This window comes from Agelaius tricolor, unplaced genomic scaffold (assembly GCF_023055355.1).
Source record: "Agelaius tricolor isolate 1412-34295 unplaced genomic scaffold, bAgeTri1.0.p SCAF_5, whole genome shotgun sequence".
Lineage (NCBI taxonomy): Eukaryota > Metazoa > Chordata > Aves > Passeriformes > Icteridae > Agelaius > Agelaius tricolor.
Window position 1 is genome coordinate 50,653,779 of NW_027269265.1, and position 131,056 is coordinate 50,784,834.

General features: G+C 39.1%; 3 protein-coding genes and 1 long non-coding RNA gene across 11 annotated transcripts; 2 read left to right on the forward strand and 2 right to left on the reverse strand.

Moving 5' to 3' along the window:
* Positions 1 to 2,586: 2,586 nt before the first annotated feature.
* Positions 2,587 to 5,491, reverse strand: LOC139590708 (calcitonin). The gene is made up of 4 exons (XM_071428428.1): positions 5,399 to 5,491; positions 4,365 to 4,460; positions 3,939 to 4,070; positions 2,587 to 3,125 (listed from the first exon to the last, which is right to left on the reverse strand). The coding sequence occupies exons 2-4, from the start codon at positions 4,448 to 4,450 to the stop codon at positions 2,927 to 2,929; spliced, it is 417 nt and encodes a 138-aa protein (XP_071284529.1). The 5' UTR covers positions 4,451 to 4,460; positions 5,399 to 5,491; the 3' UTR covers positions 2,587 to 2,926.
* An 8,805-nt stretch (positions 5,492 to 14,296) lies between these two features.
* CYP2R1 (cytochrome P450 family 2 subfamily R member 1) lies at positions 14,297 to 20,448 on the forward strand. 3 transcript variants are annotated; one of them, XM_071427898.1, is made up of 5 exons: positions 14,297 to 14,596; positions 16,210 to 16,351; positions 16,621 to 17,253; positions 18,235 to 18,564; positions 19,173 to 20,448. In XM_071427898.1, the coding sequence occupies exons 1-5, from the start codon at positions 14,327 to 14,329 to the stop codon at positions 19,346 to 19,348; spliced, it is 1,551 nt and encodes a 516-aa protein (XP_071283999.1). In that variant the 5' UTR covers positions 14,297 to 14,326; the 3' UTR covers positions 19,349 to 20,448. The 3 variants fall into 3 exon arrangements, with proteins under 3 accessions (XP_071283999.1, XP_071284000.1, XP_071284001.1); XM_071427899.1 differs by lacking the exon at positions 16,621 to 17,253; XM_071427900.1 differs by lacking the exon at positions 14,297 to 14,596 and having other exon boundaries at positions 16,217 to 16,351; positions 17,057 to 17,253.
* Positions 20,449 to 28,303: 7,855 nt separating this feature from the next.
* Positions 28,304 to 111,225, reverse strand: PDE3B (phosphodiesterase 3B). Of its 4 annotated transcripts, none has more exons than XM_071427901.1 (16): positions 109,987 to 111,225; positions 46,817 to 46,867; positions 45,919 to 46,182; positions 43,342 to 43,487; positions 40,850 to 40,956; positions 40,472 to 40,730; positions 39,843 to 39,916; positions 39,228 to 39,331; positions 38,355 to 38,489; positions 36,751 to 36,862; positions 35,909 to 36,022; positions 34,113 to 34,312; positions 32,531 to 32,734; positions 32,142 to 32,303; positions 30,603 to 30,852; positions 28,304 to 30,262 (listed from the first exon to the last, which is right to left on the reverse strand). In XM_071427901.1, exons 1-16 carry the CDS (start codon positions 110,980 to 110,982, stop codon positions 30,036 to 30,038), a joined length of 3,405 nt encoding a protein of 1,134 aa, XP_071284002.1. In that variant the 5' UTR covers positions 110,983 to 111,225; the 3' UTR covers positions 28,304 to 30,035. The 4 variants fall into 4 exon arrangements, with proteins under 4 accessions (XP_071284002.1, XP_071284003.1, XP_071284004.1 ...); XM_071427902.1 differs by having other exon boundaries at positions 45,919 to 46,164; positions 109,987 to 111,224; XM_071427903.1 differs by having other exon boundaries at positions 40,472 to 40,682; positions 109,987 to 111,224.
* On the forward strand, positions 110,427 to 115,561 carry LOC139590357 (uncharacterized). Of its 3 annotated transcripts, XR_011679316.1 has the most exons (4): positions 110,427 to 110,560; positions 111,425 to 111,680; positions 112,755 to 112,890; positions 113,567 to 115,561. It is a non-coding gene; the product is annotated as an uncharacterized lncRNA (long non-coding RNA). The 3 variants fall into 3 exon arrangements; XR_011679318.1 differs by having other exon boundaries at positions 111,425 to 112,890; positions 114,321 to 115,561; XR_011679317.1 differs by having other exon boundaries at positions 110,473 to 110,560; positions 111,554 to 112,890.
* The last annotated feature ends 15,495 nt before the right edge of the window (positions 115,562 to 131,056 follow it).

A 131,056-nucleotide genomic window follows, 5' to 3' on the forward strand; every position in this document is an offset into this window, starting at 1 on the left:
TCCCCATGTTTTTACTAGATGTACCTGTGGCTTCATCTTATTTTTCTATCAGAAGTCTCACTAAGTGGTGTCTTTTGGTTCATTTCGGTTTTTTTTTAATATATATAAAAAGCAGCTATTCTTTCTGCTCTGAACTTTTGACTCAAACTCTAATATTTATAGTTAATAAGGCTGGAGCAGATCAATGGACTAGCAGATCTGCAATGGTGTTGGCTTGATGCCACATGTCTCCAGAAGCATATCCAAATGAAAAATCAGTTTCTCAATCCAAGTGTATCTAAAATACTTTTTTTAATTTTGCGTAAATTCACAAATAATACAATACTGAAGTGATTTCTTTTTTTTTTTTTTAAACATACTGTACAATCAGGATAGTTAAGTGTTTTACATCAAGGCACAGCACACTGTATAATACACATATGCCTTGCCAGGCAGCAGTTTAGTATAATCCCCGAGATTTGGCAGTAGGGCCAGGATAAGTAGCATGGATCACATAAGCTGGAAGATAAATAAATAATAGATGCCGTCACATTTTATTTGAAATAGAGTTGCATATAAAAAGAATATACAATAATTTAACTTTTATAACTAGATTCTCTTTTACTATACATAACAGAAGTGTTTTCATTTGTATTAAATAAAACATTTTCAATAGTAGGATGAAAAATTAATCTTTTTGGTGGTCTTGGTTTATGAAGAAGAGTTGCTTCCATTAGAAATTAAAGTCGAATTTTCAGTTTCATTGCAATCTGTAAGAAAAAAAAACAGAGTTACTGATACATTGACAATGAAAGGTTGGTGGTAAAACAAGCAAACAATTCCAACCAAATGGTTGTGTTTAGTTAATGCACTGTGAAGGCGGTTACCCAATCAGAACATCTCCAAAACCTCTTGTACACTCATCTTTGTTCTATTTGGAACATCTTTTTTCTTTTCTCACTCTTACTCCCCCTGTCTTCACAGAGGTGACCACTGCAGGTCTGTTATTGCCCCCACACAACCAAAACACAGGTGATGCCCAGGCTCAGTTTGGTGCTGTGCATTTACCGAGTTCACGTCACCATTCAGCTTCTTACATCGGGACGCTTCTCCTCCGCCTGCCGAAGGCCTTGGAGCCCACGTTGGTTGGCACGAAGTTGTTCTTGCCCACTGCCCCTGACCTGCTCAGGAAGTCTGCCAGGCGATGGGTCACACAGGTGGCTGTGTTGCAGGCCCTCTTCTGTGCTGTTACACTGCTTTTCAGGAGGAAAAGGGAGAGTTAGTTCCTGCAGCACGAGCCCTGCAGGCAGGCAGGCATCACTATGGCCAGCAAAGGCTCTGCTGCAGGATTAAATCAGGCTGGCATTTGCAGCCTTCTGTGCATGGCTTAGAGCTGCTAAAAGAAGCCTCTTCGTGGTTTTCTCAATGTCAGGCTCACTTTATAAAAGAGTTGGACTGAAGACTAAATCCAGGCCTGCACTACTGCCTGCCTCCAGCCAGGGATTATGGCCATGGAAAGGAGCTGAGGAGGCTCAGATCTGGAGAATTTAAACAATCCCCTCTTCCTCCAAAAGCTCACATTTGTATTTTGCTTGAGGTGCTCCTGAGAGGCAGTAGCCAGCAGAGATTTTTCACCTCTCACTCCAACACCTGTGCTCCCCAACAGCCAGAAAACACATGGAATTGCAGCACCACTGACCACTACAGGAGCTCTGTCAGTGACTCTGACCAGCTGCCTTCAGAGCTGAACCACACAAAGACACTGCTTCCAGGTGCTCAGGGGGAATGGGAGAGCCTCTCCTTCCTCCAGTTAGACCTTTGTCTACTACAGAACTCCACCATGGGGCAGTTCAGGCTTGGACAGTATTAGTTCTCTGCCCACAATTCAGCCTACAGCTAGCAGTTGTGCTAGATATTGTGCAAGATAATGCACATTCAAGGAATATGCATTCACACAATCCTTGCTTGCAGAATTTTCTACTAAAGCAATGAGTTTTTCTTGCAGTAGGAGGGAATTTTCTCAGCTAAGCGTCACAAGCCAATTTATTAATTTTAACAATGAAGGGTTGTTTAAACAATCAATGCCAATTTTTTGAAAGAGGCCTCTAATTACAAGATAGATGCAGGGCTGCAACTATCTTTACAAGAAACGTAAAGAAATCTGGGTTTGGCTCTTAATGCAAGACAACCGAAGGTAGGTGAATTGTAAATCAACACAAATATTTTAAAGGTACATATATTTTAAATATAGTGCAAAGACCTATTGTAAAATAAGAAAAGAAAAAGACCACAAAATTCTTACCTGGACATGTTCAGCACCCAGTTTTAAACAGGATTACATTTCTAGTTTGTTAGAATTAATAAGTATGAGTCTTCCTGATTTCTTAGCTTCTCAGGGTTCCTACCAACAGGATTGCATGCATGCCTGATTACAGCACTACATATCAATTTATAAGTAGAACTTTGACTTCTAAGCTCTCTTTGAACTTTTCTAGAAGTTACTAGCATTGCCTCTCTTGAACATTAAGACAAGTTGCAAAACTTTTCTAACCTCATCTAGAAATCTCACATTCTAAAACAAAATGTTAAACCAAGCAGATCTAACCCTTATAGAAAAATAGGTTTATTGAACAAGTGCATGGGTAAGCACAAAAGAAAGAATCTACTTGAACATTTAGCAGCCAGAAATGAAGAACCTTTTTTAGAGTTTTTTCTTTAATCAATGTCTAAGAAAATCATTTGGAATGTCAAGACAGTGCTGATCATTTTTATTTATTTTTTTCCCCTAGTTTGGTATGCATGTTATATTCTTGGTCTTCCTAACATTAGGTCCATCTCAAACATTCTCTGTCGAAAACAGAATCAAAAGAACACAGCAAAGTTAGCAATCAAAGTTATATCCACATGCATCAGGTTAAAAAAGGGAAAGGGGGAGAAAGAAGCATGTCTAGTTGTTTCCCAGGGGCTCCCCATAGTTTGCATAGCGTTCATGTTCCAGGTCACTCAGCACATTCCGCTTCTTGCCAGGAGTTCCAGCCCCGACGTCAGTGCGAGGGTAAGTTTGCAATTTGTGCAACTCTTGAGACAGTTTGCCCAGCACACAAGTACTCAGACTGGCACAGCGTTTGGAAATGGGCTTATCCAGGCTGCAGGGGGGAAAGAAAATAAAAACATGCCCAAAGGAAGGGTAACCTCAAGCATGCACATCCATGCATTTCTTCCCTGCATTAAAGATCTACTGCTAGGAAACTTAAACATTCATTCAAAATAAATCCAAACCCTCCACATCACATTCCATGCAAGGCAAGTCCGTACAAAAGCAGTCAGAAGGAAAACACCATTTGTTAATGAATCCAATTTTGTTGACAAGCAAGTCCATTAGCCTTTTGGATGCTCACACAGTCAGAGGTCAGGAAGCTGAACTTCCCCCACATCCCGCATGCTGTTCAGTGTCTCATCCATCCCCATGCATTGCAATGCAAATCCTGTTAGGCTAATGCAAGTGCTCCTGCATGCCTTTGGTCCCAGGGAACGTGGCGCTGCTGCGTGCATCAGGAGGAACACATCCCTCCTGCCAGGGACTTTCCATGCCTTACAACAGCATGCACTTGCAGGACAGAGAATCCAAGAGTGACTGAGAGTAATGCCCTAACATTCCCACTGGGAAGACATACCTTTTGCTGCCATATTTTAACACAACCTACTCATTCAAGCTCAAATCGCCCTCCACTTTCAGAATAAGAGACAGACAGAGGCAGGTTAACTAGGTGGAAGCCATTCTCTTGACACCAACACTAGGATGTCTCTGCAGTATCATCCTTTACCAGTTAGCCATAACCCCAAGAAAACAAAAAAGAAGATCTTGACCTGCAGAGGGTCTGCCCAAATGGCTTTTGCTAAATATCAAACATGTAACACTCCCACATTGCTTTTCTGCTGCCCAGGGCTGCAGTCCTTACCTGTTCCCCTCGGAGGCTTGCTCCAGCTCCTCTGCTGTCATCTGTATGAACTCTTTCACCAGCGCGTTTAATAACCGCCGAGCCTCGTAATCACTGAGAGCCACTCGGTCCGTCAGGGACTCCAAGCCAGGTCTGGGCAAAGGCAAGGGAAACAGGGTGAGTAAAGCCCAGGCTGCTGCAGGGAGAGGGGTCTGGCAGGCTGTGTGTGTCATTGACAGTGCCTTTCAGGGTGGGAAGGTGCAAGCCCCGATGCGCTCTCCTCACGCCCAGCTCAGGAGGTTTAAAGATGGAATCAAAACACCCCAGCACAAAAAGAAGCCACCTTTCTCCTTCACTGTGGTCTGTTTCCCTCCTGGACCTCTCAGGAATATTAAGCATTTTCATCCCATTCAGACAGAGCACTCAGCAACAGGACCAGCTTCTTACCTGACTGGAGCTGCCTGGAAGCTGTCCATCTGGCACACAACCAAGGCATAAACAGCAAGGAAAGATGAAATCTTCAGCATAACCATGATTTCCTCTCTACAACAAAGAGGTACATCAAGCAATGGCTGTTTTCCAACCCTCTCAATCCTGCAAGTTCCACTAAAGAGGTCATTGCTTCCCAGCCACAAGTAGCACAAATATGAACCGCTTTATATTTTGAATTCACCTTTTTGTTTATTGTGATTATTGCTATTGTGCTTTAGTTTTCTCAAAAATTTATTATAGCCTGGCTCTATTACAGGGCAGAAAAATGTGGCTTTTCAGACCTGCAGCTATTTGCATTCAGCTTAGAGCAGTTTTCCTCAAACTGGCACAAAATACATTCCTCTGACTACTGCACACAATGTCACAGACTGTGTGTCCGACACGGACAGATACAAATCACAAGGAAAAACTGTAAGTGTTTAACATTTTTGAGAACCAACTGCCCTTGTTAGCACTTTACCTGAAGCAGCTTGCTTCTTGCCAGGCAGCACACTAACACCCCAGTTCAGACTACACTAAGAATTAAGTAGTTTAATTTCAATAAACACTTTACTCTGAAAACAGAGAGCAGGCTAAGTTAAAAATCAGTCATAAGCACTAAAGCTGTAAAAAATATCTATTACTGAAGATCTGAGATACACCTCTCTCACAGCATCAGTGTCTTGCACTCCAATGAGAGCATCACAACCACCACACCATCCTCATTTTTGCCAGCTCCTGGTACTCGACGGGAACCATGACCCCACTTCCAAAGGACGCCCCTCTTCCCCGCGGGCCGTGACCTTTACCGCAGCACTTTGTCCTGGCCGGACACGCCACGTCGAGGAAGCGACCGAGCGGGGAAGGGCTGTCCCCCCCGCCTCGGCTGCCGCTGCCCCGCGCACACGAGCCATGAGCGGCGGTCCCACAGCCCCGCGCCCCGGCAGAGCCGCGGGGCAGCCGCGACCCGCCCCGCGCAGGAGCCGCGGCGGGCGCAGCGCGGCGCTTACCGGGCTTGTGAGCGGAGCGCAGGAGGGGCGCGCTGCCGGTGCCGGTGTCGCCGCCGATCCGCGGGGTCCCGCACCGCCCGCCGCCCCTTTATACCTGCCGCCGCCGCCGCCTGCGTGGGCGCCCGCGCGCGCCCGCCAGCCAATCACCGCGCCGGCCGCCCGACGGGGCCCGCTCCTCCATTGGGCGCCAATCGGGCCGGGCGGTGACGTCATGGCCCGCTCCGTGAGGGTCCCATTCACAAAAAAAATCGCGGCCGGGGCGCTGCGCAGGGCGGGGCGGGGGGGCTGCTCCCGGCGCGCCCCCGCTGCACCGCTCACGCGTGGCGACCTCTGCAGCAGCGGGACCGCATTGCAGAGCGGGGCCGCTCCCTCCCCGGGAATTCCCGCCCTCCCCCGGCCGCCGCCGCGGCTCCGGCGCGCAGCCCGGGCGCGCCCGGCGCTCTCCCGAAGCCCCGGGAGCATCCTGCACCGGCGGGGATGCGCAGAGGGGCAGGGGCACGGCGGGCGGCAGCGCCGGTCTCTGCCCGAGGGGAGCACACTGGGGCAGCTCCTCGGCAGAGGAGGGAGCGCTGGCGGCGGCACCCGCCGCTCCTCACCGGGGCAGGGGACAAGTGGCACCTGCGAGCATCCCCGTGGCGGCAGCGAGCGGCTCCCGTGCTCTGCCCTGCCGGGCGCCCGCACCGCACCCCCGGACCGGGGCAGCGGAGTAACTCCGCGCTCCGAGAGGAAACTCAGCATCACCAGCATCTCCATCACAACTCCAGGGCAGGTGCCGGTACAGGTGCAGGTGCAGGTGCCGGTGCAGGTGCAGCGCCTTTCGGCGCACGGAAGCGGCGCCCGGGAAGGGGGCCTGGCCCCCGCGCTGCCCGGCGGGGATTACCGGGCAGCTGCGCGCCGCCCATGCATCACCCGCCCAGGAGCCTCTGTCACGGCAGCACCTGCCCACTCAGGATGTTTGCCCGGGCGGGTGTTTGCCCAGGCGCAGCGGCGGGGGACACTCGACACGGGGGGGACACAACCGCGCTGCCGCCCGGAGCGGGCGCGGGCAGGGGGAGAAGCGGCCCGGGAGAGATGCTCTGCAGCGCCTGGGCGCACAGAGCGCTCCCTCCGCGCCCCGAGGCACCGGGAGCGCCTGTCCTGCCCGCCCGAAGGCGCTGGGCGTTTGCCGAGCACGGCAGCCCCGCCGCACACGGGCTGCCCCGCGGGCGGGGACGCGCAGGGTCCCCGACCGTCCCCGGGACCCCGGCGTGACCCCGCTCCGCCCGCCCCGGCTCCTGCCCTCGCTCCCCGGCATCGCTCCTCAGCTCCCGGCGCTGCGGACACCGCCGGCGGCAGCGCTGGCAGGAGACGCCCGTGTCGCTGTCGCCGGCCCCGGCGGTGACACCGCGGCGAGCAGAGCCCCGCGCACACTGCGCGCACTGGCTGCGCAGGTGACCGGCGCGGCTGCACGGATGGCGCGTTTCGCCGCTCCTATGGATGGGGAGCGCCCCTGGGAGCATCCCGGCGGCTCCTCGTTTATGTTTTAAAGGGTCATTCCCGGCGGCAGGAGCCGTGTGTTCACCAGGAGATGGATAAATTTGGGGAGAGCCGCGGGACGGGTGATGTTCTGTTGATGAGATTTTAGCTGGGAAGTTTGGGGAAAATCCCACGAGCGTACAGAGACTGCTGGCGAGTGGCTGCCGTCCGGGCAGGGAGCGCCGTGTCCGTCGCCACCGCCTCTCGGGGCGCCCCGGCTCCCTCCCCTCCCGGCGCGGGGGCGGGCGCGGCGCCGCTTCGCCACCCGCGTTTGGCAGAACCACAATCACAAAACCCTCTCGGTTTTGGGGGTCTGGGTTCCGCTTTTTTCCCAAGTGACAACCCAAACCACTTTTGGGTTGTTTTGGTTTTTTTTGGGGTTGATCCCCCCCCTCCCTCCCAACACATCTTCGTAGCCCTTCACGAGCAGCATCCCTCGAGGGGGTGGCAGAGGGGATGCTCCCTGGAAGGTTTTCTCCTTCCCCCCCGCTCTGCCAAATTTGAAAGTTCGTTTTAAACAGCAGCTCCCTCTCACGTATGATCACCACGGGAATCCCCCGGGAGAAGGAGTCTAAGTATTTGATTTAAAATCTCTTCCGTTTTCACGACTCCTGTGCTGGTTTTAAGGTAGTTTTTCTGAGGATGTACTTACAAATATTAGGCAATACCTAAAGGAATGGCTCGGCTTTGGTTTTGCTGTTTGAATATGATTTATACAGTTACACCAACGGAAATAAAGTGCAGGAATTTAAATGACTGGGCTGCCAGTCTGATATTTCTCTCTAACTCCACTCTTCCTTTTCTCTTCCTATGCTAACAGTTAATTGTTCCCATTTCCTTTTGGGGAATTACTTACTCCTTGCCCACATAGAATATTCCCGGGATTAAAGTTAAAACAATAAAATTCCAGACGATTCTGTTGTAAAAGCATATTTCAGTTTCCTCCTTCTGGGAGGCAAAAGCTAAATTTTGCCTCGTGGCTGAGTGCGGTCAGTTCAAGCCCTTCTCCTGCTGCCAGGGTGGCTCGGTCCGGGGCTGGAGCCGGCGATTGCAGGATTGCAGGTGCCAACATTTCTACTTTAAGCTTTCACAGGAAGGAGAGTAAATTTCAACCAACAGGTAGGAATGCCAATAGATCCACTCCTGTGCACGTAGGGATGATGTAGCACTTGGGTGTTGGCAGGCGCTCCGGCTGCTCCTTGCCAGCGCTAATGGAGGGACTCCCAGCTGGAACGCTGGTCCTATCCCCCCTCCCCCCTGGCTGTATGTCATCTGCTCTCCCCAAACATATTCTCTTTCTGCAAATTTCTCCTGTACATGAGATGGGGAAGAAGGGCGGTTGACCAGTTAGTTTGGCTGTTTTTGAAGATGTAAAAAAGAGACAGGATTTTCACAGGGTCACCTTCTTCTGTTGCTTGATAAATCCAAAACTAGAGGTTAAACGTTCATGGGAAATCTAGCAGAGAGGGGTACCTTGCAGCACTGCACTAAGAAAGTGAGACATTAACTGAAACAATCTGTTCCAAGGGACTTGTTCTGCCTTTTTCAGCGCTGGGTATAGATTCAGATTAAATAAAAAGCCACAGAATGACATGATTTTTTTTTTTGTTTATTTATTTCAAGAAATCAGATTATCTAATGCAACCCCCAGCTCCAAGTAAAAGGAATTTCATTTTCAAATAAATTGGTTTTAATTTGTAGATAATAAGAAAAATCTGGGCTATTTTATAGTGACTTTCTCTATATTAAATGCAACTTCTTACAATATTATACTCATTGATATAATTTAACCAATACATTTAAAAGAGTGACCATTTTTTCTACTGTAAATATTGCCATTATATTGAGAAGCCACAGACACTGTAGTGAAGTTCTGAAATGCTAGCAGATGGCATGCTGGTAAACAAAAATACCACATTTATATATTATGGTGAAATTTTTGTTCAATACTAAAATGTAATTCTTCAAGAAAGATAAGACTGTGACTGCACAGGGAAAATCTTAATTTCCATGATTGGTTCATATCAGAGAAAAGTGGACCCTGCAAAAATGAAAGGGGAGACAGTGATGATGCCATGATCCACAAACACAGTCAGCTCTCCATGAGGGAGCTGAGTGTGATTCTGCCCTCTGCTCTCTCCAAGTTTGTTCTCCATAACACCAAATCAAGATTTTTCAGGTAAGGACAAGTTATGATAAAGCCAGCTGTAAAAATCACAGGCTCTTTCCTTGTAAGGAGAACCTGGGGAGTTGCTTCTCTGAGTTTTTGTTGGATGCCTGGCCTTTCTGATCCAGGATCCTGTCCCATGAACAGCCAGCAAGCTGCTCCTTAGGAAGGCTCTACAAGCCATGTGGGGCAAGGTGGGCAGAGCTAACATTCTGACATTTCATTGTAACCCTTTCTGCAGAAAATGAAATAAGCTAAGCCAGGGTTGGTGGGGTTGTGCTGCTGTAAAAGCAAGCTGTGGGTCAGCAGGAGTGTCTTGTTTGAGGCCTGGGAGGTAATCCTTACACTCTACTTTTTGCTGATAAGATCGAGATCAAAAAGACTTGGGCAAATTAGAGAAAGTCCAGAAAAATGCCAGTAGGGATTATCAGAGATCCCATATAAGGATTTAGGGAAACAAGCCCAAAGACCAGGGAAACATAACAGAAGGAAAGACTATGGAGAAAGGTGATAACAAAAATATAAATACTTGTCCTGAAACAATAACAATCTGCAATCTGGTACTATATTATATATGTATATATACATATATATATATAGTCTTGAAGGGCAACAAAGGAGACACCACACTTGAGGAAAGGTTTCTGCAACTGAGATTAATGACAGGCAAGAATAAGTTGCATTTCAGTTATGGCACTGAAACCTCTCTCAGTGGAGGATTTCATGGCATGTTACTCCAACATCTGTCAGGAGTGACATATATAGGTGAGATGCTCTGGAAAAGGAACATAATCCATTACATTTGTTCTCTTTGTATCTTTCTCCTCCAATTTCTGTGACACAATAATTTGAAAAGCTGGAGAATGACTTAATCTCTGAAACCAGCAGTATAACTTTTGTAGGCATTTGGTTTTGCAGAACTTACATCCCTAATTGGTCAAATTATTTCCTAAATCCTGCTCCCATAGTCTCTGAAAAACCATATTCACATTTAGCATAAGCTCACATCAAGCTTATCCATATAAATAATATTGTACCAATCTATCTTGTGGCTTGGTTTGAATTTGGCCCAAAAAGAAGAGCTTCTTTTTTTAAAAAATGCAGTACTTTCCCAAGAACCAGAACACTGATATAAATCCCAACACTAAAGCATTTCCTTTTTAATGGACATTAAATCTGGATTTAGGCTGCTTCAGCTCCTGCTTTTGAGAAAGTGGAACTGCTGTTCAGCTAATTAGTGAAAAATCTATGAATCACTCTGGAAGCAAATTTTCCTCCAGAATGCCTTAGAAAAGCTCCAAGACTGATTTATGAAAGACATTTTAAACAGATCAGGGTTGCATTGGTTTCATCTCCTTGAAATCTTCTTATGGCACAAAAACCCCAAAAGATTCTGTAGGTTCTGTGGCAATCTTCCTGGATATATTCAGAATCCAGTTTGGAATAATCCTTTAAACCAGACTGGGCCACACTGCCCTGCCCTGAGGTTGGCTTGGCCTGGCCAGGCAGCAGGGGCAGAGCACAGGGACGTTTGCCCTGGGTTTGTCACCTGTCCTGCCTTAGCACGGCTCAGCCTCCGGGCAGCTACTCCAGCCCTCTCCTGGCACCTGGAAACATTCCCTCATTCCCTCCCTCTGACAGCTGGCACAACCCCAGGTCTGTCCCAAGCCAAACCTCCAGCAGGCTCACAAGGAGAGCCCCTCACACTCAGCAGAGGCAGGGTCAGACTTGCAGCATCACCAGGGCAGCACTGGGGGGGATGCACTACAGAGGAAAACCTCACCTTGAAAATGTTTCAAAATCAGCACCTACTTGCCCTCCTTTTTTTTTTTCTTTTTTTTTTTTCATTCTGCAGGTAAAATGAGAGTTGAAAAAACAACCTCAGAACAGAAAACTAATTGTGTTAAACAACAGCATGGTTATAAAACTTTGATTTCATTGCTTGCACAAGTACTGTGATACTATCTTATATATTGTCAGAGCACGTCAGCGAAAATAACATGAGAAACTGTTTCTCAAGCCCTCAAATTAATCCTTGCTCATTGTTTACAGGATGTTGGAAGAGTGGAACTCCCCCTGTCATAATTTCACCCTGAGGTCTGATGAAGCCACAGGGTGACTGAGAGTTTTCCTCAGTCCCTCCCAGAGCTATGCAGTTGTGCTGGCATTGCCAGGTCCTACAGTGCTGATCGAGCCTCTGCCTCCAGTGAAATTTGGGGCTGAAAAAGATCTCTCTCCTTTCAGTGCTGGTAAACACCATGTGAAGGCAAAGGCTATTACAACGTAATATGTGCTAATCTACTTTCAGCAGAGTTTCTCAGAACCCATAGTCATATGAGACCATCAATTAAAAAGATGAATTTCTTAATTTATGCATAGAATTGACCAGCATCATTACAGGCTTGGCTCAGGAGACAATTGTGACACGGAGGTTGATCATTCTCTGTGATGACACAGGTTAAGAAGAGCTCTGTGAGTGTAACAGATAACATCTGCACATTGGCCGAAACTTGTCAGTGGGCTTGTGAAATGAATTTCTTTCATGACAAGCATGCCTGTTTCACATACATCTGTAAAGGTCTCTCTCTTTTCCCCAGTCCACCACCAAAGTCAGGGAGCAAAATCTTTACACATCTGTCTATAAAGAAGTTGTTTTCCTGCGCTTTTTAAATCATGTCATGATTTCACTGAACGAGAGACATTACTATAGGAATGGAAAACACTTGAACCTGATAAAGGCTGACCTTGTTTTCCAGCTACAATGTCAACTCTGGAGAAAAAGAAAACCAGAGCCTGTTTCAAAGTTGTAGCTAAGTACAAGTTTGTGAGATTTTTAATGGAACTTGGAAAAAACTTAATTTTTCTCCCCAGAGTTATCAAGATCTTAACATTGCGACTCAGAGAACAGCCACACCTGGCAGCATATTTCTTCAAAATTCAAAGCTATATATAAGTATGTGTAGTCAAAGAATACAAAGCCAAATAATTGCTTTCTGATTTTCCTGAGAAGACAGGAACACAATCATTTCCTGTTACTCCAACTTCTGCTTACAGAATTTCCAGTGCAAAGTAATTGTAAAACTTGATGACTAGAATGTTTTAGAATTTAATAAAGATACATGCTTTAATGGGTTTCTTTACTCAGGCATCATTTTTATAATTGAAATAAAAAAACCTTTATTCATCCTATAAGTTTTCTCATTTGATCATCCATGATTAAGATGAGTAAAATGTTCCCAAAGAAGCAATTCAGCATAAGCTGCCCACACATTTCTGAAGGAATGAATGAATGAAAAAAAAATTAAAAAATAAAAAGATCAATCAGAAACTGGCAAGGAATCCTGTGCTTGGACAGCAACTGAAGTCTTGCATCCCTAAACCTGCATCCTTAAGTGATTTCATCTGTCTACAAGGGTTTATTTATCACTTACTTTTGACAAGTTTCAGTCATCTCTGTCCATGCTGCTGCTGCTTTTTACCTCCATTTAATCACACATCTTTTAGAGGTTCTCAGACCTTTAATCTTGGTTGGCTCACTATCTTTTAGCATTTGGCTTGACCAAAATGGATTTTATTTTTCTGCAATCACGCTCTTCAGTTTCCCTTCCTCTGTTGCAGTGGTGAACATCACTGTCTCTTCTCCATCCCCACGGCTCAAACACTCTGGTAAGGTCAGTTTTGAGTGTTCTCTCCTCTGCTTGAAGAAAATTCTCAAATACTGTTGGCTTTCCCCCCACTACAAATCTATTCCTTCCATTTTAGTTAAATATTTGGACTTTTCTACTGTATCTTTTTTCCCCTCTTCTTGGGTCCTTCCTATACCATTTTCCCCCTTTTCCCCCTTCAAAATGCTTGCTGCCAAAACTATTAATTACCTTTCTTTTCCTACACAGATGCAGTGGAAATAATGATCATCTAAAACTTTGGGTATTCAACATTTAAATAACAGAGCATCAACGATAGGCTGCAAAAATAAATCAAAGCAATAGTACCTCTTCCCACATTCTCTCAGATACTTAAGCATGTGCACACCTCACTTTACTCCTTGGCAATTCTTCCTCTGACTGGAGCCAAGCTGAGGTCCTGAATATTTGGTGAGAATTCTTTAGGCACTGACATTGAAAATACTGGTATTTTCTGCAGATATGATGCAAATAATTAAGACACCAGTCAGTATCACACTGAAATAAAGGATGAAGAAATACCTTGGAAGAAGAATGAAAAAACTAAACCTCCAGCAGAGCTGAAGCCACTTATTTATTATTATTTCTTCTGTATTCTGACAAACTTGGTAAGATTTTGATAAAGGATGGTGGCATTGACACAGGTTATTAATGAGCTACATCAGTTTAGATCTTCTCAATGTTCTTAAAAATCTATGTGCAGCTATTAAGATGAATTCAACAAGAAAGACATCTCAAGTTAGAAACACATGGCACAGAAATTGTAATGGGCCAGGAATGCTTCTGTTATTCCTAAAATTGCTTGTAAAATAGTAGTAACGTAATAACAAAACCAGCATGCACAGAAACCAATCTGGGTTTGTTTATGAAGTGTCTTGCCAAGAATGCCTCATGGCACTACAACACTGCTCTGTGACCTCTGCCTTACCGATCCTGGCCTCTGCTGCAGCTCAAGCCTTCGCTCTGAGCCAGCATCCCTTGACTAAGTAACAACAAGTTTTGCACATTAAATGTGTGATCTCCGCGCTGCCTGGGCACACGGGCCGGGGACATTCACACATCGCTCCGAGCTGCCTGCGAGGGCAGGGCCCCTTTCCTGCCGGGTCAGGCAGCCCAGCACGGGGATCACGGGCATCACACCCGGAGCTGCCACGGATCCGCACGGAGCATCTGCCAGAGGGAACGGGAATCCCTGCGGGCTTCACCGGCCCGAAGCTCCCCAAGGCCGGAGCGTGTCTGGGAAACACATCTCCAAACTGTGCATCTGAGATTCTACAGAGGAGCAGAATCTCCTAACAAGGAGCAGTGAGTTGCCGCTCCCTCCCCGCAGCTGCCTCGGGGTCGGCGTGCGGAGCGTTCCGGCACTGCACGGAGCCCGAGGCACGGACTCTGCATTGTTCCAGGGGAGAAGGGAAAAAAAAAAAAAAAAAAAAAAAGAAAAAAAAAGAAAAAAAAAAAAAAGAAAAAAAAAGAAGCGCTCCTGACGCGGCGGGCGGAGCCTCCTTGGTCCAATGCTCGGCGGCGGGACCGGGCCGAGAGGAGGAAGCGGCGGCGGCGGGGCCCATGCGGGTGGCGGCGGCGGAGCCCGGGGCGCGCCCGGGCGCGGCGACAGCGACAGCCACAGCCACAGCGGGCAGCGGCTCCTGGCTGCTGGCGCTGGCGGCGCTGCTGGCGCTGCTGCTGGCGCTGGTGGTGCGGCAGCTGCTGAAGCAGCGGCGGCCGCCCGGCTTCCCGCCCGGCCCCGCGGGGCTGCCGCTGCTCGGCAACATCCCCGCGCTGGGCGCCGAGCAGCCGCACGTCTACCTGCGGCGGCAGAGCCTGATCCACGGGCAGGTACCGCCGCCCCGGGGCCCGCGGGAGCGGGGAGGGCCGGCCCGGGCTCGGGGAACCGGGAGCGGCCCCGGCACGGACGGGGAAGCGGGAGCTGCCGCCCGGCGCGGCGGATGCGGCGGGCGGAGCGCCCCGGCGGGAGCGGGAGCGCAGGGCTCCGGCGGAACCGCGCCTAAAAGTGCCTTGAGCGCGATATTTGAGATACTTACAGCCCTTCAGCCTAACTGTTTAAAAACTACTCTTTTTCTTTTTCCTTTTTCTTTTTTTCCCCCGCTTTTTTACTTTCTTCTATATCGGGCGTTTCTTTCCATCAGCCAGGCCAGTTTTAAGCGGCCAATCTCCTCTTACGAGCTTCGTAAAAGTTAACTCCCGACTAGATCTGGCATGAATTTTTGTAATTAAAAAAAAAAAAAAGTAAATGTTCTTCAAGCAAAGTGCTGGGACAAGTAGAATGGAAATAGGAAGGAAATGTGCTGTCGAATAAAGCAAGATTTCTACTTGCCTGGAATGCTGTATGGAGTTTCGGTCATCTGCTCTCAGAATCATGCAGAATTTGAGGGAAACAGCATATTAGGATTTGGGGGACTCTGGAAAAATACAATCAAAGGTTGTTTTTGGTTTTTTTTAAATCACATATGATATAGGAATAAAGATAAATAAGTTAGACCAAAGTGTACAAAACTCACAGCTGGTTTGCAGAAATATACCGGGAGTGTCTTCTTGACACATAAAAAAGAAGAGCCATTATAACAGTGAAAATACCAAAATAGACTCACAGAATCATTTAGGTTGGAAAAGGCCCCTGAGATAATCGAGTCCAGCTGTTAACCCAGCATTGCCAAGTCTGCCACTAAACCATGTCCCCAAATGCCACATCTGCACAGCTTTTAAATGCCTCCAGGGGTGGCGACTCCACCACTGCCCCAGGCAGCCTGTTCCAGTGCCTGGCAACCCTTTGGGTGACAACCCATTTGTCACAGAATGCATAATTAGGCTAACACAATTTCATATTGTGGAGGTCACCAGCTTTGACATGGAGAAAAATATAAAGATTTGCAATGGTAAAAATACAGATTTCTAACGCCGAGGGAATGCATGGAAAGGGATCTAAGGATTCAATCATAAGTTTAGGCTCAGTTTTAATTTTTAAAATGTAGATTCAGATTTAAATTTTTTTTTTATTCTTTATGTGCTGTATTGTACCTTTCTCCAAAGCACCTTGTGCTAACCATTCAGGAAAAGGAAGCTGGGCCTAGCTGGGCTCTGCTCTCAGTTATTGGCCGTCACCTTGGCTCTCACTCCTCTCTAGGGACTACACGAAGGTGTCCCCAGTCCTTAATTTGGAGGGCTGGTTTCTTTAGGTGCACAGCAAAGCACAGAATGCAGTGTGGGCTGATTAATTTAATCTTTTAACAAAGCAAATGAGCTTACCACAGACTCTCCTGTGTAATGCCAGAGCTGTCCCACCTCTGGCCACCTGTGTGGCCTGCTGAAGGTTATCCAACTCTGCATTTCACATTGACATTTAGTGTCGTTACACTTTTTCATTCCTTGTTCCAGAGTGGGTTGTAATAGCATTTGACACTTTTTATTCCTTTTTTTTCCCCCCCCCAAAGATCTTCAGCCTTGACCTCGGGGGAATATCTGCTGTTGTGCTGAATGGCTACGATGCAGTGAAGGAATGCCTTGTCCATCAAAGTGAAATTTTTGCAGACAGGCCCTCTCTTCCCTTGTTCAAGAAACTGACAAACATGGGAGGTGAGTGCTAATGTCTTTTGTATAAAGATATAATTTTTGTCCCATAGATGTCATGAAGCATCTGCTTTAGCCATTTTCCCTACTTGATGTCCTTTCATAAAATGCTTGATGCTTCTTTAAAGATATCATTGTCACTCGTGGACTATGCTCCATAGCAGGACGTCCAAAATATTTTGTCTCCTTTTTTGTCTTGTTGAATAATTTTATTAACTTATGGGGGAAGAAAAATAAAGCATTGCATAAAATACTGTGTCAAAATATTTTTTCAGGCTTACTGAACAGTAAATATGGCAGAGGATGGACAGAACACCGCAAATTAGCTGTAAATACCTTTCGAGTTTTTGGATATGGTCAAAAGTCCTTTGAACACAAAATTTCAGAAGAATCTCTGTTTTTTCTTGAGGCCATTGATACATACAAAGGCAGACCCCTTGACCTTAAGCACTTGATAACAAATGCTGTTTCAAACATTACTAATTTGATTATTTTTGGAGAACGTTTCACATACGAAGATACTGAATTTCAGCACATGATTGAGATTTTTAGTGAAAACATTGAATTAGCTGCTAGTGCTTCTGTATTTTTATATAATGCTTTTCCTTGGATTGGTATCTTGCCATTTGGGAAACACCAGCAGCTGTTCAAAAATGCAGCTGAAGTCTATGAGTTTCTTCATGAGCTTATTGAACGTGTCTCTGAAAATAGGAAGCCTCAGTCACCTCGACATTTCGTAGATGCATATTTAGATGAGATGGATTGCAATGGAAATGACCCAGAATCTACATATTCAAGAGAAAATTTAATTTTCTCCGTTGGAGAACTCATCATAGCTGGGACAGAAACCACAACAAATGTTTTAAGATGGGCAGTGTTATTTATGGCTCTTTATCCAAACATTCAAGGTAAGAATTTTGACATTTTGAGGAACTGATTCACTTTCCTAACGCAAATTTAAAATGCTTTTTCAAAGTGGCACATTGATCCATAATCATTACCAAAAAAAAGCTTTGTAAATACTATTCTATTCTGTCATTTACTAAATATACTATGGACAGAGCTGGAAAGCTTGTTTTAAATGCAAAGAGGATATCAAAAGTCAAGTGTTATGATAAAATTTTAACATATTATTTTGTGAATACGCTTTTATGAAGCTTTAATACTTTTAAGTATTTCTACTATATTTAGGTTTAGCATTGTGATGCATGATCTGTGGTTGGCAGATATACTAATCTATGTAGTTAATAAATAATAAGAAAATGTAATTAAATATGAAAGTAATAAACTAAAAATGTACAGGTGTCAGCAAAAATGTAAATCAGGTTGTAGTAACAATTTAGGTACAATGCTTTTTATCTTAAGTTCTCCAGTTCACAACAGAGTTACATATGATAGACAGGAACACTTACACTTTTGGAAGAACAGAAATGGCATTTAAAAATAAAAAGATGTGTTACAGTAAGTAAAACAGCAATAGGTGTTTGAGTGTTAGCCCAGACATTGTGAGGAGAAGTTTGGATTCCAGAAGTGAAGAGTCACATTTCTGATTTCACTGCCTCCACTTTTCCTGCCAAACCCTTAGCAGTGCTTGGGACAGCTGGAGCTTCCAGGATTTGGAAGCTGAGAGGCCCAGATAACTTATAAAGTACTTTGACCAAAAAGTATCACTCTAGTATCAATTTCACCATTGTTTCAGAATGGGGATAATAGCACTAACCAAGGATAGGAATATAGAGTCTAAATTTAAAAGCTGGTGACTGTTTTTTGTATAAAGGTATATCACGTTTCAGTATTTTTTAAAAATGTATGTATGTACATAAATACTTCAGCTTAAATTGGAATGTAAGACCTATTACAAAATAAACCTCAGTTTTTATTCCTAACAGGGCAAGTTCAGAAAGAAATTGATCTTGTCATTGGCCCAAACAAAATGCCCACCTTGGAAGAGAAGGGCAAGATGCCCTACACTGAGGCTGTTCTGCACGAGGTGCTGAGGTTCTGTAACATTGTCCCACTGGGGATTTTCCATGCAACTTCCAAAGACACTGTTGTGCGTGGGTACACCATTCCTGGAGGCACCACAGTCATCACCAACCTCTACTCTGTTCACTTTGATGAAAAATACTGGAGCAATCCAGAAGTGTTTTTTCCTGAGAGGTTTTTGGACAGTAATGGGCAGTTTGTCAAGAAAGATGCATTTATTCCTTTTTCCCTAGGTAAGAGCAATTCCTTCCACTGTTCCTTTTCACAAATCCAGAGATGTGTAAAGTGTAAGGGGTGGCAATAAATGGACAGAATGATATCCTCAGTTCTGATTTAAAGATATCCAATATAATTCAATTCGAAGATATTCGACATAACGCGCTCTGGAGATAACAAATTTTAGCATAACATTTTTATATAGGTGAGCTCAGTTTTATATGTAAACTAATAAAAATCCTCCTTACAAAGTTCTAATAATTGCCAATTAATAATAACTGGCAGTAGATGTAATTAAGAAAATAGTAGGGGGAAAAGGCTAAAATTCACAATGTCATTTTTTAAAGCATTTTCCCTCTAGACTGGCACTTCAAGACCAGATACAGTAAATAACAAGTGTATATAAATCAATTTGACAGAATTCATTTCAATGGCATTTGTGAGCAACAAATTCTCTAAAATCAGTTTTTTAGTGTAAGTTCTTACCTATCCTTCTTACAAAATACTACCAGCCATGTTCACACACCACTCCTAGAACACAGAAATGACCATTCCTATCCGCCTTAAAAGGCAAAACGTGACCGAAGATACCTTAAACCTTTTTGAAACCTTCTTTCCAATTCAGGAAGAAGACATTGCCTTGGAGAGCAGCTGGCTCGAATGGAAATGTTTCTTTTTTTCACCTCCTTGCTCCAGCGATTTCACCTGCATTTCCCTCACGGAGCCATGCCAGAGCTGAAGCCCAGGCTGGGCATGACCCTGCAGCCACAGCCGTACCTGGTGTGCGCTCAGAGGCGCTGAAGGGCAGGGCAGGTGCAGCACAGAGCTCCAAGCTGCAGCTCAGGACCCACTTGCTCTGTTCCTAAACGTGTTCAAGCCAGAGTAACAACGATTTAAAGGACTGATAGTTTGTTTTTTTAACTTGGTTTTCACAGGGAAAAAAAAAATGGAAGCAAAGGTGTGGAACACATCCTGATGTTTTCACTCCAGAAGACTGTGTTGACTCTAAGTTCTGATACAGTTTTTAAATATTTAATTACTTAGCAAGCCATTTTACTTTGAGAGGGTATTTTCTTTGAGAGGGTATTTTCATAAGCATGGAGAATATGGTTCAAAATGTTTATGCTTGAATTCATCTGTGGAATTATCATTTACATTATTCCAGCTAAGCCATTCTTTATAATTATCCATTAAATTTTTATAGCTAAAGGGATTTTAAAAGGTATCTATTTAAATACCTGTAACCAAGAATAAAATATATTTTCCAGCCTTGAAAAATAGATTGTCTTTTAAAACATTTTATCCTTCTTTTTCCTTGCCCTGTCTTCCCCGTTGGTCATAATTTTCTAGTGAATCAGATAAGCATGAATTCACTTTTAGGACCTTTTGTGGCTTGCTTCTCACTTAGCATCATACACACAGTGTTCAGTGTTCAGATAAGCATGAATTCACTTTTAGGACCTTTCATGGCTTGCTTCTCACTTAGCATCATACACACAGTGTTCAGTTATTGCCATACTCCCAACAATCACAGGGCTTTTTTTCCTCCAGTATATTGCATTTCCAGACCCCTGTCCTCCACTGCCTCCCAATACAAAGTACTATGTAATGATTAATCTCTGCTTAAATAGTCTGAAAAAGCCAGTATTTGTGTTAGCAGAGTCACATGTACCTATACCACGACTAAAGAAAATAAACTGCTCACCCTTCTGACCAGAGGAGACACTTTCTGGGGAGGGCAAGTGCAATAGGATGGGGAGAAACAGATTTTAAATGAATTTTAAGCACAAATTTTAGGTGTAAGGGCTACACTTGACTTCTGTCAGCTTCATTGATTATTCTTGCCAGCTCTTGCTTTGTGGTTATTGGTAGATAAAGATTTATGTCTGCAGACCTTGCAGGAGCAGCTGGGACTCCAAACACAGAATTTAGTCCCCTCTGTGTGGGGAGAGAGGGCCTCAGGACAGGGTTCAGGACAAAACAAGCAAGCAGCTACTGAAGGCCAGGGCTGAGTGTTTGACCTGGCTTTTTACACAGACAGTGCTGCAGCTTGGAGCTGCAGGAAAGCTGAAAGGCAGGAATTGGTGTTTGTCTGCTGACCTCATGCTTGCAGCTTATGCTGAGGAGAAATACTCCCTTTCTTTTGAAAGAGCAAAAGAGAAAAAGCAAAGAGAGCTAATGCCAGTCCACTCACATAACAGCCTGTGGACTTCAGGTGCAGCAGGTCCAGATTATTTCACCCACAGAGAGCAGCTCTAGCACAAGTTCCTGTTTCTCTGAAGAGGCTGGGCAGGCTACTCCACTTCCTGAAAAAGTGCCTTTTGTAGAGAAGATTTAAAACTCAAAAAAGAGAGGAAGGAGGCAAACCTGATTGCTGTGCATTGGGCACACCATGAAAACTGAATCAACCATTCCTAAGGCATTGGCAAGCAGTGGGGTTAGGAGTCATGGTCAGGGGTTTTCTGGACACCAAGTAGATGTTGTGTGCTTGTGTTCAGCTCTAGTTTTGGACTCATAGCAATTGCTCCTTTTCCCAACCCTGGGCTCTCAGATCAGCCAGCCAGAGTTTGTGCAGTTCCTAGTCCTGCTTTCTGGGTGGCAAGAACTCCAGGCCATCCTTTGTTACAACAGGGCTCAAATAATGCTAATTGAAGGGAGGGGAGGATTAAAAACCATCAAGAACCAGTTCTTGCAGGGACCCATGCTCAAAATGCAGCTGACCAGTTATAATTCCCTTTTGCTGAGGTATTTTGAGATCTAACTCCTGGCTAGTCTTTAATCCATTTAATGAGAACCATATTGATTATATGTCATTCTGGTTTCTAAATCAAAATGCCTTATAAAAGCCTCAGAATATCAATCCAAACTTTTACCATTATCTGCCAACTTATGGTCTCATTTAAGCAATCAAATACATTTGACAAACTGTCTTTTCTCTAAATCTGTATCAGTATTATTCATATTTACATGTTTCATTCTCTATCAGCTTTTTTATTATTTTCCTTCTGACTTAGAATTATCCTAATGATCCAATTTAATAATTTGAAATATTGACATAATAGTAGTTTTTTCTAGTCCTCCAGAATTCCTCCACTGTATCAATACTGATTGCAGTAGCCAGCCAGATGTTCAGAATTTCCTGGTGGGATGTTCAGATAATTCCAGCTGAAATATCTAGGACAGATAGCAGCTGGCTGCTATTTAACATTGTTTTGGTATTAAAGGTTGATATATTAACCAGTGTATCTTCACAACACTGCTGCAAGAGCTGCAGTCAGAACCACCATTGTGTCTGAAATCTTCCTTTCCAAATCTCTAACCTTACATTTAAGTTTTTGGGTTGTTTTTGGCCATGTCAGCAAGCCCAGAGATTGAAAAGGGAAGAGTACAAGCATGTCATATATGACACTGAAAAAATGCTGAAGAAAAATCTCACTCATTAGCACTGAATTTCCTGAACTTCCAGCAGTTTCAGTGGTACTGATGAACACATCCTTAGTATGAACCTAACAAATGCAGGAAGGTTCATTAATTAATTAATTCATTCAGAAATTAACTATACAAAGGAAGATTTCATAAAAGTTCAAGGAACATTACTGCTTCTCTGAAAGTAAATAGTACAAACTTACTGAGATATATTTTTATACGTATCCAGGATGTGTCTAGCCTGAATTGAGCTTAAAGGTTTGTGCAAGCACTAGAGAGTAGATGAGGCAGATTATGTTTTCACGAGAGAAAAAGCAAGCTCAGAGAAAAACACAGTAAAAAGTAGTGAAATCCCCTTGAAAAATGAGTGAAAATTAGATTGTGTAAATTTGATAATAATGCCTTTGATATGAAAACATAAAGATTCAGGCTAAATGAGGGGGGAAGAAATCATAATGAGGAAGATGCCAGATCAGAATTTGTCTTTGATTGAGAGAGATGGACTGATGAAAACACAAGATAGCATGGCCAAGATCACAGAATCAGTAAGAGTTTGAAAAGAACTCCATATTCCCAGCATAAATTGCACTGTGAAGGTCCACACAGAAGGCTGGTATGTGTTTTCATGCCAATAAGCTGTCCCAGGTGTTTTTCTGGCACTGGGCCTGATAATTCAAACCCTCTGTCTAATCAAGATCAAATTTAACTACAGCTCTGGAAATCTTCTGCCTTCTTCTGTCCTTTCACAACAATGTAAATTGGGCATCAGCAGATTCTCTCTCTTCTAGATTATCCTTTCAGGCATTTGTGAAGGCTGTCAGCTCTGTCCATGTCATTAGAGTTAGGCAGGATGCACATTCAGAGCAGTTGTTCCTTAGGAAGACTGCCAGGCTTCAGGAGATGCTACATTTGTTACATTCTTCTGAAAAAGTAACATCCCAAATAGATTAAACCCATTAAAATAATGGGAGCACATCAGGAATGTGCAATCTAATCCAATATCTTGCTATTACTGCAGCAGATGGCTGCTTGCCAAAAATTTTACATGTGATATAGACTGGCCTATAGCAACATTCTAGAAAACAGAATAAAGTTACTGCTTATTCTGCTGCTGTTTTCAAGTGATGACTTCCTTTTCTACACTCATGTGAAAAAAAAAACTTAAAGGAAATATTTTTAATTTGTGTTAACTACGATTCATCAGAAGCATGAAAAAAATATTATGTATTAAAAAGCTTTTTACTTTACAGTTGATTTGTTGAGATGCTTATCCACATCAGGCCCATCAGTATCCACCCATCCATGTCTCATGGACATTTATACCCTCACCAAAACAAGGGCTTAAAGGATGCCTCGTTGTTCAGGTTCCTTACTAATATATGTAATACAGGTTCAGCTTCACACCAGCAAGGAATGAAAGTTAGGGAATCACTATGGATAAAACATCTGAAGGAATTCTCAGGTAATTAAGTTTCCTTTTGCCACAGGCATCCTTGTTTAAGGAGTCAAAATGCCCCTTTGGTTCTCTTCAAATTACGCAATAAGCTCATTTAAAAAATATTAATAATAATAATGCTGAACATGCACCACAGCAGAATTTTATAAGCCTAATTTTTCCAGGAACAACATTGGTATTTGCAACCCCTCTTTATCTGATATAGATTAGGAAGTTAATTTAATTCCTTTTTTTTTTTTTTTGGAAGCATAAAAATGCTTTATAAAGCCACTTCAGGGCATTTTCAGATCTTCTTCTATTTTATTTTACATTCTGTAAAGACACACCATTTCTCTCTCAAGGAATGTACAGTCTAAACTACCACACTATAGAGAGGAATGCAACACAGCTTAATACTGCATTTACTTCACCACAAATTGTAGGTGTAATCTATAAAATGCTCTTTGTGCCATAATGAACTTCAGGATGACACAGAGACAGTAAGAATAATTCATTGTTGATGGGAATAAAATTTAGTGCTAACAGCTAAAATTTGTCTAAAAATCCCTACTCACTGATAGTAATTCTTTTGCTAAGTATATGAATTACATCATCTTCTGAAGCGTCCAACACCTCCCAATGTCTCAAGAATGCACTTTCTTAAGATCTAGAAAGGCCCACATAGATTGAAAAATATTTAAAATACAATTAGCTTTAGCAAACTAACTTAAGATAATCATATTTTTAAAAAACTTTTTGGCTACTGCCTCTCCATTTATTCACCATCTGACAATTAGATTCTTATCTCTGGCTAAGGTTCAAATCTCACCTATTTTTTCAAGACGATCCTAGCTCTCTCAACAAATAAAGAGACTCTTTCTGGTGGGAGATGGATTATGGGTGAAACTCATTTAAAATAAAAAGGTTTTAATATTTACTGAAATGAAGGAGTTGATGCCTCCAGTTCTTGCTGTTTAAATATTATTATTTTTATAACTGTGCACATTTTCTTCTTGGTATTTAAAGTTTCCACATCAAACTTCTACTCTAGTCCTAGTGTTTAAAAAATAGGTTCAGAAAGGATCTCAGTAAGTTCTGCAGTTCACTCATCTGGTCCACTAACAGTTTTACAAAAAGCTGTTTTTCAGACTTTTTTTTTTTTTGCAGATCCTTTCTTAATAGCCCCAGACAATCTATTTCAGTGAGTCAGAGCCCTCTCAATCCTCAGACAATCAGTCATGTTTGAGCCTTGCCACCTAAAGGTGTTACTCCTTGTGCTAAACACAATAAACACTGAAAGCATTATTCTGATTACTCTTTGAAACAGCCTCATAAGGTAACCTTAGAATATCTCACTCAAGTCTGATTTTCTCTAGACAAGGAAATAATCTTTTTAATTAATTTCATCTTTCTCCTTCTCTTCAGGCCACGTCATCAGCCCCACTGGTCTGTGCTACAATTCTGTAAATCTGTCTAAAGGACAGGCATTTTTCCTGGGGTGTGGCATCTGAAATTAGAAACAGTATTTTGGTAGTGACTTAGTTATGATGAATTGAATTCAATTACTACAAACTCATTCTCAAAGATAGAGGGTCTTACTTATCGACTTTTTTGACTGAAAGAAAGCTTAGTTAATATGAGTCAGATAAACTGGCAGTACTACAGATTAATAAATTCCACTAGGATGAATGTCATGATAAAAAAAGGGGCATGCTAAGCCCATTTGAATGACTATATATAGGAGCAAGTTTTCACATCTGACAGGTACAGGGGACAGAATCTGCACTCTGCTCCTCATGTGCAATAATTAATGTCAACCCTATCCTCAGTATTTTTGGTATGATACCTGCATTTTAGGCTAAGCATTACCTTTTGCTTTATATGCAATTAAAATGAAGATATTTTGATCTCACTCAAGGTGCAAAGGGTTCTGCTGATCCAGAGAGATGAGTCAGAAGTGACTCATCACCTGTTTTTTGGCAGGATGTTTAGAACATGGACAAATCACAAGGTGAATGGTGGGGATCATTTGAAACACCGTGGTCTCTCACCAGTACTTAAAGGCTGGGTTGGTTAAACAACACCTTTTTTTTTTTTCCTTCTGAAACCTCACAGATAAACCAGCAGACAGAAGGTTTCACCTCACTAGAAGATTTTTACTCTATGATAGTCCACAGATGGCAACATTCTGCCAGGGAGCAGAGCCTGTGTAGCAGAACCTGCCACAGGCACCAGCAGCTGATCTCTTGAAGTCCAGAAATCAGAAGATGACTCATGATGTAAGATCCCAAAAGAAACCTTCCTGTCAAACATTTCTGGTTGTGTTGTGCCCTTCTTAAAGGGTGTCTGAAGTGTCACACAGAACCAAGTAGGTGTAAATCACTTACACACCTAAAGCCAAGTGCAATAGAAGGTTTATCCTGTAGCAGCTCGGTCCATCAGCTTTCTTTCCTCTAAAAATGTTTTATTCCTTCTCATTAAGCAGAGGACAAATAAACTGATTGCTTATAGCCCTTTTAAACTAAGATCAGACAGATAGCAGTTAAAAATTGTGTTCTTTTGTCATCTTCATTCCTGAGAATCCACTGGACAGTTTTATAGCAAGTTAAAGACTTACTTCAAGAAGATATTGCAAAAAAATTCCTCATTGGAAAAGTGAAAGTAATTCATTACCTCATTTGCCTTAACACAGACATGACTGAAGCAGCACATTGTCCAGAGACAATTCTGAGAAGAGAGCTGGAAGAAAAAAATGCAAAATAAATACTGTCTTGATCAAACTTCTTGTACCTCATTTAATCAACTTTATATATTTGCTTTCGCTCATTTAATCTTTATTGGCCACTGAAGGATCAATTTCCTAAAACTTCTATCACAGCTTAAGTTGTGATGACTGCATCATTATTTCCATTACCATTTTCATTTCATTTCTAAAAATCCAAGTATTCTGACTTGATCAAGAGATACTGTTTCTATAATATTTTGAACACAGACTGGCCTGAGACAACAATCAGTGTCTCTCTTCCGAATATCTTTAGTATATTTTTGTGTCTGTCCCATTCTTACCTCTTCTTTCTGGTTCTCATCATCCAAGGTAATTCCATCCTTTTAGTCCAAAACATCTCTCAGGCTGGGATTCCTGCTCTCACACTCACCAGTATATGAGACACTTACAATTCTGCACATCTCAAATGGTTTTTTGGACAAGAGGGGAAATGCTGCCACGTGAGTGTAGGTGCCACAGAGAATCCCAGAATGGGTCAGGCTGGGAGGGACCACAGGGGTCACCCAACCCCTCTGCTCCAGCAGGGCCATCCCAGAGCACATGGCACAGGATTGTGTCCAGATGGTTCTGGAACATCTCCAGGGGGACCCCACACCCTCTATGGGCAATAACACACTCTGGATTACCTCAAATTCCATCTGTGCTTTCAGAGGATCCAGAAGAGCCAAGATTCAACTGCATCTACACCAGGAGCAAGCACCAAAGCTAAAACTTTGAGGTCTTGAATTCTAACTCCTTTTGCTGTTTCACCTGCCCCTGGTTGTGGTTAAAACTGGATGTAAATACAAAGAAATGGTTCTGTGCACAGAGCAAATGAAGTCTTACACAAACTTCGTTAGTCTGGACTTACCTTAAGCAATCCCAAATCATTCCTTTAATTTTGAACCTTACACTCACTGTTAAACTTTGTCATGGAGGGAGAACTCATAGGAAGAGGTTCCAAGTTACTCATTTGACTGGTTTAGCACCTCCTCCACGTCCAGAGGACTCCAGGAAGCACAGGGAGAATTTTGCCCTTATGGAAACTTGGTAGGTCTAGTTCTGTGTGTATGGGTGCAAGTAATCCAACACACCTTGGAAAAGAAGACAATGAGAAGATGGGAAACTCAAACCTGAGAATATTCTACATAAAACTTGTATTTCTGCATGGCATAAACTTCAGTGTAGGCTAATTTGGTCCACTTCTTGGGGAAAAAAACAAACCAAAAGAGGTAGTGCTGCATTAGAAAGTGTTTCAAATGTGTTCCTTTGTGTGGTTTTCAGCACTACTCAGCATCCCCTGGCAGCTGTGAATTGCTGAAGTGTGATCACAGATTTAAGAGTGATATTCTTTGTATGGAGAGATGATATTTGGCACAACAGCTCAATCAACATTCAGAGGACCCTCCATCACCATTTTTGAAAGATTTAAGACACTTTCAGTTACAGCCACATCCACTTCTGCAAACATTCTCTGAACCAGCCTTTGTTAAATTTTTTCCATCTTTTCCCTTTGCTCTTAGAGTAACAATTAGTCACATACTGTGCACACTTTAAAAAAAGGCACTTTAAAGCAGATTTAGAACACATTCATAATTAAATGCATCTTTGAAGCAATCTATTGTAAATATCTAATTGGAAATACATATTAGCATTGCAGTTTATTAAACATTGAGGTTTGCTGCTTGTCACTGGATTTTAAAATTGCTTCAGTATTCCTAAAGAGTTTAAGAGAAACCTGAGATAAGAAAGTTGCTGGCAAAGATGTCACCACATACAAGTCCTGCCAATGCTCTAGCAAAACATAAAATATTAATTTTTACCTTGTTATACTTTTGTTAATTTATAAATAATGGCATTTTAAGGGAAACTAAAAAATGGAAATTTGTAACGTAAAATAATAGAACAGAAACTTTAGACAAAATAATTAGTATCATTTGTCAGACAAAGCAAAATGATATTAAACAATATTAAAATGATATTTTATGTACACAAACACACTATCTAAACACAAAATGCTGAGAATACAGCATACTAAAAGAATCAGAATTTTTCTAGTCTTCACATTAACTGTAAGAATATATGACCAAAGAAATGTCAAATACCAGGTGTATGATCAGTAAGTGCCAGCTTCAATAGTGCAACATTTTATTAATGACAGAAATATCTGGTTTAACACTGCTCATGTTACAAAAAAACTGCAGTGACAGTGATAATGGCAGCAAAGGGGAATTTGGCACTGTAGATATAGCAAAAGCACATTTCAGTGGTCTTTTAAGTGCATCAACAAAAGGCTTATTAGTGAAAAGAGCAAAAAGAAAAAAAAAGCCCAAACCTTTCAGTTATTTAATCTGGCCAATGAAACAGCAGAAGGAAAACCTGTGTAAAATAGTGTAATACAGTTTGCACAAGGTTATCTTTTTTTTTCCTTCCAAGTCAATTGATGCAAACACAAATATGCTGAGACACATTCAGAAATAGCACACGTGCATTTGGGTTTTATTCAGTTCAACTACACAGCATTTAAAGGTTCAGTACTAAAAGGAGCACTTTTAAAACCAGGCTTATCTCTGGCTTGCTTACCTGTAGCCTAATTTTCAACTTTTTCGTTTGTTTGTTTACAAATTAGACCAACTATGGTAGTGTTTCTAAAAATACATTGGGGTGGAATGTGTAAGTTTGTTATTTTAAAACTCAACAATCTAAAATGTGGTACAGTACAGTGATTTTTATCTTGTATCAGGCTTTACACGAAGTTTCCACCTTCTGGTTTCCATATGTGTATTTCAGGATGCACATCAAACTTGAAGGCAATAAAAGCTGTCTCTGTGATGGAAAAAATGTGTGGGGCAAATTAAAATAGCCATTTTGCAACAGTAGTTTATGTCTTTAAAAAAAATCTTTAATTCTCCTAAAGCTTTACATACAAAGAATAAATGAGATAAGATCTTATTTCCTTAAAATTTAATATGGGAAATGGGTGCAAGATAAAAATCTATTATGTGGTTGACTTGTTTTTAAAGTGAACCTGAGTAAGGGCAGGAAATACAACGTTATTTATGAGTAAAAGAATAAAATTCCTTCATAATTTAAGTAGCTGAACAGGTTTTTAATGTTCTACCACAAAACAGCAAGGCAACAGATGAGAATGGCCTTGTATTCAATGAATTATCATGAACACCCACTGCAAACCTGAATATTTTCTGCAAAAATAAAACATCAGATTATGCACAATAATAAAAAGCATCAGAAATAGATGCACCTGGATTTTCTTTCCTCTTTTTAAACCACAAATATCAGAATTCAGCACTTATGTCACAGTCCTTGAACAGTTGCTCTGAGATGACTACATGAAGCACACTACTGCACTAAGCAGACACCCCACAACAGGCTTGCACTGCAGCAGTAACATGGTTTTCATGTAGGCACAGACTTTTTTTTTCTCATTCATGTTCAAAAACAACATGAAATAAGCAACTCAAGACAAGGTTAGGATTCATCCCGCGGTTCCTTGTTAGCGAAAAGTTCTTGCCACTTTGGTAATCAAAGTCACTGAATGTTTTTTTAAAAACTGCAGGTACCTCAAGGAAAAGAAGAGTTCCATATTCAGCAAGGCAGCATTATATCAGGATATTTTATACCAACTAAGGCATAAAGAACTTTGCATCAGGGTATACAATACTCAATCTCTGAATAAAGTCCTGTATTCTGTGTGTGGCGAAAGTGCATAGGAGTGGGATTCCACCAGAGCACAAAGAATCCTCTCACAGTATTAAGGCCTTTCGATTTTATGTGTGTGAGCTGAAGTCAGCACAGTGGAAAAAACATAGGCTGTCATCACACTGGACACCACTGGAGCTCCCTTAGCACGTCTTCTCTTCTCCCAGCTGTCGTTCATCATCTTCATCAGCTTCCTCAATAACCTGAATGTCATCTGCTTGAGGTAAAGATGAGATTTCAGTCAGCAGTTTGGCTCCTTCTGTTTTGTTTTTCTCTTCCTCTTCGATCACTTTCTTCCATATTTTGTGATTTTCACTGAGGTGGTGTATTAGCTGGCAAAATATTCGTCTACCTTTTTTTCTTTGAGCTTCTGTAAAATTATAAGCATATTGGATTGTTTGACATTCTGAGTAATTGTATTTTATACATACAAAGCCAATGGCACATTGCAAGCAGGATGTACATTTCAGCGAGGCACATGGATGATTATTCTGAATATTTAAACAGTGGCATGGCAAAGGATATCAACAAGTTTCTGTTTTAAATTGCAAATCTCCTGGTAGCAACAAAACTTTTGTTAAAAGAGGAAAATTTATGAAGCAGCAGAATAGCAAATGCTACAAGATTTCTACAGCACAATTTCAACTACCACTGCTACATCTGAAGCTACTGAAGGACAACCAAGCACCAACTGAAACACAGAAACTTACTTAAAATAAGATCATCTTCCATTTCTTCATCATCACTCTCTAACTGTGCACCATCATCATCTTCAGTGCTTTCTGCATCCTCCTCCTCTTCATCAACCCACTGCCCTGGAAGCAACCCAGCTGCATTGTAGGAATTACAAAGGGGGCCAACTATGTGAGTGATGAAAGATTCCTGCAGTTTCGCCAGCTGGGGAGAAGAACGATCCATGAAGGGGCTTATAGGTAACCCAAGACTTGCTTCCTCATCACCCTGAAAAAGAAATGAAAAAACTTACCAGAATTTCTCACAAAATTGGCTTTAAATTCTTATTTTAAAAATTACTTTTAATGAACCGAGTAATCTCCAGCTTCCTCAGGAGGGGAAGCACGTGGAAAGGCACTGATCACTTCTCTCCAGTGAGCAGTGACAGGGCTTGAGGGAATGGCATAAAACTCTGTCAGGGGAGGTTTAGGCTGGATATTAGGAAAAGGTTCTTCACCCAGAGGGTGTTTGAGCACTGGAACAGCTCTCCAGGGCAGGGCTCACAGCACCAGCCTGACAGAGCTCTAGAAGCTTTTGTACAATGCTCTGAGGCACATAATGTGATTTTTGGGATGTCCTGTGCAGGGATAGGAGTTATGCTTTGATGAGCCCTGTGGTCCCTTCCAACTCAGGATACTCTGTGATTCCATGAACCACCACATGGATTGTACATTTTTACTGGGGAGAATAATTGTACAGACTAAGTGAATGAAAATGTAATTAGGCCAATTTAAAATAAAGACACATTATGGCTCAGACTAGCACAGTCCATAATCCTCCCTCCAGCTTTGCTTGTGTCTGGATGGAGAACCAGTTCTACTGGAACTGCTATTCCTATGCCTTGACAGGATGGATTCAGAGCAGGCAGAGACTCAACTTCAATTGCTGAGCTGATGAACAGAGAAAGTGGCAGAGAAATCAGCCACAGCAAGGCATGCTGGTAATGGCATCCCCTGCAAGGCCACAGGAGAATGAAATGAGCTATGACATCCAGAGTCAAGTGGTTTCTTCACTGTTTTGTTGGGTTTTTTTCCCCACCATTTTATAAACTGGAGAAGAAAAACATTGAACAGTTGTTCATCAAAAAATCTAAACTACAATTACTTATCTCAGCACTTCCATGAACCTGAGAGCTTTAGAGCTGAACATATGCTTTCATGGATATTCTTTCACCTAGAAACACATCTGTGAACTTAACTTCCAAAATGAAAGAATTTTTTTTTTGCTTTGTCAGCATCATCCTAAGGAAAGAATCCCTCCCCCTCAAAAATCCCCTAATATCTGAAAAATGGAGAATACTGGCTGGGAGCTTGTTTTCTAACACAATAATTAGAAACTAAAAGATCATGCTAGTAAGCTAACTGTGAAAATAAATTTTAGCATTCCGAATGAGAAGATAGAAATACCTCACCTGAAGATTTAAAACAAGGAATAAAGCTTAAATTAGTTAAACACTGGTAAGACAAAGTATTATCTGCCTGTTATTAAAAAGAGAAAATTGTTCTTTCCATACCCACCTGCTCATAAAATTCATTGACAATGCCTTCAGTCCATTTCAGATGCAGGTCTCTGATTTTGGCTGGGCCATTGATATCAGCCAGTTTGATGCATATTTGACAGGCCAGCAGGCGATCGTTCTCATTGCTCCATTCTATGCCATTGCTGTTCATGTCATTGACCTGGGGTAGGCACAGACATCCACTTCAAATCATGGGTTTATCAAGCAACCTACAAACCATCTACAGCTGGTTTGTACAAAGGAAATACTCTACTTGCATTTTAATAGCTTAAATTTAAAGAATATAAAACTTTAAATGCAAGTAATTAAAACCAACAATAACTGAGAAGCAACGATAAAATCTGTACATCAAGACCAGACCAGTGCAGACACTAAAGTGGAACAAACCTTGGCATTAAATTCTGCAAGGAAATCAAAATGCTTCTTGAGGTCTGTGGCAAGGATTGCTTCAATCACTAAGAAACGAAAGCGCTTGAACTCCACGTGATCAAGGTTTGATAAAAAGTTGTATTCTGGTCGTGATAAGAAAAGATTCCAGGCAGATGCAGCATGGTGATTTTCTAGGACTGATCTGTCATTGTAGAGAACAGCCTACAGGAAAAAAAAAAAAAAAAAAACAACAAGCAAGGAATCATAAATTACACAGGGAAGTTTTAAAGTTATAATTAAATATTCTGAAGTTTCAGGGCTGGTCAGAAACAACACTAGGTAAAAATAAAAATAAAAAAAATGTTTTGTCTTCTAGTTTTGGGGTTGAAGTGACACAAAAATTACAGATGAGGGAACTCCCCCTCTCCCCCCCCCCAAACTTAACAATTAGCAATGTTCTTTTTTTCTTTAAAATCCTTAATGATGTCTTAGTGACACCTACATTCAGACTGTAGGCACACACACAAAAACAGCTTAAGACTTTGCACAGTGCATGTGTGGAGCAGTGTGTGTTTTATGTCACACGGTGATGTAAAAAACAAAACAAAACAAGAAAAAAATAAATCTAAGTATTTGTTTTCAATTTCTCTTAATTGTGTTGGAAAAGCAAAAACAACAAAAACCCCAACCCAACAAAAACAAAGAAATAAACAAAAAACCGTAACAAATAAAATACCCCATGAGAAAAAGGACTCCAAAACACATAAGAACTGTCATAATGGAAAATGGTGCAAATTATCACTAATTTTCAAAGGGCTATGTTTAATGCTAATGCAGAAATTTTAACTGTAAACAAGCTAACTAAAATATAAAAACAGTAGCAGATTTTACTCACAGCTTCCATGTTTCTAAAAAACACCCTATAAAATAATGAATTCAATATAGATTAAACAGTACCTGAAAAAAAATTCATTTTGCCAAAGCTTTTTGCAATTTTTCAAAGAATGCTTGCATTTTTGAGACTTCATGATGGATGTCTGTGTAGTTTGGTGTTGTTCCTCCTTGCATGCTGTTTTCAGCAGAAATACACAACATCCTACATACTAAACTCCTTTTGTAATAAGGAGTTGATGAAAACTGATTGGAAAGTTCATTTTCAAAGTCTTTATCTCCTAACAAGTGTACCAGTTTCTGATCTATTGTTATTGTTGATATTATTAGTATTATTATTTTAGTTTCTTTTCTGTAACTTACTAAGAGATCCAAACAGCCATCATAGCTGATTACACAGACCCAGGGCCAGCTCTCTATTAAATAATCCTTTACTCTATCCTGCATTGGTTTCTGTTGTTATTTTCAATTTTGCAATTTGAAATTGTTTCTGCATGCATACACAACCAGTACATACAAAACACATCAGAATTTAACAGGAAAGAAAAATATTACACAAGTATAGTACATGTTAATTTCCCCATTTCTTAAATCAGGCCTAAATACTTCAATCCTAAACAACTTACCTTAGAGATATAGAATAGAAAATAATTCTTTATACTGATTTCCTACAGAAAGAAGTGATTTTTTTGTGTGAAGAGGTTCCTACCTGAGGTGCATTTGTGGCCACTAGAAAAGCATTTGTACGTCCAGGGTGATCATAGTCGTGCATGGCAGCTGCTACATACAAAGCCATCAATTCCAAAGCAGGAATGTTTGAAGCCAGGCAGCCATAACTGTCATCAGTAATAGGACAGCTTTTTGAAGAAGTGTAGCTGACTTGAACTGGGGCAATACCACTGGCTTCATCTAAAAAAAAGAAAATTTCAAAGTACAAAACCAGAATATTTTTTAGAACAGTACTTCATACATATTTGTAATACATTATAAATGTGTATAAACAGCCAGACACTGTTGCAAACACAGTATGTTTATCCTTGCTGTCATGAATCTGAATAATTGTCAGACTAATATTTTAAAAAAGAAAATTAATGATAATTTTTATAGATTAACAATTTTGAAGAAAAGTTGAAGTGCCATTGAGTTGCAAATTTGTAGCACTAACAGAGCATTCTATTGTTTGTCTCAAACCTGAATTTGTCCAAGAAAACATTAATCAGCACCTTCCTTAGTATTTCTATAATTTTCCCATTTCTTGAACTTGCAAACCTACAGGAAAACTTGGAGGTGGAAAGTGGAAACTACTGCACAAGGAATTAACTCCATTAGTTTAGAAATATTTGCATGATAAGAAGATTCAGAGTTTTATTATTGTCTTTCCCATGGACAAAGTCACTACTTTAAAAAAAAGGAAAAGAAATAGCACTTATTTTAGCAATGCATAATATCAAAGGAACTCCCTTGCCTTAATAGAATAAACAAGGATTAGAAACCTGAAAATATTTGTACTGGAAGAGTTTCCAAGCAATAAGATTATAATTTCTTATTTTAATCTTTCTTTTTTTGTAGAGGAGAATAAAATCATTATTATCACTTTTCTCCAGTTAAGTCTCCAGACCCAACCCATTTAACACTTGGAGAAAGAAAAGGCAATAGGGTGCAATCAATAGATAGGGACAAACTTGGAAAAAAGAGAAAATCCCAGCCCTCTAAAAGCCATATGACTTGTGTCTTGTCTTTTTCTACTACACACTTCAAACAGAGTTCTTGATTTTATTTTTTCTGAAATACAAACCATTTAGCATCCAAGTCTATGTTTCCAATCTTTTTTTTAATCCTTTACTTATAGGATACAATTAGGTAAAAATTACAAATTCTAAATTTAAAAGTTTGTTCTATGAAGTCACAGACAATACAAAAGCAAGCTTCACTGGAAGTACCTTCACACAACATTTGAATTTGGAGGTATTATTTCCTTTTCAGGGATGCTCTTATGCAGTTATTTTTGGGGTGGTCTCTTCTGAGTTTGAAAGCCTGCATGTGATAGCTAACTGAAAATTCTAAAATATTAATTTTTATACTAAACCCATTAAGGAGAACTTCAATTAAGTTAAATACTTTGGTATTTTTTCTTTGGTCTATTTAACTTTCCAATAAAGTTAAGAAATATTAGCCTAACGTATTTCAAATGCTAAAAATACCCTGACTATAGCAGAATACAGAGGTTTCATTCAGCATAGAAAATTTATTAAGTGAACCAGTTTTCTTGGCTAACAAACTAACCATTACTCATCTACTAATTTTTCTGAAAGTCAATTGCATGATATTTCTGAACGGTGTGTGCTTTGTGATTTTTTTTCTACTGCATTATATTAAAGTACAAAAAAAAAAAAAGTGAGTCATAAGAATAATTCTATATTTTTTTCCAGAGCAATTTGGTTAACCTGCTGTAGGTTCATTGTAAGATTCTTCAGCAAAACAAAAACAGCCTGTGTGAATACACACCTATTTCACTCTCCATTATGTGCTCATTACGGATTTGCTGGAATCCAGGAATGGGCCGTGTGGTCAGGTACCAAACTGCATGGAGAACATCCGTGGCATGGATACGATTGTGATCTGAAAATCAACAAGGTACAATTAAAAAACTGTTATCTGCAATGGCATCACACGGAATAATAAAAACAACAGCAAAAAAAAAAAGTACAAAATGTATTATAAGTGAGCTTTTGATTAAGTCTAAAAGGAAAAATAGAATTTTAAATGTTAGTGGTAGATAGATGTATCACTGAACATTTTTCAGAAGGCAGTTAGATAAACAAACAATGTCTATGTACACTTCATCCTACCTGGGCCTCAGGAAGGGATTAAATGGCCTTTTAAATCAATAATGGTGAGAAACAAGTGTGGCCTGCAATCTGATACCTACAAGCACCCGAGCTGGGCAAACATCTGTGGAGTGGGGAAGTGTGGTTTTTGTTTTGTTTTCCAATAAATTTGGCTGCCTTGCACAGCAAGGTGAATAACTACCATCAAAATTCTCCATTTCTTCTCATTTTGTTAAGGACCTCACCCAAATTTCTGTTAAATCAGCAACTATTCTCCCATTGACTTCAGTGTGTTTGATTCCACCACTAATTCAAATTCTCTAAGATTAATCTTCAAACTCCAAATTAACCAATTCACTTTTAGAGTCCACCCACTTTGTCCTGCAATTCTCTAGACCCATTCTAAGCTCTGTCAAGTGCATTCACTAAAAACACACTTAGCAGCCCAGAAATACAAATTCCCACAGCAAAGGGGAGCCACTGATAACAAAGTTCCTTGTGTAACCAGGGAGCACTTACAGGGAATATCCCGGTAGCCGTTTTCTAGCGCGCAGAAGTAATTCATAAATTCTTGAGTGGGGATCTTGAAAATTTCAAACAAGCCAGTGTCTTGAAACAAGGTATAAGTAACCTAAACAAATATTAAGATTAATTTTAATCTGAAAAACTTAAATATCTTTGCATGTTCTGCTTTTTCAACTTGAAAAATATTTCTTGTTTTTAAAATTGTACTTGCCGACAGACATGGAAAACACTGAAATTCCACTAAAGAATTATTGGAATGCTATTGTCATAGAGATATATTTAATATATTTTTAGCACAAAAATGTGGATTTTCACAATCCTCTCAATAAAGAATAATAAAAGCTTTTATGTCATTACTGATAATTCTATGCACAACTCATTTGTAATAATATACCCCAAATTTTTTTAGAAGGCTAAATAAGCCATGCTTTATCCCATTAATGACCTAAAAAGAAGAAATTTACGTTCAGACTTATTATTCAGAACTTCAAATTATTTAATTAAAATAGCAAAGTCCTTAATAATAAAACAAAACAAAGAGAAACAAACAACACAAGTCCTCCAAGTTGTTTTGAGACTTTGGCAAAGAGATGCTAGTTCTTGCATTTATTATGATTTCTCTTGAGTGTTTTTAATAAATCTAGCTGGTAAATGAAGAAGTATTTCAAAAAGGTACTCAGAACTTCCATATATGTATATAGACCATATATTATTATTTACATGTAGATATCAGTGTACTTCAAAGCCTAATCCCCCCCTCACCCACAGCTGCAAATATTTTACAAAAATGTAAAACAAGTCACTGCTACTCATTTTTATAACTTTTTTCCCTAGACACAGGAGAGGAACAAGAAGTTCTAAAGCATGGGAGGTGCTCAGAGGAACAGGAGCTGCAAAATTAGGGGACATCATTCCAGGGTGGAAAACTAAGATACTGGAAATAAAACTGTTTGGCGGTCAGATCAGAAGCTCCATGATTGCTAAATCCACTCTAAAGAAAGAGGCAGAAGCTTCCAGATGACCTTGATGAATGGGACAAGCTGGGGAAGAGCAAACAGGATCCTATTCTTGCACCTGCCAGCAGGAATTGGCTTCAGCAAACATGGAAATGCATGGAAATAAATCAGAAAGAGATAAAAGGGATACTACATGCAGAAAGCAGAATGGAAAAAAACTCCACTGTTTGTAGATCAAGAGGCAAAAGGCTGCCTAAAAGATCACTTCTCTTCCCCCACAGGTGGGGCAGAAATATTTTACTGAAGTAGAGAAAAAAGTAATGGTTACCAAGCAGAGTAGTAATTCTGAAAGCAGGAGATAACTCTGCACAGGAAATTATGGCAAAACCTCATCAGTGTGAGTCTAACCTATTTACATTGAGAATGAAATTCAGAAAAACTGGAGCATGTTCTCTATAGATAAACCATTTCTTATGGTTTACAATGGCATGGAGTACATGAGAAGTCACATTTCTGCTTTTGAAGATATTCACATAAATGCAATTTCAAGTATTCACATGAATGTTGACTGCAAAATTTCTACATGGTTTAAATAAAGGACACCTTTACCTACCCTCCCTCACATAACAAAGGACAACAAACCTGGCTGAGGATCCTTCCAGACTGATCTCCCATTTCTTTTACAAGGTCAAAAACTTGGAAATTCCAATTGCTCATCTTCTCCAATAGTGAATCATGGTCTAATATCATTGTTTCTAATGTAGAACTCTGTTCCACCTGTATGAGATTAAGATACTTTATCATCTCTAAAATAACAATGAAAATTAATTTATCAGTTGTGTTGGCAAAAAAAGCCTTGAAAATGATAAATCATTAGTGAATTTATTGAATGGTGCTGCAACTATGGCTATGAGAAAATCATAAATCAATAGCACAAATAGCACACTTAAAGGCTTGAGCTTTCCTGTTTTGGGCAGCAGATTCTGGGGCTGTCTGAGATAGTGCTAAATTTTCCTTCTTATTTATTTTTAGATATGAAGAGTTAATAAAACAAAGCAAAAATATGCATAGGCTAAAACCAAAGATTTACTGAGCTTTAAGAATAGGTTAATTGGATAAGTTTTAAAAACACCTGATGTATAAACCCAAAATATTAATAGCACTGTATTGGACATTCATTTGTGAGTCTCACTGCCACTGCTGCATCTTTCATAAAGTTCCAAAAGAAAATACTAGCCAGTGTTTGAGCATACCCTCTCAACATTACATCTACACAAATCAATATTGATCAACAAAATCAATACAACCACAAGCTTTCCTGTCATTTGCTAGTGACATTTATGCCAGATAAACAATTGTTAAATGAAAATTTGAATTCCAACCATGCACCATAACCCCTTAGAAATTACTATTTTCGCAACATAAAGGCCTCTTCACAGCAAGTTAGAAATGATAAAGAAATAGTGAATTGAGAAAAGTTATTGCAGGGGGTTTTTTTTGCAATTACATGCTTACAAGCAGTGTATTTTGTGTTTGATCAATCATTTCCTTCTTTTCATCTTTCCTCTTCTCTGTATGGTGGAAAGATTCTTTGGAGACATTAGCACTTGCAATTTCACCTTAAAGAAAACACACAGAGAAATAATGCATCAGTAAATGATTTGTAAATTACTACTGTCTAATAATTTTTTAACTGATCATATGGATTTGTGCCAGAAATATAAGTAAGAGCTTGTTTCTAAACCATTTTATTTAGGAAATATGCAAAAAAGTCATTGAGGACAAAATTTATTAGACAAAAGTTATCTGAAGATGAAGAAAAGCTATAAGCATAGCTTTTATTAAAAAAAAAAGTGATTGGTTTAGCTTAGTTAGTAAAGTACTTATTTGATACATGGAGTACAGAGCTATAAAGGTACTAGTGGAAGCCTGTTTTAAAATCCTTACTATGAAGCAGGCAATATTTCATCTTATTTTGATTATTCTAAAGCACAAAACAAAGTAAAATGCATACATAGGTTAAAATATAGGAAAAATTATGTAGAAATAGTGAAATTTTAATTTAACAGACTTGGGAAAAAAAAAAAGCAGTTAGTTGATATCAAGTATTTGTCTATTTTGAAATCCCACCTGATTTTCTGTCTCTGTATTCTGCAAAGTCTGGTTCTGGTATTGGAACAGGCTTGAGTATCTGACGTCCACAGCTTACAGAATACATGAAAAATATTTACAACATTCAGTAACTTTCTTCTTTTGCTACTGCTGTCTTCTACTGAAAAATATCTGCAGATTACTTTTTTTAAAAAGGCTTGTAAAGATTCCTTCAGCAACTGACTAGAGTATTTTCTCCTAAATTTGGCACACATAGATTTAGTCTGTCCTTGGATAATAATCAACCATCACCTCCCCCAGATTTAGAGCCCTGAATTATTAAAAAGTAGAGCTCATAACTAAGAAAGCATTCAGAAACACAGAATCCAATTCCCAAGTAAGAAACCCTCCTTTTCTAAAATTCCACAGAACATTGCTCCTCTACAACAACAGCTGCTGAGAAGGATGGGCCACGTCAAAGCAGCAACATACATTCAGCATGCTTTATTCTCCCATGGATAACACAGTTACAGATTATTATGAGATTTATGCCCATTTTCTATCCTACTAGGGGCACAGGGCCTGATTTTTTGTTGGTTTGTTTTTATTTTAATTGCATTCTTTTTACCCATATGAAGTGACTGAAATTATAACGGAATTTACAGTACCTGCTACACAAATAACCTACAGGTGTTTTAACAGGCTGCTGAAAATCTGGAGAGCTAGGTGTGTGTCCTGGAGGCTTGTGGATATTAATGCTTGGTTTTGTGAGGAAATCAGCAGTGTCAGGGAATTCCACAGGTGACCAGTTGCTGAAAGCCCCACTGGAGACAGATCCATGGCTTGGTGAACCCACGGGACTCAGGCCAGGAGAAGCACCTTCCAAAACAAACATGACATGGGGTCCAGATGCCAACAAAGTCATGGCTGTTTACAAAGAGGGGATTTAAACATCAAGGGACATGCTGAAGTTATTTCAGTGCTTTGTTTGCATGAGAAGACCTGTGATGTGCCATCCTGTTACTGTACAAGTGGCATGACCCTACCTGCTCGTCTGGGAGCCATGTGATGAGCCAAGGTCACAGAGGATGATCTTTGCTTTGGTATTGTCAGCAAGTTTGCACCAAAAGAGCCATTTGAGTGAGATCCTTGGCTGAAAAGAAAAGAGTGAGGATTTTTTTTTCATTGTTTCTTCATTTCTCTTCCACTTTTATTAATTAAATTCTTTTAAAATAGCTACACTGCCCTGTGACAGGTCCACCACCATTTAAGAATACTACATAGCTGTCCAATTCAAAACCAGCTAAAAAATACATGTCAATTACATGAAATAAAAACTGCTGTGCACTGATTGAAAGCAACAATAAAATTAACACATCCTACAATGATGCAGTAAATAGACTGTGTGATAGGTTTTAGTTTCTAACATGCTACTTTCCTTGAACATTTGAAGCAGGCTATTTCCTAACAGATCTGAAGATTGATTACTTTGGAAATACAAGTAAAACTTTACACAGCCACATAAATTTTGCATATTCAATCAGATGTCTTATTTATTATAAACTTAAAACTGAAGCTGTTTTTGCCATCAAAGCGTGTTTTGCTTCCCCGGCCAAATCCTTAAACTCGATTGCTCAATCCTGCCATCTGCTGTTCCAGGGATAAAATTTCACTCCATGGTTTAAAATTATATTTCCTTTAGGGAACAAAAATGTAATATGCAATTAAAAATAACTGTATGTGTTTACTTGAAAGTGAAAATAGTTAATGTAAAACTATTTTTCTTCAGGAGGGGAAAATAGTATTTACCAAAACAGATTTAATTTTTCTTCAGCCGATGGCAAAAAAAGTCCAATACAGAAATAATACTTGATCTCCCATCACTAGTTTAAATACATGAATATGAAAAACGAGTTCAAGAATAAACATGGATTTATTCCTGTGTATCTCCAACTACAGGAAAGGGTGCAGTGGAGCCATAAGATGATGAGGGATCTGGAGCATCTCCCATATAAGGAGAGGCTGCAGGAGCTGGGCCTGGTTAGTTGAGAGAAGGCTGAGAGGGGATCTCATCAATGTATATAAATACCTCAAAGGAGGGCTAAAAGGAAGGTGCCAGACACTTTTCAGTGCTGCCCAGCAAGAGGAGGAGGAGCAATGGCCATAAACTAAAACATGAGAAGCTTCACCTCAACATGAGGAAGAACTTTACATTTTGAGTTTGTGTTTGAATGAGAAACCAAGCCAAAAATTTGCATACAAATAAAACAGAAGAGATGCTTTTGAATAGTAAGGAAAGTGAGGAAACCCTCTGTAAATGTCCACTGAGACTGCAGCAGGAGGGCTGAGTCTCAAATTGAAATCCCACGGTTGCTAAGGTTAAAGCAATTTCTCTGGTCCCTGGTTATTTCCAGTGGGGAGGTTCATCTATCTGGACACCAGCAACCAGGTCAGCATGAAAATATCATCTTTTAATGACCACTACTGCTCGTATTAGAATCTTCAATGGTACTTCATACACAAACCACAGTTAAGTCTTACAGTGCAAAAACTTAAAGATCATCTTTTATTCAAGGGGGAAAAACCACTGAAAGGGACAAATTATTCAAGTGGCTCACTTTAATATTAAATAAAATGCTGATAAGTAAATTCTTGGACATGTGTATATAAATTCCCATCTACTACTAATAATTCCAGTTATCAGCATAACTCACATTTTCTTTTCTAAAAATGCATGTTATACTTTCCTTATGACCTATGCAGAACCATTTAAAGAAAAAAAAAAAACAAAAAAACCAAATCAAGTAAAAAAACTCAAATAAACAACCGAACAAAAACCCAAACAAAACCAACAAAACAAGAGAAGCAAAACCACACACATTTTGACAGATTTGAGAAATAAAGACGTGCTCATTTATACATTTAAATAAAATGGAATGTGTGAATTTTCACTAATATACAACATTATACAAAAAGAAAGAAAAAACTTATTCATCTTAATCCTAATTCAGAATGTTATCTGATTCTGGAAATAAAACCTCTATTTGCACCATATTTACCAACCAGTAGAGAAGAGATTACTACCTTAATTTATCTTGAAACTTGCTTGGTGACTGGAGGAATAATAAACATTATAATACACACAACAGTGGCTACCAACCACAAGAAAATTGTCTCACCTCTTTAACTGTGCATGGGTATATGAAAGTTGGCAAGTGATCCATTATTAAACTAAAAGACTGAGGCAGTCAGTACGAGTTTAGAGACTAGATTGTTTTGTGATCATGTATGCTGGACTCTTTTTTCATTTCCTACTCAAGCTTATATCAAGCTTACTATGACAGAGCAGACTATTTAACCTCAGAACAACCCGATTTCTACTTAAGATCAACCTGAGTTACACAGCATAGTACATCATTAACTTTTCCAGTTTATGCTGGCAGAATTTGGAGCCTTAATTCACAGGACTTTACATCCAGTACTTCTGCTGCCAAGTTCCAGCATTATTATTGCCCTTAAAATGCTGCTCAGTGCTTACCTTGGTGTGTTATACTCCTGATGGGATCTCTTGCTAATGCTACTCCTTTCCCATCTGGATGATGTTGATTCCATAGATGACAAGCCAGAAACTCCTGAGGATCGTCTCAGCTGTGGGGTTGGCAGGCTGCTCCTGCTACTTAATCCCTGTTGAGTAATTTGACCGTGGTTAAAATCCATGGAAGTAAAAGCAGATGTTAAAATTTTATTTCTGATTTGTATGGGCTATTTGTTGCTAATTTTTACAGTGAAACAGCTGATGTGGTACCTTACCACAGGTATGGTCTCTTACTCCAGGTGGGGGCCTCCCAAGGGCAACAAGGCCAGGAGATAAGAGATGTGCACACTCTGGGGTTTGCCTACACAACTTCTACTTGCCTTAACTGTGAAATCTGTTAAAATCATGACTGTTAATAACAGCAGAAACTCACCCATCTGGAAAGCATTCTACTGTCATACACTGGGAGATCTGGGGACAGTTCTAGGGACAGTCCTGATGGAAGTGGAAACTTTCCGTTGCAGAGTAGCCTTGCAATGTTTATTGTCTCATATTTAATTTTTTTTTTTTTCCTGAATACTGGGCAGTTCACACTTCCAAGAAACCCACAGGGATGGGTCAGCATTAGATAAGCAGTTATGACTAGCCCAAGGTCAGAAGCCCATTTACATTTTTTTCCCTGTTTATAATTCCTTTCCTATAGAGGAGGACAGGCAGCTCACCACTGAATCATGGAATGGTCTGTGTTGGAAGGGACCTTAAAGATCCTGAAGTTCCAACCCACCATGCCATGGACAGGGGGACACCTTTCCCCAGACCAGACTGCTCACAGCCCCATCCAACCTGGCCTAATACCCCATCTGACCCTGCCCTCTTTCAGTTTGAAGCCATTCTCCCTGTCCTGTCACTACAGCTTGTGGAAATAACCCCTCTCCCCCTTTCCTACAGACTCCCTTCAGGTACTGGAAGACCACAGTTAGGTCACCCAAAAGCTTTCTCTGCTCCAGGCTAACAACCACAGTTCTCTCAAACATTCCTTGGAGGAGAGGTGCTTCAACCCTCTAATCAACTTGATGATCCCTTACTTTGTCTCTTCCCTGACTGGCTTCCAAAGACGTACATAATCCACAACAAAAAAATATGGAGAGACCTTTTATATTCTAAGTCAGGGAAAAAGAGAGAATGGGAACCTTTCAAAATCATCCATTTTGAAGAAATACTTTCATAATATTTTCTTTGCTGTGTTTTAACCTGGAACTTTTCCTCATATATCTGTTTTTAAAAGCAAAAGGTATCTATCTTTCTCTTGCAGTAACATACATAGCCCAATATTTGGGCTTATTCTTAAACATACCAAAGCCAAAGAATTATTGAATGATTGTGGCAAGCACTAGGCAAATTTCTATACAGAAAATCTCCAGAACTTGAGGAAAAAGTTACTTTTTAGGAAGGAAAAAAAGAAAGCAGCTGCAAAAAACCATAATATTTCAATCTCACATACTCTTTATAATTGGTCTCCAGCAATGAATATTTCTCATTTCACACTGTTTTGACTAGCTACAAAGAAATTTTAAAAATCAAAAAGAATGCCAATCCTTAGCAGCTTTCAAAGACATCCACAAAGAAAGCCATGCCAAATGACTGTAATCACTGCCCAACTGATTTCTGCAGGTATCCATTGTGACATTACAAGGAATTTCATACTGAAGTGGTTCTGCAGGATCTTCCACAGAGTAACCTGCAGACACTGAGTTTTTCCCCCAAAAAACATGGTTCCCAACAGATATTTCACATGCTGAATCAGGCTCCAAAATACTAAACCAACCAGATGATCAGTTTGGGCCAAGTTGCCCACTTCCTGGAAATGTAAACAACTACAGGGCATGTCCCAGAGCAGCCTCCACAACAAATAGCCTCAAGCCATCAATACTGGGCTAGAAATATTAGCTCTGGCGCCCTGCAGTTGTGTTTCTATATCATAATTTTTTTTCCCCACCACATTCTTTAGCATTTCATATAGTAACTACACTTTTGCTTCATTTATTAACCTAGGGTAATGGAGAAGTGACAGTAGATTTTACACTGGTCTCAAAGCGATTTGCTGAAGAAAAAGAAGGGATACTTTTCCTCTTACATAGCTGATTTGGTTCTGTGTGATGGCTGGTTTGCTGTCCACAAGAGCAAATTTCTTGGGGAAAAAAGGTCAATGAAAAAACCACACTGACAGTAATGGTTAGATAAAGAATGCAGAAGAATCAAGAACAGCCCTGTTTGTCCCATATCATGAGACTATAACACCTTCAGTTTATATTTGCTGTTATTTTGAAGAATGTTGTGGTCAGGGTGCAGACCAGTGCTTGTACTGTCTACCCATCAACCACTTGAATTTGCATTTTAGTACTTATATCCACTTCATTCGATGTGTTTTCACAGCTGCTCCCTTTTGACCTTAAACATTGTCCACAGGTACTCACTAGAGAACCTGCTATGCATAAAGGATCATTCCATCTAGATGAATTTTCTTTCAACTAATTTTTTTAATTGCAACACACACGCGAACGCAAATAAAAGATGTTCGACCTTGAGCAGCTTCCGATCTTTTTCAGCAGGATCCTCGATTTCAGGGCAGGGGAAGAAACCAGGAAAGGGAGTGAAAGGGCTGGCCTTTGGCCTGCATGCTCCTGAGAAAGCACCAATGAGGCTGTTAATGCTTCGAAGGGAGGAGATCACATGTGGGGGGAGGCATGGGTCGCTCAGGAGCTCCGTGAGCAGGTTCCGAGCCTCGTTCAGCACTGAGAGATCGACTCCACTGCCACTGCCAGCACTCTGCAATAGATGGAAATGCTGCAAACTGTTAACATGCCAAAACACTTCATGGTGCTCTTTGTTTAAAGTAAGTATCTCGTGCATTGCAAATTTAGCAAAAATAAATTTTTAAAAAATCAATGCAACACAATTTCTTTTAAAGAAAAAATATATAGACATTCAGACAGCAGTGTCTGCAGGTTTTTGTCACACAATAAAAAGTAATTCACAATTCAACATTAGCTTTCAGCTTCCTTTTCTCTATTGGAAATCTGTTGGCAATTTTTAAATCTCTACTTTCATTACTTTGTCTCAGAATTAAACTTATTATTCCTTCTCTTCCAACAATATCAACAAATTTTGGCAGTCAAACTGTTAGAGCCCCTTACAGAGGTACAATTTCCACAACTTCATAATTTTTATTAACCCTGATTCTACTGAAAGAAGTTATAAAAAATTTATCCAAACAAAAGTGATTCATTTTAATTTTGCATAATTCTCTGAACAGGAACAACAAGAGCTTACTACAATCTTAGGAGACAGAGGGAAAAATAGGCAAATACAGCATCAACAGAAGAACTGAAGTTTGACAGTCTCAACAGTTTTGAAATCTGTACTTAATCACATTTCACCAAAAAAAAAAAAAAGACAATTAAATTCATAATATACTGACCTGGTAATAGGGCTTGTACCATTGCTTCAAATCCCAATCCCAAAGTATCATCTGTAAAGATAATAAAAAAAGGAGAAAAGAAAAGATTAATAAAAAGGTAATGTGTAAATGGTAATTAATGGGTAAAGGTAATTAATAAAAGGTGATGTGTTAATGTTGTAAAACAGCAATGGCATACATTTTGATTATGTGATGCAAAGGGAAATGTCTCTCCCTTTGTTTTTTCATATGTAATTTGGGCCATATTCTCAGTTAATGCTACCCAGCAAGAGTCCTAATGAAGAGTTTAAAGAAATTGCATGCAACAGAGATATCGTGATGACAGAATAATCTGCCCTTATTTCAATATTTTTGGATTGCTCATAAATCATTCAACATACACATTAAATTTGATGGTGATGCTGCTTTCCTGCTCCTATTCACTTCAACATAAAAAAGCAAATCTAGCCTAAAACCTCCAAAATATTTTTTCTTTCAGAATCATTCAAACAGAAGCATTTTTTGTAAATACAGCAAAGAAAGCATTACATTAAATCATGTACTTTTAAAGTGGGCAAAAATCTCTCCAAAGAGGTTAAAAATTGGTATTTTTAAAAGATTTTCTTGGAGGAGGTTTTGTTAGGCTTTGCTTGAACACGGCTACAAAGCCCCATGTTCTGAATAACCTAACTAAACCCACCAAACCCACAAAAGAACGTCAGCAACACAATCTGAAGATGCTATCAGCTTCAAGTACGTCAACAGCACTCACTTAATTTGTCTTTTATACTGACAAAAAATGAAAACAACATACAAGAAATGAAATTCAGATGTCTGTTCTGTTTCAAAAGCTTTCAGTCTTCATGACTTCTCGACAGATTCTAATTATTCTTTGATAAATTAATCCATTTGCAAAATGCGTATTCACAAATTAAACATAGCTTTTCACTCTTTTACATTGCTACAGAGCACAAAGAACATGCCAATACCCCACTTGCTAATTAACATTTTGCAATCCTGGAAGGTCTTCTGCTTATTTTTACAGGTGAGAACTAGGTATGTTTTTGCTCTTCTGGGACTCACAGCACTTCCATGGAGAAAACACAACGTTCCAGTCTGGTGCTTGTCCAGAGGAAGGTGCAGAAAGTACACAGGTGGGGACGTGTCAGCAGTGCCCAGGCAAGGGAGGCACTTAAAGGCTCTTTTTCTCTTCAGCTGTCTTCACAGAGATGCCACTAAACTGTTTAAAGTTAATAGTTATAACATCCACCTGCTTGCTAGGAAAACTGAAGAGACCTGCCATGAAGCATGTGCTTGAACTGGGAGTAAGTTGTGCTCTATCAGAAAATCATACTGGGTAATACTGGGTAAAGCAAGCAGATCAAAATCAAGAATTAAGAATTTAGGTATTTGAGAGCTTTGGGGGATTTTTTATGTGAGTAATCTAGCTACCATGTCTTTTTCTTTTTTTTAACTGTTTGTCACTGACAAACAGTAAGATAATGACCAACATTCTGTGGCCATACCCATTTTGCCATGATGTATTTGGTTTTAGCAACATCTTGCCAGACGGGGTTGTTTCTTTTCATTTGTTTGTTTGTTTGAGTGGTTTTATTAAATTTTCTCCATTGTGAAGCGTCTCTTTCTAGACTGATGTTTCCTTACTGTATTGAACATCAGTAAATCTTTTGGTTTCATTCTGTCCCCGCACACAGAGACTGCATTAATCTGCTTCATTAACTTTTGCCTCAATCAGCAGCAGAGATCAGCTGTCCACATGGGTTTTGTTAGTTGTATTAGTAACCTTTGATACTAATGGGCCACAGAGTTGCGTCAGCTCGCTCGTAATCCTGCTGCCTCCATTAGGGGACACAAAAGAGGTTTTCCTCTCAGAGGATTTTATTTTTCTTTTGAATATGTGGTATGTTGGCTGATTTTATTTGTTTGCTACAAATGAGCTCACAATAATAATAAAAAAAAACCTTAACTAACAAACAAAATACCAAACCAATAAAGGTCTGGCTTACTCCAGAATGTTTCTGAACCAAATAATTTACTGCAACTCCTTTATTCATCCTTTAAACAACATGTACTCATACACATGTTCACATAAGCTATGATCATAAGCTATGATTGGGGGTCAATCTTTGTGACTAAAAAGGTTCAAAACCTTTCTTTTGGTTTAAGCCCTGCTATAGTAAATAAATAGGTTCTAATGACCCATGCTCACCCAGTAAACACAAGGCCAAAAAATCTTCCAATCTACTTTCAATGCAAATAATTGTTTGATATTTTAAATGGTGGGGCATCATTTTATGCAGTTTTATTTAAATTAAAAATTTCACAGCTTGGATTCATCACTGAAAATTTTCTGTTGTCATTTAAACCGGAAGATTAAAGCTTCTTCACTGATACCAATTTTACAGCAGAGAAAATAAAACAGTTTTGAAATTAATACAACTTCAGTTTACATGTACTTTTTCTATCAGATTTTTCTTTAATTCGTTATATATCACCATTAACAAGAAGCCATATCTCCTGAGAGAAGACGAGGCAGTATATTAACACAGCCAGCAGCTACCACAGCCTGTCACATTTTCAGGGGTCATTCCACACGCTACACATCAAAGGAATGAAAATAAACTGATGAGAAGTTGAGGTACAAAGTAGCAATCTCTGCCGCTAAGCACGACTGGAAAAAAAATGCAGATCTCCATAAACAAAGACTATTTTCCCAATAGATCCGACCGGGTACATCTCTGCACTAAGCAAATCCTCGCAGGCTGGCAGTAGTGAAAGGGGGGTTACCTTTCCTTAGGCGCTTGGAACGCACCACAAGATGGCACTCAAAATCCAGAAAGCCTCCCCCACAAAAACAATTTCTGGAGAAAGCAGCAGAAAGCAGCATGATATTCCTTAACACACCTTCTGCAGAATTGCCAGGGCTTGAAAGACAAGGAGGGTGACGATTTTAAAGGTTAACAGCTGATAAATTCTATTTCCCCATTTAAAGAAGAATTTTCTCCTCTGCACTAAGAAAATGCTATTCTTTCTCTCACTACCTATCAGACTTCGTTTAAGTAGCCTAACTCCTTGCATTGCAAGTTAAATCTGGAATACTAAACAAGCAGTATTTCTGGCATTATTTTTTCTTGAGAGCTTAGTAGTCTGAGTTTTGTTTCATTACTGTGCATCAACAAAAGCTACAAAGTACTCCCAGAGTCACACTCATCTTACAACAGGAGTGAAAAGACACCCTTTATTTTGACCTACTGTGAACAGACCAAGAGACCTTAAAATAGGTCTTAGGCAGAGCCTCAGCAATTTCTGATTTTGCAACCATGAGACTTGTTGCAAAAAGATCTGTACTCTGTAATACTAAGATTTTGTAATCCATTGCACATAACGTTCTTCCCTCACCTCCTCCATCAAGAAACACCTTATCTAGGATGGACTTGAGTCATAAAAGTTCCAAGCTGCAACTTAGACCTCTGCTTAGTAACTCACACACTTTGGCTTTGAGCGTCCATGGTCAGTGGCAACATCACAGCAATCACACGCATCGGAGCCCCTCTGAAAACCCAAATTCAGTGGGCTCTGCTCTGATACTGCAAATGAACTTCTGAAAGGTGGCAAATCTACAGCCATTGCCACCAGAAACGTGTATAGGACATTACCAGTCAGATTGGAAGAGAAGTTCTCATTCCAACCCCAGGGTCTTCCCAGTTCATCCAGAGAGCCATGAACACTCTTTCCTGCTTTTGTGTAATTGCCTGACAAGCTGCTCAGGGGTTTGAAGGACAGCTTCAACAGAAAATAGCTTCAAATAGAAAAAAATAACCAAAACAAAAACCCACACATACACCACACCTTGTTCTCTAACAGTCAGGGTCTGTATTACTTTTAACTATAATAATTGAATCTATTTGGTCTGTGAAATAAATTTCAATGTGGTTAAAAGAAGACAAGCCAGCTTAGAGAACCCCTTTAAGTACAAGTGACTTTTCCCTATTTGGCCATCATCAGCCAGCATAGGTCAAACTGAAACTTGTCACTCAAAACAGCCTAAGAGCCTCAAGAGAATGAATTTGCATCTCTGAAAATAGGTTTTTAAAGGTTAAAAAAAAGTTGTTAAAGCTCAACAAATCCTCCCCAAAGTTGCTGTTTTGAACAATGAACACTGTATTCTGTACCATGGGTGTCCAGCCAGATCCTGGGAGATTTTAAATACCTGTCACTTAGTGGATATATGCAGTAAAAAAAAAAATGACAGCAGGCATCAGGCCTATGTTTTCTCAAACCATAGAAACAATATTTCCATGTACTTCAGAAGAGATACTATGCTAGTTGAACACAAGGATATCAACCTAACCATCACCAAAGCTTAAGGACAGCACTTTGGCAAAGCACACATCATTAGCAACATCAGAAGCATGTTAAAAAAAACCAAGGTATTGGTAACAGAGGCCTTCCCTAAGCCAGCTTCGAGCTCCAACAGCAGCAGCAAGGCAATGCTGTTTTTCACAAAATAAAAGGCAGTAAGTGCTCCTCTGAGAAGTTTATAGTCTAAGCAAACTAAAAACAGATGAGAAATGGGAGAAGACAATCAAGGCAAACCAGCAGGGCTTCAGGGGGTTTGTTTGGTTTTTAATTCCTGTTCCATAGGAAAGGTTATCTTTCCTGTGGCAGTGCACCCAGTGGTTCCAGGGCCAGGAATAGATGTGCCTTTCAGAAGAGTTGATGCCATGGAGGGTGAGGGCTTTTAAGATCTTCTTTATACAAATAACAACTCCATTTGTCTAAAGATCTGCTTGAGGAGCATTTTCAAGTTTCAAAGGCTTAAGCATGGTAAAAGAGTATGGATTTTATTTTTGTCAAGCTATAAGCAACTGAAATTACTATAGAAGTACACTAAGCATTTTAAACCTCTTTAAAAAAAATTAATCTTAAAATGTATTTGACTAGACAACTTTGCAATGATGTTTTCTTAATAATTTAACTTATAAAATACAAAAACATATCAGCTTAGTTACCCTAGAATTATTTGTTTGTGACAAGTTATAGTAAGAACAATATTAACGCTTATCCAAAGATTTAAAATACAAGGCTACCAAAAAATTAGCTTTAGAAATCAAAAATCATTTTAAGAAGCTGAATAAAACCAACACTATTCTCCTTTTCCCAAGCTGAAACGTGCACACTGTCTAAGGCCACACACAATGTTAAAATTTGTTATCATTGCTATATGATTCCCTAAAGCTAAAATAGGATTTTGTTTCCCTGATGATTCTTTTTAGGAGATTCAATGTGTGCTTTAATGCTTACAACAACAAGAAAACTTGTCCTATTTGAAAACATCCGTTCCATTCCATGCTCCAAAATTTTAACGGAGAAAAACAAGCACAAAATTGAGTTTCTACTTCTGACTGAGTTTTTCATTGATCAAATATAAAGGATTCCTAGTTGCCAGTAGCATCTGTTTGACACCATTAGGCATTAGCTCCGTAAATAAGTATTTCCATAGCAACCAAGCATAGAATTAACTAAACAATGAAACCAACACCACAGCAACTTGATTCAGAAATCAACTCTGCGAAAAATCACCTCATTCAGAAGCCAAATTCTACAAGTAGTTAAGAAATAAATTTATTGTAAAATATGAAAAAGGTTGTGTTACATACCCATTTCTTTTCATGACTGCCTTTCAAACAAGATTGATCCATCGCTTTTATTTCCAGATTAGTCTTTTGTAGCAGCTTACAATTAATTACCGTTTCTTATCCATGTAATTTAATAACGCAAAAAAAAAAAAAAAAAACAAAACCCAGAGCATTTTACAATCTTGAAGCCTTAGGGGCCTTATTTATTATTAGAGGTCTTTTCCCTCTCTGTAGAAAAGGTAGATGTTGAAAAAAAGTATGTTAATAAGTAGTTAAATTTTATACAGTATGAACTAAAGGTGATGCAACCAAAGAATGAGTCTCAAAGTAGAGGCAGCATTATTTAGATAACAAAGACAACGTTCTGTTGTGAAATCTTGCAGGCCAAAACAGCAGCCACTTGTGTAGACTGCTGTGATCAAGACAAAATGCAGCCCTCAGTACCATACCCTGAGCATTTAGAATCATCATGGTATTTCTCCACTCCCTAAACCTTCCCATGAAAATAAACGGAAGAGGGGAAAAAAAACTACGGTATTTTTGGAACCCTAATACTTATCACTTCCTGACTCTATACACAATTTATTTATCCAAGGGTGTAAAATGGCCAATGGGTTGTGAAGTCTGCAGATAGCCACAATCTTTGAACAGAAGCTGTGTGTGCTTTCATGGTTCTGAGGTTTGGACACATATCCTGACGGAAACAGTCACATCCCCTGTCCAACGACTCAGTTGTTGACTCTGCTGCACTCTTTTATGAAAGACATTACTTTTGCTTTTTTAAGAGCCCTAAAATCTTCCTTCAATGAAAAGGGATTCACTTCTTCTTAATTGCTTTAATTAACACTCTTCTGTACGCTAAGTAGTACCTGCAATATATTTGGCTGGACACGTAAGAACAGCACTGGATCACGCAGGTGTCTCGCCAGCACAATGTTTCCAGCAGACTCCAAGTATCCTGATCTCCCCTGCAAACACAAATCTTTGACAAGAGCTGCCCCTAAGTAAGCTTTAATAAGTCACTTTAGAGTTTTCACAAGCTTAGTCACTATTTTCAGTGACTTTGCCCTCAGTACAGATACAAAAACAGAGCAAAAATGCTCCAGTGTATGCTAAAGTTTCAAAGAAGCCTTCAGCAAGCTCATTCTTACAGCTAATACTACTCCCTGCAAGCAGATTTTTTTTGTTGTTTGGCTGGGGTTTTGTTTCTTTTTTTACATGTTTGTTTCATTTGGTTGTTTTTAAAAAGACATGCTACTTCTGCTTTTGTACCTAGGAGTATCAGCAGGACAGCGTCTACTTTGCTGTAGAAAGTTCTCAGTTCGTATTGCCTGTTTTATTTGATCTGATCTTCTTTTTTAGATATATTTTTTTAAGATCTTTTAATGTTTCAAAAAGGTTCTAAAAGGTAGAAAGTTGAGGGGCTTTTTTTCTTATTATGTAGGTAATGAAAAAAAAACTGTCTAAAACCACACTTAGATCATTTCCTGTTCCTTCTAGGTTTTGTCAGACTTGCACGTCAGAGTAAAGGCCAACCAGTAATTTATGACAACTGGGGGAGGGAGGGCAGAGGGGGGGAAAAAAAGCCTGCTATGTGCAGATCCTTTAATTGCCCATTATAAGCATTTTCCTTTGGAGCATGTGGTTCTAATCACCATCAAAGGAAAGCAATAGTGTTAGGTGGATTACTGCTCTGCTCCGGTGCAGTTGCTTTGGTGTTCTGGCATTCTGCACCACTTTTACTGTCATCCAAAACCCCAAAGCCCTTTTTTTTCTAAAGTGGTGTTTATTTTGCAGAAAGCAAGATCTAGAAATTGCTCCCCAAACATCCTTTTCCCATTTACCTATTGGCATTATTTTACAATTATACATAGTAAAAGCCTTTACTGCTGTGTTGACACACTGTTAATGCATCGTGTTGGAACAGACAGAGGGAACAACATCACATTTTATCTCCCTTCAATAGAAGGATGTGCAAAAATCTTATGCTGGAATATTTCACTGCACACTGATGTATTCTTAACGCAGTAACTAGAAACACTAAGAAATGAACCAATTTCTCCATCTTACGACTTACATTTTTCAATCAATTGGTGTTTTTCCACCTATTATCTTGAAATACATCTTGGATTTTTTTCTTATCAGCAAAGAGAAACTATTCCATATGAACAGAAGAAGGTTTTTCAGAATTGAGCTGAAAAGGGGGGGATACCGAATTTTTCACCCAGAGTTTTCTCACAAATTTTCTCTTTAAAATCTCACACATATGTATAAAACTACTTATATTTTCCTCTCTCTCAACTCCCTCTCTAAAACAAGAGAGGCATAAAATTAAACTGCATAACTCATTTAGTGAAAAATTACCACAAACCTGAGAATGGTTACCATCAAATGAATTAGACTAAATGATCATCTAGTTCAGTATCTTGTCATTAGCAATGGCAGCCACCTCAAGATAAGGATATTCTTAAGTAAACAGCAACAAAGCCCAAGAAGCCATATGTTAGAACATATATTTCATGAATATTACAGAAGTCAGTGGATTTTTCATCTTTGTCTTTCTCAGACCTAACATAATGTTCCAACATCACACACAAAGGAATTTCAGAAGTTAAATGCAGATTTTGCAAAGTTCCCTTTCATTGTGGATCCGTTGCACGGTGAGGAAGCAAACAACCAGCAGCACTTGCATGCAGCTCACCCACTGAACAATTTGTTTTTGCAAAAGCTCCAAGTTGTTCTCCAGCTGACTTCGGGCACAAGACAAATTTTTTCAGACTATGAGGATGCATTTTCATATCCCTCAGGCTACTTCAGAGACACAACACTGTCAGCAGAACAAACCTCTAAATCACTGAACACCACACTTTTCACTTGATTCTGTTAATTACCATCTTAGGCGGGGGGTTTTGGCAAAATTTCCACAGGGTACAGGCTTTACACAAATGAGTGTTGTTTTCTTTCCATGACTTGAGGATGACCCAAAAAGAAATATTACAGGGACTGGAGTTAGAGAAGTAAGCTGAAAGAAGCTGGTCAAGATGCCAAAGAAGATATTATGTCATAAAGGAAAGCAAATATTGCTGCAGTGCTTTGGTTGGAAGTTATACATGAGGGCTGAACTGACTCCATCCTCAGTTGCCGAAGCTAAAGACTTAAAAGCAATAATTTCAAGCCAGATGAGAATGTAATTATGAGGCTGATTACAAGAGCAAATACATTAGTGAAAGTTAAATCAGTATTAAGAAAATTTATCTTAATGGACAAGTTTCTGGTTGAAGTGCCAGGAAATACAAGATGATATCTCTTAGGGGGAGAAAAATATTGAAACTCTGAAGAATGTAATACAGATTGCTCTCAGTAAGAGAGGGGAATGCAAATTGCTGCATTCTACAGAAAGTGCCAATTTACTTTTCTCTAATGTATTCATGGTAAGTAGTACTTTAGTTGGCAGCTTCGTAAGCAGCTGAGAAAAGAATCAAATGACAGCAGATTTGAAAGAAAGCAGATTCCTTTTCCCCACATAGTAACACTGTGATGGTGTTCTAAATGAAAAAAAAACCCCAACAATGATGCCTTCCCACTTGTTCTAGCATTAGGTGATGACTAACTTAAACAAAATGACTTGGGAAGATCCACTTTGTGCCCAAAATGCAAGTCTTGCATGTGCAAAGTGAAAAGAAGAATTACCACCAGCAGTATGGGAGGGTCACAAACATCATTGCACCTTGCCTCATGATCAATTCATCATAGAAAATACGCAGTCAGGCTGCTCTGGTAGTGGTTACCATTTACTAATATGGTGAAAGAGTTCTCTGTGAAAATACTGAAGGCTCAGATTTCAGCTAAAAGAGGGAAAGAGATTCCCAACCAGCCTCAAACTCCACAAGTCATTGTGAAATACTGGGGGTTTAATAAGGTTTAGTAGCACATCCTTCTTAAAGTGATCTCCTTTATCTAGGTGTAAACTGAATTTCACATTCTGCTAATGTGGTAACTAGAGGTGCCTTCCACAATCATAATTTCCTAAATCAGATGGTTTTTTTCACTGGCTTTTCACATATTATGTTCCATTCTGCTGTTTCAACTATCACAGGACTCTCACACACTTAAACACACAACTGTGCAATCCACTAAACACAAAGGTAGTGGAAAATTGCATCCAAAAGCCTATTTCCATTCCATTGTTTTGATTAATCTCTAAGCTACTTTGCTACCCTATTTGTAGGGCACAAGTTACAGTTACCTACAGCATTCTTATTGCAAAGGTTTCCAAGTACCTTTGACATCAAGTCAAAGCCTAGCACAAAAAAAAAAAAAAAACAGGGAAAAAAAATTATGCTGACTTGTTCCCTAGTTTTGTTTCTGTTTTCCCACAATTTTGATCAGTGAAATCCTAATCCAACCTCCCCTGAACTAAAAGAAAATATTTTTTTAAAAAATCAAACTTTTGTTTCTATAATGTATCTTACTTAGGATTTGGATGAGTAAAATCATTACCCAAACCTCCCACTCCCCTCCAAAAGAATAAACATCTTATAAATGCCCAGACTCAACAAAATCTTTTTTGTTTCCTTTCATTTTGGTAGCAAGTCTCAGATGGAGAAACTAATATGAAAGCAAGAGGTCAGGATGGGTCAAGTGTCTTCCAGTGACTGTAAGATAGTAAGGACAGCTTGCCAGTTTTTCCTATACGAGCAGAAAAGCATTGGAATCTTCTTTTAAACTGCAAGACAATTTTAGCAAAATCATCACAATAGTGAAAGTTACATAAACATCTACAGAGAACAACATTGGCAGTGAGAATATAATTTGCCATTTGGGACAAGTATTACTTACAATAAAGTTGCAGTGTAGCATGCCCAATAAATCCATCAAATTTTATAAATGCATGCAAAGGAACTTTTCCTTGGGGAACAGCACTAATTTTTTTGTTTCTCAGCCTTTTTTTAACAGTGTTTAATGTGTTTGCTATGAAATCTCTTTCAGACTGTGTTTTCAAAATAGTTACTAATAAGATGAACCTAAAAGAAAGAAGCTTACACTCATCTGTGACTAATTCTATGTTCTTATCAACAAATTCATCTCTAAACCAGCATCTCATAGAACTTGCATATGTTTTGATTTATTTTCTGTAAAGCAGAAAAGGGGAAAATACCAAGAATTTTAACCATACAAAAACAATGGTATGCCAAGACTCCCAGCAATATCTGACTAGAAAAATACTGTCCCAGTGAGAAAAGCAGGAAAGCTTTGACAAAACTTATCAGACCATTTTAATTTACCATTCCATAAAAAAAAAGTCCCCAAAACCTCATAATCTTTATTAAAAAGGCAAATATTTATATAGCTTGGGGGTTTTTAACCGAAAGCTATGCACCTCATGATTTATAAACAAATGTTTTTTCCAATTCAGGAATTATAATTTTGCTCTCAAATTAATACATATAAGAAATATCATCTACAGCATTTCATTATTAAATTTAAACTGATATGAAGCAATTAGAATTTTTTCTCTATTTGAGTGTTTTTAACATGAGTTAACTTATGATGTCCAAAATATGTATATTAATCAAATACTCTTGCAAAGCACATACAAATTAAAGTAGGAGAATGTCTGGACAAAACAAATATTCAGGTATTTAGTCATTCATGTAAGGTAAGATTTTATTGTAGGAACCTTCAAAGGAGTAAAATCTGTACATTGTGTTAAAATCAATCACAAACTATGTCTTGTACTATAGGAGCAGAAAATGACAGCTACACCATCAGCTTTTAAAAGGATGCATAAAAATGTAAGGAAAACATCAGAAAAATTTGATAGAAATTGGGGGGGGATGAGATAGGGACAGAACCCTACAAAATTAATTTACAGCTACCATGTAAATGCAATATTGACAAAAATCAGTAGGATTTTCTTCACTAATACCTTGCAAAACAAATCTACTGGACTTTTTGAAACAGACTGCACACACCAATAGAAGTGGACCAGCCAGTCAGTGTGCTTTGATCTAAAAACCAAACACAAGCAAAACACAATGAACAATTTTGATATGGTCTGCCCTTAATGATCCTGAAGAAATTACATTTACATGGGAAGAAAGGAATGGCTCTCCTCAGGATGAGAGATTTGTTAACACAAAGAATGAGAGTAGAATGTTCACAAAAAGTAAATTTAAAAAAACCAAAACACAATAGCTACTTCCTCAAAGATTCAAGCTGAGATCTATCCTAATCAGCCCACTCAAAATGAATTTAAAGTGCAATAGATGTCTAAAGTGTCAACATGCATTGACAACACAAAATTCCTGAGCATATTCAGAAATAGAGTTGATTGAGAAAAAACAGCAACAGGCCTTAATAGAGTAAATAAATAGGAATAAAATATTGCTAAAATTCTGCACTAACGAGTAAATGCTGAGAAAAGAATTAGTTTTAAAATATTTATATAGAAAGCTGGGCTTGTATTACAGCAATAACAACCAAAAAGACATTTTGGAGCCAGTTGCTTCAGCCCAATTCTCAAAGATGCTAAATGAAATATTAGAAAAGGAACATCAAACAACACAGACAAAACAACGTCACTGCATAGATCTGAGCAACACCCACAGTCTGAGCTGCAGAGAGACAGAAGTAATGAAGAAATAAAAAAAGGACAGGCTAATGAGAGAAATCAAAGGGATGGAGCAGTTTCTACTGTGAGGAGCTGCACAGGCTGTGAGACTGGGATCCCTCAAGCGTGAGGAAAACAGGGATTATTACAATGCTCTGTAGTCACCAGTGCCATGGAATGGTTGGTCTGTGCTGTTCACAGGCTCTAGAATGGGGGCCATGCAATTAGACCATCTGGCAGCAGGCTTAAAACAAGCCTAAGGAGGTATGTCTCACACACTACATAAATAAATTATTGCAGTAATTGCTGCTGGTTTTTACAGGAAAAAAATGTAACCAAAGATGTTAAAAAACTTCACACAGACTCATCAATCCATGGTTATTCGCCACAGCCCAGATGTATCCTCTAGCTAAGGATGACAAAACATGGCAGAGAACCCCAGAAGGGAAAGAGCCACTTCTGAAAGAAATGCCACTACTGACTATTGCTAAAGATAAAAAGCCTGAGCTGAGTTTGATATTCTCTCCAATTAATGTAAAGAACTTAATTATAAAAATGGGCCCATCTTAGAAATCTTCCTAGTTGCATAAAACTATACTGCTCTTTATACCCTTCTGTAAACCTCACAGAATTATTCAGGTTGGAAGGGACTTCTGGAGATGGTCCAGTCCAACCCTCACCAAGGCAGGGTCACAGGAGCACACAGGAACACATTCAGGTGGGATTGAATGTCTCCAGGGAGGGAGACTCCATGAGCTCCCTGGAACAGCTGTTCCAGTGCTCTCTCCCCTCACTGGAAAGTTCTTCATTTTGAGGTGCAACTTCTTGTGTTTCAGTTTGTGGCCATTGCTCCTCATCCTGTCCCTGGGCACCACTGAAAAGAGTCTGGCACCATCCTCTTGACATCCACCTTGGAGATATTCGTATGCAGTGATGTGATCCCCCTCAGTATTCTCTTGTCTAAATAGGCAGCATTCTTCCTCCACTCTTGTAGTTTGGAATATCCTTCCCTTCTCCCCACTCAATATGCTTCCAAGGGAAGCAGCAGTCTCCTGCTCCACCCAGAGAGTTCCACACGACCCAGTCATTCAGTTTAAAAGAAATATACTTTTATAAAATATATATTATCCACTTGATTTGTTTATATTATGGCTCAGATATTACTTAATCAATTTGCTCCTTTTGAAAAATAAGTGACATTAATGATCTAGCCCTCCTCCAGCAATAACTAAGTTTGTGGCTTCTTCAAAACTTAAATACAAAACAGACCAAACAGCTTGGGAAAGCCTAATTACATTCCTTTTCAGGCTTCCTATGTTTTTATATACACATATGCATATACATCTGTATATGTACACATGTATATACACAAACTCTCCAGAAAACGCTATATAAAGTATTTGATAACATTACAAAAACTCTAAAACATATCATTGCACTAACAGTATTATCACCTCTGTCATGCTAGAGCATCAGCAGACTAAGTAACACAAATGAAGAAACATTAAAACATCACCTTGCATAATGGTCAGAAAATGAATGGAAAAAGTAAGCTACAGAACTTTTGTTTTTTCATGCAATGCATCTCATCTCTTTTATTTTTCATTACACTTTGAAAATGTGAACATCTGGCAGGCAACTAAAAATAATCAGGAAGGTTCAATAGAGACAAATAGGGGGTAAAGCAGCACTTGCAGCAGCAGAGATCTCAAGTAACAAAATGCAGCACCAAATATTAAACACAAAACTGAACCAAGTGCAGACAGCAAGGGAATAGAGCTGAGAACTTGCTTACAATGGCACTGAACTAACCAAACACATTGATCAATCTGTTATCACACATCCAATTAGAATCGAATTTTGGAGATGAGAGGAAATTGCAAGTCTAAAGCGAAGATGACAGGCACTGTCACAAGTGTAACTACAACTGCTGTAAAAGGCACAGGGTACACATCTCTGAACGTCATCACTGAGCAGCTTAAAAGGGCTTCAATTCAGAAAAGATGTGTAAGAATTCTTGAGGAGATTATCACTTTCCTTAAAACTAGCTAGAGACCTTCAGAAGCAGCATTTGAAATTTGAATGTGTTCATTATAATCACATTTCTAAATGAGAAAAAGTTTAGTTCTCTCCCCATTCTTTATCGTCTAATAATTTTATTATTAGATAATAAAATTATCTGATTGGAAATAAATTAGATGAGCAGCAGCAAAAGGAGAAAAGGGGGACAAAAGAGAAATAAGGAAAATATTATTGTGAGATCCTAAATTACTATTCCTTAATTCGCTATTTTCTTTCAGAAGGATTATTTCATATTTTTAAAGTATTTGATGGACTTCTCAGCTTTTCATGCAAAGATCTGCTCTATCTACACAAGTGCTTATTTTTTAATTTGATGGTAGTGGCTGATGATCACATGATCCATAAGAAAGAAGAGAAAAATAAACAAACTATATAGAAAAAGTTCTATTTATGCTAATGAAATTGGAAAGAAAAATCTCAAAAAAATCACTGACATATAATTTTATACACCATAGACACCATTAACTAAAGATATTTTGCAGACAAAAGCTTAAAATTAGGCAGCCATAAACTCAGAAAAGTAAAAACAGATGGAAATATATGGAAACACAGAATTATTTATTCTATGCTACCTTTTTTCCTTTACTTTTTTTTTTTTTAATCCTTTCTTTTCAATCTGCCTTTTTGTGCTGCCTAACTTTTTGTATTTGTTTCTGCCAAGGACAGTCAGCTGGCCAATAAGGGCAATTAGATCATCAAGACATCACATAATTGCCATGGATTTTGACCCAAATATCATTCAGGAGGAAGTTGATGGGAAAAACAAAACAAAACAAACAACCAAAATGCTCTCAAATTTTGAGGAAGACAGACTTCATAAAAAACAAACAAACAAAAAGCCCCAAACACAATTCACCTGAAAATTACCCACTGCATTTGCTGCCTTTTTTTTTTGTTCCTGTTTTCATAGCTTTACAATAAAACTCCATTAGAGTTTGCCCTTATTCCAACCCCTTCTCTCCATCAGACCATCAGGATTTCAATCTTCCCAGGCCCACATGGGCAGTGGTTCTTCCTTGGTCAGAGAAGACAGTTACCATGGAATCACAGAACACCCTAAATTGGAAGGGACCCACCAGGATCATCCAGGTCCAGCTCCTGGCGCTGCACAGGACAGCCCAGAGTCACACCCTGTGCCTGAGAGCACTGTCCAAAAGCTTCTGGAGCTCTGTCAGGCTGTGAGCACTGCCCTGGGGAGCTGCTCCAGTGCCCAAGCACTCTCTGGGTGAAATCCAAACCTTTTCCAGGTATCCAGCCTAAATGTCCCCTGGCAGAGTTTCAGGCCATTCCCTGGGGTCCTGTCACCGGTCACGCCAGAGGAGAGATCAGTGCCTGCTCCTGTGCTTGCCCTCGTGAGGAAGCTGCAGATTTCAACAAGGTCTGCCCTGTCTCCTCTCCTCTGTTACACAGTTATCAGTCAGAAATGCTCATTAAAGACCCATTACTAATTCCAGGTTAAATTGGACAGGGAGGACGCCCTTCTTCCTTTGGAGCTCTGTGCTGGCAGTTGCCTCTGCTCCCTTGTGCTTCAATTATGCCACTGATTGCTCAAAGTATCTTTTAACACTGAGGAAAGGCAGCCACAGCAGCTTTAACAGCAGATGACAAAGCAGGATACACAAACAGTTATGAAATATTAAGCCCAGAGGGACTCATTTTATTCTTTAATTACATAAAACAGAGCAGAACATAGTAATTTCTGCACCCATCCCTTAAGTACCAACTGGTTTGCTCTAGAACCTATTTTTAATGGTAATGTCTGGGTCTTATCACAGAAGTTAATTTTAGTTGAAAGAGAGAATGTGTGAATGAATGCTTTAAATATTTACTCTAGATTATGTCATATGCAGCATTATTGCACTAAATCATCTCACCTCTCCAGATTACATGAGAGCACAGAAAACTCATCCTCCAAAAATTAATGTTATTTTAAAAACTAAATCTGTGTTGAACAATTACAGCACGAGAGAGTTTATATCTCTCTTCAGATTCCAACCTCCTACAGTATCTTTTGCATGTCCAAGGAGGAGTCCTATGACAAGTTCAGCACAGCAGGAAGATCACTGTTACACTTCAGCTTTTCCTCTCAGGAGTAAAATAAACAAATCTTGCATTTCAAGACCATCACAAATACTGGGGGGCTGAGTGATCAACACCTGCCATAACCACAAAAGCTAAACTATTTAAATGCTTTAACAACTAAAAAGCAATTTATAAAAAACATCATGATAAAAACAGACAGACTTTGGTTCTGTGGGCAGTTTGTAATCAGAACTGTTCCCAAGTGCTTCACAGTCAGGCAGGAAAACACAGATTTAAAAGCAGTCCATGTACTGCTGGACTGGCAGACTGAACCAATATTACAGATCAAAAGCTCTGACACAGCTCAACTTAAGAGAATTGCTTCCTCAAGGAAGAAGCAAGCACTATTTTCTCCAAGATAAATTTGGTTAGAGACCAATTCTTTCTCAGAAAGTATTTCCCTCTCATTTATAGCAGGTCCTAACTGAGCCTGAAGTAGATTTAGAAAACTTCCCAACTTGCCACCAGAGCATGAAAGTTTAGGACTTCACTGGAGGAAATTATTGGTGTCTCCCAAAAAAATCCTTTCATTCCTGGGGATGAGTCCAGATCAAATATCACATTTCTCAAACACAAGCCTAATTGCAAAGGTGTACACAGAGAAATCCAACTCTGAAGCAGCCTCCATGACAAATGTGGTTCTAAGGCACAGTTAAGTGTAAATGAGAATCTTTGAGGCACAAACTAGAAAAGACCAAAAGCAATTTGTTAAACAGATGTTACAGTATGGGAACAAAAGACTAATCAGACAGCAAAAGTAGTAAGTTGCTCAAACTTAAAATTGGTGTGTAGTTCTAAGAAACAGCGATTCTAGGATTAAATTTTTAGGATTAGCATGGTTTATGGTAGTGAAAAGACACATAGAAAGGCAAGGATTGTGTGACTGCCCATGGGTCCTGATAGGGGAAGAATTTTTCCAATCTCCAAAGCGGTAGTATGTGTACACCTATGGAATTTAACTATGGATGAAGAAGCACGATAACAGAATTCTTAACTAGAAGGAAGCAGCACAAGTCTCATACTACTCTTTAGAAGGAGTTTTCTAGGATTCTGGCTATAAAAATTTGTCCTGTGAGCATGAACTCCAGAAGAAAAATGTTACAAAATCTTGAGTAGACCATTGAAGTTTTCCTATTGTGTGCTATTCCATTTCTTTTCTTGCTACAGCCCTTGCTGCGTGCTCTTACTCTCATTATATAAAGGCTATCTCCTCTTTCTCATATAACTTTTTTTTTTCCACCACCTTCTTTCACATAGACAGCGTCACCAATGGTCTTTTAATATAATTTAACATTTTCATGCTGCTTATATTGTAGTGTCTGCATTGTCCTACAATTCTTTCTAAAAAATAGAGATGACCGTAAAACGTGCTATTTAGACACTTCCAAAGAAATTTAGCAGGGTGTGCAAAACCCACTTTGAAACATCATCTCATCAGGTCTGCTCTCACAGAATAGTTTGAAAAAGTAGCAATGCCCTAATTTATGGGTGCTCCTCTCCCAAGCCATCTGCCTCAAGCAAAACAGCTGCCAGTGATGCAAGCTGGGAAAGTGGCCAACCTGGCTCACGTGCAACCATATACCCAATAGAGCAATTAATAAATCACAAAACACTGCCCAATTATGCAAGAATTTCTGAATCTTGGGGCTCAGAACAGGGTCGAGAGAGCATGAGACAGCCTGAAGGAACTCTCAGCATTCAACTGCACTGTATGGATGATCCAGCACCACCTGATCTGCCCTTCCTAGTAGGTTTCTTCAAAAAAATGAACCCAGATGCCAATATTTAAATTGCAGGAAATATCTTAAATAATTGCTTAAGCCCCAAGACTCACATAATGCTACTTTTCATTCAAAAAGCACAGGGTACTTATTCATGAAAAATGAGTCAATAATGATTTACACAAGTGACATTATTTTACCCTACTTATGCAAGCAAATTAGAACATTATTTCTATTGTCTTCTTCCAAATATCACCATCTGAGTTTTGTATATTTTGTTTTTAAAAAGAATTAATAATTTAAAATTTAATAAAGAAATCCTCCCCAGACACAAACTGAAATGCAGCCAGGGTTATTTTTTGGCAGGTAGAAAGCAAGATTCAAGCTGAGCACATCTGAGTAAGTTTTGACAGTTGTGTCATTTCAAATTAATTTTTCAATGCTCTTTTGTTCACAGCAAGTTTCACTAATTGTAAAAATATAGGAAAATTAAGGTCTACACATGTTTCAGTCTCTGGGGCCTCCATCAGGAAGAAGTCAGGCTATGTTAGAGCTAAAAAGATTAGTCTACACTTTGTGTTTTGTCAGACTATCTGGAGGAGATGTGTATTATGAGACTGTCTCCAGGTTTATTAAAAAGAACACAGACTGATCCATATGCATAATATAAAAACCAAAACAGAAACGTGATTAAACATGTAAATAGGCCTTGTTTGGTAGTTTCCTGTTTTGTTTCCTGACATAGGAAGGATACTTGTTTGTCAAACTATTGCTACAGAACCACTGCTTGGCCACCATCACTACAAAAGGAGATAGTCTAAAATGAAGAATACAACTATAGCTCTGTTACAAGCCCTATCCCAACATTACTTCCCCAAATAAAAGTATAAAAGTATTTTAGTTTCAAATGTAGACAAACTGAGAGGATGCCTAAATCAGCCATCTCTCTTACTTTCTCTCTCCCATCTGCAAAACATGTTAAATTAATCATAAAACATAGCAAAATGTTCACACTTGTGCAAAAATAAAAAATTATCCATCATATTCAATTAAATAGAACATTAGAAATTCATAAGATCAAAATCAATACGGCAAATTTTAGCTCCAAAATTGTAAACATCTACTAAGAGGTACACAACAGTCACATGTTTACTCAACCAAGCTACTTGGTTCAACAAGACACTTTTAGAGTAGACAGGGAGCAGCTGGAGGAAGACAGAACCATAAAGAATTTCACCTCTTTGGTGGATAACAAGGCAACAGGGAAACTCCTGCTTGATTACCTGACACCTGCAATGTAGTTAAAGATTTACTGAAAGGAACTCTGTTCCTTGTAGTTTTAGCAAATCTCTTGGAAAGGTTTCATTTCAAGGGAGAAAATCAAGAATTGAAAATTCAAGACTGATGTCTCAAAATTCATGTAATGACATACTGCATGGAAAAAGAGCAAAAGGGGACAGTCAAAAACAATACAACAAAATACTGAAATGAAATTAAGACTGCCATGCATTCACAATGTTTGTGAGGTCTTTCTCCCACAGTAATCTCTATCTTGTAGAGCACAGACAGGAGCTTGCCCTGAAATCATTAATACCTGTAACCCCAAAACTTAAAGGAATTGGATCATCAGTCAAATATCTACCCCTTCATCAGTTTCTTTAAATGATGCAACATGTCCAAAAACTAGCAAGCAAGAGGGGACAGATGTACAAGCAAACACAGACAGCACAGACACTGTCCTGCACCCTTCTGCCTGCAAAGCAGAATCACATGAGCTTCACTTCCTTTGGAAACTGAGCTAAAATACATATTATACCCCCAATATTATTTACTGAATAAACATACCTCTTCCTCCAAAGGAATTGTTCTTTCTGCTCTACTAACTTCTAAAAAAGGAAATATAGTAATTCCAATCTATCGGTTGCATGAATCTAGAATGACAAAATGGTGAAGGGCATGAAAAAATGCAAGGCAACTTCCCCCGAACATTGAAGGGATGCAAAGGAGCGGTGTTTCTCCTGCCACTGCACAATCTCTCCATTCCCACATCACACAGAAATGCTGAGGCCATGGGGTTCCCCCTCAGACTCAGATAAAGTCAATATTGATCTCTGACCTCAGCCCTGGCACAGTTTTGCTACTTGCACCACCCTAAATTTAGCTTTGTAAGCCTCAATATAAAGTGCACTGTCAATACTAACAAATGCCTTTGTCACCTTTAAGGAGTGAAACAAAAACAATCAAAACCTTTACAAAAAGATTTAAAAAGATAATAACTCCACAAACTTTTATAACACAGCATTTACCCAACTAATTACTGGCTTTAGAAAAAAAGGCTTCCTATTGCCTCACTATTTATACACAGAGGATAAAGCTGACAGGACAGAAATGCCTATTTGGGGCCTGCCATTTACTTAATAAAGTCATGGCATGAGTACAAGCCAAGGATTGACCACTTGTAAAAACCAGGAGCCATCTGTCACACACCAACATCCTCCTGCAAGTGCTCCACGGGCTTTATGAGCATCTCTAGTCAGCCATACCAGAGCATAGTTGTGAAATTTTCCATTCCACTTCACAATACTCCTGATTTTATGGGAAGTTTAAACCCATAAATAATCATTTTGCAGAATAAGGAAAGAAAAGAAAATGCATCTTTATGCAATATAAATGCGGTTTGTGTAATCTGTAAAAAGAGTAAGATTTCAGTTTTTGTAATGCAGCCCTTTTGAGCAAGGATCAAGTTTAACGTGAAAAGTAAAACAAAAGTTACATGATGCCCACATAACAATAAGACAAAAATGTATAAAATGGCTAAAGAATTGTTTCCTTAATTTTTTTTATCCATAATAATACCAAACTATTTTTTCTTTTTTTTTTCCTCTTTACTCCCTCTCCTCTGCCATAAGCTCTTGTGTGTTTAAAGTTAAAACAATGACAAAGACATTTGCAGGAAAATCAAAGTGCTACAAACCAAGGAAGGTCAAAAGTGTGACGTCAGAACTGAACTTTACTCTACAATGACACCTTTTACACCTCACTATCACATTTCAACACACAGGTTGAATATATTTTACCTGTCTGTTTTTCAGTGTAATATCTGATAGTTTTAAAAAATCTACAGATCTCCAGGGTCCTCTTCAACTTCACCCACTGTGATAGGCACACGGCAAGTCCAGAGTCCCAAATGAGATCAATCCAATTTTTAAAATTTCAAGAAAATTCTAATCTTTTTTCCCATCATCATATCACTTTGTGAAAGAAAATGTAAAAATTTGCTCATGTGTCCGTATCTAGACGTGCTGAATAACTTTAGAATTGGGATAGAAGTTGATTTCTTAATTATGCTTAAATTGGAGCTTTTCGCCTTGTTTGCTTTTCTATACTGGTCATTACATTTTGAAACAAAAAATGAGAGTATATCAATACTAACTGTCAAAAAACAAACCAAATACAATCACTAGATATTTCCAAGGGTATGAAAGTAAACAGAAAATTCCTACAGGTTGATTTCTGCATTATCAATTTCCTAATTTTAGTTAAAAATTCCAGTACCTCCTGCCACCACCCCTCTTCCTTTGTGGCATTGATATAAAGTAGGAGGGATTTAAAAAAAACTACTTGATGGCTTATAGTTATTAGATCTACATGGTTCACACTATGGTTTTCTCATCCTTGAGTGAACCTTTCTGGAAGCAGGCTAATAAATGTCTTTCCCAAAAAAGCTCCTGAAAAACTTTCTTATTTCAAAACAGCCCGAGCTTCTGATAATACCACAGATAACATGATGCTGGTCATAATTTTATACACAACTTCTGTGAATTCAAACAGTGTCATTTGAAACTTTGAAAGGTCTAAGGATGCAGCCTATTTTCAAGTTACCACTCTGAAAAACTACATCAGACACCATAAATCAAATAACTCAAGAGGCCTAATGGTCTGTGGTCTCTCTGGGCTCCCCAGCAGGGTGCTGAGGCACTGGGCAGAAGATGCTAAAGCAGCTCAGGTAACAGCCCTGCTGCAGCAGACAGAACTAAACTCATTTAAAACCTTTTACCACAGCTCTGCCATTCCAGACACACGTCATCAGGGCCATTAGGGAATTTCAGAGAGCTCCAAGTTGCCCAAATCTGCACGGTGCCATGGTTCTGTGCTGAGCTGTAGCATAAAAGGGCCTGGATTTGGACAGCAGTAAGCCCCAGATCCACACAACCTGTGGAAATGTTTCAGGGGGTATGACAACATGAGGACAACATGCTTGGATTATTGAGCACCTGATAACAAAGGGCTGATGATCTTGCTCCTCAAGCACGTGTTCAGTGATTCCTCTTTATGGCTTCACACCAGGCTAACTATGTACAATGACTGTCAAACACAAAATATGTGCCCTGTGAAACTACAGGATTGGTCAGAAATTACAGAAAAAGTTTATGCACTCCATCAGACTTATACATTGCATACAGAAGAAATTTTTTTTAAAAGAAGACTATTTTGTCTGGAAGATTCTTTCTACGAAGTGCCACTCACTATGCCCCTTGACTGTAGTGGTTTTTGTGGCAATAATATAAACTTATGGTCACCTTGATTTGCTAATTTTTGTTTTTGAAGACAACCTGCACCGCCTTCCGCTGAAGAGCTTAAATTCCCAAAATATCTTCCTTAAAATCCAGGAATAAACTGAGAAAGTGCACAAAGAATCACATAAGCACCAACCTTTTGCAAGTTTCAGACGGGCTTTTTTCTCTCCAGTCAGAGACAACTTGTGAGCTGCATTTTACAATATTATGATAGCAAAGGCTACTTAAGTGGACAGATTGACAGATAAGAGAAAACAAAAATATTTTTCCTTTGAGAAGACACCAGTCTGCACTTGGACAATAGCAAAAGCCTCTGCCAAGCAGAAACAAGTTTAGAGGTCAAAACCTAGTGCCAGTATTGCTATCTTGAACAATAATCACTGTATCCAAAGAATGCCTTTGCTGCTGCATTAATATTTCTTCTGTGAGGAAGGAAAAATGCAGACTGAACCTCATAGGATTGCCAGATGTCCTGTATAATTAAGAAGTTGTGTTCTAGGGGCCAAATCTATAGCCTTATGAAAAGCCTTTATGGTATGGCTTTTCCTGCATTTCTGAAGTAACTGCTGTTTTTCCAAACACACAGGAATCAAGGCATCCAGAAGAAGTGGTTGTTATGCAGATAAATTGTACTTTCCATGCACAGTTCATCTACATATGCACACTTTAGTTCTCTGACATCGTCCAAGATTTTAGCATCTAAACTCTGGCAACCCTAAGACATTGCCAAATTTCTACAGACAAAGAAAGAGTCTGTTTCAGCTCCAGATGTGATTGTGACTAAGGAGCTGCTTCTGACCCCCCTCCTCTCTCCCACTGACCTTGGCAAAATACTTGTAAAATGGGACTATTTATATTCATGAGCTGCCCTCTCGGAACTGGGTCATCACTGCATCCTCAGTCTGTACACAAAACGATTACTGGGGGTAAAAGATGCAAATTTGACTTTTCTGATATTATTAACACACAAATGTTGAACCAAATTGCTGCTGGCTGGTAGGAAAGGAAAATAAGTCAAACTGCTGAGAAATCAGCATCTTACATAGCGAGCAGACACAAACTTCCATTCTGAAGTGCAGAGTTTGCACTGATGTAGGCAGGAAAACGTGTGAGATGGTTTCTCACAGTTTAAAAAAATTTAAGAGGACAGTGGAGTAAATGACAGAAATTGCCTGCCACAGAAGAGACAGCTATTCAACTAGATATTCATTACACTTCATTGGTTTTAACCTAAATCTTCAGAATATATGTCAAATGCTGAAATCTTAAAAAAATATACATATCTCAAGAGACTTTTATCATCTATGTAAAACTGCCAGTCACCTGTGACACTGTGAAACTACTGGATAGAAATTGTTAACTCAGCCTTTAATCAAAACAAAGAGAAAGGCTGAAATTCCTCACATTAATGTTGTAATAAATTCAATCAACCCATTTAACTTTCTTATATATGCTGTGCAAGCAGTAGTCCAAATTTTTTTGGAGTATTGTAAGGAAAGTGCAAAGTAAACCCTTAGAAATTATGAATAAAGTAATAAAAGCTCTAAAATTAAAATAAGCTTTTGAAGCAACAGGATGAATCCCAAACTCTCAATTTATATCCCTCTTAATTCTAGGAAATGTGAGTTACTGTAGTTCTCAAATGGTAGAAGCAGAGTAATAGAGCCTGACTCAAGATTGCTGCAGTTTCACATGGAGGTGACTCTGCCCCAGCTCTCTGGGACATTTTCCTAAGCATTAGGGCCCCTCAGATACAACCATGAGACCATTAGAGTGGCTGGAGCTGCTATTTTACAAATGCTCCAACAGAAGCATCTTAGTCTTTTTAGACACCAAAATACTCCAAATTATCACCCCTCAGAGATAATACACAGGGAATAGCCTAACTGCACTGGAAATAAAAGTAAATCCATGGGTAATTACTGCAGAACAGCTGATGTACCATAAACCAAGCCAAGCCATGGCAACACACCCACCCACACAGCTACATGATCATGGGATAAAAGGTTAACTTAGACCATTTTAGAGTAAGGAAACAATTTAGTATTTCTTTCTATTCCACACTTTCAGCGTGATCTCATACGTTCCTTACTGTAAACCTTCCAAACTGTGATGCAGATTAATTTTCTAATGTGTTTTTTATGATGATGTTTAAAACAACATCTTCTCCAAGACAGATGAAAGCATTGTGATAAATACTTTAAAGACAAAGACAGAAAGACAATTGACATAGACTGGTTAGCAGCATAACAATGCTGCATCAGGCAAAGATTCTTTGTCATTCAGTTCTTACAACCACAAAATGACCTTCTGTTACCATATTTTCAACTCTGAAACAAAACAAGGCATAGCTCTTAAAGTTTCATCACTTATAAAACGTCTCTAATTACCAACACTGATTATTTTCACTGAACACATCCAGGTTGTACCTGGAAAAGAGAAAAACAATAGCTGGAAAAGGAAAGGTTTTATGATAAACCTTTGCAATGGAAGAGATTTGAGGGCTGTTAGTATGGTAACATTTCAGGCAAAGCTGCAAAGCACAAATGCAGGTTTCTCAAATGCATCACATGCTCTATTGCATTTAAAACCCCAATATTTGAACTGAAATACATAAAGATCACAGTACCACTGCCACGTGCTGCTGTGTTATTAACAAAGATTTCGATTCATGACTGGCAGAACTGGTTCTGTTGCAGCAGAACAATTGATGAGCTGTCACATTCCTTTTTGGTGATGTGTTCGAGCAGTTCGTCATCACTCACTCCAGCAACCGGAAAGCGTTTGTCAAAATTCCACGGAGAAAATGTATCTGTGGAGCTCTCAGTCACACAAGGCAGCCTCGGGTTTGATGCAATGGTTATGTTTGGGAAACATCATGCTAATGTGTCTAAATAGAAAAAGAAACAAACACTCCTAGTGTCAAAACACTAAGACGTAGTTCTAAGGGACTTGCAGATGGGCAAATGAGGTAGAAATTTTGTCTGCCAGCAAGGATTATAGCAAGTGTGAGCTGTCACACTTGAAAAACAACAGATCAGGCCCACAGAAAGAAACAGAGTGCTCTGCTGCTTTATTGTTCAGGGTTCAGCCCCGAAATTGCTGACTACAGTTGAAAACTGCTCAACCATTTTTCTTTTCACTTCCTCTGCTTTTGGTACAGTGCCTCCCATGATAACACCTGAATATTCACACACATGCTTACAAAATTTGTAACAAAATGCTTGCAAAATATTGCAGTACTTTACTGATCTGTACCTCAGATTAAAAAAAAAAAATTATCTTCCTAAATTTGGATGCCTAACTGAATGCTCAGTTTCTTTCACCACAACTTAGACTTCAGCCACTCAAAGTAGGATTGATGGACTTCAGTTACAGCTGCTGGTTCCTGTTACTGCAAAACAGATCCACATTCACAAAACACAAAGCTAACAAATAACAAAACTGAAACACACACAGGCAGTTAGGAATCACTTGGGAATAACAAGATTTTAGTGAAATGCCAAGGATCTCACACACACAAAGAAATTTTGGTGACAAAGTCAGAATAAAATTCAGTTCTCCAATGTAATGTTTAACTGTCTCAAGCCTAAGTACATCTCTCACTTTTTTTCCTGATCTCCATCTCAATTCTTTACACTTACTTGTGGTCACAGAACTGGGAACTACATTGAGAAAACAAAACAAATCTCTCATTGCTCACGGGGATGAACAAATTTCAGGATTTGGAGGGAAAAGGGGAACAGAAGAGGTGTATGGAATTATATATTTAGAAGTGGCAAAATCATAGGCACTTTTATTTCCAGTATTATTTAATGTTTTAACTCTTTCAGAAACAAAGCCCATTTTAACTTTCTTGTTGCTATCTCCTAGTTGTTCTCAAGGGACACCAAAACTCCCAAATACCATCATTTGCCATCACACTGATGGAGTGACAAGCCAACAGATTCAAACCATTGGAGCAGGGAATGGCAGAAGTCAGGTTAGGGTTTCTTTTTCTGGTGAGTATTAGATAGCACCAAGAGCCCTTTTCAGGAGCTCTTGCAGCAGAGGGAGATGGTGTCATCCAGGTCCCTGATGTTCCTCAAGAGGCTCAAATTTCAGCATGTTCTCTCAAATACAAGATTTACAGCCTCATCCATTCAGCATGAATCCAGACCCACCCCATCCCTCCTTATTCCAGTTTCATTCTTCAGCAATCTCCAGCTATGTTTACTCACCAAAACCTCCTTGTCTAGCATGTCAATCTCATTACTCCAGACACAAAGTTATCCCACCCTCATTCAAGCTCAAACCACCATTTGAGCCTCCTCTCCTCCAGTCCCAAGTTCTTCCTCTCTGCTTGCCAAAACGTTGGACTTATTTTCTTCTCCACACCCACATCCCGTTCTTATCCCTACTGCAATCAAATCAGGCAAGACAAGGCAAGGGAGAGACAAAGCACAGAGGAAACTGTTCTCCTGTTCAGTTCTGGGGCACAGCCCAAGCTCAGAGAAGAAACTACAGGCCAAGTCCACTTCAGATCAGATCATATACATTGTGATTAAGTCCCCAGATACTCTGTTACACACATGAAAGAAAATGGAGCATATGCAAAAAACATTTTTAAAAATACAGCTACTCTGAGAGCAAAACTTCAGAAAGAACATCCCACACATCCTTGCCATAAAGGCCATTTCTATTCAACTTCCAGTCTTGTCCTACAATAGAGGACTTTGAGACAATATTCAAACCAACAAAGGAAAAAGAAAGAAAGAAAAAGGTAAATTTAGTCTATGTGCCAATTTAGTAGCTTTCAGTTTGGAAAAGGGAGGCAAAGACAAATTAGATTATAATTTAGAAATCAATTTACTAATCAATTTTGGCTAGACAGGCTTAACAGAAGCTTGACTTCCCTTCAGAATCCTTTATCTAACCTAACAAATTGACCACCTATGTGGAGCGCTAAAAAACAAACCATACAAACATTAACTCAAATACATCTGTGCTCAGCCCAGGTTTCAACATTTTCATGATCCATGGCATTATGTAAAAATGAGCTTTACATGCTTGTATGTAAAGTTGCTCAAGAGGGACTCCTTGCATTCATACTAAAAAATACACAAAGCAAAAGCAACTTGTGGACCTACTGTACATCCTGTAATTCTTGCTGTCACACACCAGCTGCCCCTGTCTTTGGCATTCCAATCAAACCACATTCTCCCAGCTCCTCAAATTCCTGATAACTGGTAATTCAGGTGACAAAGTGGAGGGAGCACAATCTTCCAGAAATCCAAGCAGACCGTAGTAGATAGATCTTTACTACAAACTTGCAGTTCCTTCAAAAAATTCTCACAAGCTGGTTTGATGTAAGACTCACAAAGTAGCAGTGTTGATTCCTCCTCAAAACATCTTTCTCTGAAATGAGTCATTTAACATTTGTTATGATTTCTACCAATTTGCTGCTATGAAAGTCGTAATTATTGGCCAACAATTCTTTAGAGCTTTCTTGGAAACTTTCATTAAATGACTTGCATTGGCCAACTTGCAGTCAGCAGGGACCTAATCAAATTTAAGTAAAAAGCTGAACATGACATTCATCAGTTTGGGTGGTTTTTCCTCAAGTGTCTTGAGAACCTTGAGCATGCATTATCTGGTCCTGAGAGGTTTGCTGCTCTCCTGCTAGCAAATGTATTTTGCAACACTTAAATTTGACTCAAAGCCTCTGAAACATTGCCTGTAAACTTCCAGCATAGGCATTTTCTCCAGATTCTCCCACAATCAATTTCCTCAAAAATAATATTTTCTTTACCTGCTGTGGCCTCTTCTTGTCTGGATGGTTCCTTCTTTTCTGAGAGCCTGATAGTCCTATAGACATTCTAGGAGGCTTCAAAGCTTCTAATGCATTTGTACAATTACTATTAATTTTTCAGTACATTTTCTACAAACTGATAGATTTTTTTTATCTGCTTTGAATTATTACATTTATTCTGTCTGTTCTAAATACAATTATTTTAAGAATACTTACTGTTCCTATGAGCCCTTTTCAGCATCCTCTTTATTCATGGCATTTTTCTTTTTATCTTTACATCTTGTTCTGATAAATGGCATGCATTTTCCTCAAGTTTCCAGTGTGATATCTTGGAACAGTCCTGATCTTGCCCGCAGGGATTCTACTTCATTTACTTTCCCCTTTTATTTTAAAAGTTTTTCTGAGCCCAGGTGTAACAGATATTTTACCTTCCACTTCTCCAACATGAATTCTGAATGATCATTGGCACTGCCATCATTATTATAAGAAACGTAGAAATGTTCTCTGATTGCTATTTTGAAGGAGAGCCTAAATATCTTCCTCAGGAAGAAGTTAACACTTGTGTTTCCTTTTCCTATTGGCTGCTCCAATAAACAATCATTGATGTTATCTAAACATTTCATCCCAGCACCCACCTTCATGCAAAACCTGCACAATCTACATAAAGATATGCCTAACTCATGTCATTTTAGAATGTTTAGGGTACCACAAATGCAAGACCTCAGAGGGGAGAGAAATCTTCAGTTAAAATTAATATTGATACTACCTCCAACTCATTCAATCTCCAACAATTTGTAATTATCTAGATTCTTCAGATTTGTGAGATTTTCACTATTCCTAATTCAACATGAAAGCCAACTTGTAAAAAAACAGCAACAGCATTCTTTATTTTGTTCAGACTCAAACTATACTAGTGTGTTATTTCTACCCATAATATCACCTAATTTCTAACTTTCTAGATAAAGCCTGGTTTAAGTGACTATCCAGCTTCTTAAATCCTATAATATAAATCTAGAGTACTTCTGATGCAGTGAGGAATTTTTACAGACCTTGGAAAGACATTTTTCTATTACAGAGTGTTTAGTAACCATCTCTTTGTGGTCCAGTCCATCAAACAGCTGCTTCAACCCTTATAATAATGAAGATATTAACAAGTATCAAAAAATCCAAGCCTCAAAAGATATGTCAGTACCCTCCTCTGATGGAGGAGAACGACATCTAGCAAGGACCTTTGTTTGTGTGCCAAGGTTTTGGTAGCAGGGGGTCACAGGGGTGGTTTCTGTGAAAAACTGCATGTGTGCAGTTTATTCATTCTATATTACATAATCTGTAGTGAAGGACAAGAATTACATGGCCTCACGTCTTTCTCCAGTCTAAGACGTGAAAACTTCTGATAGTTCTGTGTAGAACATTTAAAGGAAGGCACAGATTTATGCTGTTCAGAAAAATATACTTCAAACTCATTCTATCATGACTTCCTTCAGCAACCTTAAACAACAGCATCCAAAATCAACAGAAGTTTCACACCAGGATGGGGATAAAAGAACTGAATTAAAAATATCCACAAGAGGTTTAATTTTTGGAAGAATTCGGTCATTGACATTAAAGGCAAGTAATACTGCAGTGAGAGGGCATTGCAACACTAACAGCCCTCAAATCTCTTCCATTGCAAAGCATATGAACGTTTTCCTCCAAAATTCACAAGATTTCATCAAGATGCTGAGGTAAACATCAGAGCAACTAAAAGTTTGTGCTAAGTTATCAGAAGTATTCAGGTTTCAATGATATTTGAAGGCACAATGTGACTTGAGCACAAAGTTGCTCTGACTGCTGTGCTACAGAATGAGACAATGTTAAAGGCATCTTAAACGCCTCTTTCAGAACACAAAACATTTATTCTGCTCCCACCACCTTCTGAAAAACAGATTTAATATGTGCTGATAAGTTTACACTAACACAATGAGCTAACAGACTGTTCCAGGTTCCTGGTTATAGCAATAAGGGTCTGGTTTTTTGCAAATTTAATCCCATGAACAGAAAGATGGGATACATAATGAAATGTGGCCTATTTCTACAATGACAGGAGAGTTATGAGCAGTCATTAAAGGTGCTGAGATGCTTCCAGTTCATTCATAAAGCTAGCAAGGAGCATGCTAGAAAACTAGAGAAATATAAGCTCAAAAGCCCAGGCAGCACTAGCTCAGTAGCCACTGAGTGGCTGGAGTTCAACATTGACTCAATACTTAAATATTTGCTCAGCTCCTTTCCCAGGATTCACAGCCTGAGAAGAATTATGTGCTACTGCAAACATGCCCTCAGCAGTACCTGCACTAGTTAGCTGTGTCTACACAAAACTTCACACCAACAGGTACAGTCTTCCAGGATAATTCTGCTTGCAAGGAGCCTCAAGGGGTCACGGAGTCACAGTGTGTCAATAGCAGACGTTTTCTATGAAAGCATAAACGTTATCCCGTATCCCCGTCTCACCTTGGAGTAGTTGCCAATTTTATTTCCCTTGTGATAAGTTCCATTTCAAGCCTCATTTCTCTCAGGGTTAGAACTCCAAATGTTAATGAGCAGTTAAGCTTTTACACCAGGGATGGAATTCCCTTTGCAACTGCTGTTACCCAAAGTAGGATGACAACCATTGACATCCCAAGTAGTTCAGGAAGAAATTATGTACACCACATAAGACAATCAATTTTTGGCCAAGATGAACAGCCAATTTCTGGAATAAGGCAAAGCTACCAAGAGCAGAGAGAGAACAACTAATATTTCAAAAAATATGCTCTGAATCTACTCTAGAAACACCACAAAAAACACCTGGATCCAAAAAAGCACACGGCAAAAGGAAATCACAAAATAAAGCCTATATGTCCAGACTGCCCCCAAAAACTGCACTATGCATTCACACACTGAGCTGAAACTAATTCTTTCAGCCATACCTAGCTTAGGTACAAATCTTTCCCTATTTTTGGCAGCCATATGTCAACTATGACTCACAGAAGTGTTTATTCTGCGCTACAAAAATCCTCTTCAGGACTTATTTACAAATACATTTGATTTGTAACTTTATAAATGCACTCTATTAGCTAACTTTTCTGTTAATTGTCTAACACATGCTAACCAAACCCAAGGTGTAGCTGTTGAAGTCTCCTAGCCTTTCAAGGTGTTTCTGAAGACAAAAGCTGCCCAAATTTATATCTGGAATAAAAACAAAAGTCATATGAAATTTTGGAAGAAGACATTTATAGGATCAAAGATCAAATATATATTTTCCTAATCTTTGTATCAACAAAAATAAAATCTCACTCATAGCAAATTAGCAGTGGGAGATTATTTAAATTCCAGCATCTCATACTAACATACACATATTCACAAATTTTTGTATTTCCTTATTTAAAAAAATCCAGCAAATGAATCCTCAAAAAGTTATAAAGAGTCAGCATGGGTATTCTTGCAAATCTAGAGACAAATACTTCTCAGTTTGTCTATTATAAATCTACAGAGAGCAGATTATGGATCAGAGCCCAGTTACAGTTTCACAAACTAACAGAACATACAGGATGGTAACTAAGAAACCAGAATGGTTGTTATAGGCTGTACTGTAATTAAGAAATATAATAAAAGCCTGGTGCTTTGTCTCAATTTAAAATAATTATGGTTAAGTCATAAGTGTTCTTAAAAATGTTATTTTACTATTTTATACCCTTAATTCAAGAAGAGGTTACAGTAGCTGCCTAAAGTGTTTAACAAATTAAAGAGCTTCATTAAAATAAATTATTATAGAATTTAAATTTATTTTGTACAGTATCCCAGAGCAGCATTTTGAAATTGGACTGTTATAAGATCACAAGTCATAAAAAATGAACAAGGAAACAGGGACCTTTTCTGTCTATAGACCTGTACTTTGGGATCTCTGTGACTGCTTTTTGAACTTAGTGACCATGAAAGAATAACTTTTGGAAAAATACATTTCTTCACAAAATCTTTAAAAATTTGTTCTCTGTGAACAACAGCAGAACAAATACTTGCAAAAACCCAAACTGTATGTCCAAGGCGCACTTACTTCTCTGGAATTATGTAAAGACAGTAGAGGTAAATCCTACTGATCTCACAACACCAAATCAACAACATTCCCCTGCAAAAGGAAACCAATGTAATACCATGGTATCTTAGCTCAGGGTGGATTTTTCTGCCTTTCTTTTGTCTCCAGAATTTTTCCACAGGAACATCTGCTATCATTGGGCAGAACTTTGAGTTGCATCAGCCTGCGACAAAAAAATTCTAATGGCAAATAGTTATCAACCTTCAGAAAACAGAAGACCTGTGTATTACTGCAATATATTCAGAATATAAAATCTCATGAAGTTTGCTATGCCAAGAGAGTTTCTGAAGCACCTTAAAATAATTTTTAAATCAGTCACTTATTGTCATTGCTACAGTGAACTCCTGATTGTTGCAAATTCTGCCCAAGGAACCGATCAGCAGAAAGTTAAACACATTAGAGTACTTTTTTACAGCACAAGAACCAGATGCCACTAGCATGGGCTAGGAACAAGGCAGACCAAACCAGAGAGAGACAGCTCTTCCCCAACAAGGAGGAAGTAACCTGCTTTATCAAAGGATGCAAGGAGTTCAAATGTGTTCAAGGGAAAACTGGACAAAGGAAGAAAGGTCCATACGTTGTAAAGGAGACTGAACAGCATTGACAACTAAAGAACCAAACCACATCAGAAAGTCCCCCAAGGTGAAAACAGGTGGAAGTTGGGAGAGTGTGGGAAGGTGGTATGGGAGAAAAGAAATAAGAGTATCATATGTGATCATATTTTTATCCTTCCATTGGCTTCTGATTACAGCTACTTTCTTTTCCCCCATGACCTTTAATGCACTTAATTGCACATTAGCCCTTGCAATAGACGGGAAGATGATAAGCAGCAACTTGTGATTATAGTTTTTATTGATTTTTCCCTTGGTGTGCTGCTTCAAGAGACACTGCAGTAGCAGGCAGATGCTTTGGACAGACAGAAAAAGTTCTAACACACCCTCTGGCCCCAAAAGTCTTTAATATGACATCTTCAAGCCAAGGAGGTAGAAGATATTTAACTATTATGAACAGATGTTAAACTTGACCTTAGACAAAGATCAGAGATTAGAGACAGAATATTAAGATAAATGAACTCTTAATCTGAGCTAATTTTATGTTTTAATACTTCTAAAACTCAGATGTAACTTCACCATTTGTTTAAGAGCAGTTTACTGAATTAAGTGTCATTTCCTAAGTCTGCCACTCCTATTGAAAGCAGAAAAAATATCATGTAGTAAGAATGTGGTTAAAGGGAGTGGAGAAGCTGCCCTGTGAGGAGAGGCTGGGGGAGCTGGGCTCATCCAGGCTGGAGAAGCAATGGATTTTTGGCTTTGGGGGGACAAGTCCTGCTAGGGTCTAACAGGAGGCCATCACAACAAAAAAAGCCAGGCTGTACTCTGTGGTGCAGAGTGTGAAGAGGTGAGGCAATGTTGAAACAAGGAGTTCAGTCTAGAGGCAGGGAAAAAATGTCCCACTGTGAGGGCACACAAGCAGGGAGACAAGGTAAGGCAGAATGCCCAGAGAAGCTGTGCTCTCTCCAGCCATGGAGGTCCTCAAGGCAAGAGGGGATAGCACAATATGACAGCACAGGACATGTAAAAGGAGGATGGAGACTTCAAGACTGGCAAGACCACCACCACAGCCACATTCAAACTGGACCTTATTTAGCTTGACCTTTTCACCTTTATGCTTGCTAATATCCTCCTATGTCCAACAGGCACTTTTTTTTTTGTTTTAATCTGATTTAAGTTTATTTGGAGCACTTGCTTTTGGCTTTTCTTTAGTTCTGAAAGTTGCTGCTTCTACTCTTCAACCTGAAGAGGAGATTCTATGCTTGTAGTTTTTCCTCCCTGCCCTATTATGCCATTCAGTACTGCTACTACAAAAGCTTCACTTTTTGGCCTACCATGACTACAGTCCCACTACTTCAATGAAAAGATTTTCATACAAAGAGGTTTTGCTACAGGTAATTTCTATTCATTATGGGTGTGCTGCAAGTATATTCAAGTACAAAAAAAATTTGCAAAGGTATTTTAGCCAGCTCCACTCCAACTCTATTTGACACAAAGGCATGCAGTAAAATATTCCAAGAGTATCATTCCAGTTTTTCCAAACGTATAGACTCTGGCCAAAAATCTCTAAGTAAATATGTTTCACTTAAACTGGAAATTGTAAGCCTGCTTTTGTTTCTAACAGTTCTATTTCCAGCCTTGAGATCAGGTATGTGAAAGCTTCACACTATAACACAGGCTTCTCTTCAATTCTCATTCTAACTGTGCTGCAGAAAAGAAGCAAAGCAGCTTCCCCTTTAAAGCAAGAGCAAAGAGAATATATACCCCCTCCTTATCATCCCCTGCAAACGAGATACTGTGGCATATGCAACAGAAGATACAACTGCTAATCAAAATAAAATATATTTAAAAAAAAAAATTTAAAAAAAAGGAGCAAGGCATTGCAAACAGTACGTATGCTTATTTAAAGCAGTAATCTCTTTGGTCTAATCTAGTTACATACTTTCGTCTTTTCTAAGAGTCTGCCCACAGCAGATAAACACACAAACCTTCTTGTGCTGCACCAACTGACGTCAGCAGTCGCTTAGGAACCGCGTTTGGTGCAAAAGTGGTAGTACCGAAACTATGTTTACAATTGAAAAAGAATGAAGTATGCAGGGCTCACCAGAGCCTTGGGAAAAGAGACACACATTTATAAATGCAAACTACAAAAGAGCTTCTTGAAAAATTCACGGGGCTTTTGGAGATATTTTATCTGCTTAAATACCTTTATTGCTCGATGTATTCGCCAAGATTTATTTTTTATATACGCAACGGTAAAAATTTTCACCCTGCCCAGAAAAAGTAAAAAAAAAAAAAAAAAAGTAGTTGTCAGTTTTGTCAGTTTGGAATGTAAGCTTTGAGCTTCTTTCACTTCTGTATAATCTGTGAATGAAAATTCAAATCCAGTAACAACTTTATTGGGTAACTGTTTACAGGGACAAAGCCCTGTTGTTCCCACAGTGAGAAAACAAAAGATGCCACAAAACAACCTGCACCAATAGAAATAAGCATCCCATCACTATTTTCTAAGTAGTCAACTGTTTAGGAAGTCTAGTATTTAAGGAACTTAGAGGTGCTGTATTTTAAATAACTCAGTAGAAAAATCACTTAGAAGACCCTGAAGAATAAACAACATAAAACTACACAGATGCAAAGCTGTTTGAGACAACTTTCAAAATAACCTGAATTTACAATTACAGAATTTTAGTTTTGAAAAAAATGTGCGTGAAAACTCTATGCACAGGCTTACTTATTAGTCCAGTATAATTTACAAGTAAAGCTCAAATTCTAAATAGCCTGATACCTTCCATTCTATAAAGTTTCTAACCACTTCTAGAAATCTATTGAATGAGAAAAAAAAATTGCAAAAAGTTTTTTAAATGGCATTAAAAGTGCTAGATACAAGTATTATATTTCTAGTAAGCACTCTCAGCTCCAGTCTATGGAAATGAAGCAGTTTTCTCATCGGAGCTGGCCCTAATAGGAATGCACTGTAATGTTAGACACCGTAACACAGGGAGTCTGTATCCTGTGTGCTCACATTCCTCCTGCTGCCTCTGAGAAAACATGAAGGAAGAAGCTAAAATTCAAGTGGCCAAAAAAAGGACACTGCAGAGAAGAACACAGAATAATTTGAGTCAATATTCCAAAACCCAGAATGCTTATTTTCGTATTCTTTTGACAGATATCCAATATGAAACCCCACATTCAGCACTCCCTCTCAACCCCTGAACTGTAATTATTTACTCAGACCTGAGAGGTGGTGTGTGCATTTATCAGTATTTGCTGTACACATCTCCAATTAAAAAACAAAATAAAAAACAACCAAAAAAACCCCACAAACAAACAAAAACTGCACAGAAAGAGAACACAGTCTGCCTAATATAACCATTACCATAAATTTAGGAATGCTAACTGGAATACATGTTGTATCAAATGCAAGTGATCAAAATCAGGAACAATCCCCCTCCACTTGACCAAAAATCCCCACCATCCATGTGCAAAGTAGAAAAACTATAGAAAAGGCAGTAAACAGGGGTAAACCTCTCTTTTTAAATATCTAGTTCCTGACACGCAAAGAATTTTACCAATTCTCTAAAACCAAAACAAGCAAAATGTGCAAGTAAAACCAACTTGATCTGAAGCAGATAATGACTGATTTTACTCATCTCAGTATTTTTTGGTCTTATATCAGGAGTAGGAGAACGCTCCGATTCCAATACAGGGGTGATTCCAATGCACCCCTGAAGAATATTGTCTCTGGATAAAGCCCAGAGGTAATTTGGGCCAAGAAACAGCTATATGATCCCAAACAAACATTTCAACACTAGCCAAAGGTCCAAGTAGTTCATCTGGAAATGAAGCAGAAATATCTGAAGAAAAAAATGGCTCTATTAAACTCAGCAATGCCTTACTTATTGATCCAGATAGAGTTCTGAAATTGCCTCAGCTTGCTTTCTGATTTATATGCCTATACCTGGGCTCTAAGTCAACTTTTCCAGAATTCTGAATTTACTTCCCATCACAGCTCTCATCACGACAGCTGAAAACTGAGTTGCCAATCTTCCACCACCCTTGGAAAACAAAGCATCGCTTTTCTGCTGCTGTATCTGGAACCAATCAAGGTGCTGAAGGGAACAACTTGCTGCTCAAATTGAGAATTTTGAGAGGCTAGAGCACAGTTCAACTCTGCTTCCATGGGCAGCAGCAGCAGGAGACTCTGTTCTCCCAGGTCCCACTGCTGGCAAACCACCCAAACAAAGACTTGCAGAAGCCACCTGGATAATCTTTTCAATATGACTTGGGATAGGAAGGAAAGAGCAAGAAACAAATGTCCAGTTGTAACCAAAAAACAACTGTGCCCGTGCAGTAAGCACATGCTACACAGAACTGTAGTCAGAATTATGCTCCCACAATGACAGCTTTGTGACCCACAAAGAGCTAAGACTTACTGGGGGAATTATTTTGTTGTTCTAATAACTGGTCTTGGAAGTGGCCAAGTTTTAAGTGTCTTTTCCCTTCTTCACCCTCTCCTTTTTAAACGTTAGCTAGTTAATTTTAATTTTAAAACAAACAATAACATCACCTCACCGCCTAAACAGATGACACATGCCTATGAGCAATGTAATAAATTATAAACATAAAAACCATCTTATCTGCAAGCAAAATGTGGACTTGGAGATACAATGAGAAACATTCTTCACCAACACAAGTTCCATTTCTTAGAGTGGGGCAAAAATAATGCTGGGCATCAGAAAAGACTTCAGAAAATGAGTGGTAAGCAATGTTAATAAATCTTCATGCTTTCTGGTCATTTAGTGAAAAGAAATTCTATGAAAACTCATTTTGCTTGAAAAACAAGCTTCTTTGCTTCATCCTTTTATCTGCTGCCCATTTTACTACTCAGGGCTCCACAAGAATAGGCTGTGACCTATCATTTTATTTCTGAATAGATACAACACAAAATAAAATACCAGTGAGACAACTTTCTTTTACATCCCAGCAGCAGCAGTGAATCAGGCCTCATGCCAGATCAAAACTTGTACAAGCTCATCCTCCAAAGAATGGCCACTGCCATTCCTATCTAGTAGCCTACTACACTGAAAAAGAAGTTGTAGACTCTGCAACAAATGCACAGAGCACAAAAAAAAAAATAAAAATCAGCCAATAAATAAGTCAGTATTTCATTTATATTGGTGCTGTCATTGCCAGACAGCTCATTTCCATAACTGGTAAAGACTGAGGAGCAACAAATTAAGTCCTTGTAACATCTCAGGAAATAAACTGTCATGTCTCACTACAAAGAAGAGCATCTTCCCAAAATTTGAATAAACATCTCAACAAGGAGTATCAGGACAATAAATATACTTTTTCAGTAAAAGGGTAAGTGCTTCTGTGAGGAGCACAAATGATGAAACCCTTAGAAATTTTGTCTTATGACTGGATTACCTGGCAGCTTGGAGTTGGATGTTTATGCTGTGTCAAATTTCACTGAAATAAGCAAGGATTTCAAAGGTACTAAGGATGAACACTTCAGGCTGACAATGCTGAGGCTGTTCAGCCTGGAGGAGAGCAGCCTGCATGGAGACTTCATAGCAACCTTCCAGTATCTGAAAGGGGACTACAGGAAAACCAGGGAGGGACTCCATCAGGCACTGTAGTGACAGCACAGGGAAAATAGCTTGAAACTGAGAGAGCAGGTTTAGATTAGATATTTGGAAGAAATTCTTTACTAGGAGGGTGATGAAGCAGTGGAACAGAAAAGCTGGAAGTGTCAAAGGCCACACTGGATAGGGCCCTGAAGAACCTGGTCCAGTGGAAAGTGTCCCTGCCCATGGCAGGGGGGGAACAAGAACATTAAGGTCCCTTCCAATCCAAACCATTCTATGATTTTACAAATTATTGCATGACAGAAAGGTATTTGAATTAAACTACAATGCAATGTGCACTACAAACACATACACTATGTGCTGATATATAAACTTGTCTATATTTACATTAAGGTATTAATTAAATAAAAGGTTATATATCCCAAATATATTACCCTAGAGAAGTATGTCCAAAAAGAAGGTCAGAACTGCCACTTCAGAGACAATTTGGAAAACAGTCATCTGTGGTAAGGGAACAAAAATTCTTTACCAAGTTCAGATACATTTGTAGAATCATAGAATTTTTAAGGTTGGGAAAGAACTTCAAACAATCATCAAACAAAAAGTCCAACTAGGTTTAGCACTTACCACCACATTCACCATTAAACCTTGTCCTCAAGTACCCTAACCACATGCTTTTTGAACACTTCCAGGGATGATGACTGCACTGCTCTCCTGTCCCAATACTTTACCACCCTCTCCATGACAATTTTTTCCTAATATCCAATCTGAACCTCTCCTGGGGCAACTTGAGGCCATCTCCTTGCATCTTATTGCTGGCTGCTTGGAAGAAGAGGTGGACCCCAAGCTCCTGTTAGGCAGCTGTAGAGAGTGATCAGGCCTCTCCTGATCCTCCTTTCCTTCAGGCTGAACACCCCCAGCTGCTCCTCACAGGACTTGTGTTCCAGACCCTTGCCCAGCTCCCTGGACTCACTCCAGCCCCTCAATGTCCTTCCTGAATAGAGAGGTCCAGAACTGGGCCCAGCACAGGGGGACAATCCCTGCCTGGTCCTGCTGGCTGCACTATGGCTGATCCAGGCCTGGATGCCCTTGGCCTCCTTGGCCACCCGGGCACTGCTGGCTCATGTCCAGCTGATGTCAACCAGCACTTCCAGGTCCTTTTCCAGCCACTCTTCCCCAGCCCATAGTGCTGCAGGGGGTTGTTGTGACCTGACAGGACAATGTCTTGTATTAGAATTTAACAGGAAAATAAAATAGGAAACAGGAAATTATTCCTTCAAGACTTTTTGTCCTTGTATCATAAACTTTAGGGATATATTTATGGTTTAGCCTCTTGAAAGGACTATGATTTCAAGAATCAACGCAAGTTCAGAACTAAAGCTTCAATCATGAAAGATGTTCAGAGGAAACTCAACTTGAGAGCTCACAAAAAGAAGCTGGTTAGACGAGAAAAAGCTACTTATAAAAGAAATGCTGAATCAAACAGTTCAATTAATTTCTCTTCAACAAAAAAATCTATATTGGTACTTGAAAACACTGATGTAGAAACTTCAAACTTACTAACACGATAAGACTGAGTCACATTACCAAGTTTAAACAATGTTGACTCCCACTTTCACACTGAAACCGTTTTAATTAATTGCCTCAGGCCACAGAAAATGAGCTACTACTTTGCAAACTAGAAAATGCAGTTTCCCAGTGAGTAGAAATGGTTATTAAAAATGATTACAACTGCTTAAACAAAGATATTCTGTACAGTTCACATCAGTTATCAAACTAGTGGGAATACGAAGCAATATGGTTTAAATGTCAAAATAAAGCTGTTACTTGATTTCAATAATTTTGGATTATATTATTGACATTGGCAATTTTAATAACATAAAAGCTTGTGTAGCTCTCTTGAAGTTAAGAGACTTCAGTGTGAATATACAGGAAATTTTATAGGATTTAGTCATTAAATAAACATCTCAAAATGGGGTGGGGAAGACAGGTATCTTCTGTGAATGCTGGACATTCTAATTTTCTTTTTTTTCCCTTTTATAAAATTTTTAAATTTTGGGGCAAAAGGAGTTTTTTTAAATTCAAGCTTCCAAGTAAATGCTCCAACAATCATTACCAAGTAACCAGCACAGCAGAATGCAGCAACTCTTCAGACAAAAAAAAAAACTAATAAAGCCACACAAAGAACTTACAAGAAGCTGTAGAATGAATGGCATTAATTATCATGTCAATATTCTTAATTTTCATATTGAAAATTTGAAACATTTTGAATACTTAGTTGAAATTTTCTGACAAAATACTGTCTTCTGAAAGTACTGTCTTATTTTGTCAAAATAAGAATCCTTTACAAATGTTCCAATAAAGAGTCTAAAACTCTCTTTTACATAATGAAACCTAAAAAATACAAATCTATGATAGATTTTTTGTTGCTTTGTTAAAATGCTTAAAAAAATCTATGAATCAAGCTACATATTCAATACCAAAGCAAACACTTAAGAAGATTCTAAAGTCACTTCTCTTTGATGCGTGTTTCTGACCAATAGATAAAAAGGTGACCTTTACTTTTCCTCAACTCACACAGGGCTGTAACCAAGCTAATTAATTAATTAAAATTTGCACACAGGACATTTGCATTGAGAACCAAGCTTGTAATATATAAAAAAGACAGATTTTTGACTGGAGGCCGCCAGACAGTGAGGTTTAAAAAATAAAGCAGGGAAATCAGATTAGAATTGCCTGGTCTGGCTTGGGGCTTTATCCCTGATGGCACTGAGCATTTACAGGAAACATTGGCTAAATTCACAGAGCATTCAACTTTTGACAGTTTGTCAGCCACAACAAGGAGATCTGGCAAAATATTTAAAGTCCTGTGGGCAACTTTTCCAAATATTTAATTTATCAGAAAGATTAATGGCAGAATGGAATTCAGCACAAAACATCCACCCATGCCCACTCAACTTCCTGAGCAGATTTCACAGGATACTGAAGCATAGGCAGCATTACACACAGCTGGTTTAGGGCCACTGTGCCCCTTTTCTTGAGATATTATAGGGTCATTTATGGCCCTTCACAGTCATTATAGTGGATGACTGCTAAGAGCCACACTCTTCAAAGTGCTTGCCAAGCTGCCTCAGTCAATGAATAATTCTCAACTATTTCTTGCAAAATATTTCCAATCGTGTTTTCAGTTGAAAAGTCTATGTCCTATTTCAGCTCCTCAGTGTATTTCTGCCAACAAGCCATACTCACTGAAAACCTTAGAGAGCACATCCCTGGCAGTGTTCAAGGCCAGGTTGGATGGGGCTCTGAGTACTCTCTGGTCTAGTGGAAGGTGTCCCTGCCCATGGCAGGGGGGACAGAAGGAGATGATCTTCCATTCCCTCCCATTCCATGATTCTCTGATATTCTGGGGATTCTGGTGACAGAGGACCCTGCACATCCTTCATACCACGTTGGCTAGAACACATCACCATGTACAGTCACTACCAAACAGATAAAGCCCTAAAAATTGCTTACTGGACATTATAAAATTAAAGTGTTCTAACTCCATCTTCTGGCTAGGAATAATTGATATGGAAAATCAAAAACAATCTAGTGAATTCAGCTTGGCATTAGGTTTTACTTACAAACTTCAGGCTTCTAAAGTTTCCTCTTTATGTGATTAAAGCTTTCTCTTCAGTTTACTTCTCACTTCCCTCTCAGTTCTCCCAGGTTTGAGTTTGATCTTTGTCTTCATCTATGTAATCAACATTTTTGTTAATGTTTTGGTTTAAAAAAATGTGTATTTAATCAAGAGCAAATTTCCTCCTTATCTTCCTGAACCTTATTTTAAAAGATAATAATAATAATTAGGTGGTAAGTAACAGTCCTTGTGTTAGGAAGGCATCATTAGTTGCACAATGCAAGATTTAACATTTCAGATTTCATAAAGGAATAGAGCTAACAAATCCAAACAGCAGGACCACAGATGTTTTCACACAATTCTCTCTTTGATCACAAACCTTGAGACAGTAGAAGAAAACACAAAAAGTTGACAAAAGAAACAGATACCTAAAGCCATTTCTGTCTATTCCTCAGCAGCTGAATTTGTTCAAAAGCTGAAATGAGACACATGGTGCTCCTGCTTCTATCTCCACTCCCAATCCCTTCTGCAAAAAATTGCCTTGGTGACTAAATGCATCTTACACTGGTGATTCTACTGAAGGGGTGACAGACACAACAGATAAGCAGGTAACTCTACAAAATGAACACACCACAGACTAGGAGTTATTATAAAAGCAGTAAGCAATACACAATTGGATTGCTCAGTTCCACATTATAGAAAATTGCAAACTGGATGGAAAAGGAACTCACAGGAACAAAGTCATAGGACCCATTTGTCTCATGAAATTCAGCCTGGGCTTGAAATATTAATGAGAAACTGACATTTTCATCATATTTTCCTATTCCTTGTTTGTCACATATGCGAATTTTTGGCAATGTGAAAATTAAGAGACAAAGAGGATTACTACAACGAGCTGGATAGAAGCTTCCTGACTGTAGCAATTTACTTATCTGGAACCTCAGGTACCCACAAAATTCAGCAAAATCATCACATAGAAGCATCAGAGGGACAGACATTTGCTGACTCAGTATGAGAGGATTTCCACTTCTGCACTCCCAGGTAATAGCTTTTCTTCACTACCACATTACACATTCAGTCCTGCAGATGGAAGCATGATGAATTGATGAGAGTCCAAGACTCAGAAGGTGACTCACAGAAGTGTTGTTACAGTTTCATAAAGTTTTCGTTTTATTTCGCTCCAAGAATTATGAAGAATTTTCACATAAACAGAGCAGTATTAAAGCACTGTTTTAAAAGAGAGCCAAATATTCTGGTGTTTGGAAGAGCCTAATTCACATGTGCCCTTTACCAGTTCATTCTGTACTGACATATCAATGCAGTATGATTCTGTCTGTGACCAAACAATCTCAAATTGTTCTTCAAATAAACCCTCTTCTCCATTGATGTACAAGTCTCACTTAAATATCTAAATTGCACCTTTCCATTCAAAGCCTTTGTGAAAACTTTGTGTAAAACGTTATCTGTTGCAAGCATGGTACCACATTTGCCTGTAACTGCTTAATTTTACCTACCTGTTTGCCATATTTCAGCCACCCAATGCCGAAGCGTTTTGCTCCTTTACATCAAAAAGACAATGCAGAATAAATGGCTCACTCAAGACTCATGGAAAAAACAATACAGAGGCTTTTGGGCATGAGGGGATGCTCTTTCAACTGATTTATTGGGAAGTTCTAAACACATCCATTCTTTACACGGCAGTGCCATTAGTTCTCTTAAATCAGCACAACTTGGCAGGGCCACAATAAAGCTGCAGCCCTGCCCTCCCTCTGCTGCTCATTCCCACCCCTGGGTGACTCCCCCCTTCTGCAGCAAAAGCCTTGACACAGACACGTGGCAAGGAGCTACAAAAAAGAACTGATTACTCTTAACACGGATTAGTTCCCCAATTTAGTTCACTGTGTAGTCTCATGAATGCTTGTGTCAGCACAATGGGGGATGGTGCCAGGGCAGGAATGAGCAGACAGGGCTGGGAAGGACCACTCCTCTCAGTGTTAGTGCCATAAAGCATTCAGGGGACTGGAATATTTGAATAGAGGTGTTCAGATTAGAAACCTAATGTCCAAAGGTCAATTTAAAAAAAAAAATCACTTTTTATGACTATATAAAAACTAATTTAAATCGAACATAGTTCTTAGCATCAAAAAATTATGCTCTGACCTCAGAACTCATAATTTTAATCAAGACTTGCACTGCAATTGTACCTCCCAGCCAACAAAACCTGCTGTTGCACCACACATTTCACTTGGTTCTGCTGCTGGTATTATGAACAAAAAAAGAGGAGGGGAAAAAACACCTAAAGAAAAAACTCACCAGTATGTGAAGGAACAATGAAGAAGACTGGGGGGGAAAAATAAAATATAGCAGAGACAAATGCTGACAAGAGGTCAGCATTCCAATTTTTAAAAAGCAAATAAATAAAGGAGGGTGGGAAGAAAGGAAGGAGGTATGGAAAAGTTACTGATAGCATTAAATCACTTGATTTTAAAATTAATTTAAGTCTTGGCCTCCAGTGTGCATCTTAACAAAAACATTTCCTCTAAATAGGTACAATATATAGAGGATAACACTTTAAGTCAAAAATGCTTACAAAATTACTATCCCAGAAGGAAACCGTAGTGGAATATAAAGACTGAGGAAAATCATCTGTAACTGTAATCTAGAGCAATGAGAAGGAGCAAGGAGCTCTCTGCTCCACAGGATTTTAGCAAACTGTTACATTCTATTGATTAGTTAAGGACTCAAATTCTGTGTGGACACCAAACACTCTGGGAGGAAGCTTAACAGTGAAAAAACTGGGAACAAGTTAGTTACTTGGACACAGCAAATAAATAAACTATGAAAATCACAAAATAGTAAAGGAAAACTTGTGACATGCCAGGAAAATTTAGAGATGGCTATGGCATGCCTCTCTGTTATTCTCCCTAGCTTTTATCCTCTGAAAATCCAAAACAAACAAAGAAGCCCAATGACAGGTTTACCACAGGCTGAAGTTGTGATGTTCTAGGGTGGAGATGTAGAGAAACTTCCTATTCATAAAAAAGAGGAAGATTTTATTATCAGGAAAAAGGGGCTGGAGAACAGAAATATATCTACATAATTTCCTCTGTTGATCTAAATGATTACATGGAAATAAAAAAAAACATTCCCAGCAACAGTAGTTTGAAAACAAAAAGAGCTGGAAGAAAGCTACTCAAATTAGACTGCGGGAATAATAATAATAATAATTTCTAAAAAGCTGCCCATTTAAGGGATTCTAATTGTCATTTAGGAATACGATGAGGATACAAAACAAGGAAAAGACCCCCTTGTGCTCCTCAGAAAAGCATGCAAATATTCCTGATGCACAAAACTTTCCATGCAAGGTAGCCTGACTGCTGGTCATTTTAGCTGCACACACTTAAAAAAAATAAGATTGTCAGTCACTTCCTTCATGTTTTCAGTGGAATTTTCTACAAAACAGTTCATAAGGGCTGCAAAAACATTTTGCTGACTTGTAAAAATCACATTCAGAAGGAGATGGTAGAGACCTTAATCCCTTTTCTTTCATAGCACCCACCTATTTTACTGGTTGTGTTACACAATAAACATTATGAGACAAGATGACTTGTCATGACACTGACAGATATGAAACAAATGTTTCCCCAGGAAATGGACAAAACATCACTGATTTTGCTGAAAAACATGCAGTCCCTTACTGTAATGCCTGAAAGATGAAATAGCCAAGTAGCATCCAGTTCCATCTGTTATTACAGACTCATCTTTTGAAACATGCATGTATACCAAACAGTCTGGCTGAGAATCCACAAAACAACAACTGAGTATTGTCAGCTCATAAAAGCACTTTGAAAATAGCTAACGAGTGCCAGAATGAAGATCAAATACAGATAATTAAATAATGTTAAAAGTTATGCAGAAACATAAGTATGTGATCATGTAACTCCCATTTCCTTCATTGAAAGAAAACTGACAAGGCTTACTGGGCTACAATACTAAACAAGGATAAAACAAAATATCCAATATGCCTGATGTACTGCATAACTTGCAGGAATTGTCCTAAAAAATTGGCAGAATTACAGGACATAATCAAACCCAACATAGACCATAGCCTCCATTTTACTGCCCAGAATTGAAGGGGCAAAAAAAACGAAGGACAAAATTCAAAACTGTGATTTCTACATCTTGCTTTGTTAACATCTACACTAGCTCTTTATTGATCACCCAGATTTAAGTCCCAATACCCAATGACTTCAACAGTAAAACTTCATGTCTTGCAGCTGAGCCAACACAAACCCACACCAAATACAGCCCTTCCCAAGCAGTGGCCACATGCAATGTCTCAGTGAGGCTGGGCAAGGCAGCCAAAGAAAGGACTCTGAAATATCAGCAAAACCTGGTGCTCTTCCTTTCTAATGGCCAATAAACCCCTGGTGTTTTGGCCACCTCCACACTTTTTTTTTTTTTAATTTAAGTAAAATACAATTGGAGAGAAACCTGCACAAAGGTCCCAGGCCACACAGACAGTGATCATCATTTGGAATGCAACCCCAGTGACCAGCTAACCATAAATGACACTGGCCTGCAGTCCAAAAAATGCCCCTAAGAATATGGGCTGCCAGACTCCTACAGCCAAGGCAATTTATCATCAGTGTGCCTTGTATCCAAGGGTTTGGGGGGGGGGGGGGAAGGGGAGGGGAAAGTAGGGTTTGAAATTGGAAAGGTTTGGTGATTTGTTTGGTCATCTTTTTTCCTGTATGTTTTTAATAAGAATTAAAATATTTGAAAACCCAAGTATTCAAGCATTTGAATTATATTGACTTTTTAAGCATTGCACAAACTGAGGAACATGTGTATTCTGTATTAGCCTTGATGTTTTAACAACTCTGGCCTTCAGCTATGCGCTATAATTCTAGTTTGTTAAACCCTAAGTTTGTGTGTTTGCCTATGCAACAAATCCATTAAAATTAAAAACAAAAAATTAAAAAACCAAACATTACAGGTTTAACCTGTTGGTCACTGGGTGATTTTTCCCTAAAAAATCCCAGCCATAGCTAGCCACGAGACAATACCCATACTAACAGTATACATCAATATTAAGCTAGTTACTGTAAATTTGTTTACAGTTTTTAAGTGAAATACAGGAGATATGATGATTTTCTGAGATAAAACACACACTGCTTTCAACACTAACAGGTTTATATTAGTGGATAGGTAACCACTGGAAATAACTGAATTTTAATCAACACAGAAAAAAAAAGGGTTTTAAAAAAAATCCCTTGCTTTAGAGGTTAAGCTTCAGGTAACATTAATTTTGAAAACTATTTTTCAATATGTAGCACACAAAAAAACTTCAGATTAATAGCTGAAATAGATGGCAATATCCAAAATGTTGGTGAAATTTAATTTTGGCAACTAGGGAAGTTCACTTTCATACAGATCATAAAAATGTGACTGCACATTTTTGAGAACCAAGCCCAGCTACAACTCTCTTTTACAGAAGCTGCACGGAAAGTTTAAATAAATTTAATTTTTTTTCCCCGAGCAGCGCTTCGCAAATTCTCTTTGCAGTCACAAGCGGAGGGCTTGAGATGGAGCCAGTCTTTCCCTTTGTACCAGGCGAGTTCAGCTTGCAACACTATCAAAAATAAAAGAACTGTAAGCTAATTGCTGGCGAGTATGACGCAAGCGGTTTCCTAGGTTACAGCCCAAGTTGCTGAAGTGCCTGATCCAGCATTTCCTCATCTGTTTGCACTCACACCAGCAGTCTGACAATGTAGTCACTGCATCCTGTTTCACTCAGCAGCCAGAGAAACGCTCAGCTTAACCCTTCACTTACAGCTTCCCACCCAGCCCAGCTCAAACCAACTTTTTGTTTTTACAGCCGGCCTTTGCACAGGCGTTTGTGTTTTCTCGCAACTGGGCAGCAGCTGCTTTTTCTACTTTTAATTGGGGAGGAAAATATGAGAAGGAAATCAATTTAAATTATTTTTTTTAAGTATATTTTAATTTGTAATTCCTATTTGCACTACTGAAAGTTTTGGCCACAAATTAAACGTAAAAATTAGTCGCCCACGGATTTTACATAAAACAATGAGTTATATATATTTCCCATCTTAACTTTACAGCTACAGAATTTTCCTGATTTTATACTCTACTTAAAACAAATTCAATACGAATATCAAGATTATCTATCAAACTGCTTCTCATTCAATTCAAATAGATGTACAATTTCTAAGTAGCCATAGGCTCATTCATAAGTAGCAAACAGATTTTTAAAATGTATCCAAAAAACAGTAGAGACACCAAGGAATAAAACAAAAATCACATTTTGATCTAAAAAAACGTAGAGAGCATGGATCTCATCAGTTTGCATGGAAACTGCAGATCCTGGAGAAAAAAAAAATTACAAAAAAGAACAAATGCTGGCTTTTCTGGCAATATATTGAACACACAAAAAAATAGATTATTTTACAGTTTACTTCTTATATGTGAATTTGAATTTGGTCATTTCAGGACATGAATAAACATGAAACAAACTATTTTCAGCACAGAGCTTTTCTGTGCTGACATCAGTGCTTATCCGGTGTAAAACACGACTGTTTTTCTGTACTATAGGAATAGCTGTGGGCCACAAAGAAAGCAAAAAGGTGAGATAAAAGTAATTATTTGTTGTTGCTGTTGTTAAAAATTCTGGGCAATTCTTCACCTAGGAAAAATGCTCATGAAATTTGCTGGTGAAAAAGGCTCCCCCCTTCACAGAGCGATCTCCTGAGTGCACTTTCAAATGGGAAACCCCCTCGAGCATTCTGAAATGGATGACAGCCAGCCAGAACAACCTGTCACAGCAGCTTCCTGACCACCAAAGAGAACTGGGTACCGAAAATGTGAAGGTGCAGGCAGGAGGCAGTGGCAGGGACTTTTCAGAATTCCTTTCCCCAAAGCTTACTCACTCAGGGGCCAGGCTGCATCACACCAGAACTGCTCTGCAAGAAAACATCCTGATTTTCCACTAACTGGCATTCTCATTCTTTCTAATACACTGTGTTTCTCCTTTTTCTTGGGGAGCTTTCCTGCTCAAATCTAGCATCATGCTGTAACAATATTCCAAAGCAAAAAATAACAAGTTTTATGCTAAAAAGCCCAGGGGTATAGAGAAAGGAGCAGCCTGAAATAAAACTCCCGAGAACAGTTATGCACTGTCACCTGTACTTCTGTAAAAAATAAGAAACCAAAAAGTTAACACAACAGGATCAATGCTCTGGCTTAGTCAGCAATCAACTATTGGCTAGCACCTCAGTGGTGTATTTCTCAAAATACAGATATTTCCATCAGTAGGCTTTTCTCCTCTATTAATATAGATTTTTCTCTGCATCACTTACTAGTTTCTTCCCATTCACCTGCATTCCTCTTATGTTATTCCTCTGTGCTACAGTACCCACATAGTTTGCAGGAAGGCAGAAGAAAAAGAGAAATAAATGTTTTCTTCACCCAAGATAGATAGATGGTAGATAATTTTCCTCATCCTACCCAAGATGGTAGATAATTTTCCTCAACTAAATGGAAAGGCAGCTCAGGAAAAAAAATAAAGGAAGTAGTCTGGTATGTGATTATGGAAATTCCAGAACGAGATCAAGCACTTTCAGGGATGAGGAGCAGAAAACCAGGGATGGCACAAGGCATGTTGAGGAACCCTAATGTCCCTATAGGGGAGGGAGGCAAACCAGCACAGGCTAGCAAGATACACAAGATTCCCACCCTAACTGTATTCAGCAGTGGACTAGGGAGCCCTGAGGAAAGTGATGAGCCACATGATGGCTTTAGCTTATGGGATTCAAGGTTCAGACCAGTTCTCCAAAACTAAAACATAAAATGGTTGCCAAGGATATCTTTAATAAAATGAGTTTTTAGGTGAGTGGATTAGAACCAGGTGGAAGAACACCCACATACAAGTTCTGTCAGAGGGCAGAAGATAAAAGATATTTATATACAATTTTGAACAAAAGCCTCTGCAAGAGTTGGAAATCTGTCCAAACGCTACTGACTTAGCACTTTTACAATCCTCAGAATTGTTGTCTGCCTTATTACAATCCACCAACTATGGAATCTACCATCACAGTGTAGTTTTCTCCAGCTACACTCTGGGACACAAGAAGAAAAATTCAGCACTGGTCACCAAGCTAGGTGACATCCCAAATGATGCTCATGACAAGAGCAAGGCAGGGAACTAGCTGTCCTCTTTAACTCTGTTTATTTCTTGGCTTACCTGTCTTACTGAAATCTGCAGGGGTACCACTGCAGAACATCTCAGAGAGTGAATCAGAGCTGATGGCAAGAACAAGACCGACCTGGAACACAGCTGGGAATCTAACAGATATGCTGAACCAAAGTATTACTCAGATATTGGAGATAAAGTTCAAAAGGTCTTTTAAAAGAAAGAAGAGATCTGTGAAAATCCACTAAAACGTGCAAACTAAGGGAGGCAAATAAAGCTTAAGGTACCAGGACAAAAAGTATATCTCTGCTCCTACTGATCCTGTTACAGCCCAAGCTGTAATCACAACAAAACACCTCAAACAAATTCATTGTCAGTACTGTAGAGATCAGGCAAAGCTTTCCTGTAGCTCTCAAACACTGCAGGAAAGCACAAATACAAATCCTCTGAGTCTTTATCTCCATTTTTAACAGAGAAGTGAAGGGAGGAAGATGTTCAGTATTTCTTTTTTGAAGCACAGCTCATTCCAGACTATCATTAGTCAGCCAGCTCCTCTTGCTTCAGCTGCAGCCCTTGAGTCAATACTACTCCTGTTTTGCTACTCACTTGCTTACAATAGGAGAGAGCAAGGCAAAACATAAACCAGGTGTCTAAAGAGACATCTTGTTTAAAAAAAAAAAAAAAAAAACAACAAAAACACCAAACCAACCTAGAAATCCTTTGTCCCCACCATCCAGGAAATAAACAGGAAATTGTTTTGAGTTTTGAAACAACTGAACACATGCAGATGTTGTCATCCTATTGCAGGGGTTCCATACAGTTGTTTCCTTATCACAAAAGTTCCATACCTTCTTGGTGTTCCTTGTGGGCAGCTCCTCAGAGCACTGACTCTTTCCTCTTCACAAAGCAGCCAACAGACTCCAGTTCCCCTCTCACCCAGCCACCCCACTCTCTTATAGCATCTTCTTCTCATTGGTTACAGTTGTGGCCTGGTAAAGTCAGGCCTGTTCCTAAGCTTTGATAATTGGCCCAGCTGCAACTCCTTAGGGCTAAGATTACTTTCTACATGATCTTTATTTTCTTATATTCTATCTCCCTACATGCAGATACTCTTTGGGTAGCAAAGAATAAGCTCCCACATCTCACCAAAGCCCATATCTTAAGAGCTCAGATGTGACAAATAAATTTGCAGGTGCACTTACAGAGAAGGAAGAAGATCAGTGAGTGCCTTGCATCTAACTTGCAGAACTAAAAAAGCAAAATGAACAAAGAACTTTACAATAAAATACAGTATCAAGGTAAAAGAGAAGGTATGCATGACTGTAAAAAATAAATGTATACAGCATCTTGAACGTAGTTGAATTGTGTATAGCTTTTCCGTAATGGACATTACAAGTAACAGATTCTAGAAACATTTTAATGCTGTAACTACAAATAATTATTTAATTCCTCTGTGCTAGAAGTTATAAGTTACAAAATGTTCTATAATTTTTAAACAATAATTTGATTGCTATGTTTCTAAATAGTAAAGTATTTTGTGTCAGAACATTTTCATATCTCTGCTGAAACAGACACTTGTAATTTTGGACCAAATTATGGTACTGATCTTATAACAAAGAAAGAACACACTAGTAGGAAGTAGGAAAAGGTGTTCAAATTATTGTAAATGAAGAAAAGGTAAAAACAAGGACAAAGCAAGAAAAATGATATCTCCAAAAAAGACAAGCAAATAAGCAATTTACTTTTGAACGTTAATCTCCTGGAAAGTTATTTCCTTGTACTTTCAAGGCCCAAATAATTAAGGATAAAAATGTGGCTTCTAAAGGCACACCAAACCTATCCATCACCAGACAGGTGAAAGAAACATAGCTCTAGGAGTGTATTCAAGACTGTTAACACTTGTTAAAGTTATAAATTACATTAAGCTCTGTGAATTTTTAAACAAGTAAGGACTATAATCTCAATCCTTAAACACTGCAAAACACATGTTCTTTTCCACTTGAAAGCTTAAGTGCTCTGCTGACTCTAGGGAGCTTCCTACTAGAACAAGTGTTAAGGCAAGCATTGAAGACTTTCAAATCCTTAGAAAGGATATTTTAACAGCAACTACTCTCATAAAAGACAAATTACATAGGACTAAATATACCTTTAGAGGTCCATTATTGAAGCTGTACTGACTTTTGCAGATACCTGAAATGGCATCTCTTTACTACAAGAAACACAGTTTAAACATTTTCTAATGTTGTGAGACACTTTCCTAAAAAATATATATCAATTTCATGTTTACAGGTGTAATATCAGTTTCTAATTTAATTTGTCCTGAAATGTTATGCCCAATATAATGAGTTACATAAATTTTACACGTAAGCACCGAGTTTTACTCAGTTTTAACAAGAGTGAAGCTTAGGGTCTCTTATCTAGTTTTGATTTTTGCTCTTCATAAAAAATTCTTATCCATCACACATATGATAAGGTACTGGTTTTTTTCCATCAGACCATTCTGCAGATGTCTCTGACAGTCATTGCCTCAGAGGATTTGAAAACACAGACCACACTTAAAGCAATAGCCAGCATCGCATCTGCCTCTGCTCATCTACTCCCATTTTCTTATTTTCATCTTGACATCATAGAAAACTTATTATTTTCAAACTTCTTTGAAATTCTCTGGCATATAATTAACAGGCTGCCAGTTATGAAAAATAAATGAAGTAACAGCAATGACAAAAAAAAGGACTGTCATTAACACAAAAGCTGTTCCACACTCTTCCTTCTCAATCCAACTTGTTCAAGCAGAGACTCCAAATAGAACGAAAAATTAGACTTTCTGTATTGTGAGGGCATGGAAATATTCTGCTGTGCTGAATAAAAAATAGCAATAAATGCTGATAAAAATTCTAATTAATGCTTTCTACAACTGCCTAAAAATAAGCTAAGAGATACTTATAATCAAAATACTTTCAACTGTGCTTTGCCATAACAGCAAAATGCTGTCATTTACATCATGGCAATAACTCATTTTGACTTCAGACAGACATATTACAGTTCTTTAATCATTAGAAAGATCCTAAGTAGCATTGCACAGATTTTTTACTATTTAAACAAAAAAAAAAAAGAAAAGAAAAAAAGAAAAAACCCAAAACAAAACAAAAAACCCCTAGAAGATGACTAAACATCTGTGTGAATAATCTATGGAAATTCTCTCACTGCAAGGTTTGTTTGAAATCTGCTTTGTGAGCATTTTCCAGTGATCCCCAAAAGGATACTCTGCTGCCCCAAAAATGCAGTTAGCTGAAACAAGGACAGAAGCATGGATGCATGCAGGGTGGACAAGACAATCCTGGTTGTGTTTTTTAGTTAAGATATGAAATATACTGCTCTATTCTATACTAACATGTTAGGAATAACCATGTCATCATTAATGATTTCTTTACCTCTGTGCCTCAGGCCCTTTTGTAGGGACAATCTCAGTGGAAATAGTAAAACCTGGACCAATTTTCATCTTTCCCTGAGCAAAATAAAGTCTGTTTCTTGCAGATCCGACTGGCCAAGAGAAAAGCTGTGCTAGCGTGCCTCTGCTCCTTCCAGTCCCAGCCAATTCCTTCAGGGCACTCCTGCCAGAGCAGATGGCGTTTCACAGGCACAGCAGGATCTAAACTTTTTCAGCCTGCTAATCACACCTTCAGGTTTCAACACAAACTTCCCTCCCTTTCTACTCACACATCTGCTTGTATCTGCAGAAATGCAGTTTAAATAAACTGAAATTTAATTTCATACTATGTAATGAGGGAGGGAGAATTTGTAGGAAACGATGAAACTGCAAGAGCAGCTATGGAAGAGCCTGTGAGTGAATTTACACATTACACTGTCTAGGTGGCAAATCAAATGAAATGAAGGCCACTGTGAACAGTAATCAACATAATAATCACTTAAGAGTTCTCAAAACACATTCCTTTTTTTTTTTTTAAGTCAGCATCATTAAACCACACAGGACACTGGGTTTCATTAACTACTCATGACATCCTATGAATACATAGATCTATCCCTGCCTCAGAGAAAGCTCACAAAGAGTCAGCTCACTTTGAGAGGTACAAGCCCAGCTGAGAGGCCATCCCTGCCTATAGAGCAAGGATGTGGGGTTCCTTGGCCACCCCACAGCCCTCACACAGGAGATAATGGGGTACCTGAGAGCCACTGTTGAGCAGTCATCACATATTGAAAAACAGGAGGTGTATCAACAATTTCTGTGAAAGGATGGAACTCTTCTGGACAGCCAGAAGGTACTAGGAAAAAAACTCCTTTAAAAGCCCTGTACTTCTTAAATTAGTAACTTTAGAGTACTCAGAAATTTAGAATTCTTTTAAAAAGAATCTACTAGGCAGAAGGAGCAAAATTATATTCTTGAAGTGGCGAACAGGTATCACACAACAATACTTAGGAGGAAAAAAATAAATGAGTTGTGATTGAACATGCAATATCAACTGACTCTACAAAAAATAAAAAGACCCTAAATGGAAACACAAGCCTTTAGTTTTAAATCACAGCAGAAAAAAAGTCATGCAGCCATTAAGCCTAGTAAAAGAATGTCTTTTTTACCCTTTAATTTAGCTCCTATCTTGTTAAAGGGCATTAATTAATCAAAAACAAATGAAGCATGACCAGTAATGAAGGTTAAAGAGACATGCTAATACCATAGTGCCTATGCAGGGAGTCATAATGAAGCTTTTATTTCAATAAAACTGATGAAATTTCCCTCTGGTAACTTAAGTTTTCACAAACTTTTAGAAGAGCTGATTCTATATTCTGAGCTTTGCTGACAAAAGCATCCTGGCAGTGGATACTAACAGGCAGGTGTGACACAGGCTTGCTGTATCACCACTCCTCAGAGGTACAGCTCCTCTGGGGTGGGGGAGCAGCACTGGCTGCTCTGGCCATAATGAGTGGACTCATCCCAAATTAAACCCCATTCCTACTTCTGTGACCATCATCAGCATGGTTACAGCTAAACCAACATACCTGTAATGATAATTCATACCAGGAGGCCTGGGATTTTCCTCATAAAAGAGGGAAGGCCTCTCAAAGCCAAATCCAAAGCACTCAAATACAGGCTCATATGGTACCCTTTTTACAGTATCTTGAATAACTTAAAAATAGTAAATTATAGATGGAAAATATAATTTTCATATTCCATAAAACAAACTTTATCAAATGAACAACAAATGGAACATTTGCTGCAAACATGCCTTTAACTTAGTGAAGGGATTTGGGCTTGCATAAAGGGACATTAAGGTTGGCAACTCAATACTGGTTAACAAAACTTGTCAACATTACCATTTGATCAGACATTGAATTGGAAATATGCCAGGTTTTTGCACACACCCCTGTACACACTGAAGTGAACACTGGTGGTCACAAATGTTCTGCATAACTGCACTGTTTTTCATAAATATTGAACTATCAAACAAATAGGGGGATATAAAAAAACTGCTTGGGTATCTGTGCCCTGGTCTGGCCCTCTCCCAAAAAATTTGCACTTGTTTCAAAGGAATGTGCCACATACAAAGGATCTGTGTGAAAAAATGAGGATGGCCCAACACATCAAAACTTACTCCTCACTAGCTGCCCGTATTGATATAAATTATATCCTTCTCCAGCTGAATGATCCATTTTCAAATACAAAACTGCTCTGGAAGCTGACATTTTGTTTCAGCAGTCATGCCTTGTTATGGCCCTTCCAGTTCCTAGAACAGTTTGTTTTGCCACACTCATCAATAAGGCCATTCACTTCTCTGGTCTTCCTTAAGCACAGAGTTCCCTGACCTATTTCTTTCACAAATATCAGTAACACTTCCCCAAATATCATCATCTGCCAGTTTACTTGTCACCCTGTGAACTCTCATTTTTTGACATCCATGGCTCCTGTCTGTTTTGAAGGCTCTAGCACAATTTTACTGTCACTGGATTCTTGAAGTTATTGATCCTTTTTATGCCTCAGTAACAATTACTCAGACATTGCACAGTTTGCCCTGACCAATACAAGCCCTAGCTGTAACCTTAAATTTTCATTTCTCCTATTGAGTTGCAGGAAAGTCCCTTTTTGTTTTCACCATTAAAATTTATTCTGTAGTGTCACTGCATCTTGTAAAGCATTGTTTTCAGCCACTGGAAAGGACATACTGAAATTCAACATTTCCTTTCACTCTCTTTTATTCTCATCTTCAACTCTTCTTTCAGCTTGCTCTCCACATAGTTTTATCCTGAAAAACCAGTGAGATTCCAGCAAAATATTCTATGTCTGTAGCCTTCTGTGGTCTGTCCTCTCTTTTGGCAGACACAAGTTTCTCATCTGTTTTCCTCCAGAAGTTTTTACATCAACAATAGAACAGTACATCCCCCAGTTTCTCTGCCTGTAATCCCCAATCTTTGCACAAAAGTACAAGATTTACTCTTTCCCATCTTCAGCAACTGCTGTCATCTAATAGTTGTATTTGGCTTTGTTCAGTGATTTCTTTTGAGGGTGGTAAGGCTGCATGAAGTCTTCATTTTAAAGTATCAGAAAAGCAAAACAGGACTTAAAAAGCTTTTTTTAGAAATATAAATTTCCAACCAAATGTCACATAGGGCGCAGGCTGTGACAGACTCCCCACCCCAGCTGCATCATTCTGGTGTTCACTCGTGACATGAGACTGTCATGGGGATTCTGAGAGCTCAGCTCACACTGCAGGCTTGCCCTGCATATTCCATAGGGTTTCCTCACTTCCCACTCACGTTCTTTTCATAAAATTTGCTGGTATTTGATCCTGTAAGGCCAATATACTACAATCAGTTCCATTGCTCAAGTTCAATTATTAGAATAGTATCAGGCATATACATGCACAGACATATACATTGTGTCCAAATATGAGTTTTTCTCAGGAAAACATACCAAACTTCTTGCCATTCTCCTCCCTTTCATATTTAACCTCCCAGAATACACTGTTCACAAACCCCAGCATGGAAGCTGCCCCTCTTCTTCATTCTAGAGACTCTTCTGGGCACCTTTTGTTTCTCATCTCTACAAGTTTCTTTCCTAAATTTAAAATATCTTCCTGGTCCAAGCTGAATATTAGTACTTTATGCAATTTATTCTGCTATTTTTCTTCAACACAGTCAATCATGCAGTTGCTGGAACTGTCTCACAGCTTCTTTCATTTCTTTCCTACCCATACTCTGTAACATGCTTCCCTCGCCTTCCAACAAATTTCTCCAGCATTTCCACAGCAGTGGTCTTTGATCTCCTTCCTTTCTCCACTTATATTTTCTTTCCAGGAAAACACACCTGAAGCAACAGTCAAACTCCTTTACTACACAGACAGCTCCAAGACACTCTTGCCTGCTTTTACTTATGCAGAATATAAAGTGCCATCAAGTCTCAGATATCTAAAAGGCAGCTTAAGCTAAACTTAGCTGACAGAGCTCTTAAGTGCACTCAGTCTTCCTAAAACCCTTCTTTGTCATTCTCGGTGGTCCCAGGTGAAACTGTGCCAGAGGATAACATCTTAAACTCTGACCTCTCTACGGGCAAACCATGATTCAATCAGCCTTTCTCTGTGGTAGAATACTACAAGAGAGACAGAGAAAGAGACAGAGAAAGAGACAGAGAAAGAGACAGAGAAAGAGACAGAGAAAGAGACAGAGAAAGAGACAGAGAAAGAGACAGAGAAAGAGACAGAGAAAGAGACAGAGAAAGAGACAGAGAAAGAGACAGAGAAAGAGACAGAGAAAGAGACAGAGAAAGAGACAGAGAAAGAGACAGAGAAAGAGACAGAGAAAGAGACAGAGAAAGAGACAGAGAAAGAGACAGAGAAAGAGACAGAGAAAGAGACAGAGAAAGAGACAGAGAAAGAGACAGAGAAAGAGACAGAGAAAGAGACAGAGAAAGAAAGAGACAGACAGATGGAACTTTGACCAACTTTTACTTCTCATTTTACATTTCATCTAGTTCAATATATTTTGCCAGTGTTAGAGAGAACCAGACAGAAACAACAGAATGCTACTCATCCAAAATACAGTTGCAGAGTTTTCCAAGTCTCTTTCTTTCACCATGGCATCCTTCTCTATGCATATTCCTCACACTCAGCTGCATCCAATTGGAACTGATTCCATCCACAGCTCAACACACACGGCTACCTTGACTTTGTCCCCATAAGACAAACCCCAGAGAGAGGAAGATTTGGTGAACAACAGAAACACACCTTGCCATGCAGGTACAGCTGTGGTAACAGTCACTGGAATCGTGAGGGGGAAACTTCAAACAGCAAAGAGCTGGTTTGTTAAACACACAGCAAGGAGAACTGTATTTTGTTACTGGCTGCATTCAACAGGTAAAGGTTCACCTGTTTCTGGGTTGCAAACAGCATCTGAGTGTAACAGATACTAAAAATCCGTTTCAGTATCAGATTATAAAATACACATTAACAGACAGCTTCTGCACTAGGAAGTTTATGCCCTGAAAACTTAAGGACAAAGTGTAATTTGTTTCACAAATAGGTAACAGACGCAGATGTAAATTTCATGAGCAAATAAGGAACTGCATTAATTTCAAGCTACACAAATATTTCAGACTCCTGAAATCAAGTCCTGATGTTCCTAAGGTAATACATCAAAGGTATGAGATAGCTTGGAAGAGAAACTGGGGAGAGGTGGTGGTCAATCCAACCCTAACCACAAGACAATTCTTCCTGTAATTAACAGAGTGCAACATGAAAGCAGTCTTTGTCCATGAAATAGCCCAGCTTTCCTACGTGTTTGAACCCAGTCAGATAACCAGAAAAAGAGTGTGTCAGCTCTGTTTGCAGACTGTTTGGGACACGTATCATGTGTATTTAAATAGGAAGGCCTATTCTTTACTCAAGGAAAAATATGAATATTCTTTCTGGATTCTGAGAAGCTCCTATGTAAGATTTCCTACACATAGGTGTTTGCTCTCATATCCATGTCCACTATCGAGTTAAAGAAAAAAAAAAGTCTTACTATCATATTTTTCAGGACATGGTGTTTACAAGATCTGCAGTATTGACAAGCACCTTTTAGATTTCCTGATTTGGCTTTCAGACAAAAAAACATATAAAATGAGGTGCTAAATGTGCAACAGTCAATAAAGATAAACCCTTTGATATCAGCAGCAATAGGTAGAGCTAACAGATTACCATCCAATTAATACATGCAGTCAAAATATGACCTACACAAAGTTTGAAATACCAATCAATACTGCAGTCTTACTGCAATTCCTCTCTGGGTCCGAGATGAATATTGAAGTAAGAATACAAACAGCCTGTTTACTGCTAAAATCATATCAATTTCCATTGGCAGAAGTGTTAATGTAGTAGAGTTCAGAAAAGGCATTGCCTTTGCAAAATTTTTAGCTGTAATTTGAGTCGTATTGTTTCCCACAATGTGTATTTATATATTTTGATATTGGCATTTAAGTATACTTACATAAAAACATAAAGACATAATCTGTTCAAGTTCCTTTCCTCCCACCTCAAACTATGTTGCTAGACATATGCACTGCAGAAGAGACACACACAGCACGAATTTAGACACTTTGATTGCTAAAGTAGATATAGATACTCATATAAATGGCAAGAATAATCTAATTTTATCAACTTCCCAGCCTTATAGTTACTGCACCTGTTGAAGTTCAGAAAGCAATACCTACGTATTTGTCATGAGGATTACTCAAATTTGCAAGCTTTTACAGGATCATGCTTACAGGGCCTCTTTCCACTTGTACTCCAGAAAAAAAATGATCGTTCCATCCAATTTCTGTGTGCATGTGCTGCTGGTTGTACATTCCCCCGTGTGTTAGTATCCCATCCTGTTCCCACCCCTCTATGCACACAGACCCCTTGGAACTGTTGGCTTAAAAAAAAAAGAAAAAAATCCAGTCAAATAAATGTCATTATTTTCTTGTATACTTAAATAGATAGAGAGCACATAAAACTTCAAATTAACACGTTACTGAAAATTTAAGGTCAATACTAACATTCTCTACTTTTATCAAATAATAACTAAAATCTACACAAAATGAGATTGTTCTTATTGTAAAAAAAATAAAAATAAAAAACAATCAGTCACTGGACTAATCTCCCCAGAGAAGTAATGGATTCCACAACATTAGACAAGTTTAAGATTTAGCAGGACAGGGTGCTGGGCCAACTTGTCTAGACAGTGATTTTGCCAAGAAAGGTACGACCAGATGATCCTTGGAGTACACTACTGACCTGCTATTCTATACTTGACATAGACTTCTTCTACATATAAGAGGTTTGTGACAATCACACAAAACACACCTAATAGACTCAGAAGCCTAACTTATCTCTCATTCATTAAAGTATTTCTGTCATGGTGGACCAGCAGCATCTTCCTAACAATGTTCATTCAACTCCTTGAAATATTAATATTGGGAAAAAAAAACCACTGTACTGCTTTATAAAGACATGCAAAATGTGTAATCAGTCCTTCAAGAAAAACCACGCAATAGATGCTCTCTGAAAAGCATTAAGTATACACATTCCTTCAGTTTCAAGGAGGCAATATAAAAACCTTGTACTGTTTATTCAAATAAAGTCACACATTATGGGTTTACTTCTCCCTATCCCTGCCCAAACAATTGATGTTTTATCAGCTCTGCAATGTCTGATCTCTCTCCAAGTCAGACAGGAGATCAGAGGATTTAACCTGTGTTAGCCTTGTAAAATTGCATATAAAATACAGCAGAGAACATGTATCTGTGGATCTCATTTAAACCGTGCTTAACAAAGCACAAATATTTATTGTAAAGCATAATAGATTATTAGGAAAATTAAGAACTTCATATCTCTTTGTTGTTCACATCTAGTGATAACAAAGATATCAAATTTTGGAAGTCTACCAAAAAGTTACATTTTATTATGAACACGTATGATTTAAGCATTGCCAATAAATTCCATGTATTTAGTTATAGCTGACATTTATGATGTTACTTGAAGAATAATGAATGCCCTAACTTGAAATATGCACATGCCTTTAAGAAGCGAGCCGAACGTCAAAGGAAGCTTTTAGTAACTTGCATATGAACAAATATCTTCTATCATCTTGAAAGGTTAATGAAATCACATTTTCTGAGATTTCTGTGCCACAGACAAATGTGTCAGCAAAAGAGAGCATTTACTATCCAGAAAGGAACAGAGAAAGTAAATTATTATATGATAGTCCCTACATATCTTAACTGCTAGTAAAATATTTTAATGTTTCTTTCATTGTATGCATTAGATAATCTGCAATGTACTGAATTAGTTATTTCTGAGGACTGTCACAGCATACTTGCATTTTAACCTTTTATGCAGAAACAATTACTGTATTAATCACTGTAAACAATTACTGTATTAATTCTGCTGGGCAAACTCAGGGGCTGAAATGCTCGAAAACCACTCCACCGTTTCAAATTCACTTCGTATTTCATCAGACCTAATTCACAGTCAATCACAAGACCTGCATTATAGAACAAATGTCAAGGAAAAACTAGAAAATTTCATTTGGCACCGATGAGTTTCAGCCACGACAGTAACAGACGGGGGATTCTGCAGCAACAATCACTTCGCAGAAACTGCTCACTTGCGCGTTTATTAAATACACTCCCCTCATTCTCCCTCCTACAACGGGCTGATAATCCACTTGCAGCAGCCTCGGGCCAGTTCCAACTCAACTCGATGTTCCTGCAGTTGACGTGCAAGTGCCCAAATAAAAACAAACTCCCCCACACGCACGGGGGTTTACGCTACAAAAAACAAGACTCATTGAAAAGTTTTCCGGGAGGTAGAAACCAACAGAGTTCCATTCAAGAAAACTGAGCGTTTCGGGCATCCCTCCAGCCCCTACTGAACAGCTCTCTCTTCAGTAAAAAGAAGTTTCTTAAAACCCATCAACCCAAAACTAACGTTAACTTAGGTGGAGCGAGGAGCAGGGGGTGAGAGAAAGGGAGAGAGAGGAAGGAACGACAGTAATCTGCAGGGCAGAAGGACAGCTGCCACTCAAACAACGCCAACGCTCGATAAATAATATCCCTCAAAACCTGGTATTTCTTTAGCTCTTGGTAATGGTTTTGTCGATAGAAAGCGGGAAGAACCAGAAGTGCCGGGCAGCTTAGAAAGCTGTGGTTTCTTTCTCTCGGAAAGGCTGCCAGACGGTGGGGGGCTTCGGAAAAAAAAACCTAAATAACACGGTTACTGAAAGCTGAAGCTGACTGGCTTGAGGTTTTGCTCTAATCAATAAGAACGGCTGTTTAATAATTGAGAATGCATAAAAAAGCGAGCGAGCCTTCTGTCCTACAGCAAATACATTATTATGATTTATCACCCACGCAGAAATAAAGGGTTATATCGATTCTGCAGAACCGAGCTGAGAAACCCACTAAGGGACTAACATTCTCCTCCATTCCTCTAGCAGGAGTTTGTTAGTGAGCAGACATCCAGCACAGACACACACAGCAGTCAGGAAAAGCTATGGAGTGGCGCTCACTCACTCCTCCGAAAGTTTCTCCTTCAAGTTTCGGAGAAACCTACCTGCTCTCTGGAAATGCAAGGCAACGAGGGTCTCCTAAACATTTTGCAGCTGCCGTAGTAGCTGACCGAAGTTTCCCCTAGGGACACGCAGCTAGATCTCCTCCTGGGTCTTATCACAGGCACTTTTTCCTCCACGCTGGGGAGCCGTGGGTGGCGGTGATGCTGGTGGTGCGCTCCTCGGCTCTGCGCCGAGAAGATGCCGTGCTCCCCGGCACAGAGTGCCAGGAGGCAGCCTGCCACCCCGACCGTGCCGGCCAGCAGCGGGCCGAGCGCTGGGGGCAGCGCCTGGAGGCTGCTCAGCGACACCAGCCACACCAGGCTGCAGAACACCAAGACGAGGAGGCTCCGGCGCAACTTCAGGGAGCTCTGCGGCAGGGTCAGCGCTGCCACCGAGACCAGCACCGTCAGGAGCCTTCCTAGGAACATCCGCGGCTCCTCTTCGTGCCCCTCCGCGGGCAGCAGCCACTGCAGCGCCACGAAGTCCCCCGAGTAGCAGCACAGGGGCAGCGCCAGCAGCCACCAGCGGGTCGTGCCGCCGCCGTGCTCCCCGCGCCGGCCGCCGACCAGGTAGCAGGTGAGGAAGAAGAAGGCACAGGCGATGCTGAAGAGGGGGCTGAGGAAGCGGGTCAGGCACAGCAAGGCGTGCAGCGGCCGCGGGCTCCGCCAGCTGCTCCCGTCCTGCTGCTCCCGGGCGCTGCCCCGGCCGGGAAAGGCCAGGAGCGAGAGGGCAGCGGCGGCCAGGACGCCCAGGGCGAGCCGAGCCCGGGAGGAGGAGGCGGTGGGAAAGAGCAGCAAGGAGAGGAAGCTCTTCGGGGGGTCCTGCCGCAGGGGGGTCGCGCAGCTCTTCACGTATCCGTTCCGCAGGCTCTCCGCGCCGCCGGCCAGCGCCGCGGGGGCGGCCGCCCCGCCGCCGTCCGGCTGCGTGCAGTGCTGCGGGGCTCTGCCGGCCCCGGGGGGGGAGGCGGCCGCCGCCGCAGCTTCTCGCTCTTCCCTCATGGTGGTCGGGGACGCGGCAGGGGGAGGACGGCGGAGAGGCGCGGGTCGCGCTAGCTGCGTCCCGGCCGCGCCTCCCGCATCCCTTCAAGAGAAGGGAGCCGGGCTGAGCCGCCGCTCGTCCCCCGCGGGCAGCGGCGTCCGCGGCATGGTGGGTGAGGACGGGAAAAAGAGAGAAAAGGTAAAAGTCTGGCTCGCCCGCTCGCGTTCCTCAAACGGCTCCGGCGGCGGGCACTCGCTGCCGCCTCCCAGCGCCCAGCGGCGGCAGCGGCCGCGGCGGAGCCAGCGGGGGTGGGAGTGAGGCGGGGAACAGCTCCCCTCGCCCGCCCCCTGCCTCCCCTCCGCCTCTCCTCCCTGCCCGCCTTCCCTCCTCCGCCGGGCCCCGCGAGCCGCACTTCCCGCGATCTTTTTTAAAATATAAATCTGTATGTCTGTGTGTACCCAGCGGCCCCCCGTGCGGGGCTCGGGCCGGCCCCCGCCCGGCGCCGCAGCCGCAGCCAGGGACGATGAGGAAGCGGTGGAGGGGCAGGAACGCTGAACCGGCGCGACTTTGTGCTTTATTCTTGTCATCCAGCTTCGAGGTGCCGCGGAAAAGTTGTTCGTACGGGTATAAAGCACACGCAGAGTATCGAAGTGTTTTCCCTCTGAGGAGCATCACTTTTTCCCTTTTATTCCTTTTTTTTTTTTTTAATACCTGAGAAGTAAGTATGGATTAGAGTAATTATCTACTTTTTTTTTTTTTCCCGCCCTCGTTAACTGAGTTACGGACTAGACCTCATTGCACGACCAGGTTTATTTGCACAGCTAATACCTTTGGAATGGATGAAAATAATAATTTTGGAACAGATCGTTGGAAGTGTTTAGACTGCTGTAAGGGAAAACAGGCAGCTAATGGGATTTTGAGTAATACCTTTACTCATGTATTCTGTTTGGTTTTTTCTGGAAAAGTAACTGCTAAGCACTTCTAAATTTATTATAATTTTGCATGTTTACCTTGTTACTTAGAACAAAAGTCCTTTGAGCCATGTTTCCACATAATATTGTACTGCTTTACTTACACTGGTTCAGAAATCAGTTTGGGTAAGTCAGTGGTTGCACTTTTTGCCTTTTTTATTGAAACAAGGAGCTCCTGAAATTATTTGGTGCCATTGCTTGTAATTCCCTCGCTGTGAGCAGCCCCCGTGTAGCAGCTGGTTTGTGAAAGCTGTGGGGTGGCAGGAAGTGCTGCTGCAGGACACGGGCCTGAAAGCTGGCCATGAACAGAAATCAGCAAGTGTGATTCCTGACAGAAAATGCACTATGCAATGGCAAATACAGTCATTTGCAATGGTAAATTTCCCTCCTGTACATGGCAGGGAAATAAGTAATGATTTATTTTTTAAAAGGCAGATCAATCTGGTAGAATTTTAATATAATAGTACATCTTTCTCTGTTAGAAGTACCCCTTCACTCTTTTTCCAAAGGGAAAAAAAATTCTCTCCTGACTTGGTACACTTAACAAAGATTCTGTGCCATCATATTGGTTCTAGAATGTTTTTGAAAAAGCAAAATATGTAGTTCCTTTGGGATTATATTCTTACATTTTCTTGTATTCATATGTTAGTGATATCAACTGGACCACAATCAAGTATACTTGTAAATGCTTTTAAGGCTGAGAAATACCTTGCTTTTATGCATATTCTTTTTTTTTTTTTATTATTCCCTTGTATTCAGCTATAAATAAATGCATTCCAGGAATAATTCACTGGTGTAAACACCTTTGGGTATATTTGCAGCAGTGGAGACTGGGAAGTGCCTAAGGAAGACTACAGAGACAGGACATCACATGAACCCTAAATACCATGGATGCAATCATCTGTGGCTTCAGCACTTTCTGAATCAGAAGTGGTGTCTTATTCTTCACAGTTCTGGGTAGGTTTTTAATTCAAAAATTTGCCCAGTCTTTTTTTTTTTTTTTTTTTTTTTTTTTAATTTTTATTTTTATTTAAGTCCACATAGGCTTTTAGCATCTGCAGAGTAGTACAAGAAAAGGTCCCTACTCAATGCAACTTGACTACACAAGTGTGAAATATGGTTGTTTTTTTAAAGTTTCCTACCTGTCTTGATATTCTTCTCATTTTGATAGAAACAATGAACAGTTGCTCTCTAGTCACCTTGTCTCTTCAATTCATGATTTTATATCTTTCCTCCATCTTGCATTTATTTTCTAAACTGAAGAGTTTGGGCATATTTTTTCAGATTCTTTTCATGTTACTGGTTTTTTGTTTGGTTGGTTTTTTTTTGAGCACCACTATATGCTTTTGGAGCAGAGAAGACCAGGAGTTATACCCAGTATTCAAGACAGAAGCCCAGTCCAAATAATGGTTTCTTCCCTTATAATTCCTGTCTCTCATTTGTTTTGCTTTGCTAGGGAAGTGATACAGCAGATAAACTAAGCATTGTTGAAAGTGGTTTGTTGAGCATTGAACACTGTTTTCACAGTGTTAAGTATATAGATCCCAGGCCCTGTGTTCTGATTGTTAACATCTACATCCACTAGATAATTTTATAGGTAAGATTAGGGTTTTTTTCTGTGTTTACATTACAGTTATCTACCGTAAATTTCACCTGCCTATGAAGTCAGTGCTGTGAGGCTGTAAGCACATGCTCTCAGTCAGTAACTTTGTATTAACTTTGTATTAAAGTATATTAAGTATACTTTACCACCTTCCCATCTTTTTTCAAATCATTTATCATTAAATTAATTAGCTTTAATTTTAGTGATCTGTGTGCTGAAGAAATCTATACATTCCAAAATGTAATAGGAATATAGTTGGTCTTTAGTAATGTCTCTGTTGCCTAACAACACATCCTACCACATTACAGGACCCTTTCTTGAGGAGTTTCCAATCTAATAATGAATTTCAGTATAAAGAAAACTTGGTTTGAGTACTTTAGTGTCTGTTGTAAATTAGAATAGCATTAACTAAATTGTTCCTTTTAAGAGAATAATTTTTAGAATAAGGAAATAACTTCCTTATTAGCTATTTCTTAAACAAATACAGAAAAACATATTGTTTTATTAAAATTGAAGACATTTATGTCAGGGGAATGTAATTTTTTTTTGATCGTCCTCCAGTTTCAGTACCAAAACAAGATGGGTGGCTCAGGGATTTGAGTCAGGTTGGCTGTCTCTGACTATCTAATAATAATAAATACTAATATAATTAAATATTCCTTTTAAATAATGATAAATAAGATTTTCCAAGTTAAGTCTGATTCATCGGTGGCCTCGCTGTCTTTATGCCGAGGCAGCTTTCTTGTTCCTGCTTTTCTTATTTTCTCCTTTTCCTCCTGAGCAGAGGGAATGAGCCAATGTCAGAAAGTTTGGCTGCCAGCAAGGGCCAAGCCACCACAATAACCATGTATACTCAGCCCTGGAGATCTGATCAGGAAAATATTGTTAAATCTTAGATTTTCATTGCAAAGACTGACCCTGCTGCCATCACTGTATTTTAATAGAGAATTTTCATTTGTTTGGTCTAACTCAAACCCAGACCTAATTTTAAAGTGGAATTCTTCATGGATGAGACTATGAAAATATGGTGTTTATACCCACAGCATACTGGCAGTAGAATAGAACAACTCATAACTGTTTTGGCAGTAAAGACTTACTTTTTCTTCATTAAATCTATACTAGCAAAATTCATAAACTGGTGGTATCTATCTCTACAGTGGAAAATATTTACTGACTTGATTGACAATTTAATATATGTTGTCAAGTTGTGTTTGTTAGTTTCTGCTGATCCTGAGACATGTGAAGTTCCTTTTGCTGATTAAACTTGCAAACACTTAAAATCAGATTTTGGGAAGATGGGTATATATTACTTCGTAACTCACTTCAGAAAAGCATAATAATGATGAATATTTTGGATAGAAATAACAATATTTAACATAAGAATATGAACCAAAAGCAGTCATAAAACAGTTAATTTAAATTCTCCTAATTCAGAGGATAACTATTTTAATAGCATTGTTTTGAAGGTTTGCTTGGGGTTTTTTTCTGGCTAAGGAAATTGCAAGTATTTATTTATCCAGCTACCTCCACATTTTCCAGTGTCATTATTCCCAGTGATCCCTACAGTGATAAGTGGTCAATGACCCTCACATAGGATGAACTACAGAAGTTTGACAGACCTGCCTGTTATTCATCACAGTGGTAGAACAACTGCAACAGCACAGTGGCATTCTGCTAAAAGCTCACATTTTCTCCAATGGGTTATTATACAGGCAGAATAAAATGCCTTCTTAAAAACCAACCTTGTCTTTTTTCTCCCTAAAAAGAGAAATGCTTGTTTTTTCCTTAATTTAGTGAAAGAAAAAAATAAAAAGGAAACTCACTGGGAACTACACTAACTGGTAGTGCCTCTGTGTGAATGTCCCCATTTACACACTCAAACTTGCACCGAGAGACCTTAAACTAAATTTAAATGTCGTTTATCAGGTGGTGTCAACTGCTGATTATCTTCATCCTTGTTTTCTGTACTGGTTTGGTATCACTTCAGAACACTGCCAATAATAAAATTGATGTGTAAAACTTGAAGGAGTAGTTTTTGAAATTGAAAAGCTGATTTGTAGTCTTTGCTTATTGGATTGGCAGAAATGGGTAAGCCATCAATATCAGCATTTCTCAGAAAACAGCAAGGTACTCCTTCATCCAGTGAAGGACCTTTATATTCATAAAGAACGAAATATTAAGAAAATAACACAGCAAGGTGTAGAAAAGCTGAAATTTATTCAAGTGGATTATTCTAACAATTGAAGACTAGGAGGTGAGAAATCTACATGGGGACAACCTTATACCTAAAAAGGGTCAATTTCCTACAACTAGAACTCTAAAAAAACTTCATCTTCTAAGGGAAAACATTGCTGGGAACCTATGACTAAGACATGGCTAACAAACAGAATTTTCACTAAAACCTGTGCTGGGGGATGTCCCAGTACCTGGGCTGAGCACTGCTCACACATCCCCTTGCAGTGCTGTGCCAGCTGAGAGGTGAGCTGGAGCTGGGGACCTCAGAGCTGAGGGGAGAAGCACAATCTCCTCCTCTTCCAAAGGCTCCCTCTTGCTGCTCTCTTGTGCCTCTCTAGAGAGCTGTGGCACAGGCACAGCCACATCAGGGCATGGTTGTGCCTCAGCAGCTCCTGGCAGCAGCCGCGTTCCCGCCTGCAGCACAGCCCTGCAGAGACCAAGGAGCTCTGGCGCTTCTCCTGCAAGACACAGAATGCAGAGAGTGTGGGCTGAGCCCTCTTGGGATGCCTTTGGACACCCCTGGAGACTCTCTGGCCTGGCTGGGCTGTCCTGAGCTGAGGCTGCAGGAAGAAGGGCCCTGGCCGGCTCAGCCTGGTGTCCCTGGGGCTCAGCCCCTGGCCCTGATTCCTCAGCCAGGGCCTGAAACCCCCTCTGCCTCGCGGCCTTGGGCTGAGTGCTGCCCAAGAGGTCCAGCCAGGAAGCTTCAGAGCTGCCCAGCTTTTCTCCTCCATGGGGGCTCTCATGCCTTGCCTGACCCCAGCTTGATCCAAGGCCTTGTTTCCTCCTCACCCATGCCACCATCCCACATGCCTGACACCTCTCCCTCACCTCTCCCCAGCATCTCCAGAGCCTTCTGCCAAGGCAGAATCTGAGGACAATTTCCATCAGCAGCAGCTCCAGGACTAAATCCAACAAAGAATCTGCTGCCATGACCCACAAGGGGTTAATCTCAGGGCCCATGGCCTGCAGCTCCCTGGTCCAAGGTGCCCCTGTCCCCCTCAGGATGGCTGGAATGGCTGAGGGGCTGGACCAGCATCAGGAGCACGTAGACTCTCAGAAGCCACTGGGAGTCGTGGCAGCCACGGTGCTGCTGTAGGTTGAGCTGCCACTGAGCACACACCCTGGCCATCTCTCCGCGCCAACTTCTGCTCGTGCTTTGGGCACAGTGACAGCCTGGGGACAGTTCCCAGCCACCATGCTGGCCCCAGAGGCTGTGGTGTCACAGAATGGCAGAATCAATTGGCTTGGGAGAGCCCTGTGAGATCCCTGAGCCCATCCCCAACATGGCAGCTCCCGCAGAGCACTGAGTGCCACACCCACTCTTTCCTTGGACTCCTCCCACAAAGGGAACTGCACTACTGCCCCAGGCAGCCCATTCCAATGTATTTTGCCCTTCTCTGGGCAAAAGTTCTTCCTAATGTTTCACCCAAATGTTCCTTGGCACAGCTTAAAATCCTTGTTGGCATTTGCTCTCTCATGTCCTTCCCTTCTCTGAGAAGGCTGGCACTTACTTGTCAGTAAGTTGCCTTTAGGCAGAAGAAGAGGCTTTGCCCATGAGTGCTGGTCAACTTTTTAGCCATGCCAAGGGGCTGCCTATTCTTTCATGTCCCTGGGATCTTGGGGTTGGAGCACAGTGTGGGCCCAGATACAACAATGCTGCTCAGCGAAGGGAGCCCTGCTTGATGCTGCCCAGCAATGCCAGAGATGTGCTCCAGGCCTTGGTGGCTCCACCGGCTGGAGCAAGTGCCCCTGGCACAGGAGGGATCTTTAGCCTCACACAGAGCCCTGCAGGAAGGATGGAGAGGCCTGGAACTGCAGGGGATTCTTGTGGTAGAAGTGCAGGACCCAGCCCTTGGTTCTGTTGAACCTCCTGCCTCTCCCAGAACTGGTTGATGCTTAAGGCACCATATGATAGAATACCTGCACCTGTGTAACAGTGGCTAATGATATTATGGCCTCTGTACACAAACAAATATCTTCATTTTCTATTTTTTAGTTTCTCAATCAAAATGTGTCTAGATTTCAAAATGCTAACTTTTTTTTGCATTGTCTGTTCTCTGTTTTAGTGTACAATAGTAGATAGAACTGATAACATTATAATGACTCTTTTCACTCAAGGCTGTAATCCTGGCATCCTCTTCAGACTATTGCTTTTGACCCACACCTCCAGAATCTGTCTAAATTTTACCACATCCATTTGAATATTTCTTAGTTTTAATAATCGCCGTCTCTTTTTACTGCCCAATTTTATGTCTTTTTTGCCAATGCCCTGTAATCTTGGTATGCACAGAGATCAGCTCTGTTGAGAATTGCTTTTGTTTTCCCCTCAAAGCACCTTTTTCTCATGTTCTGCAGACACATGAAATACAGACATTTGATTATTCCTTCCTAATGTAGTGCTGCCATTCCTATCGGTTTCTCACTGTGTGGACAACTTTTCCATCTGTTTAGAAACTTTGGACATAGTTGCCCAGCTCTTCAGTTTATAAAACTTTTTTGTGCTTTCTTTTGAATCAGCACAGAAATGTTAGGTAAATTCTAGAAAGTCCTCTTTAAAGTTTCTCTTCAAGCACTTCATACTATTAAACATCAAATTAATAACAATCAGATCTGATTGTTATTGCATGTAAACCTGCCCTGACTGTAGTCCTTGCCCTTTTATTCATGGTGAAAGAAATCATCAATTTGGCACCTAATTTGAAAACTTTCACAGAGTAATACTCCAGGAAATTATGAGACACATCAGTGCTTTCTAGAGATTCCCTTTTGGCTTTCTCATCCTAATCTGGGATCATTTGTGTGGAAAGTCTTGTGTATGATCAAAGAATCAGTAAATTGATGCCATGTTCAGGGAATAGTATTCTACTACCTGACTACTGGTGAGATGTGGAGCATAGGAAAGAAAAGGTGGGAAGAGAGTACTTACTTTGTGTGCAAGTTCTGAGTTAAGTTACTGCTTTTGCTGCTTTTCTTTCATGCATATCCATTAGGAATTTGATAGCCAAATATCATGTTTTGAATTGGCTTTTCTTTGAGTACTAGAGTTTGAGAAATTAATTTTTTCAATTAATTTAAAGACAGGATTACATAGGCAGTAATTTTTTCTGCCTCAACTTTTTTATCAGTTGTGCATCGATGCTTGAATAAACAGAGAAATGGCATTATTACAACATAACCAGTTAGCAAAAAAAAACAAAAGAAAAACCAAGCAAACAACAAACTAAAGAAACATTTTGCCTCCAGAAAACCCATGAAAGTGTGGCTCACTTAGCACTTAGGTAAGTCAAAAGTTTTGACCAACTTTCATGTGGTGGCAATCACTGTGGTTACTCTGTAGAAACGTGCTGCAGCCAGCAACTGGAGCTGCTTGGATCATCTCCTGGTTTTCCAGAACATGTGCTACGTGTTCTCTCTTAAATGTAGCCTATATCAGTTGCTAAGGTTCATCTCCAGTGCTGAAGACTGAGAGAGAGCTGTCGTGGTCTGTAGGCCACCAGACATAATGGGAACAAGCTCCTGAAGGAGATGGCAAAATGCAGTTATTGGAGGAATTCAAAATATATTGGTGAAAGAGACTTCTTGTGCAAGTGTATTCACTAAGCATGGTGTCAGTATTCTTGCAATTAGGTGTTGTTAATCTGTCATGTCTAAGGGTGACAAAGAGATTCAGTTGTATTCCACATCAAGCAAAGCACTCACTTTCAAAGTTACAACACTGTGATCTTCATCATGTGGCAGCAAAGACTGAGTTACTAAAAATTACATCTTCTTGTTGAATTTCTCAAAAAACAGGCCCATGGGAAAGAAAACTGGAAAAGGGTAATAAAAAGTAAGTTGTTTCTCGTATGATAAGGTGTATTTAATGGTTGTTGTGCTTGTCATTTTAAGAAGCGTGGGCAATGCACTGGAAAGCACTGGAAAGATGGAGTTGCTGTGGAAGGCCATTGTTAGATGAGATTTCCCATTTCTAGTGAAGGAAAATATTCATGAGATGATCTTTGACAAACTGATGGTGAAAGCAGAAATATTGTATCAAGTTAATTAAACAAGAACTCTCTTTAGAAACTACAAGGACAAAAATCTTTCCTATGCCCATGTTTTTAGTTTTTTGAGAAGAAGCAGCAGCATGTTGGCTTTTGGTACTAAATCCAGATGCTTCCACTATTTTATTTTTTTAAATCTAAGGGATCATCCTCCTCATCTGAACAAACTGGGACTCTTTGGAAATGGACCAACATGTGCAACCCCAGATAAGAATGTAATGATGCGCACCTCTACAGCTGAAATATGTTTCAATCATAGCCAGGCTCTCACTTTGAGGGTGAAAATGTCAAAAATTATTTTTAATGTTTTACAAACAGAATTTATTGATGCTGATGTAATTTCCCCAGTTAGGTCATGTATAATCTACATGTCCCTTCAAATAAAATGAATTGTCTAACACTTCATATTGAATCTATTGAAAATTTTCATAGAATTGCATAACTTTTTAAAACAGCATTTTTATGCTATATATAAAGTAGAAATGAAAAAAATATTGAGAAGTTGTTCAGAAAGTACACATTTAAATAAACTTGGATGTCTTTGGCAATTGTTTTTTCCAAGGCACCATGAATTTGGATGTTCACATCCTATCAAAAATAAAGATAATGGGCTATCACATTCAACAAATAGCTGTCAAAGTTCTGGTTTTATGATACTTGAGAACTGTGTAATTATTTTTGGTACTAATTTTTTTGCATGAGCGTATTTAGAGAACAGTGGTATAGTTTGGGGGGGTAATAATAAAAATGTAGGAATTCATCAAACATTACCAGATTTCACTTTTTCACCCAATTATTCAAGTACAATTTGTCATTCTATATTATAAGTGAAATTGGAGGTTAATAATAAAACAGAGGTGACTTTCTTCATATGCAGCATTTCTATAAAAAGTTTATTTTATGCTGAATCGTGTTTTATTATAAAATCTGCACTTCCAATGAAATAGCATTAAACTTAAAAATGCATACTAATATTTCAATGTCAATTCAGTTCTTAACTTGCTAATTGAAATTTCTGTCTTGAATTGAAATAGAGGCATTTTATGGACTCTGCTTATTAATAAAGATTAAATCTAACTAGGGAACTGGTTTGATTTTTCAGAGAAGTCTGACTTAATGAATAAGCATCAGATGCATAAATATATTCTGAGAAAGATCAAAATCAGTCTGAATCAGGTCATTTATTGGGAGGGAGAGGGGAGAAAAAAATGAGTTGAGTCTTTCAGTCAGCTTCCCTCATTTCCAGGTCTTTCAGATACCCATTTTATTGACCTTAAATCAGTAAGACAGGTCCTTGTTAATTAACATTCTTTTAAATTCTGTTAAATTGCTAAAATTGCATTATACTGTCAGCAGGCATAAAATAACCCAGTAAAGAAATTTGCTGAATTGTACCTCTTCAGGGTCTGGCCTGTTTCAGCACATGCTTGAACATAATCTCAACTGTTTTGCTTGGCTGTATTATTCCATTCAGTTTTGGGCATGAAAATCTTATAGACCTTAATGTATTTAGAAAATCATCAGACTTTAATGCTTTCTTATGGTAAGTACTGGACAAGGTTGGACCTTGAAGAAAACAGCATCAACAGAGTCACTAATGGTTTTGTTCACAGTTCAATAAAACTGGAACCTTCAGCTTGAAGTATCAGGCTGCAGATGTCTGACAAATAGTGGGGATATGTACAGTATCTTACCTCTTGAATAAAAAAAATCTGGACTTTTAAGCTTTCTGGTCTTCTCTATTGTTTGGAGATTAATTTTAATTTTTAGCATTCAAAGCAACAAAGGACTAACAAGACAGTTTATGCAAGCAAATCTCCAGAACAAAAACATGTTCCATAGAAGGAAAAAATGTAACAGAATCCTGTAATTGTGACTTAGTAATTATATCTGCTAGAGATGCCACATGAGATTAAAAATACAGCAAAATTATGCAATTAAGCTAATTAGCTCATTAATGTGGAAGTATTTTGTCATTCTAATCACAGAAGGAATTCATCTGAGTAAAAAAGCAGACAGGAATAAATTGTGGTAGGAGACAGAAATTGTCTGGTTTAAAAATGATAAATTTATGTGGTTTATGTCTGTCCCCTAAAACCTAAGCACCTGCATTTCTTAGTTAATTTTATTTTTATTACTTGTTAAGGCCAAGTTGCTGATCACACATAACCTAAGCCTTCTGTGTTGTTCAGGAAGCCATCACAGGCAGTGAAAGCGTTCCAGTTTCAAACAGCTTGGCTCAATAATTTTTCCTATTTAAGTCTACTTTTGAAGCTAAAAGTCACTTTTGTTCCTCATACAATACAACAGGATTGCTTAGCGTTTGTAATCAATACTGTGTAAAATTGCAGGAATTCATCAGCCTGCTCTTAGCATCTTAGCTGAAAGTCCTGTTGGCCATTTCTTCATGAAGTTGTGCCAGGGGATATCTGGAAAAGGTTCCTCACCCAGAGGGTGTTTGGGCACTGGAACACCCCCCAGGGCAGGGCTCACAGCACCAGCCTGACAGAGCTCAAGAAGCTTTTGGACAATGCTCTCAAGCACAAGGTGTGACTCTGGGGTGTCCTCTGCAGGGCCAGGAGCTGGACCTTGATCCTTGTGGGCCCTTTCCAATTCTGTGAACCACAGTTTATTGAAAGCAGTAACCATTGAGACAATTCAGAATTTACCACATAAGAAGCTGCACACTGAGTGAAGTGAAATGTTTTTGTAATTCTGATGGGGTTGCTGCTTTTGTCACCTCTGTACAGCACAATGATACAACCCTCAATATTTATAAATAATCCAGATGTATTTAGTTGTCAAAGGCAAACAAATGGAGGTAGAGCAGTGTCACAAGATCAAGTAGCACATAAATGACTGGATCATTTAACTCAGCTATTTTTGTACTCAAAACTAGTGCTTATCATCCTAATGCATGATGTTACAGTTAGAGGAGGAAGAGTTAAATGTGGAAATGTTTTCAAATATTTCCAAGATGTGTATTTTTGTTAGTTGATATTTTTAATAAGTAGGATCTTTTAGAAAATTGTTAACAGAATGTCTGAATTGACTACCTAAGTAAAAATAAGGGTATGCTATGGAAATTTTATAATTCTAAATCTAGATAATGCAAGTTATTAACTTCTGTTGATTAAATGTTATGTGCTTATTTATAGCTAAAATGAGCCCAGCATGCTGGTATACAAAGTAATGGTGTAGAAGCAATCAGCCATGTGCACCTGCTGGACCTTGCAATGAAAGGATAACAATTGACCTGCAATAGCAGAAGCAGCACATTTCTTCCATTGCTTTGGAGTTTTTTTGCATTTGAATTTACAACAAACTTTGAGGAAAGGACCTTGAAAGGAAACAAACTGGACACAGCAATAGGTTTTTAGCAGAGCTGATTAGGGAAATCCAGAAGTTGACATTATGATATCTTTGCACTTATGCTCAATTAGTAGTAACGAGCCAGCAATGACTGATGCTTAACATAAGAAACTCAAACACTGTACGAGCCAAGAACTGTGTTTCAGTTTACATCATTAACTGAGTTCCTATTTGTCATGCACTTGCAATATCATTTATGCCATTTCATAATGTTTCCTGTTGTGATTGTTAAATTGTATGTCATCTAATCGCTCTCTACAACTCCCTGAAAGGAGGTTGTAGCCAGGTGGGGTCAGCCTCTTCTCCCAGGCAACCAGTGACAGGATGAGAGGACACAGTCTTAAACTGTGCTAGGGGAGGTTCAGGCTGGACCTGAATTTGGAAACATTTCTTCACTGAAAAGGTTGTCAAACATTGCAATGGGCTGTCCAGTGAGATGGTGGAGTCACTGTCCCTGGAGGGGACCATGGTCTGCTGGACACAGTGGTGATAAGTCAAAGGCTGGACTTCAAGGTCCTTTCCAATCTAAATGATTCTGTGACTATGTAAAATTTTATGAAAGCATGGAAAAAACTGTCTCAAGGGTTTTTTGTAACCTGAAAATCTGTCTACTTCAAACTTGACGGAATTTTATTTACATTTGGAAAAAATACTATATCGATTGCAAGTCATATGAAACACATATATCTTATTTTCTTATAACTACTAGTGTAACACTGACCATAAAATGAGTTACAGATGTTTTTATTTAGTCAACATTCAAATATTTTTTCCAGAGCAATAGATATCACATAGTAAATTTCACTGCTACAGCATTCACTAGCACTGACCTACAACAAACTACACTGCTATATTTATTTGAGTATTTTTTACTGCTGCATTAAAAATGTTTTATTTACTACAATTAGAATGTTTATTAAACATGAATACTGTATTATGCCAATATATTGCTAGAGAGAAAAGCATAGTGAGCAAACAATTTACAATTAGTAAATGAAGTGAATACGAACCTGTATTACCCTTTATTATTGTTTACTTACTGATTTGTAAAAGTTGCTGGTTTGTAATCTGTTTCTCTGTGACTGCTGCTAATTACAAAGACTCTAAAATTCATAATAATTAATGCCTAGTACCAGTGTGTGCTTGGTAACAGTTTGAAAGTTTGTGATTCTGGGCCACTTTGGTATTTAGTACTTAATTATTGTAGGGCTTATTGCAAAGTAGCAGTTTCCTGAATGTAGGTCTCCTAAATGTATGCAATCTTTGAGATTTAAAATACTACATACTACTTTCATTATTTGATGTCTGAAAATTACAAAAAAAGCTATGTACCAGAAGGTTACCCAGATACCAAAGCAGCTGAGTGACACACTTTAGCTGAAGTTCTTTACATCATATATTCAAATTGCTGCTGTTAATTCTGAAGCACTTTTGTATTAAAAAATGATCATTACCTGTCAGGTGGTACTGTTAATGTTCAGGTCTAAACAAGATTTTATGATCTTCAGTTTTGGCCTTGATTTCTTACTGTGAAGTTGTTAAAGTAGTCCTGATAATTAAAATATTACATACTTGGCATATTTGCTTTCTTTAATGCTGAAAGTGAGGAATACATCAGCTACACACAAATTAAGTTTTGCTTTTATTTATTGCCATGTCCCCTTCCCATGATGGATGTAATTTTTTTATGTGAGTTCTGAAAGGATTGGAGGGGAAAAGGACAACAGCATTCTAGTTTTAAGGAAAAGTTTAGTAAAATTTTCAATGCTTTCTGATATATTAGAAGAAGAAAGATATTTTTCAAGACTCAATAATTTAGTTGTTAAAAGGTACATGAGACAGTTGTGGTGTTAATTGAAGTCCTGAGATGTATCCTACCCAGTTACCCTCCCTAATCAGGTCTCCTCCACAAACAGGTCTGTACCAAATCTGATGCTGAAATTAGCATATATCTGAACAGAAAAACCTTGAATTGCTGTAAAATATAATAATCTGGCATGTAAATGAAAATAACTAGGTAATTTTCAGCTTTTCAGTTGAGAGGCCTAATTCTTTACTGCCTAGCAAAACAGGCCTTAGAGAGGATAGGCAGGATACAGCTTTAATATATATAAATCTTATACTCAGGCTTTGGACAATAATTATCTATAAACACACTTCTGAGAGGTCTAGCTAAAAGCCTTTTTTTTATAGTATACACAGGAATATATTGACCTGGGATGTAAGTGAAATGAGTATATAATTGATTGTTATGTGGTATAAGTTCCACTTGCCACAGCAATATCCACAAGCACATTTGTTTCAGTTTGATTTAACCTGAAACACAGATAAACTACTTTTATAAATGGACATGATGGTTTAGAAGATGTTTGTGAAGTCAGGCCAAGTTTTAAAGTTACTTGAAAAGTTTGTATCAAGTGACAAAATGACCTGCAGAAGTTTAACTTAGGTGAACCTAAACCAGTAGAATGGGGTACTTCCCATGAATTTTTAATTGCTTAATCACCAGGAATAGTGCACAAATGCAAATGTAAAATTTTTAGATATGGAATGCAAACAAAATGTTCCAAGAGTCAAAAGCTCTTTCTTCTAATTAGAAACCTCCTATCTCTTTTTCTTCCTTCCCCACCTTTTTTCCCCTCTGCTTTTCACTTCATTTTTCAATAGGACAGGCTACAGGACTTGAAGAGCTCAGGCTATAGGACTTGAAGGGCTCACTTCTTAAAAAGCTTTCTTGATGATTAGGAGTAAGCTAAAGATACTTTGTTTGAATAAAGCAAAGGTTCCATGCTCCTTATCAGCTGATCTGTTTCTGTTCACCCTGAGGGCCTTATCTGTACCAGTGCTCCAGGCCAGATAATCTTACTAAGAGCAGCAGGGTGTAGGGGGATACAATATAAGAAAATAAAGATAGTATAGAAAGTAATCTTACCTCTTAAGGAGTTGCAGCAGAGCCAATTATTAGAGATTGGGAACAGGCCTGACTTCAACAGGCTGCAGCTGTAGCCAATAAGAAGAGTGTTATAAAAGAGTGGCTTGGTTGGTTGAGAGGGGACTGTAGTCTGTTGGCTATTGTGAGAAGAAGGAAGAGGCAGTGCCTGGAGGAGCTGCCTATGGGGAACATCAAGGAGGTGTGAAACTCTAGCAGAATGGAACCCTTGCAATGTAATGACAATAGCTTTGTAATGTAGTAACAGCAGCAGGGGAGGGCACAAGTATCAGCCCCCCTGCATAATGACAATGGGACAATAAGCACAAACCTATTTCTACTAATTGAGTTGAAATGCCTACTGAATCAAAATGATTTGTTATTTCATACATTGTGTAATGCTGGCTCCCAACTGGAAGCTTTTTCTGTTTTCTTACAGCTAAGAGGGTTTTGGCTGCTGCTGGATTTTTTAGTCTACATTTTTTGGGTAGAGGGTCTTGAGAGGTGCATTGATCTTAGCAATTGTTTCCTAAATTGATCTTAGCAATTTTTTCCTAATCTCAGATGATCATTCCCTTTACACTAATAGCCAATATTCCTTGGTAACTTTCTCTTTATACCCACTGAGATCATTAGCACTATTGTCAGGAGCATTTGTTAATTAGGTTTTGGAGTTCTTCAGGACCAAATATCAAAGTACCTTATTATCTCACCAACACAACTAGAGAATTGCTTCTGACCATTGTTTCAATGAGATTTGGGAAAGAGCAGCATTCCAAAGACAAAACCCCATACCTGGGACTCTGATTTCTGAATGAGACCTTAGTGTGTCAGCTCCATGACCACTGTGGCAACTGGAGAAGCCGTTTAGACCTGCAACATCACATTATTTGTTTTCCAGACACCCCTAAAACAGGCTATTGCCTGCTATCATATTGTTTAAGGAAAAGATCTCCCTGTGATCAACATCTTCAGCTCCCCTCCTGACATCAGAAGTACTTTTCAAGGCTGCTTCCCTAAAAACTCAGGAGTTACTTGTGCTCCATAAAAGACTGGACTCTTCAGCCTCATTTCAGTTCCACATTTGGAACTACCTTGTGTGCTTCTCAAACTATATCCACGTGATCTTTGACCATCTGGTGACCTTTATCAGATTACTGCCTAAAGCTTTTTGCCAGAAGTTTGACACTCCAATTATTGAGGGTCATATATCATCTAGAACAATCCTGCAAGCCTCACTTGACACAGCAGGGACAGCAGTCTGGGCTTTCACGGCTCCCTTATTTCTTAGAGAATTTTCTTGGCTTCTGTGTTTCCAGGAAGAATAAAGCCATTATGAAAAAAGGGATTCCTGAGCATCCTTTCTGAAGGGGGTTGAGCTGGAATATCATACCAGAAGTAAGCAGTAGTGATAGGAAATTACTTACTCCTCTACTGGTTGTTTAGTCAAGTTTTGTCTTTTCTTAAAGTATAGACTTTTTCATGGATGAGTCTGAGGAACTTTATTTTTTGAATGTTCATCTCCCTACACATTCTCCCAGGTCTTTGTAGCAGACTCTTACTTCCTTGGCTAGAAGTTGTGTCTGAGAGACTTGAGATGGGAAGGAGGTATGCTGTCCTCTCCAGAAGTAAATATATCATGTATCAGACACATTTGCTAGCAAGCTGCCTGGGTTCTTGAATGAGCTGGGAAACAGATTATGTCAGTCAAGCATCCATATCACATGCAGGAAGTCCATGCCAATGTTCTTGAGACTTTTCTACAAGGAATGTGGTTAACCAAGAACTGCTCCTTCCATGGATGTGATTAGGACATGCCAGTCTTTTTACTCCAGAGTGGCTTCCAGGCTCTTTTGTAATCAATTGTTAAAGGACACAAATGCATTCATGTCCCCCTTTTTTTTTTTACCGCCTGGAGTGATTTTTTTTTTCTTCAGAGAAATACCATAATTAATAGAAGAACAAGTAAAAGCCAAATGTATTTGGCCAAGTAAGCTTAATTTTCTATGTGACACACAGGAAAGACTTCTTTCTTGTCTTTGTCAGGAATTCTGCTCTATTTCTAAGTTCTAGCAGCTCAATTTATTTGACTGCCCTTTTAGCACTGCACTTCCAGACTAGTACCCTCCTTGGTTTTGTTGCTACAATAGTAATTGTATCTTGAAAGGTTTGCTAGTTTATTTTTCTCCTTTATCTGCTAGTTTTCAAGTAGGTTTTGAGTATCATAGTTGTTTCTTCTGCTTCTCAACAATTTGGAGTGGAGAAATGTCAGTTGAACTCTGAAGTACTTGTGAATGCTCATCACAAATCCTTCATAACCCAGCCTAATCTTAGAGTATTCATTGAGAAAGAAAAGGTATAAAAGAACATATGCAAAGGTAGATATATGTTTAAAAAGTTATCAACTATTTTAAGAAAATACCTTAAAATGGTGATAATGCTTATGTAGCAGTGGAGATTGAGAAATGGCCTTTCATGAGCTGAGAAACATTCTCTGAAATTCACAGTCGCTTCACTTTGCAGAAGTGAGTGTATGAGTTCATCCCTGGCTAGAAATCAGACAAAGTGGGTCAATTTCTAACCAGTGCTCAAAAGTCTGCTAAAGGAGAGTTAAACCCCTCCCAAGAATGAAGCACTGCTGTTGTTTTACTGGTATACTACACTTGCACAATGCTGTGTTACCAAAAACTTGGTAAAAATACAAATGTGCATAATGAAGTTGTTATAGTGTCAATTCCTGACCTATTTTTCAATTTCTTTCCTTCTTTGTGGCTAATCAGAGTTAGGCCAAAACCCAGAAGACCATTCACAAATATGTAGCTGGAGGGTGATACTCAGTATCCAGATTAATCCTTTAAACTCACCAGGCAGATATTATGATATGGAATTTGGAGATTTCATCATGTAACTGTTAGCTTTAAATAAAAGCAGAAATACAATATATTTTATATGCTTTCCTAATTTGTTTTAAATTTGGCAGTACCAACTACATGTTCAAGATCTAAGTAAAAGTGTGGGTTTCTGGGTTACACTCTCGAGAGCATTACCAGTAAAAACCCACTGGTAATGCTCTCAAGAGTGTAACCCAGAAACTGGATTTTAAAATCCAGGTTGAATATATTCTGAAGAAATCATTGAGTCTGATTTTCATTTTAGAAATATATACTGATGTCACTTTAGAAGAAAGCTACAATATGAAAGAGCAAGCTACATACACAAGTGAAGTTTGGTTATTATTGATAGGGAAGCAACACCAGGGAATACACAATGTAACGTGAAGTAAGAGATTTTTTGGATAAGATCCTAAACAAAATAACTTAACGTTTAGCTTTAGAAACAAGAAAGAGTATTTTTGTCTGAAACTAACCTAAGTAATGTGCTGAGTGTTGTGTACAGGTAATAGTGAGAATACAGAATTTGATAAAAGGAGCATACTGTTTGAAAAGAGATTTTGTAACTTTCACCCATGTGATTTTCTGCAATACAGAAAGAAATACAAATCCATTCATATTCACTGCTTGCTGTGAGGCAAGAAGGTGTCCAGGGCTTTCTGGTAATTGTATTGATGTAATGCATTTTGAATTGCATAACAAAAAATTGATAGCCTCTATCACGGGTCCCTTCAAAATGCTAAGGCATGCATTCCATTTTCAACCTGGAAAATATCTTCTGTGCTTATTGAGTATTATAAAACAGTTGAAGGGGTCTATATAAATGCAGGAATAGTCTTCTGAATTCACAGTTTTTTTTGGTTTTTTTTTTTTGTTTTTGTTTTTTTGGTTTTTTTTTTTTTTTTGTTTCTGTGCTCCAAGTGTGGAACCTTTCATTTGGTAACAACTTTTATCTGAATAATCATTATTCCCATTTGCTTAATGATGTGATAAACACAGCTTAAAAAAAAATATTTTCGTGCTGTGGAATCTGTTGTGAATGAGACATCTGTAGTTACTAATTTATTTGATACATACTTCCTAAAATTAAAACCAGACATGCAGATGTGTGACTCTGTGCTGATATGTTAATAACAAATGCAGAGCTCTTTAGATACTCACTCAAGGCAGGGTTACATCAAGGTGGTCTGGAATTAATTTAAAGCCCTTTTGGCCCATCACTGAATCCTTCCAGGGACCAGGCATAGAAGCCAAGGGTTGTGCCAAATACTCTGGATTTAGAATTATCCTTACATCAATGGAATTTTTTCATAATTTAAGCATGTGTGATGCAGTGTCTGAGCTCCGTGATCTGTCTGAATTATTGCAGACAATGGACACAGCAGTGCCAGAAGCTCTCTCACATTTGTCAGGACAGGCTTAAGTTTCTGCTTGCATTGTTGTTAGTTTAGGAATAATTGCAATAAGGATGACAGTGCCAAACAAAATTTGTTCTATGAAAACTGGGACATGCATGACAGCAAAGCTGTTAAAATCCATGTAGCAAAATTAGGGGCTTGGCAAAACGTAAAAAAAAAACCCTGGCTGATGACAGCAGGATTTTTAAGACTAAAGCCTACTCAAACATCTATTTTTTCCTGCATATTAATTCTCTATTGATGTCTTTCCTAATCAAAAACTCAATCCACAGTAAGAATAGGCTGAGTTGCTTTTCAAAAGATGTGGTCTACAAATACCAGAACCATTGCCTAAACAGTAACTATTACAACGTTTATCTCTCCCACAGAACTTGAAAATGCCTGTAAAGAAAAGTGTCACATCAATCCTTAATGCTTTGCCATGGCAGGTCAGTCCTAGGGCATTTTCTCTCTCTTTATTTTTTTTTTTTTAATTTTAGTTTAATATCCTCCAGAAAATTTGTTTCTGTATGTAAATGTCTTTCCATTTTTCAAGCAGAAATTTTTGGCACCAGTAGATGCGGCAAAAATATTGTGAACATTTTATTGTGTGATCTACATACAAGCACTCATTGTAAAATATTTATGGCATA

Coding starts and splice junctions, on each gene's coding strand:
- PDE3B (XM_071427901.1), bottom strand. CDS start 110,982: ATGAGGGAAGAGCGAGAAGCTGCGGCGGCGGCCGCCTCCCCCCCCGGG. Junction 40,731..40,849: donor CATGGCTCCCAGACGAGCAG/GTAGGGTCATGC, acceptor CTTTGTAAACAG/CCATGACTTTGTTGGCATCT. Junction 32,304..32,530: donor TTGCAGAATTTAATGCCAAG/GTTTGTTCCACT, acceptor TGCCTACCCCAG/GTCAATGACATGAACAGCAA.
- CYP2R1 (XM_071427898.1), top strand. CDS start 14,327: ATGCGGGTGGCGGCGGCGGAGCCCGGGGCGCGCCCGGGCGCGGCGACA. Junction 16,352..16,620: donor GAAACTGACAAACATGGGAG/GTGAGTGCTAAT, acceptor ATATTTTTTCAG/GCTTACTGAACAGTAAATAT. Junction 17,254..18,234: donor TCTTTATCCAAACATTCAAG/GTAAGAATTTTG, acceptor TATTCCTAACAG/GGCAAGTTCAGAAAGAAATT.
- LOC139590708 (XM_071428428.1), bottom strand. CDS start 4,450: ATGGTTATGCTGAAGATTTCATCTTTCCTTGCTGTTTATGCCTTGGTT. Junction 4,071..4,364: donor TTCCAGGCAGCTCCAGTCAG/GTAAGAAGCTGG, acceptor GCCTTTGCCCAG/ACCTGGCTTGGAGTCCCTGA. Junction 3,126..3,938: donor CAAGCCTCCGAGGGGAACAG/GTAAGGACTGCA, acceptor TCCCCCCTGCAG/CCTGGATAAGCCCATTTCCA.